General features: G+C 42.1%; 1 protein-coding gene and 2 long non-coding RNA genes across 4 annotated transcripts in view; all 3 read right to left on the bottom strand.

Moving 5' to 3' along the window:
• LOC309378028 overlaps positions 1-35491 on the bottom strand; it is a 520733-nt gene extending 485242 nt beyond the window's left edge. Inside the window, exon 1 of the long non-coding RNA XR_014171798.1 lies at positions 35382-35491. This is a non-coding gene — a long non-coding RNA (uncharacterized lncRNA). The remainder of the gene's footprint in view (positions 1-35381) is intronic.
• A 6539-nt stretch (positions 35492-42030) lies between these two features.
• LOC309378026 lies at positions 42031-47395 on the bottom strand. The gene is made up of 3 exons (XR_014171796.1): positions 47031-47395; positions 43193-43292; positions 42031-42328 (listed from the first exon to the last, which is right to left on the bottom strand). It is a non-coding gene; the product is annotated as an uncharacterized lncRNA (long non-coding RNA).
• A 17910-nt stretch (positions 47396-65305) lies between these two features.
• RAB28 (RAB28, member RAS oncogene family) lies at positions 65306-122603 on the bottom strand. Of its 2 annotated transcripts, XM_081925799.1 has the most exons (8): positions 122162-122603; positions 111653-111749; positions 105061-105149; positions 100869-100998; positions 75863-75966; positions 70487-70564; positions 67274-67374; positions 65306-65804 (listed from the first exon to the last, which is right to left on the bottom strand). In XM_081925799.1, exons 1-7 carry the CDS (start codon positions 122234-122236, stop codon positions 67279-67281), a joined length of 669 nt encoding a protein of 222 aa, XP_081781925.1. In that variant the 5' UTR covers positions 122237-122603; the 3' UTR covers positions 65306-65804; positions 67274-67278. The 2 variants fall into 2 exon arrangements, with proteins under 2 accessions (XP_081781925.1, XP_081781926.1); XM_081925800.1 differs by lacking the exon at positions 67274-67374 and having other exon boundaries at positions 122162-122598.
• Positions 122604-144179: the final 21576 nt, after the last annotated feature.

Below are 144179 nucleotides of genomic sequence, written 5' to 3'. Positions count from 1 at the left end.
TCCTATTATAGAGGTTCAATTCCCAGAATTCTCTGGGGAGAATGATTGACAGTTCACCACTCTGACAATCGAACCTCCATGAAGGGAATAGGGGTCTCCGAACCACTCTCAGCACCAAACAGTGGACTACAGTTCTCAGGATTCTTTGGGGGCAACTGAGACTGTTTAAAGATGATCACAATATTAGTTTTTGACCCATCTGCCTGATTTGAAACCAAGTTTTATGTTCACTTGTTGAAAACACACACACACACAGAGAGAGAGAGAGAGAGAGAGAGAGAGAGAGAGAGAGAGAGAGAGAGAGAGAGAGAAGGGACTTAAACAAGAAGCATCATTGAAGAGGAAGACGCTGCAACCCTAAAACCACTCCTAACAAGTAGAGGCTTGCACTGTAAAAGCACTTCATAAATTTGTTCTAGAAATATTTCATTGTAATGTCTTCTTCTTCTTTGGTGATCACTTGTAGCCAAATAAGATTGTCTTCCATAAACACGGTTTTAACAATGAGTCCGTAAGAGACTGGAGGCCAATTCCAGATCCACGTGTCCTTCCACAGTGGGGACATAGGTTCCCAGGCGGGAGTTGATCACGGTGTGGATTTGCCAAACATGCCTTCCTCTTAGCACATTTCTCCCTTGCGTCCTGAGTTCGAGTGTCTTCAAAGCCCATGACACCTTTGGTAAAGGCTGTTCTCCAACTGGAGCGTTCGCAGGCCAGTTTTTCCCAGTTGTCAGTGTTTATACTACATTTTTTTTTAGATTTGCCTTGAGACTTGAGACTTGAGATTTGTTTGAGGACTGGGACATTTGCAGGAAAACCAAAATGCTTGTTTACAAAGCTATTGTACTACCAACCTTACTATATGCTTGTGAAACGTGGACCACTTACAAACACCATCTCCAACTCCTCAAAAGATTCCATCAACGGTGTCTCTGAAAAAATTTACACATCGCTTGGGAAGACAGGCGAACTAATATCAGTGGAATGGATGAAGCAAAAATCACCAGTGTTGAAGTAATGATTCTTCAACATCAACTTTGTTGGACTGGCCATGTTGTGCAGATGCCTGATGATCGTCTTCCAAAGCAACTACTCTTTTCCGAACTTAAAAATTGAAAGCGTAATGCTGGTGGTCAACAAAAAAGGTTTATTGTAATGTAATATTGTGTTAGATATTTATATGCAATCAAACAGCTCCCAGAACTCTTCACAACAAAACAAGAAAACCAACAAAGCAATATCACAGTAGACACCAGCAACAGAAAGCAGCAGATTAAAAAAAATTAAAGAGCTATGAGAACAAGCAAGTATTTTCTTTTCACTGAAAGCATAACATAGTCAGGACTAGTCAAACCTCCCTGGGAGAGAGCTCTATAAGTGGACACCCCTGCACACTTTTTCTGGCTGCCCCCTCCCCATCTCACCTCAAATGATGGAGGAGTCGAGAGTGGAGCCTCTGTTAATAATCCCAGTAAACAGGTTGGTTGATGTTAAGAACATAAGAAGAGCCTCCTGGATCAGGTCCATCTAGTCCAGCATCCTGTTCTTGCAGTGGGTAAGCAGATGCCCTCAAGGGAAACCAGGGAGCAAAACATGAGCACAGAAGCTCTCAGGAAAACACAAAATAAATAATAAAGTAAAAGCAAAACAAACCAATACGGTAACTCCCTCCCACATTTAAAAGGCCCTAGAATGTTAAGTAGCCCAACGCCTGGTTGAAGAGAAAAGTTTTGGCCTGGTGCCTAAAGATACATAATGAATGTACAGTCTCCTGCTATACGGGGAAACATTGGATGAAACAAATAAAATGGGCACAGGATGTAGGTCACAATATACAAGTTGAAGACGGGGGAAAGATGTGGAAGGTGAATTTAAAATTTACAGATTGTATTTTACTGAAATAGAATTATATGAAAAGGATGTATAGACGGTATATTACTCCAGAGAAAGTGACTAAAATGTATAAAACGGAATAAAAAGCTTGTTGGAAATGTAAAGGAAAAGATAGTACATTTTATCATATGTGGTGGGAATGCAAAAAGGTTAGAAATTATTGGGAAATGATATATAATGAATTGAAAAAAAATGTTTAAAAAAACTTTTGTTAAAAAACCAGAAGCATTCCTCCTAGGAATTTTAGTTCAAGATATAAAAAAGGAAAATTGGAAATAATTTATGTACACAACAACAGCGGCAAGAATTACATTAGCACAAGCTTGGAAGACAGAAGAAATACCAACAAAAGAAGAATGGCAAGGGAAACTTATGGAATATGCAGAACTGGCAAAACTAACAGATAAACTACGTGAAAAAGAAGAACAAAGACTTTAAAAGAGAATGGGAACCATTTACAATATACTGTATATGAAGAGGCAATATAAAGAACTGGACTCATTGACAGGGTTTGAGTAAACAATCACAATTGTATATAATAAAAAATAAGATTATATGTATTGGGGAAATTTGGGGGAAGCAATTTGCAGGGTGAACAATATGGAACTAAAACAAAATGGGAGTATGAGGGAAGTCCAGGGGAGGCAGGAGGAAAATATGGGAAACTGTTAGAGAAATATTGTTAGAGGATGTATATACGGGAAAAACCAATAAAAAATATTTAAAAATAAAATAAAGATACATAATGAAGGCACCAGCCATGAGGAAGGACTTCCTTTTAGCTACCTTAAATCTTCCAGCATTCAACTTCATTGGAGGTCCACAAATTCCAGTGTTATGAGAGAAAATACTTTTCTCTAATGCACAGGCTGGATCCAGGGACTGGATGCCACTTTGTGGGTGGAAATCATGTTCTTTGAAGTTCATTACTGTACTTCATGACTGACATCCAAGGCTGCAGTCACTGCCCTTTGTCTGATAGAGAAGCAGCCTGCCCCCTTCCACTCCTCCACAAAGCAGCCCCAGACACCATAATGACCACAGCTTCCACAATTCTTTCACCTTAATTGACTCATTTTTTCAAGTAGACTTGGTGTCCCACAAAGCAGCTGAAGTATAGTTTCAATCAACTTTGTCAATTAAACATTGACTAAAAGCATTTTTCCGCTTTGACACAAATATTAGTATTTCCTTCGAGGTTGCAGTGCTACAAATATAACTGCTAAAATCACTTAAGAGATTTATTTTTTCTTTCTTTCAATAAAAGTTCAGATAATTACACTGTGCCTTCCTGTGTATGCATCTTGGACTCTCTACTAAATAAACAAATATAATGTTTAATGGTAATTGGCAATATAAAAACTACATTCCTTCTTCCCTTTGCTCAGGCTTGATGCCATCGCATTTTTTAAAAAAATCTTCATTTCCATGATTTACAGTTGAGCAGAGCTTATAAATCAGAACAGTTCTGGGGGTTATGAATAAGAATGTATGTTTTTCCAAAATGTCCAGATGAAATACTTTGAAATACACTAAAAGGACTTCACAGTTCTCCTGGCAGCCATAATTGAAGTTAATAACACTTGTTTTGATGGAGGAAAGTCTTTGACATCTAGGACTATTTTTTAATAAAATGATCAAACAATTATCATCTAGTCTTTAAAAAATCAAAGCAGTGACTTGTGTCATTATGTCATATTGAAACTTGCAGCCATTCATCTAACAATTTTAGCAATGTGGTGTGTGGGTGGATGTTTTTGTGTGTGTGTGTGTGTGTGTGTGTGTGTGTGAGAGAGAGAGAGAGAGAGAGAGAGAGAGAGAGAGAGAGAGAGAGAGAGAGAGAGATCCTGCAGTCTTAACCTGTAACATTTTTGAAACTGGTATGAAAAAATCATGAAATAATTTTGTAATTTTGCTGTGTCTGGGACACCAAGTCACTCTAGACATTTATCTCTCCATTCTCAGATGTGCACATACAGATGGGCAGCACCGTGTCCTGGTCCCCTTCTTTCAAAGAAGCGAACGGCTAAGTCATTGTCCTTGCATGCTGGTGTATCTGGATAGCAGTTAGTGCATAAACCAAAGTTTAACGAATGTATAATAATCAAGCATAACATTAAGAAATAAAAGTGAATGTTAGTTGTAGTAACCTTGTGACTTAAACACTTAAAGATTACAGCTTACCAAGCAAACAGGAAAAAAGCACTCTCATTTTGTATGTAATCAATATATTCCAAATGAGTGTTATGAAACAGAGGTACAGAAATGCAGCCTCAAATAAATTTGCATTTTGTTTTGTACGAGATTTTTGCTCCAAGATTTTTACCCAAAAAAACATTCTAATGAGTGCTAGCATCTAGGAATATACACAATAAAGTGGTGCTGTTGGTCATATTTTCAATCCCAAAATAAATAAAATTTGTGTTTGTTTTTATTTTTCTAAATTTCAAAGGCAGTTCCAAAGGCGATTATTGGGCTTGTGGCTGGATAGAGAGCAATGGTATTAAAAGCCATTGCTTATTGATTTCCATGCTGATTTTACTTAATAGCAACTAAACAACTTATTGCCCATTATATAAATACCAATTAAAAGTTGACAGCAAGTAAGTAACTAAGAGGGATTCTGTTTATTTATTCAAATCATCAGAGAGTGTGTTCATGCCAAACACAACTTCCTGCAAAAGCAGAGGAGGATGGAAAAACGATGTTACGTTGGCAGATGGCTTAGCTTTGAAGATGAATACACCAAAAAGCAAAGACTAAATCAATAATCAATCTTGACCTTTCCTCGGGGGAACCATTATACCATTTTCTTTGTGGCTAAATTCTAGTGGTCCATCTTATTCAACACACAAATGGCTCTTGGAAAGGGAACTTTATAGAGCAGTGTTCTAGTGTTAAATATCTGGGGATCCACTTTCATTAACTCATTTCTTTGAAATCTGTCTACCCTTAGAGTACCATTCTCCTGACACCCTGAAAGAGATTCTATGTTTTTATAGATCCATGGGGTGGCAGCAGTGTTTAAAATCTAGGTGGCCAAAGCCATATCCTAAGCCTTTTATGTCAAAGTTGAAGTGGGCTATGGAAATTCTCTAGAATCTGATTCTGAGATAGTTGCAACACTGCAACCCTCTTTAGTGCAGTGAATGGCCTGCGCTGTGTTAAGACTAGAATTTGTAAGGCCAAGTTTAGAAAAATGTCGCCTTCCTATGCTGCAGTATCAGAAGTCGGAACAGGTGGCAGAAGTTGCAAACACTACTGTAGCATTGTGCATTTAAAGGGGACCAGAACCAGGTAGAAGCAGCAGGCTTGGCATAACTGATTTGCAATCACACACACACACACACACACACACACACATATATATGCATGCAGGTTTGATGATGTTGTGGCTGCAGCCATTGCAATACAGCTGGGTTAATGCTTCTGCTGTGTTTTTTTCTGGAATGGTGTTTTTATTGGGTTGTGTTGCTTGCTGCCCTGAACAATAAGAAGCAGGGTAGGGTACAAATATTTAAAATACAGGAGACTCACGACTTATGCTGGGCTTACATTCCAGGGATAGCCAAAATTGGGTATAGTCCACACACATTGGGTTCTATGGTGGGCGCAATTGCCAAAGTTTTCCCTCAGAATTCCCACTCAACCCCCGCCCCCCCCCCAAAAAAATTAATCACCAAGCATGTAAAGCTGAACATGCATAAGTTAAATGTACATATGTTGTGAGTTACCTGTAAACAAACACTGTATTCAGGATGTGTTTTATGAGTTATATGTAGGTAAGCTGTATTGCATATATTAATTTTTCACAGTATGGAGTGACTGGGTGCATGAAAACTGACTCCTTTTTGGAAATAAATCATTGTCAAGGCCCATAAGTTTAATTAAAACTTTACTTGCAGAACTTTCTTCAAAACAAAACAAAAACATCAAATGATACATCCAGACAGCTGCATAAGACATATGCCAGTACAAGGCATAGGCTCAGCATCTTACAAAAAAAATGAAATCCAAATTGAAGTATAAGCAAAGGTCTGCCTCTCCTCACAGCCTTGCATTCCAGTCTGCATCCTGCCTTAGGCTGTTTACCTGGAGAGCTTCATTTACACAATCCTTGCTTCACAAATACTAGTCAACTCGCTTCAAAATGGTAATTTGCAATTCAATACATCACATGTGATCAAATGTTAAACACTCACACATTACTTCGCAGAAAACAACAATAGTTAATTATCAACTCAGTTATATCTCAGAGAGCCCTTTTTGCTCTTAATTTAGCTTCAATGAAATCTTCAAGTTAAACCCTTTCACCAATACACATTGCCATTCCCATGTCAGTGTCAATTAAACCCATTATACTCATCAAGCTTTCTATCTTTCTTTTGCAGCAGTTCTCTCACTGATTTGGCCTGTTTGGCAGCAGGCAACATTTAAAAAAATAAAAAATAAAAATCCAGTTCGTTATCTCAGTAGTTTTGCTATTGGGGCAAAACATTGGAAAGTGTGAGGTTTTATTCTTATTTTGTTTATTTTTACTGAGCAATTAAGGAAAAGAGTGTCTACTTTTCCTTTCCTGGTGTATTAAAATAGTAAAAGTAAATAATCATAAGGAGGTGGAGGAGAATTTTTAGAATGAAATCAAATCACTTTCCTATCCCCATACCCCCATCCCTAGGGGCCTATGATAACTCGTCTTACAAATCTAGAAGCACACTGACCTGGGCGTAAACTCAGTTGAGCACAAGTGGGATTTATGCATCTAAAACATGTAGAAATCAGGCCAGATTAAGATTGGTTGAAGCCTTGTGCTGTACTTATGGTGGAAGGTGGGGCAGCCCAGTGGGGGGAGGGCTGTACAGTACAAGGATGAATCATTCTGATGAAAGAAACCACATTTTGAAACCTATGAATAATATAAGAACTAAGTCCCCTTTTGCGACCATTTCATATCTTCTTCTACGTATTCACAACAGTCATGTGAGGTAAGTTAAGATGAGAGTTGTTGGCTGCCACAAGGCAGGAAGTGAGCAAAAACCATGATGAGTCAAGTGAGTTTGAAATGTGAAACTTCACATTCTCATACTGTTTTTTTGTAGTCCACAAACCCTAATGCTACAATAAACTTCTAAGTCTTTAGGGCAGCACAACATTTGTTTAATAGTACCTTATTTCCTGTGTCCTTTTTGGGAGAATGGGGGCCCTATTTTGGAAAATGCACCAGGACCCCCAGTCACCTTAACATGGTCTTACTCAAAATAAGCCAATGTGAAGCTTTAGCTCACTCAACTCCCAAGGAACTGGACACTTTTCTCAGAGGAATCTAATCTAAGACAGCTGAGCCAATTGCTGCCAAGAGGCTTTGTTGCTGCTCCTACCAGCTCTGCAAAAAGAAAATGAAAAATCCTTTAGCAAATAAAATAGAAAAATGATGGTGATGAAAACAATACGACTCAACCAGTGGCTTGTGTCTCCATATTTCAGGCAGAGTTGGGGTTTTTTTGTTTTGTTAAAATGCTACTTAATTTCCCCATTACATAAGTCACTTTTACTTGCTGTTTCAAAGACTAAATTCAAAACAGATGGAAAACAGGGACTGTAATACAAATTACTTTTGCAGAATTCAATAATGATTTTCACTGGAGACAACAGGCATCTAAAACAAATGGAGTCCCTACTTAATCTGTATCAGCTATGGACCTGCCGAGTCTCTGCTTCTTGAGAGTTCTTTTTTTGTTTCCCAGGTGCCTAATAGATTTGTATAACAAGTCCACAGACCTTTTCAGGACAAAATCCCCATATCTTTCAATGGAAAATATTGCATGCACATGCAAGGGCAGCATGTTTAATGGGAAACAAGCAAGCTGTTTTGTTTTGTTTTGTTTTTTACAGAAAAGGTAAGAAAACTTTTGTCATTTCTACTAGGTTGTTAAATATATCCTTCACAGGTATGTCATAAGCCTGTGTGTGGCTGCATAAATATCAGTTTGTAAACTATCTGTTGGGCATCCCTTGATCTTAAGCAGAAGGCATGGTGACCTTTTTACTCTAGGCCAAGAGCAGCCAACACATACCCTCCACCTTTCCCCATGAAGCCAGGGACATGGTGGTGCCCATCAGATGCTGCTGAACTTTAATCATCCCTGATCATCGACCAAGCAGACCATTGCTGGTGGCAAGTGTCTCCCAATACCATCTGGAGTGGCTATCCCTGGTCTAGGCTGCCCTGAGCTATAACTGAGTTGATAATTAACTATTGTTGTTTTCTGCTAGCTTACATGTGAGTGTTTAACATTAGATCACATGTGATGTATTGAACTGCAAGTCACTTGTCTCCCCACTCCTATATGTAAGAAGTCTAAGCACAGATTGCTGCTTAATGGAAATGCTTGTTAATTCATTCCTTGAATAAAGTGTGTTTGATTATACACAATATTTTAGAATAGCAGAAAACTGATTGTGAAACATTTGACAGAATCCAGTGCTGATCCACATATGTAAGTTATTTGATTTCTCACTACTCGATTGCTCTGCACTTAACAACTGGCAGCCAAATATGTGAATCCATACATGGGGAAAACACCATGTTTGAGATTACATGGGCTGATGATATGCAAAGTATTACCTTAAACCCTGGGCTGGCCCAATAGATTTTGCAGCCTGAAGCACAGGACAAGGTACTCTTCCCTCACCTTTCCATGATCAGAAGTCAAGAGAAGTGGAATCTTATTTAAACACTGGTGGTGGGATAGCATTCTCCACAACACCTGATGCAGCTGGCTAGTTTGGGGACCCCACTGCATGTAGCATATATTGGAGGTCAGTGTTTGGAGAATAGAGGAGATAACCAATAGATTGCCCCCATTGCCCCCAGCATCTGCTGACCCCTTTGCCTAATGGTGGGGTCTTTATTGGCTCATTCACATACAGAGAGTTTAATGGTTCAGCCATTGGCTGCCTAGTTGGTCTGTATTTTATTGCTGTTTTATTGTCACTGTTGTATATTGGTTTTAACCTGTTTTATTTTGGTGTCTCCCATGGATTCAATCAGTTGACAGCTTCGTTTACTTGTGAATAAAAAAGTAGGCATAAACATTAACCAAACATTGAAAAATAACAGCCTAATGATCCCAGGTATTCTATTCAAAGGCCTATCAAACACTTCTTCCATTTTGGTCATGTTTCACTTCTCTGGTTTCCTTGGCTATTTGAAATCCTTCTTAACCAAAATGTTTAAAGGAGCTGAGGAGCAATGCTTTCCAATTTCTCTGAGGGTCTCTTTGTCTTTTGTTTGGAAAAAAGGACTCTGGTACAATGCAGATAGCAGGAGTATGATGTCATTGGGGAAGCATATGCTTATTTTTAAAGATTCTGCAGGGATTCCTTGGCATATGTAGAACCGCTCAGACTGAAGCTCACGTCCTACTCAGCTGAGTCCTTGTGAGCCATAAAACAGGTTTCACTTGTCTCTCGTGTTATTAGTAAGTCTATGTATCAGTGAGATCAGAAAACTCTTATGCATTCTCTTTTTAAACATGTCCCAATAAGAAGTCTGTTATATTTCTGCTAGTGGGAGCATATTAGGTTACCTTTCAAGTTATTGCCAGTTGGGAGTGCCTTCACTGAAAGGGGAACTGAGGTTTTGCTTCAGGCTAGAACTTAGCCATAATCATGTTGTTTTAAGAATCTCATTTAGACTTTCTGTAAATCCAAAGTGTTGAGTTAGCCACGCTCTGTTTATTTGTAGAATATTTTCTGACACCTTGTTACACAATTAATCTACAACCTCCTTGACGACCTTGCTCCTAAGAATGGAGGCCAGCCGAACACGGCCCATGCCGCCACCTGCAGAATAATGCATTTCTTCACTTAGGTCCTCCTCCCTCTTCACTGTATTGTGTTCGCTGGTTTTTGTCCTAGACTCAGTGAGTAAAAGGAACAATGGCAATCGAAAAGTCCAAAGACACTCTGATGTCTTTGAAAATATTTGAACAGGGCCAACACACCCTTCCTTCACCTTTGTTGCACTAAAGATGCTTGGTTTCTTTGTCTCTCCTCCCTATGAGTTCCCTTCCAGACCCTTTCACACTTTCATAGGAATCCTATGACCCTCATCTAACTTGTCAACATCCTGTCAGGAGTGGCTTGAAGGTCTGGGTGGCCAGACCAGAAACTAGAGAGGGCGGATTCCAACCAAGTCACTCTATAGTCTGGAACGCAAGGAGGGTTCTGCTCCATTAACCTGGCAAGAACAGAAACCCACGACCTTTTATTTATACCAGCTCTGTCAAATCCAATTGCGTCATACTACCTGCCAATCACAGAGGCTGGGGTGGATGTCTGTGGCCCTGATTCTCCATGCAGCTCTATGCCAGATTTCACATGGCCCTCGGCCTAATTTTATATTGGTGGCAAGGAGGAGAAAATGGCATTTCCAAAAGAGAGAAGGAAAGGAAGTAACCTCACCTACCTTTGGTTCTGGAACCACCAACTGTTGGCTCTTCCCCTATTCTCTTTTGACTCAAGCACCATGCACTGCCCCTATGCCCAAAAGGATACATAGCCCTCACGGGGGGAAAAGCTTGCCCAACCCTCACATAGACTAATGCTGTCAAGTCAAGCAGAGCCCATAAATTTCCTATGGATTGAACACCGGGCTTTCGAAGAGAACTTGCGGTGATGAGAGTTATCAGGGCCAGCCTGCCCATAAGGTGAGGGGAGGCAGCTGCCTCAGGTGGCAGATCTGGTCTCTAAGGAGCACACCTGCCTGCCACTGCGGTGCCGGCCAGCCACAGCCTCCTCCATGGCCCACCACTGCCCAGCTCCAGAGGGACTGCAGCAGAAGAGGCGGTGATAGAGGAGGATCTGGGGGGGCAGGATTCTGTCCTGGGTCGGCCCTGAGGTTGTACTATATTATAGCTTCTAGAAATATGGAAACAATGCTTCTGTTGCTATATATAAAATGACATTGTTTTTGTTTTCTTTGGAAGAAAACAGAACTATGAAGTTTTATGTGTTTCTAAAGGAGGGAGCTGCAAAACCTGATTTGAGTAAATAAGCTCATTTGGTAACACTAACACTGCAGCTACCATTTTCCAGACTGGTGAGCATGCATTAGTGGATATGTGGTAACACTTGAGCAAGAGAAGGTGGAAAGCACCTTTTTGTGGCGAAACACTTTTACTTTTTTACATACTTAAATGAGAATGAAAATCAGAAGTAGGAATGGAGGGAAAATCAGATTCAGTATGCATTTAGAGCTAAATCTATAAAATTTGCAATTTCCAAAACACTTTGCAAAATGAAGCACAGCTGTCCTCTGAAATTTTCACATTTTGGGTTTTTTCAATGCAGTTCTCCAACTGAACAATGTTTACAAAAATACTTATATTTGGGGAAATAATTTGCAACAATGTGCACGTTGATCAAAGCTGCACATTAAAAATGTGTTCGTGTACTATCCACACTCTGACTAGATGCTTTCAGCATTTTCAATGTATCATTTCATAGGTTGTTTGTGCCTCTCTGAATTGTACCAGGAAATACTCCAGCCCTGCCATTTGTGATTGGTTCCAGTCTTGCCCATAACATCATTTCCAGTAAAAATTTAAGTCATTTTCTGCTTAAATGTTTCGCAATTCAGGTCCAAGCTTGATCAAAAGGTGATGAAAAGGAACAAAGTGTATTTTTATCCCAAGTCCATGTTAAACCCACAGCTCGGTTAGGCTTTTGATGCTGACCATTGGCACGAACGTTGGCCGCTCTGCTATATCTGTCTCATTGTAATATGCTGGACCCCACTATGCTGAGGTTACGAGTCGTCTCAGCCCTGCTACAGAACCCTTGAACTTCCTGTTTATCACCACTTCTGTACATTGCTCCAGCAACAAGCTCATTGACTATATACCACTTGCCATCACTTGGCAAGTCAACCCAAAGTGATTCAGCACCTAATTAGTTTGGGGCTAGTTGTTGTCAGTTCAGTTTATGAATTGAAGATGTCTGGAACTCGACCATTTGGGTAGGAATAAATGTTTCAAGATTTATATATTTCAATTCAATGTACCAGTGCTGGATGCTTTGTGACGCATCTCTGATTTCTTGACTTAAAGTTCTAAGAAGCTGCCAAAGACAGCTTCTGAGATTTACGGCACGTAATGCCTTGAAAGAAAACATTATGAAAATGATATACAGGTGGTACATGACCCCAGTCAAGCTTACAAAGATATACCATTTGCCAGATAACAAATGTTGGAAATGTAAAGAAACTGAAGGAACATTCTTTCACCTCTGGTGGACCTGCCCTAGAGTTAAGGCTTTCTGCGAAATGATATATAATGAGTTGAAAAAGATATTTAAGTATACCTTTTCTAAGAAACCAGAGGCCTTTCTTCTGGGCATTGTAGGCCAGAGGGTGCAAAAGAAAGACCGAACTTTTTTTATGTATGCTACAACAGCAGCAAGGATACTCATTGCTAAATACTGGAAAACTCAAGATTTGCCCACACTGGAAGAATGGCAGATGCAACTGATGGACTATATGGAACTGGCGGAAATGACTGGCAGAATCCGAGACCTGGGAGAAGAACTGGTGGAGGAGGATTGGAAGAAATTTAAGGACTATTTACAAAAACATTATAAATTGTATGAATGTTAATAAAGATGTAAGATTTGCAATAACATGGTACCAACAAACTAGCTAAAAGGAATAAGAATTTAAATGCCATTAAAAGAAAAGACAAACTTTGGATAAATATCACGTTAAAAATAAGATTCTAGAATTATGGTTTAAACTTTCTAAAGTTTGAGATTTAATATTGGAAAATTGTACTATTAGAATTGAAACAAGTTAATAATTTGCTGGTAAAATTTATGAGTTTAGAATGCAGGAACGAGAGGCGTGAGGAAGTCCAAAGAGGAGAACGAATTGTGGATATTGGAAAACTATATGTTGCTTTGTATGCTTTTTATTGTTGAAAACTTTTAATAAATATTATTATAAAAAAAAGAAGCTGCCAAAGACAATGTACAGATCTTGTGAGGGGGACACTGATTACTGCTTGACCAACAGTTGTTTTTTTTTGTTTTTTTTTGGTAAGAGCTCATATGCAACATTATAATTTGAGATACCGTTTTCTAAATTAAAGTGTTTTAGATGTTGATCAGTCAGTGGAGGCTGGTCCACTAGGGATCCTGGCGCACAGCTCTCCCAAGGAGAACATCAAGCAATTTTGAAAAATCCTCTCCCCCAAACTCAAAGACACACACTCTTTCTTGTACAACAGACATTGTATATTTTTATTAACTCAGAGACTTTGGAGGTGTTTCTGTCAAAGCCTCTCCTCCTCCCAGAAGGTAAGTGTTGTGAGCGGGAACCGTTCCCGCGTCGGCAGGGGGGTGAATTTGGTCCCCTGCGTCATCTCCTGGCTGCCACGCCGCCCCCAGCTGACCAGCCAATAGGGTTGGCCTGGGGCGGGGTTTCAAGCATTCAAGCGGCCGCAGCAGCCTCCGCGCCTCATTCTTCTTCACGGAAGACGTCGGATCATCCGCCCGCCCTCCCTTTAGGTCATGTTTATGCTTTTGACTTTGCTATGGACTTTGGTTGGTTGCCCTGGTTGTTCAGGGGGCCTGGTAGGAATTTTTATCCATTTGGCAAATTGGCACCAGCCTCTTGGTTTTTCGCCTACCTTGTAGCAATTCGTCAAAACTTTTCTGGTATTGGTGGTTAGGCATTGGAATATGTGTTGTGTGTTGGTGGGTGGGGTGTGGCCGTCACCTACCCCGCCCCATGTTGGGTATTCCATTAAAGGAATCCAGCGGTCGTGGATCCTGTCTGATGCCCTGCTGGTGGCTAGGGCCATGGCACGACCCCAGTGACGTCATGGGGGAGCTTCCAGTTGTATTTGCATCAACAAGCTCCTCCCACTGGTTGTTAACCTTCAAATGACCCCCTGCTGCACAGGGTGGGGTCATATATAGTTTGTTTGATCCAATGCCTAAGCCAATACCACTCACATGCTATAACCAATAATGTTGTGGCCTTTTTTAGCCCATTAGCCTAAAATAGATGTGTCCTTGTGTTTTATTCACCACTACACGGGTTCAGGTCCTCGACTCACAATATTCTATTCTCTGGCTAAGCAGGTTTCTGCATTACCCAGACAATCCAAATCCAAAAGTATACCTATGGCAGAGAGCTCCTTGCCATGTGTCTCTGGGCAGAAAAGCCAGTTTTTCAGCCCCTGGTATGAAGGTTTGATCTCAGCCAGGCAATCTTCTCCTTGATCTTGTTCCAAGCATACTGATTTAAAACTTGAAAATTCAATGTGTGACATATTTTTAAAATATATTAAAATCTAAAAATTCAGTGTGTGGTGGCCTGAACACTGTGATTGATCGCTCACTTGTAATCCCTGAATTGACAATGCAGTTTGGGCCTACATACATTCCATTTGTTTGTATGTACTCCGACCCTAGTCATCTAGGTCCTAGGGTGTTGGGGGCTGGAAGCACAATCCTGCTCCCTCAACTCCTGTAGGGAGAAGATCGGGGGCTATCTTATATAACCCTGGTGTGTCTCTTCCGCAGCCTAAACAGAAGTAGTAAAGGGGTTGAATAAAATAAAGCTAGAAGATAGCACAGATGGCGGCAGCTATGATTTCACATCAGAGTCTCATGGACAGCCACAGCAGAGCAATGTTGATTATAATGACTTTGCAGTGTACTTTTAAAATAGCTTAAATTATGTTTGTGGTCTGGCATTGTAAGCACAGAACTGGTTCCTTTCCTGACAATCTGGACTGGGTTTTCCCTTTTTTGCTGTCTCTCCTCACTTCCACCCCACTGACTCCCCCCACCCTCTCGCCCACCCCCTAGACCAGGCGCAAGTGCTTCTCTGAACAGTAGAAAAGCTTTTCTTTTCCTGTCTGGTCTCCTTGAGGCCCTCCCTTTAACCTGCTGGGTTCATACAGGAAACATAAAAGTTACTGAGGCCTCACTGACCTTGTCAAGGCCACGTGTGGGAATTTTTTTTATATATATAAAAAGGTTCAAGTTGCTTAAAATTATAGCAATTACCCCCCCCCCCAAAAAAAGAAAGTGTATCAGAAAAGAAGACATTTCTACCACCTGTCAAGTTTTCCCAATTGTTGTGTTCATCTTCCAGCCTAAAAAAGTCTTTTAGAAAAATAAAAAGGGTCTCCTTGGTGATGCCTGGACTCCAGATGTTGTTTGGCTTGTTGTGGCACTTGGTATAATTAACTCAGGCCTAATATGCATCAGTCAGGAGCCATTGACCTTTGCAGATGATGGTGAGGAGGGGAAACTTTGATACTCTAGGATTTTTGAAGACAAAATGTCAAAGGTTTGAGTGTTCTGACAGGAAATTAGCTCTTGTGTGTCTAATTGCCAGCGTTTTTTAGCTTATCTAAGTAAATAATGAAATTGCAATACTTCAGCTGCGATGTCTAATCCTTGGTTCACATTTCAAGTTTTCCCAGCGCGTGCATTGTGAAAGGTTTGATAGTTTCTAAAGGGGCAACTGTCAAAAGTCAAAAAGCTCAATTCACTTGCCAGCCAATGTCGGAATGGATTGCAAAAAAGGGGGAAATAAGCAATGAAGGAATATTTGCTAAAACGTAATGCTGATGGGGATGCTCTCTGTGTGTGCTGTTGCTGAAACTCAGGGTGGAAAGCCCTTAAATGTAAATACAGTAGAAGAAACGTTAACAAACCGTGGAACCTGAATATCTGCTGAAATGTTTTTTTGAAGGGGGAATAGACAAAATTATCAAAATATAGTGTGATTGAGCAGCCGGGCTGCAAGAACTCGGGGTATGCAAAGCATAACTCCAATGCTTTCTGCAGGACTTGCCACATTGTAGGAACCAAATAAATTACTACAAATAGCAGTTTCAGCTTTGAAATAATTTCTTACAATAGGTCTGTCCTAAAATAAGAAGAATAAGGTTTTCTTGGCAATTAGTTTTACAGATCATGGACTAAGTAGTCAAGCCAAAAGTTAAAAGATATAAAGGGACTCAAGACACTACTTTTAAAAATACACATTTCAGCAATGGTTTAAATTGTTATCATGTTACCTTTGTGGATGCTTTATTCTTACTTTCTTCAAAAGCATCTGCTTTGGCAATTGTTACAGCATGAACTGGATTTGCTGGTGTACAGAAATAACACTGTGTTTTCACTATGTCCTTTCCTTTGAAGAGGCAGAACTATTGTTTCCCTTCAAGCACACCAGATATTCACCTAGATTCGCGATGAGATCTTGGGCATCAAAGCTATGGAAAAGCTATGACAAACAAACAGTTTGGAAAATGAAGGAGGATAATCTTACACTGGTTCATCTGCCGTATTCTCTACCAGCAAGGGAAGATCAAATGGGTTTAAAGAGAAATAATGGAAATAAATATCCTTCTGTGCCAAAGCTTAAAGATTTCCAGCTTTTTTAAAAGTTTCAAAGGGTGCTTTCAGAAGTGTGTTTATTGTGGAATTGGTGCTCTTCATGCCTGCAAATGTTTTGTAGTGTCTGTTCCCCTCCCCAACTGCCGTTTAATCCAAATTTACCCTTTCTGGGGCAAATCCTATAAGTGACAAGTGATCAGGTCTAAACCACCGAGCCTCTTGGGCTTGCCGATTGGAAGGTTGGCCATTCGAATCTGCCCCATGACCCAGAAAGCTGTCTGTGGACAAACACCGGCTCCCTTGGCCTGAAAGCAAGATGAGCGCCCCAAACCCATAGTCAAGTTTGACTGGACCTAACCATCCAGGGATACTTTACCCTTTTTTTATCCTATAAGTGAAAACAAAAACCCTTTTAATGAACTGTTTGCAAATTAAGCCACTATATAGAAACATCTAAAAAAGAAATCATGGTCGTATCCACTAAGCAAGCAGCATTGAATGAATGCAAACTTTCATGATGGCTCTTGGTATGCTTGGGTAAATCATGAGAATGCAAAACCTGCAGTGTCCAAATGTCATTCACATTAGATTCACATTCAGTTTCTTTGTTTCTAGTCACTGAATCATTACAAAACTAAATTTAACAATGCAAATGTTATTACAAGGTAGCAGAAATAGAAATTAACTTGGGCACAACTACAGTGATCAAACATAGAATGCTGAATTTTCTTGGCAAACCACTCCTTGCCCCCCAAAATGGGAGATTATTACTCTTGGTATTAAAATGGCTAAAAATGAATAAAATCCAAGCTATGCAAATCTAAATAAAATTATGTAAAACCAGAATAAACTTAAAATTCTGAGTTTCCCTGGCAAGACACAGCATTCTCTTTTGCCTTCTTTTCTGCATGAAACGCATCTGTGTATTTCCCTGGTATAAAAATTAGTACCATGTTGAACAAAGCATGTTCTCCATCACGGAGAGCACGTGTTGCGGTTGGGGATTCCAAGACACCTTGCTGTTTCTGGGCAGATGGTTTGACCAACTCGTAAGCAGGGGCGGGCTGTTACTGGGGAAATTTAGATGCTGCCATTTAGTGATTGACAGCCCTATTTGTTAAATACAAGGCACGCAGCAACGGACGTCCTCTTTTGCTGCATGCATCGGATCACCCGCCCTTCCCTCCCTAATTTTAGGCTGTTTGGTTGACCTTGCTATGCCTGTCATGGGGTCGTCTGCTTTGGGGCAGGGGCCCGGTAGGAATTTTGCCATTTGGCTGATTAGTGTGTGCCACTTGGTTTTTGCCTACCGCGTAGCAAATTGTCACAACTTGTAAGGTTTGTGGCTAGGCATTGGTCTGGAATTGGTTGCTGGAGGGGTATGGATTCGGCTCTGCCTGCCCCCCCCCCAAATGCTGCTGCTGGTGGAGGGGTATGGATATTCGGCTGTGCCTGGCCCTCCAAAATGCTGCTGCTGCTGAAGGGTTTTACCGTTAAAGGAACCCAGGGGCTCCCCCATGCTTTTGTCCGAAACCCCCTGGCAAGGGGCTAGGGCCACGCAAGCCCCTGGGAGCATGCTGGGGAGAGGTGAGGCATGGTTCCCAGTCCCATCTCTCTCCCCAGGTGACTTACCCTTCCTGACTTCGCGGGGAGTGCGAATGTCAGAGCTGTCTCCGTGCGGGGGCAGTTAGTGCTACCAATGCCTGAGCAACCACTCACATTGCTGTATTTGAATAAAGTTGTGGCCAAAATTATGCCAAAAAAAATTAAACAAAAATTAAGTGTCAATTGTGTTTTCCTTTGGGGTGTATTGGGGACCTCGACACGCAATGAACATTTACATAATTTTACATGGAGGGGTATAAAATTATGGACTGTAATCCTATAAGCATTTACTTTGCCGTAAATCCCCTTGAACTCAATGTAGCTTACTTCTGAGTAGATATGTATAGGATTGCACCACCTTTGCAATTTGAAGCAATGATTAAAAAATATATGCAGAGTATAATTGAAGGCAGAGTATTAATTTTTATTCCTTCACTTTAGCAACATTATGCTCCCTGCAGAAAACTTTTACGGCTTATATAGGGTATTAATTGCAGCCAGTCCTATAAGTATGCTAGCCTGCTTCTGCTATCAATAACAACTCCTAAAGGGGAATCATGGCTGGTTTTTAGATTTTGTTATTGAAACACAGTGAGCAATATTTGCCATGGTGAATTTTCCACCCCTGACTGTTAATGTCTATTACAGTATACACTGTAATAGCTGTAAAAATTTACCACCCTCTGTGTTATAAACCACCAGAACATGGAGCCTAATGTAATTTCCTATGGTAATTTCCTGTGGTTTGATTCATCAAAAGGATAAGATAGATGTGTGCCTTTTTCCAGTTAGAAGATTAATAAGCAGCATTCAACTGCAACATTTTAGGCTAGCTGCTTAAGTTCTATTTACTGATTACACAGAGTTCTAAATAAATATCACTCTAAACATCACATTGCATTATAAATCTGCTGTGTGTATGATCTCATCATTAACATCGCTCCATTTATAAGAGCATAGGACTGTTTTTCTTCACATTGCCAGTTTAATTCATAGAACTCAGACAAGGGATCATTTTAGAGATAATTGGCAGTCAGGACTAATACTGACCACCATTTAGCCACGTTGCTCCAGAGTAGTAGCTAAGATCAGTTAGCAGATGCAGGATATATCTTTGGATAAAGGGATCACTGCTTACCACGGGTGCCTTGGAGAAGCTAAGCAGAAGGGTGGTGTATTTCTTCCACGAAGGCACAAAAAAGTACATCAGGAAACAGAAAATGCAGAATTCAACATCTAGAGAATCTCAGCTCTCGTTTTATGAGAAAACAAGTTTCTAGCCTTTATGGCTGCAGAAATGCCTTGAAAGTGTGTGTGGCGAATACATTCTAAAATCTTAGGTGCCAGAAAGATGGTTGAATAAGATTTCCAGCTTGGGGAGGGGGGGTTCCTCATCCTACCCCAATACTCACAAAACTAGAATATTGTGGAAAATGAAAACAATTTGCAAATGCAGAACAAGAGCTATAACCTTAAGGTCTGCAGATTGCATAATTTCATTTTACTTGTTGCAGACCTTGAATTTCCCAGGCACAGAATTTTAATTCAGCGGACATAGCCTGTTGATAACTCCTTCTTTCTCACTTTCTTTGCTACATGGAAGGATGAGGCATCCAGAGGAATTAAACAGAATCATACGGGGCAAATGGGAAGAGAGAAGAATTAACAGCTGCAGTGATGCCTGGAACGTACAAGTGAAGCTGCCCACAGCCCAGCGATCAGGATGGCCTTGTGAATATTCAGATGCTCAGATTGGGTTCATACATGGACTTCAGCATGCATGGTGAAGAATGAATACAAAACAGGGCAAACTCCTTTAAGATATAAAGAGTTCCTGGATGACTTTTTCTTTTTCGCATGTGCAGGTTTCTTTGATGGAGAATTGTTTTTTATGTGCACATTCATTTTGAACACTCAACACTTTGTCAGTTTGCTGCACACGTAATCCTTTAAAAGGGCAAGAATATCATGAAGCTGGGGAAAGATTCAGCTGCCTGCTGAGAAACATACAGGGGGGAGAGGGAAGGTCATAAGGACTGAGGCTATAAATCTCGGAAAGTTATTGTTGAACCAATGTAGAATTTCTCCATGTTTTGCGTTAAGTTTAACATGGCAGACAGTTCTTGTGTGGCGGCAGGACCTAAACCAAAGTTTGCTTTTCTTCTCAATCTTCCTTGAAATCACAGAGGTTCAGGCAGAACTGCCTGCTTCCATCAGGTATAAGGGCGATTTCTTAATGCTGCTTTGTGATATAAACATCCCTTACTAATGCCAGCCATTATCGTCCATAACATTTGCATGAAAGTGCACAGGCATCAAACCCAATAGCTCTGAAGAAAAAGAGCCTGTCTTCTAGGTCAGGCTGTAAGAAGTAAGTCCTGTGCTTACCTTGAACGATGCCTACAGAGGGGTTTCCAAACCACTTCTGTTTTGGTCTGGGGCATCCCTTCAGCTGTGGAATTCCCTCCCCACAGAAGTGCAACTAGCACACACATTGGATAGTTTTTGTCCTATGTTGAATATGCACCCTTTACCCTTGCCCATGGCATCGGAGAGATGTATATTTTAGGACCCACCCTATTCTGATTGTAAATTGTTTAAATTGATTTTAACATTGCATTTTTATATTCTTGTAACCGGCCCTGGGACCTTCTGGTGAAGGATAGGGAATAATAATAATAATAATAATAATAATAATAATAATAGCAGCATGGTTGTCTGTGATATTTTCATAGAATTGTAGAGTTGTAAGGGGCCCGAGGTTCATCTAGTCCAACCCCTTTCCAATGCAGAAAAAGGATTACTGGTAAAGAAATATTTGAAATAGTTCACTGCTATGACCATGACTGTGATTATGGTCTTTACATTTTATATGGTTTAATTTTGCTTTAAATGTTGCGAGCAGCCATGAGAAAATATTGTGATTTGAATGGAAGCCAAACAAACAAACAAACAAATAAATAAATAAATAAATAAATAGTTGGTCATGGAGCCTTCTTGGAAGGGCCTGGTATGTTTTCTTGTGTAGTTAGCAAGACACATTTCTCCAAGAGATAAGTTGAGAACAGGGGGACATAGGAAGCTACCTTCTGCTGAGCCATTAAGTCATCTAGATCAGTATTGATTTGCACTGTGGTCGTGGAAGGAATTCTCCAAGGTTTCATACACAGAACACCCAAATCCTGAGATGCTGGGGACTGTGTGTGTGTGTGTGTGTGTGTGTGTGTGTGTGAGAGAGAGAGAGAGAGAGAGAGAGAGAGAGAGAGAGAGAGAGAGAGAGAGAAAGATCTCTAAGCTTCAGTGCCTATCTCTCAAACTCCTTCTCGCCATCTTGTTACCCAAGCAGAAGTGATCCAAGAGACCCAAGAGAGAAAAGGAAGGAGCAAAGAGGAAAACTTCTTTAAAATGTACCTGATTCATCAAAGACCTTGCAAAGACCTTGACACCAAACTGGGAGAGGTAACTAATGCCACGGAAGAGAGAATGAGGATTCAGTATGACTCTTGGAGTCCTTTTTAACTCTACAGTTCTATTATTCTATTGTTCTAGTAATACATGTGAAAAGGATCTAGGGGTCATAGCAGACCACAAGATGAACATGGGTCAACAGTGTGAGGCAGCAGCAAAAATAAGTCATAATATTCTAGGCTGCATCAACAGAAGTATGGTGTCCAGATAAAGAGAAGCAATAGTATCACTCTATTCTGCCTTGGTCAAAAAATACCCGGAATACTGCGTCCAGTTCTGGGTACCACAATTTAAGAAATATATGACAAGCTGGAACACTTGCAGAGGAGGGCAACCAGGATGATCAAGGGTCTGGAAACCAATACTCATGGGAAATGGTTGATGGAGTGGAGTATGTTTAGCCTTGAAAAGAGGAGACTGAGAGAAGACATGACAGCCATCTTCAAATAGTATCTAAAGGGCTATTATGTGGAAGATGGAGAAAGCTTGTTTTCTACTGCTCCGGGGACTAGGATTCATACTAATTGTTTCAAGTTACAAGAAAAGAGATTCCGACTAAACATCTTACTTCTGATAGTAAGAGCTGTTTGACAGTGGGATAGACTCCCTCGGGTAGCTGTGGATTCTCCTTCCTTGGAGGTTTTTAAGCAGTGGTTGGATGGCCATCTGTCATGGATGCTTTAGCTGAGAGTCCTGCATTGCCGGGGTGTGTGGATTAGATTACCCTTGGGGTCCCTTCCAACACTATGATTCTATGGGATGTTTAATTGATTAAGCATTGCAGTGCTACTTTCTTTATTGAACTTTGTATTGCTTTTATCTGCTTCAAGAATTCTAGTGCAAGTGGGATGAAATGTTTCTTCCCTGCAGTCCACCACACAAACCCAAAATCAGTTCCACAGGGTTGAGGGACCCTCTTGAGAAGAATTTGGAGGCACGGTAGGTACAGGGGGAAGAGAGGAAACAAAAGGGCTGATGGACCAGAAGATCTCCACTGGTGCTGTTTTGGATGCAACCCTTCGTCTGGGAAGCTGGGTATAGATTTAATAAATGGAACATGCACACAATCCCATCCCCTCAACAGGTAAGAGTTACTTACTCGTTGCATGGATATGCGCTGAAGATTAATGATGCACTTGTGGCAGTGAAAGATGGCTTTTCTTTCACATCTGGTTCAAATAATTTCTCCACCTTGAAGCATTCGACCTGTGCAGCATCACAGCTGGTGGAGAGCCCAAGTCTGCAGAGTAACAAATTTGCAGCCTCTAAGAAGATACGATTACATCTCAGTCATTTGACATGATGAAGGATTTAAGTCCTCATGTGGGAATTCCTTTTTTTTTTTTTAAGAGATACTATAAACATTAAGGAAATATTAAAGATGTTATCCATGGGCAATAAAGCCATGTGCCAAGCCTAGAAAGGATAAACCAAACCTTCAGCTGGGCTAAAGTAGTAGCAACTCTATGCATGTTTATTCTGACGTGTTCCTCCGTGGGATCAATTGAGTTTCTTCCAAGTAAGCAGGTTTAGTATTGCAGCCTTAATTTCTCATCAAAGTTTGTTCCAATGCCTCTAGACAGGTTAACAGTATGTGATTAAAAATTTAAACCACATATAAAAGTCTTAACTGTTATTTAAAGTAAATTAGAGTAGCTTAATCCTGGCTGCTCAATGCCAAAGACTGGTTTTTAACTGGGAGGGTAGTTAGCTATGCAAGTGGCCTTTTCTGTTCTCATGCTTTGAGTGGGCTAGGTAGGATTTCCCCTTGAAATATATTTCCAAATGAGTATTTTAGTTTTTGTTTATTGCTTTTTATATAACTGTTCTTAACGGCTTTCTTATTTCCATATTTATTGTGTTAATACTTTGAGACACCTTAGTGGAAAATCGTGGGTAATATTAAAAGCAATAATAATATTTGAAATTAAAACAATTTCCCACTCCTGAAATAGATCCAGACTTTGACAAACCTTATTTGATAACATACCATCATCAATCTACATGGCATCTTACACAATAATATTAAAACAGGTGAGATCCCCTCAAAAATATAAACTTTTCATTTAGATATAGGGGGATTCCAGGCGGAGGGGGAGAATACGGTAAGGGTGGTTGAATCTGTTATGTACTGAAGTTCTCACCCTGAGCCAGCAGGGGGATACTGTAGATAGTTATGCAAATGAAGGATCGAAAAGTGACGTTCAGTGATTGGATAGTTTGTATGCAAATGAAGGATCGAAAAGTGACGTTCAGTGATTGGATAGTTTTAGAAAATGGCAACAGTTACATTGTTCTGGATCTCTAAATAAGCAGGCTGACTGAGCCCCTCAGTTTAGTTCTGTTCTGACATCTGAATAAAGAAGAGCTGTCTGAAGAATCGCTGTGTCGTCTGCTATGTTCGCTCACAACTTAACAGAATCTTAAAATTTTGGTTTCAGTTTCTCATCCCCCTCCCCCACCCACATTCAGTTCTCCAAACACAATTTAGAACCCTGATCACCTACATGTGTCAAGAAGGCTCCCTGCTGCAGACGTCATTGTCAACATGACATTGGTTGGAGGAGGGGCAGAGCTAAAGACACAGCCCCCAAAGCTCTGGTTTCAACACATTTGCCTTCTGCACATGAGGAACACATGAAGAGGTGTTAGATGTGAAAAGGAAGCAGGCTAAGCAAGCCTCCTAAGAGTACCACAGTCTGGGCGTTTCAGCAGGGAAGGTCCAACCTGCATACCCCACCAATTGCACCTCTTTGGGGGTGAAATATGGAGCAAAATATACCTTTTGTCTGTCTTCCATGCTGCCACTATTGTGGGAGGGGATTTATTGGCTACCCTACCTCCTACCCACTCCCCATTATGATGGGCTGGGAGTGGGAAAAAGCTCACCCTTGTTTTAAATGGTTACCCTGGGATGAATAATAATAATAATAATAATAATAATAATAATAATAATAATAATACATTTATCCAGTCTATTTTCTTCTACAGGTGTGATGAATCCCAGATGGGAGCAATGGCTTTTTATGTACCCCATGTAATAGGAGCACGTTAAATCCCTGTTTCTTGGTCATATTAGGGTATGGCCAGAAGCCGTGTGTGTGTGTGTGTGTGTGTGTGTGTGTATTCAGAAGTTTTCAATTATCCTGTAATATCTCAGAAATGTCTGGAAGTAAAATTCCAACTAGCATGTCAAGAATTGGAAGTCTCAGTTGGCACTTCTGAAATTATTCATAGTGAAATTTTGAATACATCCAAACTCCACCAGTTCACAGTAGAGTTGAGACATTATGCCAAAGTCTGGCAGAGTGTGAAGAGCTCAGCAAACATATGGCTGCACTGGAGGAAGTCTAAGCAGTAATGACCAGAGTGATGTGGTTCAACAAGGTCACACACTCAACCAGCATAGACGGCTGTTTTTCTAATCTCAGAGAGGTTACAAATTCCAACCAACGCAGCTGATGTTATGAGAAGTGTAGGTGGGAGATTAAAATGGTTTCCATGTTGCCTCCTTTTAGAATGGCCCTGCTCAGCGTGAGGGGATTCTACAGCTACAGATCACATCATTAGGTCTCTGTGAACAAGAACACCAAGTTTTCACAAATTAGTCTGGCTAGTCTCACAATTGTGGTCCAAAAAAATTGCATATTTTTCATAGGCAGACCTGGGTGTGACTCTGCTTTTTGCAACTAGTGGCGATAAAATACTGGCAGTGTTTCTCTCTTAGGGCTAGCAGATGAGACTGATCTGTGAGCCAGTTTTGCCTCTGTCTTCTGATCACTAGGGGGGCTTAGGCAAATCACTATCTCTCAGCCTCAGGCTGGAATCTGTAACTCTAATAATAGTGACCTACCTTCTAGGGTTGTTACAGAGATTACGGGGATAATGCTTTGAACACTCCAAGGTATTATTAGAACAAACATTTCTGTATGTGGTTTCCATCCCCAGAAAAAAACATGTCACAATTATTTACTGAATAATTGCAGCATGAATTGTTTTGTTAATGATTATATTTTGCTGTTCTTAATCCTGAACTTCTGGGCACTTCAGTCTGGATTGGTCTACTTGGGGGATGGTTGGAGTAGGAGGCAAAATTCTTTCCTACATATTCTTGTTTTAGCTTCTCAATAAATTAAATTGGTGGTTTTGAAGTTTTTCTGCCTACTTGCTACTCTATGTCTCTAAACAGAGCTTCCATGGTCTTTTCTGATACAACCCATCTTAGTGTTTATAAGGTGGTAGAAGTCGTGGAACTTATCAGCCAGCTTGCCAAGGTCAGCGTATGAGTATAGCCCCGCTTTATTAGACTTTGGAAGAGTTCCCATTTGGAGGTACGTTTTCAAATGCATAAACCTCACTTGGTAAAATACCACAACCTTCTAGCAACTTCTAAAGCAAAAAAAAAAAAAAAGGCCCCTGCCTTCACCTCATTCATCAACATAAATCTAACTTGGATCACCATTTATGCCTCCTCCCTCGGCAGTTGAGCCGACACTCAGAGGTAATTGCTAAATTTCTTGTCTCAGGGGAGCCCTTCATAGGGACGGCTACTGTACCGGCTCAGTGAGAGTCATTCCTATCTTATTGGGCATTTGCCAGCAAAAAAAGAGACTCTCTCTATAAAAGCCACAGAGTTTTAAAAATAATGACGACAATAAATAATTCCAAGGAGCCCCTCAGCTTACTCTTTTGCTCTCAGCCTGGAGAACAAAGTCTGAGCACAACCAACACAAGCCACATTTTGACAGAATGTCACGTTTGTACCTCAAATGGGTGGGATGGGATTTGGTGTTGTTGTTTTAGAATACAGAATCTTTAAAAAAAACAAAACCACAACCCACCTTTTCCATGAAGCTTTTGCTTTTTCGCAAACACATGCACACTAAGGACCCTAAGGCTGCAATCCTGTTTACCCTGCTCACTTGGGAGAACATGCCACTTGAACTCCACGCTGCTTGTTTCAGATTAAAGTTAAACATGTGTAGGTTTGCATTGTCCATAAGTATATATAACTGCAGCCACTCACATTCATACTTTTTTACCATTCACTAGACCCTGATGTTGGGAAAGATGGAGGGCACAAGGAGAAGGAGACGACAGAGGACGAGATGGTGGGACAGTGTTCTTCAAGCTACCAGCATGAGTTGGACCAAACTGCGGGAGGCAGTGGAGGACAGGAGGGCCTGGCGTGCTCTGGTCCAGGGGGTCACGAAGAGTCGGACATGACTAAACAACAACAACTATTTCTCTTGTCCTTCTATTCTTCCCCCCTCCCCTTGTCAAACCCAAGGTTGCCAGCATCTTGTCTTTATTTGCCTAAGCTGTAAAGTATTCTAATGGAAAGTGCCAAGTGAAGAGTCAACCATCTTGATCACTTGATAATCAGCACTGATAATGACCAATGTTCCCAGAGCTTTCTAGGGAAACTTCCTCAGCTGGTACAAATGAAGCCCTAATGCTGATCCGGGTTAACAATACTTTTTCAATTATTATTGAAACATTTTGACATAAGATACAATCAAATTTGACCATTCTTGTTTCTACACGTGACTAACATTATGTGTTGTTTGCTCCTCAGTTATTGTAGCACACGTGATATACCAACCACATTCACATCATTTGACTCCCATGAAAACTAGATGTGGCTGAACTAAAATGTTAATTTCCCAAGTGTTGCCTCTTAGGGCTAGTTCACACAAGCTTGCACACTGCTTTAAATCTCAGCGAGCACTAAGTAAAAACTACCTCTGCCCCATTTGAAGGTGGGAAATGATGGGAAGCTTTCTGTGGTTTTTCAGGGACAGCAAATAATTTAACGAGTCTTGGCAGGAGCCTGCCCCTGGTGGCCAGCAGTGTCTCTTCATTTCAACAATGCTTTTGCCACCACGGTTGGCAGCTGTATTTTCAAATTCTCCAACATAGCATTCTGCACAGGGGAAATAACAGCTTACAGTATCTAAAGACGCACACACCAGCATGCCTTGAATGACGATCTCATCAAAACATTTTAAGAAAGAGAAAATTGCACCTTCCAACTGCCTAAGAGAAGATCCACTTCTGCCATTGCACTGGCAGTAGCAAGAAACCCTTCTAAAAAGAAAGGAACCTGCAAACACTACATAACAGCCCTCAGGGCATAAGGTTGGCAAACCCTCACTTTCTCTAATTACTTTGAGATTATTATAAATTGCAAGAGGGTATTTATCTGCTTGTTGAAATTTACATCTGGAGCGTGAGCTAACTTCTGCCATAAGAAAACTGAAAGCAAAATAAAAAGCATGTTTTGATTGTTTGCAACCAATAAAGTTTTTAAATGGCTAAGAGGTGCTCCAACTGTTCGAAATCTTCGTTTTATTTTACTTTTAACTTTCTGTTTCCTCAACAAAAGTGCTGTCATAAAATTGAGAAAGGAGTGTGCTTCAATAAGGAATGCTGAGAAGATCTTAAGGTGGAGAAGGGAGACTGGAGCTCTTAAGGTGGAGACTGTGAAGATCAGAAGGTGACAACTGAGTTGTTTATAAGACCAAGAACGTTCAGGAAGGCAAATAAATTGTTAGACGCCCCATTGACTGTTGGCATCTTACATCAATTATTGGATGAGCAACTAAAAGAGATCAGAAATTTCTGGTGTCCTCTACTCTGGGCCACTATTGGGATTGTACACACATGGAGGTGATGGACGGTTGGTGAAGAACCCTGAGTGAGAGGCAGGGAGGGGAAGATCTCCCAGTGTGGAAGAAGACTGGGAGGAGGAAGGGAAGCTCCCAGATGAGAGCTGGGAGGGTCCAGCCCTTTCTGGGTGAGTCAGAGGTTAATATCGACCCTTGAGAGAGGACTTTGCATTTTCTTTTTCTTTTTTGTTTTGCTTTTAATTTAGAATAATTATTTTTTATTGTATTGTATTATGAAAAAGCTTCAATAAAATCTTATAATGACAAAACAAAAAATAAAAAGGGGCCCACTACTACCTGCCAAGAGTAAGCCCCTTTAAGAAATGTTGCCACCCAGTTTCATCCCTCTCAGTCAAATGTTTTTTCTTTTCTTGTCTTGTCACACTAAGTTACTCAACACTCTGGCCCAGTTTATGTATTTCATTTGATAACTTTCCCTGGCACATGCATACAGTGTATATTATTCAGTAATGTGAGTAGGTTAGGGTTACCAGCCGTCCCCGGATTCACCAATCTGTCCCCGGACAAAATATGTCCCCGGAATGTCCCTGGATTTTAATTAATGTCCCTGGATTTATGCCTGGGGACTTCCGGCAAGGCAACATGGCGGGCACCATGGCAGCGAGCAGCATCAGAGTTCCCGGCCACGTCAAATTTCCAGCCAGCCAATCCGCTGGCGGGGGGCTATTTAAACCAAGGCACGAGCCAGAGAGCTTCTTTCTGGCTCGCTTCCTCAATCAACGCTCGCCCCGAATTTGCGCAGAGCTGCCCGCGGCACTCTTCTGCTGCAGGCTCTGTGCGCCTGAGTGGGAGGAGGGCCAAGTGAGGCGGTGAAAAAGAGGAGAAGCATAGGAAAGAGCTGTGCTGCGTTGAAAGAGAGAGAGAGAAGTGTGAAAGCGAAGGCTGAGGGGCAAACCGGGGGGAGGAAGGTAGGCGGGTGGGTGGGCTCCTTTGTTTTCTCTCCCTCCTCTCTCCTCTCCAATGGCCACTGCGGAGATGGTGAGTTTAACAGGGGTGAGGAAGGTGCTGCGGCGCCCCTCGTCCCTGGCAGTGCTGCGCTGCCTTCCCAATAGGAGTGGGGCACGGGGGGGTGGGGGTTGAAACATTCTCAGGAGATGGAGCCTCTTTCCCTCCCTCTGCGCCTCCTCTGGCACCAGCAGCCTCTCTTGTGAGAAGGGCTGTGTGCGAGTTCGCTGTTTGTCCACCTCTGGTAACGAGACACCACCACCGCCAGTTAAATCTCCATAGAGACTGCACTCGCCCTCCAGTGGTCTCCCAGTTATGGGAAGTGCCTTGTGTTTGTGTGTGTGTTTTAATACACGTTTTCCCAAGACCAGTGAGCGCTTTTACTCGATCTCCTCCCCCCACCAACCTTTTTCTTTTTTCCTTTTCTTTTTTTTGCATTTGTGTGTTTGTAGATGGGCTTCTCCGCCTGCTTTGTGCATGCCCGACAACCTTGGGGTCCCCCCCCCCACAAAAAAGGTCAAGAACTCTGGACAACCCTTTCCTAAAATAATAAAGCATGAAATTAAAATAAAATAAAATAAATAAATAAATAATAAGGTGTCCCTGGATTCCTTGAAAAAAATATGATAACCATACAGTGTGATGATGGAGGGGGAGATAGCAGGCAGGGAAGCTGCTAGGCAGAGATATCCTCCCCCCCCCCCGGAGGTGTTGAGTGCAGCTGACCCCTCCCCCCATTTCGAGTATTCCTAATAGCAATATGGATACTATAAACAAAGTCAGAAATACAAATATTTCCTAAATTTCAGCTGAGTTTCCTGCATTCCAGCGGGTTGGACAACCTATTTCTTATTAGGTTTAATTAGGTTTTGTGCTTTTGTAACTGGATTTGTAATGACTTTTAGTCAAAGACTTTTAGTCAAATGATTGATTGATTGATTGATTGATTGATTATTGGTGAAAAGGTGCTTTTTTCCCCTGAGATGCTAACTTTCTCTCTGCATGTCATTCCTTGAACAGCTTCCTGTGCAAAGATAAGGCTTGCTTTCATTGCTCTCTTCATTAGTGCATTTGACTAGTGTTCTGTGGAAGAAAATGCAGCCACTGGACTGAAAAATTTCCCTCTCTTGTGTTTGAAATTCTAGAATAAGAAACTGCCTCTTTCCCCTCAGCAGCCATGTCTGTTTGTGACATCATAGGAGGCCATACGTACAGGCCTCAAGGGAGGGGCACTGGTTAATAAAGAAATAACTGAGGAGCCATAGAATCCTAGAGTTGGAAGAGACCACAAGGGCCATTGAGTCCAACCCCCCACCAAGCAGGAAACACCATCAGAGCACTCCTGACATATGGTTGTCAAGCCTCTGCTTAAAGACCTCCAAAGAAGGAGACTCCACCACACTCCTTGGCAGCAAATTCCACTGTCAAACAGCTCTTACTGTCAGGAAGTTCTTCCTAATGTTTAGGTGGAATCTTCTTTCTTGTAGTTTGGATCCATTGCTCCGTGTCCGCTTCTCTGGAGCAGCAGAAAACAACCTCTCTCCCTCCTCTATGTGACATCCTTTTATATATTTGAACATGGCTATCATATCACCCCTTAACCTCCTCTTCTCCAGGCTAAACATGCCCAGCTCCCTTAGCCGTTCCTCATAAGGCATCGTTTCCAGGCCTTTGACCATTTTGGTTGCCCTCCTCTGGACACGTTCCAGTTTGTCAGTGTCCTTCTTGAACTGTGGTGCCCAGAACTGGACACAGTACTCCAGGTGAGGTCTGACCAGAGCAGAATACAGTGGCACTATTACTTCCCTTGATCTAGATGCTATAATCCTATTGATGCAGCCCAGAATTGCATTGGCTTTTTTAGCTGCCGCGTCACACTGTTGGCTCATGTCAAGTTTGTGGTCAACCAAGACTCCTAGATCTTTTTCACATGTACGGCTCTCAAGCCAGGTGTCACCCATCTTGTATTTGTGCCTCTCATTTTTTTTGCCCAAGTGCAATACTTTACATTTCTCCCTGTTAAAATTCATCTTGTTTGTTTTGGCCCAGTTCTCTAATCTGTCAAGGTCGTTTTGAAGTGTGATCCTGTCCTCTGGGGTGTTAGCCACCCCTCCCAGTTTGGTGTCATCTGCAAATTTGATCAGGATGCCCTTGAGTCCATCATCCAAGTCGTTGATAAAGATGTTGAGGAAGACCGGGCCCAAGACAGAACCCTGTGGCACCCCACTAGTCACTCTTCTCCAGGATGAAGAGGAACCATTGATGAGCACCCTTTGGGTTCAGTCAGTCAGCCAGTTACAAATCCACTGAGTGGTAGCATAGTCTCTTTCAGTTCTGCCTTCTGGAAGAAGTTACAGGGTTATAAAGACTAGGACTAGCCACCTGAGAAACAGTTTCTACCCAAATGCAATTCTGGTTTTAAACACAGTATGAGTCTCTATAGGAGTATATTGTATTTTAAAATGGGGTTTCAGAGTTTTTAGGGGATTTTGAATGTCTTATGAAGTTTTTTCAATTTCATTGTTCTATATGGGACAAGGACAATAAAGATATCGGATCGGATCGTGCAGCTAGTGCAGTGGATGCGCACTCCATTTGGATATAGACAAGGGAGATCTAATCAGCATAGGTAACTGAAAAGGGTAGCATGCTCAATCTCTTGAAATCACAAACTTGAAAGCTTCCATTATTCCCTCATTTGCCAAAATGAAGGGAGGGGTCCATTGTTACAATTACCTGTAGGGAGTTTGTCAAATCCGGGTGCTTCTGTCTGCCCTGAGGTGTTCCAGCTCCTTTTTTATATAAAAAATAACCACTCTATTGGCCTGAACAATTATCCAGTGTCAAATTTATTGTTCTTAATTAAGGTATTAGAACCAGTCATGCTGTTCCAGTTTCGGACAGTCCTGGATGACACTGATTATTTGGATTCATTCCAGGCTGGCTTCCAGCCTGGTTTCAGAATGGAAATCACCTTGGTCATGGTGGCAGGTGATCTCTGGGAGATCACAGTAAACCTGTTGGCAATCCAGGCTGTCTCAGCACCATGACAGAAAGGATTTCTTTCTCTCTCTTTTGCCTCTTCGAAGATAGTACTTGATAGCAACATATATATGAATGCATTTTGTGCCCCAATGGATTTGATATTGTGCATTCCTGCCCTTTGCCATAAGGTCCCAGGGTGGGTTACGGCATTAAAAGCAAGACTGATAAGCAGTAAGGAACTAGAAAAAGGAGTAACAATTGGAGTAACAACAGGAGTTGAGGAGTAACAACTGGATAAAAATGATAACAAAATGCAGAGAATGGTGTAAGATGTAAAGAACCATTAGAAGGGGTGGAAGGAAGTCTTGAGGTTTAAATAGCCTCAAAAGAAGACTTGCAAAATAGTAGGATCACTAATTAGAAGTTCAAATGTTAGATTGTCCTTTTTTGCATCCTTATTGTTTCCTGCCTGTGAACTCTTCTCCAGGATGAAGAGGAACCATTGATGAGCACCCTTTGGGTTCGGTCAGTCAGCCAGTTACAAATCCACTGAGTGGTAGCAAAGTCAAGACCGCATTTTACCAGCTTCTTTACAAGAATATCATGGGGCACCTTGTCAAATGCCTTGCTGAAATCAAGGTAGGCTACATCCACTGCGTTCCCTTCATCTACCAGGCTTGTAATTCTGTCAAAAAACGAGATCAGGTTAGTCTGACATGACTTATTTTTCAGAAATCCATGCTGACTATTGGTGATCACAGCATTCCTTTCTAGGTGCTCACAGACTGTTTGCTTAATGATCTGCTCCAGAATCTTCCCTGGTATTGATGTCAGACCAACTGGGCGGTAATTATTTGGGTCCTCTCTTTTCCCCTTTTTGAAAATAGGGACAACATTTGCCCTCCTCCAGTCTGCCGGGACTTCGCCTGTTCTCCAGGAATTCTCAAAGATGACTGCCAGTGGTTCTGAGATCACATCTGCCAGTTCTTTTAATACTCTTGGATGCAGTTCATCTGGCCCTGGAGACTTGAATACATCTAGACTAGCCAAATATTCTTGTATTATCTCCTTAGTTATTCTGGGCTGTGTTTTCTCTGCTGAATCATTTGCTCCAAATTCTTCAGGTCGGGCATTGTTTTCTTTATCGGAGAAGACTGAGGCAAAGAAGGCATTGAGGAGTTCAGCCCTTTCTGTGTCCCCTGTTTGCATTTCACCATCTTCTCCTCTGAGTGACCCCACTGTTTCTTTGTTCTTCCTTTTGCTACGAACATACCCATAAAAGCCTTTTTTGTTGCTTTTAACCTCTCTAGCAAGCCTGAGTTCATTCTGTGCTTTAGCTTTTCTGACTTTGTGTCTACAAGTGCTGGCTATTTGTTTGAATTCCTCTTTGGTGGTTTCCTCCCTTTTCCATTTTTTGTACACATCCTTTTTTAATCTTAACTCAGTTAAAAGTTCTTTAGATAGCCACCCTGGCTTCTTTAGGCACCTTCCATGTTTCCGTCTCATTGGTATTGCTTTTCAAGTCTCCCACTGCAATTTTTATTTATGAGAGATTTTCTAACCTGCCTTTCTTCCAAGGATTCCAGGGGAGCTTACATTATACTAAAACACAAGAATAAAACCGATCCAACACTGCTTATACAAAACAGATAAAAGCATAGCACACTCCCATGGACCACCTGGGCTCTCATCTGCAGCAGCAGCAGCAGCAACAAAATTCCCATCACCTTCCTGCCCACCCAAAAATCCCAGGCAAACAGGTTAGTTTCCACAGGACATCAATGCAGATGTTGCTGGAATCCACCTCCCATCGGCATAGCCAACGGTCAGAGATGATGGGAGTTGGGCCAACAACATCTGGAAGGCACCAAGTTGGGCACAGCTGCCACAAGCCTCTTTGCTGGGTCTCTTTTGGCAGTGGGGGCTAGCAAAATTAAGGAGGTGCTGGTAGAAACACAGCGCTGCTGACAAACCTGCCCAAGAAAGTGGTCTGTTCAGGCATTTTAAGATCTCAAAGGAGTAAATATCGCAGAGGCCAAGAGACAGAGGGGAAGCAGCTCCCAAGCTCTGCAAGGCCCAGAAAGCTAAAGAATCCATCTCTGACCTGGAGGAATCCAGTCTTTTCTAAGCCACCTTTGGAGGGGGGAGGGGACATTGCCCTAAAAAATGCTGCATCCTAAGCCCTTAGACTAAAGCCTGTTCGCTCCTTTATCTGTGCCTATTATTTATTGACAAGTTTTATATTACTTATTGTATGTTAGGTTTATCTCTCCAGCTGCTGCAGAGAGGGAGGACGATTCAGGAGTGTTGCTGTTGCTTAAAAAATACGTAAAACGAAATCCATTGCAACCTGCTCTGGTCATTCTAGCATAGCTAAAAAAATAAAACTGAATTTTGTTGCCACCTTGGTCCCTTACCCCCCACCCCCTTTGCAAAACTAAAAAAGAAAAGGATTTGTTGCAATCTGTTTTCTTTCCTCCTGTAATTAAAAAGTAAAGAGGAATTTGTTGCAATCTGGTCCCCCCCCCCTTTGCATTCTTAAAAAAGCAAAAGAGGATTTGAATCCTGACAACTGTAGTTTGTGAAGGGTGCTGGGAACTGTAGCTCTGTGGTGCGTAAACTACACTTTTCAGGATACTTTGAAGGAAAGAGTGGGGTGGCCTGTATGTTTCTCCAGCCCAGCTCTTTATCCTGACAACAACCACCCTGTGAGGCAGGCTAGGCTGAGACGCAGTGATTGGCCCAAAGTCTCCCCGTGACTGGATCTGAACCCAGGTCTCCCAGGTCCAACGCTGGAGCCCCTGCCCCACCATGACTTGCGATTCATACCCTTTGCCAGGCTTCAGAAGTCCAACCTTTTTCTGAAAAGCACAGACCAGCAGCACCGACTCACAGGAAGAAGCCTTCTAGTGCTGTCAGATCCTTGGTCCACGGAGCCCACGTTTGTCTTCACTGACTGGCAGCAGCAAGCCAGGACTTGGGACCTTTTTTCTTGGACGCAAAGCATGTAGGAAAAATAGAACGGTTTTCATTTACAGGATTCATTTTGTGAAACCCATACACCGCTATATTGGGGGGGGACCCCAAAAAATGGTTTACAAAAGGATAAAACAGTAACATCACAACGATGCAAAACCTTCCTTGCAAATGGAGAGAACCGCTTTTTGCAAACCTGGCTCCCCCAATGCAGCCTTGACATGGGGTTAAAGTCAAAGAGTTCAAGTGTCTCCTAGAGAGCCAGTGTGGTGTAGTGGTTAAGAGTGATAGACTTGTAATCTGGGGAACCAGGTTCACTTCCCCGCTCCTCCGGATGCAGCTGCTGGGTGACCTTGGGCCAGTCCCACTTCTCTGAAGTCTCTCAGCCCCACTCACCTCACAGAGTGTTTGTTGTGGGGAAGGAAGGGAAAGGAGAATGTTAGCCGCTTTGAGACTCCTTTGGGTAGTGATAAAGCGGGATATCAAATCCAAACTCTTCTTCTCTTCTTCTTCTTCTTCTTCTTCTTCTTCTTCTTCTTCTTCTTCTTCAGAGAAGCCAAGAAGGGGATGCTGGATACTCACCCCCCATGGCGCTTCCTTTGGGAAAAGGGTGTGGCTTAAGCAGCCTGGTCGCCCTGCCCCTTCCCATTGTGCCCCGCCCCTTTCCCTGCAAGGGTTCAGGTGAGTGCAAAATGCCTTGGGGTGCAGAAGGCTTTTGGGGTGGCAATGCCAGTGGGTCCAGGTTTTCTGTGAGGATTGTGTGCACTCAATTCTTTAAAATCTTTGTATTTGTACCATAGAGATAGCAAAACTGTGATGGCTTTTAACCTTTACTCTTTTTTAATCTATTCCAATTAGCCTTTTCAAGGCCCTGCTGTTATATTTGGGAGTTCTTCTTTATAAAGTATTCCAGGAGGCGATCTCACAACACAGCTTGATAGCCCCTTCTGACCTTGGATTATATGAATCTGTGTTTATGTTTATACTTTGCAGAAAACTCAAGAACAGGACTCTCCTCCCTCGCCAGTGTGGCATGGAGTAATGACTGTGAGAGCGATAAGAGGAAATGATGAACGATAAGCGAGATGAGTAGGTGATGGGGTAAGTGGCAAGTGTTTGTCTTTCTTGTATAATGTATAGCCCAACACTAAGTGACCATGCAGCTGCCATGCTGAGAAAATTTTGCATGGACCTGCAGTTACATCGGGAGGAAAGAGACAGAATGGAAAGCAAGTAGTTTGAGACTCTGGGCTTAATGATCTTTAGTAAGGGTGGCAACAATTTTCACAATAGCTGAGCTTGCACCAGAGCTGAGCCTTGTTCACTTCCTTTGCAAGCCTTCGTGCAAGTGTCCGTGGTAATTAGCAACACAAAGTTAGCAGCGGCTTATGGAACCGGATCGTTATGACAGTGCAACCCATTTCAATGTTGCATTGTTGAAATGTATATTCCCTTGAACTCTGCTGAACTGAGGTGATGACAGGAGCCATTGTTATCTTTCCAGTGCTCACTATTAATTAGTCATCTTGTCTCTCATGTATAATTCATCAGACATGAATATCATGTTCTTCACTTATTTTTCATCCATAAGAAGGAGCAATGCAGAAACGAATTTCTTCATCAAGCAGAAGCTGGACATTCTAAGGAGAGACACGGGTTATGTCTTTACATAAAATGTAAATCTAGTGTTACAGAAAATACTTTTGAGGCTTTTTTGTGCAATTAGATTTGTTTAAAGAGAAAACGGAATTCTTCATAAAGGTCAAGAGTTACTGTATCATATGTTCTTAGAAATGCTTACTTTAATTGCAGTTTAATGGTTTTCGGTTCTCTCTTACGTGTTTTGGGGAGGGTCTGGCAGTGACTTACAGTTAGCATTTTCATCTGTTCTTAAAAATCCCTGGCAGTAGTTGGTCTTTTGGTTGGGACAGGTGTGTGGAGAACACAGAGAGAGTAGTCAGTGTCGTCTAATCTTCTGTACCAAATACATCAGCAAAAGAAATGCATCCAGGTATCTCTTACCTTGAAAGATGGAGAGCTGCTGCCAGTCAGTGTGGAGTGTAAAGCTAAGTAGACTAAGGGTCTAATTCAGTATAAGGCAGCTTCCTTGATTCCTGGGAAAGGTGCAGAGCTGGTGAAGAGTTGGGCAGCAGTATAAGCACACACACCATTCAATCATTCAACATCCACCCAAACACCCAAATCTGTGTGTGTGAGTGTGTGTGTGTGTGTGTGTGTGTGTGTTTCTCATTCTCCCTCACACACACAAACATGCACACACACACACAGTACAATGTATGGATTTATGAATACAAATCATACCCTGTCCCATTGGTCAGCAGTCTCTCTTTCTTTTGCAAAAGTCATACATACAGACAAACACAGACACAGCTCACCATGCGATACAATATGCTATTGCCAGAATGTTTTCGTTATTAATAAAACAAATATCATTTATGTATGTTATTGGGGTAGCCACAAATCCATTCATAACCATATCTGCTCAGCAATAGGTCCCATTCAGAAGTTTTCAGTTTCTATTTAGCCTCCTTCATACTTAAAACAAGAGTAGATGTGGAAACTAAACAGACTAAATGGAATCAGGGAAATTTATCGTCTTCAAATAGGAAATTCATTTTGCTACTGATGCTACCAAATGAAAGGTCTTTTGTGAGGTGGGCTGGAAAGAGCCTACATTTTGTCCTATCCTGTAGAAGAAATATTCAGCTTTTAAGTCTGCCCGTCAATTAGCACAAGCATTCTGAAAATAGATGGGATGGTGGCAATTAGTCTCTTGGTGGATGTTCACTTCATGGAAAACTTGTGTGTTTGAAAATAATCCAAGCTAGTTAGATGATCTAAATATATCTAAATTTCCAAGGCTTCTACTATTGGAGAGTCACAAATGTGTGACTTAATATACACTGAATTTAATTTTTTTGTAAAACAACAACTACAACAACTACAACTTATTATTATTTATACCCCCGCCCATCTGGCTGGGTTTCCCTAGTGACTCAGAACTATGCAACAAACAAATACTACTAGCAGAAATAAGATAATTAATTTCAGTTCACCAAAGCTTAGGAAATTATGAATATTTTCTGAGAGCAAATAAGAGCAGGGTAATAAGCAAAGTTATTGTTTATTATCTATGGAAAGCGACTTAGTCCACATTGCTTAACAATTTTGGGTCTAGTAGACCTAACCTGAGTCACATTGATTGATATTTTTTGTTGCATATATTTCAACAATCCCAAAGTTTGAGAGTCAGTGGCACAGACATCGTAAAAGTGTGGTAATCTGTTGTGGAGCCACCCCATTGAAGATCATCACAGTGGTTACCTGGACCTCGTTGGTGGCTGTGAAGGGGCCCCCATGACAGTTCAAGCTTCAGGACTCAAAAATGTAGGTCTGCCACTGTCCTTGGGTGATGTCCATTCACTGCATTGGCAGCACTAAAGTGACCTCTACAAGGCACAGGCCTGGGCAGCGTGTGTGGAGGTCCTGGGCTGCCCAGGCAACAACACCTCTCTCTCAGCCTCAATTTATGGTCCAAAGGAAAGCAGGCTTCTGGGGTTGCCAGAAGGAAGCATAAAGATGCCATCCAACCATTTTAGGGACTGTGGATTTGTGTAGGGTTTACTCCTGAGCCTTTTCTTCTCCCAAAGATATCCTTCAAGGCAGCGTAGGTTTAGGACCAGAGTCTTTTATTTCCTGTATGGGCTCCCTTCCCAGGTTGAGAAGCCTCATCTGAACCTAAATGCATCACTAATGCACGATTACTGTGTCCAGAACATGTTGCAGAATACAGTCACATTAAAACACTAGTCTGGAGAAGCCCTTAAAATGCATTCCTAATCATTCTTTGGGAACTGGCTTTGGCGTCTCTTACATATGAAAAGCCTTACTGGATTGCTTTCACTCAAGAACTCCCACATTGGAGCTCCCTAGTGAACCAAATGACATCAGTGCAGGTCAGGTGATCGGCAGTGATTTTCAAACCTGCTTGGATTGTCTATGCTCCAGTTTCCAACTAAGAGTCCAGTGTAGTAAGCAATCCCTTCTGAAGGTGGGGCTTGAAGACAGTGCTACAAGGGGGGGGAGGTCACCTGATGTCGTGGTGATGTTTGACAGGTGATCAGCCCCATCCATCTTTCAAAGTGGTCACCAGGATGGGTGACCTCAGGATCCAGACCCCTGCTTTGCCCTACTTCAGTCCCCTCTCCAATATTCACTTAAATGATAGGATGGCTCTTACCTTAGAAGCAAGACATGGTCCCCCAAATGATTTAAGGCAAATCTGTGAAAAACATTGCTAGCTGTCATGGTGTCAGTTAGATACTCTTTCAGCAAGTGACATCATAGTTAAGTGTTAGTCTCATGTAGAATGAATAACGTAAGGAGGTGTTATATACCGTAATTTTAGGGTGCAGTCATGGAGAGAGGCCATAGAGTGGCAACAGGATCCCTTGCAGCTGCCACCACTCAGGACAAGTGCTGGTTCATCCACCTGCCCAAGCTTGCCATTGGCAGCACAGATAGGGAAAAGAGAGACCTTCTGGGATCAACTCAGAAACCAGGATGGCTTTCGTAATTCCGTGACTGTCCCAGGAAAATCAGAACACTTGGAGGGTATGATCTGCTCACAAGTAATCCCACTAAGTTCAATGAGACTTACTCCTGGATAAATGGGTACAGAATTGTAGCATGAATGATCTAAACACACCTGACTCAGGGATAAAGGGGACTTATTCTACTCCAGTAAAAGGCAGCTGAAAGGAGGCGAGAAAAAATGGATCCTGTGGAGAGGCAGCAGGCAGCCTCCTTCCTCTGCGGAAAGATCCTTTGGGCCTATGTAGCCTTTAATTGTTTCATTTTGCAGTTCTTTCATAGCACAATGTTTAGAAATTACTCCTCTAATCTCACCTCATTTCCTGCACCACATTAATGGCCAAGGCCTAACTCAAAAAGTCAAAGAAAGGGTCAACAAGATTACCCTTATATTTTCACACTGGCCTCTCCTCTCCTGTCTATTACTATACGATCGACTTAGTTTGGCACAGCCTGGGTTTCACAGAGCTCTGCTGGCAATGGCTCACTAGGCTCCTCTGTTCCATCTGTCTGCAAATAAACAGAAGTCAATCTATGGGGTCTATTTTGAAGAGATAATTCTCTCAGGACCAGTTCTCCTCAGACGGCGGTCAGTGAAGCCAGCCTGAATTTCAAAATTGTTCATGCAGTACTTATAGCTAGCTAAGCTGCTGTGAAAGAACCAGTCATAGGTTTGGAGGACTCCAGGGACAGGTTATTAGAAGACAGGGGGCATCATGAGCTGCATGATAATTAGAAGAGTTTGCAAAGTACTAATGGTTTTATGATGGAACAGTGAAAAGGAGGGGAAAGCAGAGGAAATCTTTTAACAGAATATAGACTTCTGCTTCTTCTGCCGGCCAATGGAAGGTTTACAGTGTTGGAGAAGGAAATAACATTTGGGTTAAATGAGCAATGAGACCAATCCCGCTTGCAACCCTGGCCTCACTACATACAAAGTGAGCAAGCCCTCTTTGTGGTAAGATTTCTGGGGATGTTCATAGGATTTGGATGATTTCTGAATCCTGAGCTGAAGTGGGGTGCGTGGGAAATAGTTTTGACTTGTCAAAAGCAAAGCAGGTTCTGCATGAGATAGCACAAGTCTAAGTGGGGAGCCCTAAAGTGCCTTGGGGCAGCATCTCAGTGACTCAGACTTCCCAAAAATGCTATGCACCTTCTGAAAGTAATGGCTTTAAGCTTACCTCATAAGCCACATGGAATAACACCAAGATGGGAGCCAGTGAACACTAGACTGGGAAGAGAATGGACCAACAGATCAAACTTTTAATTAGAGGGAATGAATTTACTCCCAAAGTGAATCCCTTTTAATTCTTCCCATACCAATATAAACTATAAATATGCCTAGCATAAAAGCCTCTGGATTTAATTGTTTTTAGCTCAATGTTTTTTCCTGGGGACACCAATTTTCAGACCAATTACTCACAAAATACTAGATTGGGGTAGGTAAAAACAGAACCAAACCGTAATGGCTGACATTGTATCAAAACCACAGCAGCCATCCTTCTGAAATTTGGCCAGATTCATGCCCTCAAGAAAGGGTGAAGTTACGGATGTTTCCTTGGGGGGTGGGAATATAAATGTAAAGGTGCTCAACGCAAAATCCTCTGGACTTATTTGCCTGTAGTTCAGTTGGCTTTATCCACTCTGGAAAGGCTGGGATGTCTGCAAATTCCATTCACTTCTTCCCAAATAACAAAATTAAACAAAATCCCAATAGTGAATGAGGGGAATGAAACTGATGCAGATGCACCTTGAGGCAAATCAGCCAGCCTACAAACTGCCTTGGACCAAATGGGTAGCCTGGCTCATGCATCTCAGATGCCTCCAGTCCTGCTCTCTGGTGTTTTCCATACTGTTACTGATTAATGATAACCTTACTTGGAGTGTATATTTCTTACTTTTTACTATGGGTTATTCATAATTAAGGATATTGATGGTAATGTATGTTCGATTTAATAATAATATGTCCCCCTGATGTTCTAGGTGGCCACGAGGGCCAGGGCTTTCTCAGTCAACGTGCCTGAGATGAGGTGGAGCTTGCCTACTTGCTTACTTTCTGAACCTTTAGTATTTCCAAAAACTCTAGGTGGTAGCATATCTCGCTTGGTTATTCACTTGTGAGTGGAACTAAGGTTCCTCCCTGCCTGAAAACACTCATATAATGCCAGTGCAGCTAGTGATTTGATATAGATGATCGGTGAAGCAGGGTGGAGATGGCCCTGAATATTCAGCAGGTAGAGGACGAGTTGCTGCACTGGTATGAGGAAAATGCAAAAGTGAGCTGAAGCCGTGCGCACTGTGAACATGAAGAGTATATGATACATATGGTACACTACAGTCCCAGACACTTCAATATTCACCAGCCCTCCATAGAAGGCACTCAGATATAGGCCTCTTCAGAGGCCTAAGAATGATACAGACAAACCAGGGATTAAATGCAGATTTTATATACAGATATAAGATACACTTCAGTACATTGATCTCCAGAGCAACCGTATTCAGCAATGAACGTAAGTGCAAGATGAAAATTGATTCTGCTTCCAAGGTGCCACTGAGCCCACCATAATGCTGTTTGTCACCTCACTGTGATGTAGTGCAGCTCATCCTTCTCGTCCTCACAAAAGCCACTTGTGAAGGAACTGGTTGGTGTCCAAGATCACCATCTCTTTGGTACAAAGCCAGGTTGATAACTGGTTGCTTCTGGATTTCCAATGGTGTTTTTTGAGTAACTGAGAGTTCAGAAAGGGGAGTCATTGTCATTTCATCTGAACCAAACCATTGCACCAACATCATTCAAAGCCAGAAATGTACCTTTTACCTGATAGTTTAAACTCTCTCTCTCACTCACTCAGTCACTCACATATACGGTACATGAAAAGTTTAGTTTTTTTCAGGAAAGTGTACGCACCATGAATACAGATCTGTTCACTAGTAATTCTCTTCATGAAGATTTAATGGATGAATCTAATTCAAATTCCCCTAATGGACATACAGAAGCACAGAATTTTTCATTCCCAACCTGCATACATTAAATTTTCAAACAATGGCAATAGCCCTTGAAACAAAGATGACAGATTTTACATTAAACAAGCTCTTCTCTCACCTCCGCCTTCACTTCCCCCACTCCTTCTCCCTCCTCCTTCTCCTCCTCCTCTCTCTATCTTTTGTTTATTCAGCGTTTGAACTCCAGGAAACCAATTCCTAACCTGCAATATCTCAATTCCAAAAATGACTAAACTGGGGAAATGATTAAACAGAGAAAGTATTTGCAGGATTGTTTAAAAATTAAGTTTTACCTCAACTGAAAACATCCCATCATAAAATTAAAATAATCAGAGCAACATCCGCCAGAAGTGGATATTGTCAAAAGTAAAATAGTTGTCTCTAAGTGAAGTCTAGTAAGTTCAAAGCCTTGCTGCAAATCTATCCCTTCGACAACACTGTACAAACACATTATTTAGACTACATTCTGCACCTGATTAATGACAGCAGGAGATCAAATGTTAATAGCTTAAGAATCTCCTCTGCTCTCTGCACATAAGGAGTACTTTAAAGTGCACCATAATTTCACAGTAATAAATAAGAGCTCTCACCTAAATTATACAAGCATTGTCCTTTGGTTGCTGCAGAAGTGTCTATTCAATGTGGAGTTTTTATTGCTGGTTTGTTCGGTAGAAGATTCCCATATATGGTCTATGAGACAACCAGAAGGGGAAATGATGTGTGTTGTAGAAACATTTAATTCACATTCCTGTTCTGCTTTCTGTATAGCTTTTGAGCCTATGGCAGCTGTATTCTACAGGCTATATGTTCTGTATTATCAAATACTGCAAAATGCCTACTTGAAATGTCAGGTAAGACTGTGCAGTAGAGCAATGAAACTATATATTACGTTTTATAAAGCATGATTATAGAAATAAGGAAGAGTCATTATGAGCCAGAGGACTAAAGGACAAAATCTGATGAATAATGTTATCTGAAATTAAAATCAGGTGAAACAAAATTTTACATTAGTGATGGTGCAGAATGTTGTGATAACTTCAAGGTCACATTTGCCCACCTTATAATACTCAACTATATTATGAAGTGAGTAGAATTTCTCCCAGAATTTCTTTCATGTCCTGCTTAGAACGTTCCACATGCACACAGCTCCTTCATAGGGACGAAGGCAGAAGTGTTTTAAATTTAACCTCCTACTCTTGATGAAAGGGAGGCGGGTGGTGCTGTGGGTTAAAACACAGAGCCTAGGGCTTGGCGATCAGAAGGTTGGCAGTTCGAATCCCCGCGACGGGGTGAGCTCCTGTTGCTTGGTCCCTGCTCCTGCCAACCTAGCAGTTCGAAAGCACCTCAAAGTGCATGTAGACAAATAGGTACCGCTCCGGCGGGAAGGTAAACAGCGTTTCTGTGTGCGGCTCTGGTTCGCCAGAAGCGGCTTAGTCATGCTGGCCACATGATCTGGAAAAACTGTCTGTGGAAAACGTTGGCTCCCTCGGCCAGTAAAGCAAGATGAGCACCACAACCCCAGATTCATTCATGACTGGACCTAATGGTCAGGGGTCCCTTTACCTTTACTCTTGATTAAATTATTAGTAAACTAGGTAACTAGGTATAAACTAGGTGACACTTAAGGTTTTTCCATACATTCAGCAAGAAAGCTTCTAAATACTGACTTGACTCTAAATTGAGTCAAGGGGATCAGTTTAGCTCTACCTTCAAAAGACGCTGCATTACTTTCCAATTTCTTTTCAGATATGTATATATTGATTATTTCCAGGGTAGAGAGAGAGGTTGGAAAATAGCCATAATACCTTTGGGTAAGTCAATAGACCATCCAATCCTTGGTTTTCCAACAAGCAGGCTAGTCATAGGTTAATTTATGTTACACATTTTTTAATTTGTCAAAATAGAGTCGTGCAATTAGAGCTCCAGGCTCCCCTTCCTTTCCCCATAGTCATCCTGCATAACTCATATGTGTCATGGTTGTTGTTTTTTTGAACATGGCCTGAGCAGCAGCTGTTGTGAGACTAGCCTGTAGAACATCCCATCATGCCTGGGCCATACACCTTTAGGGGCAATAAATTAGAGATTCATTATATAGTAAGTCCGAACGCTGCAGGTTCCTAAATTCAAAGTGCCAATTTTCAACCAGATACAGCATCTGTATCAAGTCTCTTGCCAAGCCAAGCAACCTTTTGATCACGTTGAAAAGGAAACCCCCAGAGTTCTGTCATGTGTAGCCTTTGCAATCGAGTCCTCCTGAAACATCCTTCTAGAGTGACTCTGTCAAACAGTGATCTCATCTGGAGTGTGACCTTTCTTTTCAGCACCTCCATGAGTTTCCATGCTTGCAAATGTTTAAATTTCTCACTGTTTCCTCTGTGCAAATGAACATTTTCCCATGTTTTCCTAAGACTTCAGCCTGGAGGCAGCTCTCAAGGAAGCGGAGCAGGGCAACCCTATTGCAACAAAATGGCAGTGACTTGCCTAGTGCTCACTTTTTCGGGGCTGTACCACTTCGGTCTGTTGGAGAGTTCTGTTCTTGACAAAACAATTCCCTAAACAAAGAGAATTGGTTGTCATGACACCACATGATTGACATGGAGATTCCGCTGCCCACCTCTCAGACTCTTGGGAACCTGCAATGGCTTCAAAGCCCTTTTGCTCTTTGCAAAAGGCTTTTGGGCAGCCCACACCCTCCCGTGTGGCCTCTGAAGCCTCTCTGAAGTAGTGCCACCCTCCACTTCAATATCAGTCAAACAATGTTTAAAGCAGGGTGGAAGGCTGCTTGAACCACTTTGCAAAACTGATGTTTGAAGCAGCCTTCCCTCCTCTTTTAAACTTTTCTCAATTGTTTAAAGATTGGGAGGAGGTTGCTTCAAACAGTGTTTCTGCAAAGCGCTTAAAGAAAGTCCCTGTACTCCTGTCTGAGCCTGTGGGGATCCTCTTAAGGCACTTTGCAGAAGTGCTATTTGAAGCAAGTACAGCAGCTACTGTTTCTTCTAACCATTGAAAGGAGCAGCCAATGGGTGTAACTAACAGCTCCTCCTAAGCTGCTCTAGTCATCCAGTAGCCCAGCTGGCAGATAGAAGGAGCAAGAGTGGACCGGAGATGTTTCAGGGTATGACAGTCAGAATTTTAAAAAGTTTCCCATGAGGTAAAAGGTAAAATAAAGGGTATCTACTTGGGACCATAAGTCTCTGTCCATTAACAACCCATTTGCTCAGTAAGATGAAATCCTGCTCATGCCGTATGATGAGTAGAAATGTTTCACTGTCAAGCATTGGGCCGTGGTTCTGCAAGGGTGTGGCAGGAGAGGATAGCAAGTGCATCAGGAAGAGTCAAGGAGAATCAGCGAAGCATCTAAATATTTCAGTGTGTTATAGTACAGTATTAGTATATACAAAAAGAATGGGATCTACAACCAGAAACTGTATCCACACCTCTCGTCAAGAGCATTGGCTATTCTTCTAAAATTATCTGCAATATATCGTTGTGAGCAGGAATTTTCAACTCTGACAAATATGAAAGATCAGAAAAGAGAAAAGCTTCTTTATGTAGATGAGGAGATGAGAGTTTGTTTGTGTCAAATTAGACCTAATATGAGATTATCCGGCAAAAACAAGCTCAACACCCCTCACAGAGTTTTTATTCATACATGTGCAAGAGGCTCGTTTATCATTACATTTTGGGAATGATTCATGTTCTTATGTTTTATACTTTCTGGATGTCCCATGATCATATTATAAAGTAGTTGTGTTCTGTGTTATAAATCAAGCACTGCTATAAGTGGTTCCTTCTTGATTTCCATTGTGTTTCTTATCACACACAAAAACTGGTTGTGGCATGAGCAAATTTTTATTCTGAAAGTGTGGCCCAGAGAAAAAAGTTTGAGAACCATTGCACTAGGACATATATATATATAGAGAGAGAGAGAGAGAGAGAAATCCTATATAGGTAAAGAGGCCCCTGACCATTAGGTCCAGTCGTGGCCGACTCTGGGGTTGCGGCGCTCATCTTGCTTTACTGGCCGAGGGAGCCGGCACACAGCTTCTGGATCATGTGGCCAGCATGACTAAGCCGCTTCTGGCAAACCAGAGCAGCGCACGGAAACACCATTTACCTTCCCGCTGGAGTGGTTCCTATTTATCTACTTGCACTTTGACGTGCTTTTGAACTGCTAGGTTGGCAGGAGCAGGGACCGAGCAACGGGAGCTCACCCTGTCGCGGGGATTCGAACCGCCGACCTTCTGATCGGCAAGTCCTAGGCTCTGTGGTTTAACCCACAGCGCCACCTGCATCCCTTAACATCCTATATATATGATGTTTAAATGCAGCATAAGAACATCATTTTAAACATATCAGGATATCTGTGTTTAGAACCTGACTTTTCGTCTGGGATTCCCCTCCTCCTCCAACATACTTTCTACTCACCACAAAATGTATTGCTGCAGGTCCTGCATTCCCTGTTTTAAAGGCTCCTGCATCTTAGGCACAAGAGAGACCTAGACACCTTCTGGCGGCTTTGGAGCATAGCATCATCAAATCTGCAGTCCAGTCAGCTTTACTTCCAAGCTGTTGTGTACATAGTCAGCGTTACTGAAAGTGAGTCTCTTTTTCATCTTCTTGAAGTTGCTGCGAATTCTTTGGAGCTGCCGGTTACACACATTAGTGTGGAACTAGAGGAATTAGGAATCAAGGTTCTGGTTTTATGAATCAGAGTTAGAACAAACTTTAGTAACTGCCTGATCTCTCACATTCTGACTTTCTTAGAAATCATTTTGGGAGTGGGAAGGGGGCCTTCTCAATATCGAGGGGGGCCGGCGCACAGTCCATAGTGCCGAGGACTCCTTTAGACAATGCAACAACATGCACAATATGCCTAACATCACATGTGTGCAATGCACAACACGCACGTGATGTCACACACACATGATATGCGCTGGGGGCAACCTGGCACGTCTGGTAAAGTAAAAGACTGATAGGATTAAACGGGCTAATTTCTCACAAAAATTGAGAATTGTGTCTATACATATTGCCTCATATCACAGGTCCTAGAAGTGCTAGAAAATTGCTTTTTAAAAATGACAGCTAGGAATCTGGGGGTGGTGGTTCACCCTGGGTGTACCAAAGGCAGCCTTAGCGGATGCTATGACATCCACGGGTGCTGGTTTGGCAACCCCTGCCTTACCTTGTATACTCCTGTGCAGTCACTTCAATCTTCAGGAGAGACCGTCCTCAGAGTGCTGGGGGCTCCCAGGGTTAGTGTAGCAGCACATGCCATTTGGAAAGCACTTCCTGTTAACATCAGGAAGTTACCTATAGTTTTGGCGTTTAGGTGCCTTCATAGGCTTTGAAGATGCTGAAACTCAGGACGCAAGGGAGAAATGTGCCCGGAAACCAATGTCCCCACTGTGGAAGGACGTGTGGATCCAGAATTGGCCTCCACAGTCACTTATGGACTCACTGCTAAAACAATATTTATGGAAGACAATCTTACTCGGCTATGAGGAATCACCAAAGAAGAAGAAAGCCTGCTTAAAACTCATCTGTTGACCAGTCTTTTCCTGGGGGTAATCCAGCTTGTTGATATAATAACCCAATTGAACAATCTATGCTGTTTTTTCTCTTTGTTTTATGAATGCAATTTTGTTTTATGAATGCAATTTTGCCATGTCATCAAAATGTGGCATCATCTAAAGTGATATTTCTAATTCGTATGGTCATACATTTATTAATCATTCATCTGGTTAGTAGTCCTTTCCTTGAGCAGCTTTAATCAGGGCAATGATCTGTTTGACAGCTAGACAGGCAGTTAGACAAGGAAAGACCCTTTAACAAGATGTACCTTCTATGAACCAATTAATCTTTCTGTAAATTTGTGTGTTCTAACAGATGGATGAAACTCAAAGCAAGCATTTGACCAAAGGCATAAATCAGCTTTTGACATTGTTTTCTTTCAAGCAGTAGCCAGAGGCATTAATATCATTTTTTACAAGTCATCCAAAACAATGATAAACTCAGAACTGTGATTGCACTAAGTGATATTTGAATTAAGAATATTACCCATGCACATGTATTATCCCAAAAGTATTATCCTTTATTTAAAAGGTGATGGATTTAAGAGCCATTAAAAACTGATGAAGCCTTACCACTGTGTGCAAGTAGCCACATGGCAGCTGGTGCTATTATGGAATGTCCTCAAACATTACCAGTTTGCTTGGTGGGTGGAGGGAGCCTATCAGCAAGTTCATAGTCCTGCTTATACACACACACACACACACACACAGTGAGAGAGAGAGAGATTCCAAATTAATTGGTTGCCTTTTGCACAAGCAAAGTTATTAACATCACAGTTTGTGATTTCTGTGTGACTTTTATACATTTTTTTTTTTAAAAAAACTTCTACAATAAATTTAGCACAGGTTTTTTGGTTTTTTTTACCCCAGCCAGCTGAATAAATGTTCTACAAAGCTCTTGGGATTTTGTGTGCTTAGATGTGAACTAAACCAAAAGCCGGTTATTTTGTTGTCAACAGCACAGTAAAAAGATAAAGTCAGATTTTGTTTTGGAGAGGAGAGAGAGAGAGAAATGATCACACGTCCTCCTTGGTCGTTCAAGCTGTGTATGGCCTTATCTGCCTATGTTTTTTTCAGAATAACTGAGGATTTTAACTCCTTGGCTACAAATGAAGGAGTAATACAACATGCCACAAACCATGCACTCCCCCCACTTCTGGAACAATCAGAGCTGCTTTCAGCCCACAGTTAAGCTCCACAGCAAGTACCTGAAAGTGGGAACACCTGCGGGAACCCACATGGTCCAAGAGCCTATGCAAATATCTTGATCTCATAAGTAGCAGAATGCTTGGCTGTTACATAAGTTTTGAAATCACCCAAACTGCCTGCATCTTGTGAGCAACTGATGGGGCAGCTCATAAAAACACTGATGAAGCGAGTGCCTGTTTGTAGATATCACCTTCCTAGAGCATCAACGGGTTTCATCAACAGAACATAGTGTCCAAATCAAGTGAAGTAATAGTACCGCTCTATTCTGCCTTTGTCAGACCACACCTGGAATCCTGTGTCCAGTTCTGGGCGCCACAATTTAAGAAGGATGTTGACAAGCTGGAACATGTGCAGAGGAGGGTGACCAAGCTGATCAAGGGTCTAGAAACCACACCTTATGAGGAGCTCTTGAAGGAGCTGGGTATGTTTAGCCTGGAAAAGTGGAGACTGAGAGGAGATATGATAGCCATCTCCAAATATCTTAAGGGCTATCACATGAAGGAGGGAGCATGCTTGTTTTCTCCTGCTCTGGAGAGTTGGACTTGAACCAATGGCTTCAAGTTACGAGAAAGGAGATTCCGATTAAACATATGGGTTTATGCTAAACATAGCGGGTAGCGCAGTGGTCTAAACCACTGAGCCTCTTGGGCTTGTCAATCAGAAGGTCGGCGGTTCAAATCCCTGCAACGGGGTGAGCTCCTGTTGCTAGGTCCCAGCTCCTGCCAACCTAGCAGTTCGAAAGCACGTTGAAGTGCAAGTAGATAAATAGGTACCGCTCTGGCGGGAAGGTAAGTGGCGTTTCCGTGCACTGCTCTGGTTTCGGTGTTCCATTGCGCCAGAAGCAGCTTAGTCCTGCTGGCCACATGACCCAGAAAAACTGCGGACAAACGCTGGCTTCCTTGGCCTGTAAAGCAAGATGAGCGCCACAACCCCAGAGTTGTCTGCAACTGGACTTAACTGTCAGGGGTCCTTTACCTTTTTTTTTAACCTGGAAAAGAGGGGAGTGAGAGGAGATATGATAGCTATCTTCAGATATCTTAAGGGCTGTCACATGGAAGATGGAGCAAGCTTTTCTTCTGATTTGGAGGGTAGGACTCGAACCAATGGCTTCAAGTTATGAGAAAGGAGATTCCGACTAAACATACAGAAAAACTTTCTGACAGTAAGAGCTGTTCAGCAGTGAAAAAGACTCCCTTGGAAGGTGCTGGACTCTCCTTCCTTGGAGGTTTTTAAACAGAAGTTGGGCGGCCATCAGTTATGGATGCTTTAGCTGAGATTCCCCCATTGCAGGGGGTTGGACTAGACAATCCTTCAGGGGTCCCTTCCAACTCTATGATTCTGTGATCAGGGGCATTGCATCCCCATTAGCCTCTTGAGGCAAAACAGGAATGTGCCACTACCCCACGCTGCCCCACTCCCTGGCCGTCATTTGCTGTGTTGTGCACAAGCACCATCAGCATTGCTTGAGTCAGTGGCCTCAGCTAGTCTAACTGTCCATCTCTCCACTGAAAGGTGAATAATGGCAGAGGTCAGATCTGTTTGTCCTATTATTTTCTGCTCACTTGAATGTGATTTGATTACATATTTTGTGTGTGTGTTTGTGTGTGTGTACTGCGTGTGTCTATTAGAGTTGATAAAGAGAAATGCAAAACCTAATCGCAAATGTCTTTTTTGTCCAATGTTAATCAAAGTAAGATAAAAACATGGCAAAAAAGAAAGAAAAGAGAGGTATAAAAATAAGAAGAAAATAGATAGAAAAGAGAAGAGCTTTCATGAGGAAATGGAAAAGATAAAGTTCAGAGATTATAGAACTTCCAATTCTTCCTCTGTCCGCCGTATAAAAACAATAATCACTTCGTCCACTCCAATATAACTCAACAAAACCACTTTCTCTAAACAAACTACCTTCAATCCTCAAATCCAAATGTCATTATTTCATTTTCTTTTTCACACAAAAAGTCTATGAGAAGTTTCCAAATTTTAACAACAACTTTTCTCTGAATAAACAGGTCAGTTCTGCCATCTCAGCTAAGTCTGTTAATTTTAACAACCGTTCTTCCATTGCTGGTGATGATGAGTCTTTCCGGCTTTGTGCATATAAAAGTCTTGCTGTCGTAATCATATACTGAAGCAAAGTTCCTTAGCTTTTTTTTTTTGTAACTGTATGTCTGTAAGTTCCAGCAGGAAGAGTTCTGGTTTCAATTGAAGGTTAACTTTCAAAATTCTCCGTTTCAGTGTATGTATTTGTATCCAAATATTTTTGGGCTTTTTTACACGTCCACCAAACACACTAAAAACATCCCTTCATGTTCTTTACATTTCCAACAGGTATACAGAATAGTTTTGTACATTCTAAATAATTTATCAGGAGTTAAGTACCAGTGGTACATCATTTAATTTAAAAATTCATTTAAGTCATAACACAGCTTATATTTTAACCCTTTAGTTCACATATGTTCCCACTGTATATTATATCCAAAATTTCTCACCTATTTAACCATACATTCTTTAACTTGTTCTTCTTGCATTTCCAATTTCAACAATAATTTATACATTTTTTTGCAATAACATGTTCATCATCTGTATATATCTGCATTTCAAAATTTGTCTTTTTTGTTCTGTACCAAACATCTTTTTATCCCACTTAAATCTATCCGCTGGTTATAGATGTGCAAACCATTGGAGACTGTAGCCTTCTCTTGTTAGTTATTCCCTTGTTTGAATTTTACAGTCCCCTTTACTCCACTCTAATAATTATTGGTAGGTTAACCATTTCTCTTTACCTGTCACCTCTTTTCTATGAAACACTTTTTTGCGTTGAAATCCATAGGGGTATCTTCGTATATAACCTAGGTATATTTCTATTCCAGACTCCCAATATAGTACGTCTAACAAAAATTTTAAACTCCACATTAACTTTGATCTTGTTATACCACAGATATCCATGCCATCCAAACCTTAAATTGTGACCTTCTAAATCCAAAATTCTCTTATTTCTCAAGGTCACCCACTCCTTTGCCAGGCTGCAAAGTACAATTTCAAATCAGGCAGTCCCAGTCCTCCCCTCTCCTTCTCATTTTGCCGTATTTTCATTTTAAGTTAACCCGTGATTTTTTTACCTTGCCATACAAACTTAGATAAATGTTTTGCCATTCTTTAAATGGTAAGTCATTATTCACAATAGGTATTGTTTGAAATAAAAACATCATTTTAGGCAAAACATTTTTATCACTGAAATTCTACCGCGCAATGACAGTTTTAACTTCTCCCATCTTAATATATCTTTTTAAACTTCAGCCCATGTTTTAACATAATTAGTCTGAAACAATGTGCAGTTCGTATTTATCATAGTAATACCCAGATAATAGCCAGATATTTAACGGCAGACGACCCCATGACAGGCATAGCAAGGTCAACACACAAGACCCAAATTAAGGGAGGGAGGGTGATCCGGTGCACGCAGCGAAAGAGAAAGCAAATTGGCAACATGAAAATTACCCCAGCAACTCAGGCTACCAATCTCTGCCAGAACCATACCATCCCAAACTGCCTGGCAACAGAGGGGTGTCTTGGCTGGCCCCCACTTTCTTTTAATGAGAACACGCTTTCCCATAATTCTCTCAGCCTATCTCTAAACAGCACTTCTAGGATTGGAAAGAAAAATACTGGGCATAGTGGACATCCTTGCCTTGTCCCCTTTGATAAAATATATAGAGGCCCTGGGCTTGAGTTTTGGGTTTATCTTTTTAAAATCAAACCTGACTATCTTACATAAGTCTGATTTCAAATCAGACAGTATAATGTTGAGATACATGTACATGCCTCTGTGGGAAAATGATTGCTTGTACATGAGAGCATGAGCAAAGTTCTTATTGTTATAGGGTGATTTCATAGCTAGAAGCATCCTTGGAACATGAACAGCGCGTGGACAGCTCGTGATGTCCTATATGATTGGCTAACGTGGCATGGCCTGATGCTCGCATGGTCTAGTGCGAAGGTTCTTATCTGCTTGCTAGAACAAATTGCTTGGCTTGTACTTTGTATCTTTCTGATTTCACACAATAAAAAGCTGTGCTGCATTAGCCCTAGGAGCAGCCATATTTCGGAACCTACTATGGTGTGAGACTGATTTTTCTTTGGATGCCGAGCTGCAACTCGACAATTGGTGCCCCGTGTGAGGCCTTCGGACTTCACGTTGTTTTTCATTGTTCAGCACTCACCAACACGTCGTTCATCCACGTTGTGGATCCCTGGTGAGTGCTCCCGTGTGATTTCTTTCGGACTTCATGCTGTTTTACAACGTTCAGCCTCACCTCGCCCGGCAGGGCTGCAGACGCGTCGTTCATCCACGTAGTGGATCCCCGGTGAGAGCTCCCGTGTGAATGTGATTCTGGATCAGCACTTATCTCCGCCCGGACAGGGCAAAAGGCGCCTCCCTCATCCTCCTAAGGATCCCTCGGTAAGTGCTCCCTGCTCTTTTTTGCAACTCTTGCAATCATGGGAAAATCTCTCTCTGCACCACAGAAAAATTTTTTTAAAGACCTTAAATTCCTTTTGGCCAGTAACAACCTTGCTGTTCGGAAAGCTGACCTTAAGTCCCTTATAAAAGCCCTGGACACCCACTGCCCGTGGTTTCCCCAGGATGGAAATTGGGGGTTAGACGATTGGAAAAAAATTGGACACTTCTTTCAAAATCATCCGCAGATTGATGTAAAGGTTTTACATGCCTGGGGTAACGTCTACAAAGCTATGTCGTGCTTAACTCCTTCAAACATTCTTCTGGCTGCTGCACCAGCTTCCTCAGACGCCCCCCCGGTTCCCGCTTTGCCTGCCTCAAACCTTCCTCCTAAACCTCCGGACATTCTCTCTTCGCCTCATCCTGTCACTCCCCTGCATTCTTCAAATTCTGCAGCACCCCCCGCTCTTCCACCTCCTCTGCCCAAGGCATCTGGCACCGTTTCCACCCCACTTCAAGAATCTCTTCGCGCCGCTGCTCCGTTGCTAGCTTTTGATTCTACAACTCCTAATCTTTTTCCTGTGATTGCTCCTGCCGCGCCAGGGGGAGGCCCAGCCCGGCACGAACAGTTTGATTTGAGATTCATAAAAGAACTGTATTCCTCTGTCCAGAACAATGGCTTGCAATCTCCTTACACCCTGGGTTTGTTAGGCACTATTTTTCAACAAAATTTGATACCAGAGGATGTTAAGCTGTTGGCCCGCACTGTAATGCAGCCTCATCAAATGATTTTGTTTATACAAGCTTGGCACTGGGCCTGCCAACGTCGTGTTGATGGGATTCGGAATAATCTTAATAATGTTGCATTGGCTAATCATCAGGCTGCTTTGGCTGCTGCCGCTGCTGGTGCCGCCCCACCCCCAGCCCCCGTCATGTTAACCCAAGCTGATGTCCTCGATGGATTGACGGGAGGAGGCAATTTTCTTACTGTTGCCCAACAGCTAACTCTCGATCCTCAATATTGGGAGGCCACTACGGCTGCTGCTCAGGAGGCCTTGGCTTCTGTCCCTGATGACAAAACTGAGCGCGATGGCCGATGGGGGAGCGTTAGACAAGGTCCTACAGAGCCCTACGGACACTTTGTCGATCGCTTGTATAACACCCTTAAACGGCAAGTTCAGGACGTAGCAGCCCAAGAAGTGATCGTACACCAGCTTGCGTTTGATAATGCAAATGAGGACTGTAAGCAAGCGCTGCGCGCTTTGATGACAACGCCAAATATAGCCATTGCAGATGTGCTTAAAGCCTGCCAGTCAGTGGGGACTGAGACGTATAAAGCTTGCCTGCTAGCCACGGCTCTGTCCTCCACCGTGTCCCAGAATCCTGCAAAGGATAAAACCTGCTTTGGATGTGGTAAAGTGGACCATTTTCGTGCGCAGTGCAGATCTACCGCACAGCAATGTCACTCCAGCACAAAGTGCCCCATCTTTGATACAGGCCAGGACTTGTCAATTTTCTGAAGCAAATCTTAGATCACATATTGGTCACCCTGGTTATTTGGCAACAGGAATTTTACGCCTGCTGAACTTCATTTCTGGAAGGAAGAAATATTGCAACGCCCTTTAGTGTCATACAGGTTGCTTCCAGATCCACGGTGGAAGGGTCCAACTTCTTTGATTTCTTGCGTTCGACCTTGGCGCTCTTCTGTTGCCTCGTCTTCGCCCGAGGAGACACCAGCACCTTGAAACCGTATTTTACGCTGTTTGCCGGTGATGACCTCTCACCTGACCTCAACCCACATTGCAGTTGGAGACATCGCCATATTGATGTGCCCTGGATTACGTCACCTTCCACAGCGGTTCCAGTGTTTCCTGGCACGTTGAAAGGCCATCTTCAACCCTATCGCGTTGGCCCCCCTTCCCCCTGGGAAGCCACCGTTTCTACCACTTATCGTTACAGTTTTGCCGCCTCTTGTCTGGGAAATGAACCTGGCTTTGAAGGATGCCCTCGTCAGACCGGCATCGCTTGGGTTTTGCCCCCCAATAGCGACCATCCCATCTGTGTCACCACGTTTCGTTGGGTTTGGATTTTTGGCTCCGCAATGCACGGAACAGTACATAAGGCCTATTTACAGCAAATGGGCTCCTGTATCTGCAGAAATGGCTGTGTGGCTTCTCCTGGTTTGTGGTTTTTGCATGCCAATAATCGAGCCACGAAATACCACGCAGGTTGCTCGGAAACAGCTATTGGAATAATTCACCATTCTCACCCTTATTGCCCCCCCGAGCAACCAATATGGCATCGTCCTGAGTGGCCCCACAATTCCACTTCACACGGATGGAGCCTCTCCGTGAACTTTGTAAAACGCCGCTTTCGTCGTGCTGCTTTTTTGCAGAAGGCCAGGAGGCCTGAACTTTATCATCAGATTTGGACTAACAATACTTACGTTAGAGACATTAATCATTTTGCTTCTATGCTTAACCTTTCTGATTGTTGGATGTGTATGCATATCCCTCCTCAATCAAAAAGATCTGGCATTCTATTACACGGTATTCCTATAAATGCTTCATATAAGATTAGCAATAATATGAAGGACAAGCGCATAAGTTTACCTCCTGTATTTCTATCGCTTGTAGAATTAGCTCCTTATTGTTTTCATTTTAATCACAATAGCAAAAAATTTTTAGGTCATTATCCATATTGTAATTGGACACATGAATACATTAATGGATCTTCTTGTTTTCTTAATGTTACAACCATGAGTGGCAGACCAAAGGTTTTAATTAATAATGTCACAACTTACATGACCTATGAACAACAAGCTGCGTGTAGAGACTTTTATGTTTGGTTCGAATGGATGAGAAAGAGCAGCAGAACTACATGTTTGCTTCAATCTGATTTATGGTTACTTTGTGGCACACGTGCCTACAAAGAAATCCCCTCTGCCTTTTCTGGTACCTGCACGTTAGGTATAGTAGTACCCTTGGTATATAAAATAGATAAGCTCCCAGCGGTCCGTTTGCGTAACAAAAGGGAAGTACTATCACCTATTTCTCAATATACAGGGACGGCCATCTCTAGGTCCCTTCTGCCTTCTTTAGGTGCAGCCATGAATTACCGTGATTTGCATAAATTGGCAAACTGGACAGAAAATTTGTTTAATTCCACCATTTTGGCTTTAAAAATGATTAACAAAGAAATATCAGAAATAAGAAATGTAGTTCTTCAACATCATTATGCTTTAGATGTGATCCTTGCTTCTAAAGGTGGAATTTGTGCCTTAATTTATTCTCATTGCTGCATGTATATAACTGATCAATCGACCAATATCTCTGCTACTATTAATCATATGGAACAAATGATAGCCCATAATCCTTTAAATCCACCTGAAGGTTTTGATCCATGGGAGTGGTTGTCTTCTTGGTTACCCAATGGAGTGTGGTTAAGAAAAGTATTATTGATTGTAATTGCATGTATTGTTGGTTTTATTATGGTGTGTTGTTGCATTCAATGCATACCCTCTTTGATTTCCCAATGCACTGCATGGTGGTACCGACCACGGCCCACCACAGGGGTTACAAGAGGAATTTATGTTGCAAGGTGTAGACGCTTCGGCAAGGAAGTGTACGATTTGGACTAATGGTCCCTCTTTTCCTCTAATAATATAAACAAGAAAAGGGGATATGTGGGAAAATGATTGCTTGTACATGAGAGCATGAGCAAAGTTCTTATTGTTATAGGGTGATTTCATAGCTAGAAGCATCCTTGGAACATGAACAGCGCGTGGACAGCTCGTGATGTCCTATATGATTGGCTAACGTGGCATGGCCTGATGCTCGCATGGTCTAGTGCGAAGGTTCTTATCTGCTTGCTAGAACAAATTGCTTGGCTTGTACTTTGTATCTTTCTGATTTCACACAATAAAAAGCTGTGCTGCATTAGCCCTAGGAGCAGCCATATTTCGGAACCTACTATGGTGTGAGACTGATTTTTCTTTGGATGCCGAGCTGCAACTCGACATGCCTCGTTATTTAAATATGAAGCTTTACTTTGCATTTGTTTGTTTATTTGTTTATATTGCACTCTTCTCTGTAGCATCAGGGTGGCTTAATGACAGATGAACTAATAAAATAAAATAAAATAAGCTAAAAACAGACAAAATGAAAACAGGCGCAATTATGGGGCAAGTGCAATATTTTCAGAAGGCTGAAGATTTAAAATCTATTTTCAGTTTGGAAATATGTAATTTAGTTCAGCAGCTGTGAATTTCATAGTAATAAAGTCACAGCCGTTCTTTTTTGTTAAACTGAATGAAGTTGTCTTGTTTTAAAATAAGGATCAAACCTTCACTATACTAAGTTCAAAACACATTCTCCATCATAAACATCAATTTACATCAAGAAATGACAAGTGGCTGGTTCATGTTGTAATTACTGACTTTTTAAACTTGTACATCAGCAAGATTTTGACATTATTAGTTTATTTTTATTCTTAATTACAATTATTTGTTGCTTTCCACAAGAAAATATCTCAAAGTCGCCTGAAAATCAAAAAAAACAGCTTGACAATAACTTTAAAAGCATGCATATAGAAAAAATACCATGGAATGCCTAAATCATAGAGTTTGTAGAACAACAGTATTACAAATCTGTTCAATCACATACAATATTCTGAGATAAACCTTTAGTTTTATAAATTAGTGCCATTTTATTTTTTTTACATGTAGCCTGTGTTCCTCCTTATGTGATTTAATCAGAAATCTAAGTAACAATACAAAGTGAAATTTCCAAACAAAATTGCATCCAGGTCTTTGCAGAAATAGTCATGTTGGATATTTTATAATACTGTGTTTACAAATTACACCGGTTTCATCCACGTTACTTATGAAGCTCTGCCTGAGAAGAGAGGAAGAGTCTTTCTGGCTCCGATATCTGGCAGAATCTTGGTTTCATCTATCAGCTGTGACTCCCTGTCCCAAGCACAATTCTTGGTCAACTCCTGCCTCCGCTTTGATGCTGCTGACAATTCTATCCTGCCCATCCAACTCAGTTCACAGAGATCAGACGTTTTCTCCGTCACGCACGCGCACCCACTGCTAAAATGTTCGCCAAAAAACCTGAGCAGTTTCAGCTCCAGTATCAGTTAGGGGCTCAATGAATCCACTGGAGATAAACTCATGCCAAATAGCCATGTTCCTCCCTGCAACCCTGCTTGTTTTTCATTGTACTTGTGGGGGGAAAGATGCTGGAAAAATGAAGCACACTGATTATCTGACTGGTATACAAAACCCTCCAAGCAATGAGCAACCCCCAAAACTCAGAATTTGTTAAAATTAGCAGCCCAAAATAGCTTTGAGCCAGGGGCGGGGGGGGGGCTGAAGGGGGCTGTGGCCCCAGGCGCATTTTTCTAAGAGGGTGCAACCAGGCACCCACACAACAGGCTCCCTCATTGGAGCCTGGTTTTGGCGCATGAGGGAACTGCAGAGACAGGCAGCTTCCTTGTGCCCAATGCTACCATCCACAACTCCATTTCCGGGTCAATCTTGCGATGCGCACACCCCGTGTGTGCTTTTTAGGGTGAGCTGCGATGGGCTCCCCACCCTCCTTGCCCCTTCCCTCTTGGGGGCGTGCTCTGCACACCTGCCCCAGGTAACATGAGCTTATGCACCGCCGCTGCTTTGACAATCACTTTCTCTCTATGGGCCTTTTAACTGTCTCTCCTAAATGGCATTTCATTTCCTGTCTTTCAGATTTTATCAGTTCTGCTCACTTTCTGTATTGCTTCAACTCTGGCTGTCCATCTCCATCTCCTTCTCCTGAATTCCTTTTGATGGTGAGGTACCACCAGAAAAGTGACACAGCTGGGAGAGGGTCCTTCCTACTGGAAATCCACAGAGGAATGTTCTTTTGTGGACCAACAATTGCTATTCCAATTCCAGCCCTCATCTCAGGTCTATCTAAATGCTTAGCAGTCAACGACCTTGCAGAGAAAAAGAATGACTGCCATGCTTAATAAGCCTAGAAGCAAAAGTTAAACAATAAAACTGGACACACAATAAGGTAAAGGTAAAGGGCCCCCTGACCATTAGGTCCAGTCCTGACTGACTCTGGGGTTGCGGCACTCATCTTGCTTTACTGGCCGAGGGAGCCGGCGTACAGCTTCCAGGTCATGTGGCCAGCATGACTAAGCCGCTTCTGGCAAACCAGAGCAGCGCATGGAAACGTCGTTTACCTTCCTGCCGGAGCGGTACCTATTTATCTACTTGCACTTTGACGTGCTTTCGAACTGCTAGGTTGGCAGGACACACAATACTGAACAGCAACTAGCACTGCTATTGTATGAAAATGAAAACAGGACACATTCTTAAAGCGCACACAAACACACAAATTCTAGGCCATTTTCTACATAGTAGATTCCCATCATTTGATGTGCTGGTTGGAACTAATGGCAGAAGCATCTTCATTGGGCAACCTAGCTTAAATTATACAGTTGGCAACAGACCTGAGCATGTTCCTTTGCAAAGATTACAGTATGGGCAGAATTTTGTAGGAGAGAAGCAAATGCAAATTCATATTTTTGAGTTCATATCAGCTAATTATGTTTTCAAAGCTTTCAGAAACTGTGCCAGTTCTGCAGAATCCATTTTGAGATAGGACCGCCAGAAGAGTACTACATAAATGGTCACACTGTAGCTTTTTATAATGGCACGGACCCTTAATGGATCATCCACCCATTTCCTGCTAATCCCAGTGCAACTATTGTACACTGAATCAGAATTTTTCACATGGCAAGAGCAGCATGAAAAGTCTGAAGCACACTTTATATGGATGGCAATTAACAAACTGCTAAGGCTCATATGTATTTTATTTAAAACATTTCTATCCCAGCCAGCCATATTGTTTCATTTTCCCTCCTCCTTATTTTTCCCTTGCCTTCTTCAACAGACATGTAGCGCTCATTGGAGTGCTTCAGATTTATTGGCCCCATTAAATTTTCTTCTAAAAAGCCCCCCACTCCTCCAAAACTTTGGGTGCCCTGCTGATACCTCCCTCGTTTTTCTCAATAGCCTCATTTTGGCCGCACAGACAGAGTGCATCAGCACATGAGTTCACTATTAGTATATGCACTTAAATAATGGACGTGTGCAGTGTAGATACCAACTTGAACCTTAAACACTACAAATCTTAAAGACCACAGCCATTTTCTTCTGCTGCTTCTTTTATAATGCCAGGGAAGAAATGTACTAAGAGTTATGAATATGATGCTGGGTGGTGCTGGGAAATCTGTTTGTTTTGAGAATTACTTTCCAATGCTTTGCCAAGCATTGTATGTTTTGTGAGCTGTCTAAATAGACATGTTTTTGTAACTTAAATTGTGCTTCCCCAAAGATGAATTAACTAACTAGCTGTAAGGCCAGAGTCATCTCAACATGGAAGCAAAATAATGATCTGCTCCATTTCAGTTAACGAGCAAAGTCTTGGTGGTAACCCTTTCATTTTAGTGAGGCTTTGCTTCAGCTCTGAAAATGGGAGTCTTTACCATTGTAAACAATTTCAAAGCATAAAGACAGAATACGACCTGCAAAATGCAGATTCAGCACATGAATTATATGGCAATAAATCTTTTCTTCTTTTCTATTTGATTTCTTTGCCATTCAACATTCCCTGCTGGCAAAGGCAAACTTAGATGGCATAGCTGTGGTTTTCTCCAAAACCATAATCAAATACTGATCAGACTAATAGCTTCATTTTCTTCTGTCTTACTGTGATGAGGAACATGTACATCTACAGTTTTTGATATTTCAGTATCAAGAAATTTATCAATATGGGTACCAAAGGAGAGTTGGTTGTTTAAAACCCACACCATTCGTGTAACAAATTATTAGATGAATAACATTAATCTGACAGCAATTCACAAAGATGTATCGATGCAGCCAGTGGAGTATTTTCTTTTTAATCTAGTGAAGAGGTTGTGTGGTTAATCTGGAGGTGTTCAAGACCCCTGAGCATCAAATGGCTGAAACACAAGCATTAAGAGGAACATGAATGCAAAAGCTTGCTAGTCTAACATGTAAAGTTACAGCCAGTGATATTTTTCCAGAAAACGAGGTGCAGGAACTCACCACGAACACCTCCCTTGTTCTCTTATAATGGCAATGGCACTCACCCGAGAGGCGGCGGAACTCAGTTCTGACAAGTTCTTGCTGAAAGAAAAAGCCCTGGTTATAACCTAAGGAAAAAGTGATGGAGATGGATTGAGGATGAAATCTGTAAATTTAAATTTAAACCTCCTGTCCCACATGTGTGGGAGAAATATTAATGTAAATAGGCTGTGTTATTGGAAGCTAGGAATCAGGCATTTACACATTTTATTCCTGTTTATTTATGATATGCTGACCTTTCCCCTCTTTGTCTCTGTTGCTAAGAATGAACCATATGCTTTAGTAAAAAAAAAAAGGTTTACTTCCATTTCAGTGTGGGCAGCAAGTGCATCAAGTAATATGCAGGTGAAAAATGTGTCTTAGTCACAAAACACAAAATTAGTTTCCAAAATAGAGTCTGGGCTCTCAGCAAAGCCCATGAATATTCATCTGCTCACAGTGCTGGGCTTGAAAGAAAGAGGGAGCACTCAGGCAGGAAGTAAGCACATAAGATTACCTCCTTTGTTAGAAATTCTCACCAAAGCATTTAGGAAGTGGTCTCATGTTGATTCAGGAACTCTATATGAGTGTCAGCCCCTCATAAGCCTGTGTGGCAATCATGCATTTGTGATTTTGATTGCAAAACCAACAAAAGGAGGTTCTCCATTCCCTTCCTCCAGTGATGTAACTAACCAATCATACTGGGAGATAAGTTTTCATAACCTGACTTAATAGCATGGGTTGGTACCAGATACCAGTAAGTATCATGGAACCTAGTTGGATCCTACTTAAATTACTTGGTTTTGGAAACTTGGTACGGGAACCATTTCCTGATGTCATACAGACCTTGTCCATTATCTTATTGGTCCCAGACAGCTAGGCAAAGTTTCTGCTGGGCTGCTCCATCTCTGTGTGAGAATGGAATTCTACTTCCCAAGACGACTCCTTGGGAGAATAAGGGCTGTGTGCAGGTCCTATCTACTGCAAGCCAACTATTGGGCTACAGTATGCATCCCTTGTTGTAGGAGCGCTGCACACAAACAGGTGTTGCATATACAGTTCCACCACTAAAAAGCTCATTCAACTAGCTGGCGTGGGACATGCTTAACCTATTTTGGGGAAACAATAAACGACCTGCCAAGTTAGGGCATCATTGGTGTGCCAGGGAGGGGCAGCACCATCTGTCTACCTCCACCTCCCTTCAAGATGAAAGCAGACTGCCAAGTCAGTCAGGTCTAGGTATCTGGGAAATTTCTGGAAAGCTTCCTAGACGTTGTGTAATATTGAGGAAGTCTCCCAGTGGCCAGGTTTTCCCAGTTATTGCAAGATTTGAGGCTGATGAGCTTCTTCCCACTTTGTTTGACTTCACTGGCAGGCAACATGCTGCGCAGCCCACCCACAGCACCACAGGCTTTATCTGGTTGCTGTCTTCGTTTTTTTAAATCTCATGTACGGTGTGGAAACACTACCCCAGCTCCTGTACCTCCCCACAGATAAAGTTACCATGCACTGAGACCACACAGCTATATAGGCCAATCCTGTCTATTCTAACTGGCGTAGGACTGTCCCAGCTGCAGTACCCCAAATCCCTTTAAAAGGAGATGCCAGAGATTGAGCCTTGTACCTTCTATGTGCAAAAATATGAGTTCCGCCGTTGATTAAAAGGCTTCCCCATAAATTTTACAAACAAGATATGCAGGCAGATCTGTTTTCATACATTAAAGGCACAGGGTTGTCATTAATGTAACACTATGGTGAACATTCTGTCAGCAAAAGGATTTCTCCATGTGCAACAGAACATTTCCCCCCTCTCCTTCCTTGAGCAGATTTGGGGACAGTATGGGGCACACATGGGGGAAGGAGAGGGGGGTCCCCCCTGCGCAAGTCGTTAGTTGAATACCGGCCATAGTGCTCATAAATGGAGCTGAAATTAACGTTTGTGAATCTAGCAAGAAATTTTATCTGCCCCTTTGTCACCTATTGATGGAAATCACTGCTAAGTGACAACTGTAACCCATTTTGCTAATGTTGGTTCACACTCTGCTCTTTTTCTCAAGCCAATAGAGAGACTGAAAGGGAGAAAGACAGAGAGAAAAGCAAATGGGTTGGCTTGGGGGCTATCAACATTTCCCTTGAATGTTTCCATTAAGTATCTTAAAACATTGCCTCATCTTTGACAAACACAAGAATATATCCAGAAATCTCACTTCATTTTTTCCTACATGGAGATCAAATACCTCTCAAAATCCCACGGAGATGACAGAGCTCATGTTTATACTCCGTGTCAGGGCTCTGATCCAGACAATACAAAGGAAGACTTATATACGTTTTACTTCATCTGGTATTCCACTCTCGACACAAATTAGCTTACACCCATTGTTAAATCCAAGAACACAGGCATCCAATGATTTTTAAAAGCCCAACTCTACAAGGACAAAAATGAATAACGCTTCTCTTCACTAGTAGGCATGCTAACTTTAGCCTCTCTTAATACAATACCAGGATTCCATGCCAAAAATAAAGCAAAGCCAATTAAGAATCCAGAGCTTTAAATGTGGTAAGTCTTCACCCATTTCAACCAAGATGTAGAATTCAAACCTGAGTTGGTAACTCCTTAGGATTTTGGGTTCTGGCAAGTCGTTGAAACCAAATAGTTTTGAGTCAACAGTTTATTTCAACGCTCCTCACGACACTTTCCACCCCTAGAAAATGCATGTACAAGACAAACAAAACCAACTGACCAGCTGGAAACACCCATTTTAAAATCCAATCAGTGTCAAATTGAGTGAAGTTGAAGTGGGGTAGGAAACCCACATGGGCTGAAAAGGCTGCATTCTACAGGGAGCTAAAAGCAGAAGATAGGAATGGAAACTTTACTTTTACTATCTCCTATTTAAGGAAAATTCCAATTTGTAAATATCTGGGAAGCAGTTTATATGAAATATTTTGAATGGTTTACGTATTGGTACGGGGGGGGGAAACTACTTATATATCCGAGTGGCATGTTAAGCTGGAATCCAGATTGGTTTCATAAAGAAATGTTCTCGTCCTCTGGGTCAATTATGGTGCAATCACAAAAATTGTTAGTCTAAAGTCTTAAAAACTGATTCAGTCCTCAGAAGAAGAAAGATCCTTTTGACCATCTATTGTACTAACAAAAGAACAAAGGCCGACTGGTTTGAAGAAGACCTGAAGCACCTTGTGATGTAACAATGAATATGGATTATTCTAAATGACATGGCAATGTGTTGCTCACAATGGTAAAATGAGGGATCTCTACCGCTCTGCTTCTAACAAACGAAAGGACAAAATGAGAAACAATCACGTCTATAAGCAGAGATTTATTTTCAACTCCACAGCTGTATTTCAAGCATCACTGATTATCCTGTATCATTTATACATTTTTAATTTCCCTGTCCCACAAAGTGACAATATATGTAAAGGGCGTCTGTATACATAGTTGTATTCCTTTATTGAAATATAATTCACAAGATTATAGATATATATAGATATATAGATATATATCTCATAATTTTTCAAAGTGTGTGGTCCCAACATTTGAATCTTGACTAGCCAAAAACACTGCCTGCTGCTTTTCAACACACAAAAGGGTAGTAAGTTCTTGAAACTTCTAAACGCTCTACAGAAATGTTCCCTGTTAAAACAACATTCCGGGCAACGTCTTTGCAAAGGTAGTATGGCTGCCAAAGGAGATCAATACAAAAAAAAGTTCACTGAATTGTACACATTGAGCTTCTAGGAGAGTTAACTGTTCTTGTCACGGGCTCCTGGCTATAGTTTACAATATCCGCCTTCACTACACTCTGTGGGGAGGAGAGAGAGAAAAGAAAAACAGAAGAGGTTATAGCAAGCGAATCCGAAGGAAACACTGTTCCAAAGTGCTAGTAAAACATTTCACATGTTAATGACTGGACTATGAAATATGGAACATTTAAAAAGAACAAGAAAGAGAAAAGGTATGCTGTGGTCTGCTGTTCTCAGAAATCATTCATGTTTTGGTATAACACGTAGTGCATATTTAAGTATTTTTTATAAATATTAAAGGGTTATGATAAGCAAGTACTGATTCCAGTTCTAAATACTGGTTCCTTTGTTCCAAATGAGGGGGGGAAAGGGCTCTAGCTTGTAACGTTTTTCTGTCACTTACTCTGCAGCGATATATTTACTAGTCCTGACCTGAAATATTGTAAAATTTGAATTTAGACACCGAAAAAGGTTTACACACAGACAGACAGACACACAAACACACTCTTCAGAGTTCTGTTTTGAAGCTGCAATAAACCAAGCCTATAATTATCACTATTACTGCTATTATTGATTCATTAATCACATTCTAAAACACCATCTCAAGACAATTTACAAACAAGAGAATTAAAAATAGTCAAAAACAAAAAAAAAACACTGAAAACAAAAGCCCTGTAAAATTAGGAGAGAATGATGTCACTTAGTGTGGATATCTCACTCTGAAGGAGTTCCCATGGCTCAGGTGATGCTGGCAGCTTCATCACCAATCAGTGCCACATGGCAAAACTTTCATCCCAAGCTAGCTCTATGTGCATATATGCTTTCAGGTGCACATCCTCAGCCACACTCACCCCCAGCTAGTCAAAAATGCATGATTCAGTAGGGAAGGGAATGGTGACTCAGTTGTCTCACATACTCCCTTATCTCCATAGCATCTGCCTTCTTGCAAGTAATTCCAGATATTTTTAATCAGGAATATGAAAGCAGGTGGGTGGGGGTGACATGTTTTGTACAGGCCAAAAATATTAACTGCATGTGTTAACATCCGCCTTCTTCTTCTCCTTTTTTAAAAAAGGAGAATACAGTACATAATTCCACCATTATTATAATTTTTCTTTTCTCCTAAGACTTGATAGTGGACAACAGTATCTGTGACTGCTTTAGTCCCATTCGTGCATTTCCCCTTTTGAGCTTCTCCTTCCAAAAGTGATCCCCTATGTCACCTGTAAAGTCGTCCCTGAAACTCGGGCAAAAAGCAGTTTCCAATCTAGCACAGAGGTTATAAGAGGTTGCTATAGTTGCTATAGGAGGTTGCAACTGTTGGTCCCAAAGTTTGTCCCACCCAAATCCAATTGAAATCGGAAGGTGAATTCCTTGGGGCTTAGTGCACCTAATATTCTCTCGTTTGGGAGCCAAAATATTAGCTATTGCAAATACACAAATCAGAAGGAAACACATTATCAAGGTTAGTATTTCAAGCAAATGAAATAGTAACATTTGTTAAAACACTGTCTTTCTACTACACTACCTGAACTATTGCACTGAACAGACTTTACTCTGACAGCTGGCAGTGCTCTGCTGTTGATTATCTTCTTCAGGATACTTCACTAGTTCTGCCCTGACAACATGCTGCAGCCACATGTCAAGCAGTAGACAGAACAAGGAGGCGAGTGAAAAAACAGAGAGACACAGATCAACTATTAGAAAGGAAGACAAATGAACAGCAGCAACAAACAAAAGCCATCGCATTCCAGACACCATGCAGCATGATCAGTGCGCCCACTTGCCAGCTTTGTGTGCTGTTGGGAAGAGTCTCTGAAGCAATATCTCTCCCCGCACACTCCTTTCAAAGCAAAACGTTTATTGGGAAGACCTCACCAACGACAGTCCTGAGCTGATCCCCATCCTCCAACATGGAGCACCAGGAATGCCTGGAATCACCACAGCACTTGCACCTTTGAGTGTCCATGCATGAGTACAAGAACGTGCATTGGGGCTGCAAAACATGCATTACAAAGTCTTCATGCAGATCTGTTTAAAGGAAAAGCTTGACTCACAAAGCCCAAGCCCATCAAAGCAATCAATGAAGTTTAATCTCAGCAGAGGTAAGAAAAGTTTATTGAGTGGAGAGGGATCAGAAAATTAAGAGGAGGGGAAATGTGAGGATTAGCTTCTCCCCCCACCCCCCCATTTCTACCTGCAGCCCTTTCTGTACATGGGGCCAGATTCAGCTGAATGGCATGTGAGTGGAAGCCAGAGCAATGAGCCCCACTAATGCAGTGGAGCTTCCCCTGCTCCCCTAAGCCCCCTCCCGGCCTGCAAATTGTCTCGGGGGGGGGGCGGGGGGTCTGGAGAATGCAAAAATGCTTGCACTGAAAAATGAATATAATAGCATGACTGTGAATTCCTCCCATAGGTCACAAACAACTGTTTTGTGTCCAAGCGATACTTGGAAATTGTTTTAAATTTCAGAAGTGAGATACATACATACATACATATTGTAACAAAACAAAAAAAAGTCAGAAAATGAGCCTCTGCCTAAGAGGTGATTGGATTTCATGCAGCCATGGAGTTTTCACCTACATACTGCAATGTTTTGTATATTCCTTGCTGCAGATAATAGATTTCAATAGTATTTAGTATAACATAATTTTGAAAAGATCTTGTAAGTATAGTAAGCCTGCAATTTACATGCATTTAACTTGAGTGCATTCAGCTTTATAAGCCTAGCAAAAAGGGGGGGGGAGTGGTGAAACAGGTGGGCATTTGGGCAATCCCACCCACCATTGAACTCAATGTGTTTTGACTATACACAATTTTGACTATACACAATCCCCAGAATGTGACCCCTGCATAAATTGTCGGCTTACTGTATTTAATAACAAAACAATATTCAAAAAGGAAACATAAAATGGATTTCTTCTAGAGTAACCTTTTCAGAATCACACCATTTTCTCTTCAACGGGACCTTCTCTGTAATGGTGCTTTTCCTGTGGAATGTCTTCCTCCCGTCCCAGCACCAAGAGTTTTGAGCTCTTTTGGTTCTGAGTCGGTTGTTCTGCTGGCTTATGTTGCATTGATTTGGTTTTATGTTTTATGGCTGTTGCTTATGTGGCTTAAATTATTTGTTTTATTGTACCCGTGACCTGGGATTGTTTTGTGATGAACAGTGGGTTTAAAATATGTCTAAATAAATAAAATAATTTCTCTTTTCTCAGAGAAGTCACAAAGTTTCCCTGAGTTACTTGTTTTCTTAATTTTTTTGTAAGCTGGCTTTTTTTCACAGCTGTTCCAGAAATTTCAATAAGACCGTTAAGAATAACTATATTTAGGACTGCAGCCCAAGCATATTTTTACATATTTTAAAAGTATAGATTACCTAATTGCATAAATATTTCTTTTTTTAAGATAACTTCTCTCTAAATAAGAAATGGTAACAGATACAGGTGACAAACGCTCTGAATTTATGATCTAATTATCTGCTCTGCCTGACTTCTGACTGATCATCATCATATTATCTAATCAGGTAGACAAGAGTTATGATTCACTGGACTCCGGACTCCAGGACTCACCGTATTATGAGAAGAATTCAATTTCATGAAGATGTTAACAAAAGAGCAATGTTATCTGCACTTAAACAGTGTTATCTGACCTCACAGGACATAATTTCTATGCAGCATGCTTCCTGCAGCAGTTGAGAGAGATTTCTAAGACTCACTGAGCAATCAATTGTTGCTCAAAAAGCTGGGTTAAATCCTATGCTGTTTACAATATCTAGGCTAGTGACCTATGTTTAAGCCACTACATGGCATTAGATTAAAACAATTTGGACTTTTAAAAGAATTTCAGCTCAATTAACAAAGAAATAACATTACCCTTTTGGTACACTGTGTATACCCATCTCCAGATCTGAACTAATATGTCTTCCAAAGGTCCAGGTTCTGTAACTTATCAGATTCTCGGATTGGCAGATTTGATAGACAAGTCTATTTCATTGTATACCAAATGTTGTTAGTCTGGGAGATTCATTATTTTATTTAACTGCATGTTAACAACAATATATATTCACAAGCAAAAACAAAAAACATAACACCTCCACGGCTTCATCATTGTTTTATGTCATATACTGCTCTGAAATACAAACTGGATGAACGATGATACAGAAATGATTTAGAGAATTACTAAATAAATAAAGTGCAGAACTGAGTCCTAAATCTATCCAAATGTCAAGGGATGCCATGGGGGAGCAAGGACATCTCTTATGCTGCACAAATCTTAATGTCACATCATCAACTTACTGGTTTACAATTTTTAAACAGGGCCAGGATACTATTCTACTAAGGAAATGCAAACGTTTGGGCTCAACACGCTACTTACAACTTCATCCTGCTCCCCAGTATGTGAGGTAGCCTTACAAAAACTTTAACTGCAGCTTAAGAAAAAAATTCTGTGAGAACTCCATAATGAGCCTTAAGTAGCTCTCTGGGTAATGAGAAAAAATTGGAGAGTTATGGGTATCTCTGGATATGCAAGAAAACAATGGTGTTGAACTCTAAAGCTTTGACACCATGTTCAGAGGAAGGTTTTAGAAAACAATTTATGAGCGGAAGAGTGTTAAGAGTTTGTCCAGAAAAGCAAAGAAACAAAACTGCCATACCTCAGAATAAGATATATCATTAATTCACACATTTAAAAGAAAATGCACATCGGCTAGTCAAAGCAATATGCTCAGAAACATCACCTGTGATAGCTCTATTTCCGCTTTGTTTAATTTGACGTCAAGGAGGTCAGCAGCAATTTTTTGAAAACACAGGAAGACCTATTTAAAAAGGAAAGGCGTAAGTGATTAGAAACAGACTTCCTAGAGTTGCTACAAATATGGCAAAAAAAATCCTGAACTATAAACAATGAAATATAAAAAATACAACCTGTGCAAGATATCTCAAGAGCTTTCCTTTTGTAAATTTCATGCCAGCAACTGCAGCAATATTTTCATACAAACTAGTTTCATTTGTTTTACAACAAACACTACGCTGATTTTTCTCCACTGACAGTTCCTTCAGTTGGTCAAAAATAAGCTCTTCCACAGAATGTCTAGTCTAAAACGATGCCTGGACTAACTTGACAAATGCATTAACAATACTTTTTTTAAAAAAAAGTTTTTACCAAACATCCAACAGAGTCAGGTTTCAGCACGACAGCACCATGCCTATCAGGTTTGGAACACCAGCAGATCACTCCCTAAAGCACTGGTGATGGACCACTTTACTATAATTTAAATCCTGCTAGCAGTTGAAACCGTCTGCTGTGCTATTTGAATTAATGTTGAAAGAAAATAATTTGTGACCAGGGAGCTTCACCAAAAATTTCATACAAAGAACATATGTCTTTGGTGTTGTTGTTCCCCATAAAGAAGGGGACTATGAAGTCTACCAGGCAGCCTCTCTGCAGAGAAGTGGGGAGGCATGCCAGAAGTTGAAAAGGAGAAGGCACAAAAGGGCCCTTTGCAAGAGTTTGGGGCTTTGAACTGGATGCCATTATAGGCACCTTGGATACCACGCACTGTTAAGAATACTGAAAAAAATATGTTGATCTCTGCAAAGTGGCTCCATTGACTGGGACTATTAGTTTTTATCTCCTTGTTTTGAATTTTACATTCTGTGAAGGTAAGAAAATAGTTCACTTATTTTTGTGTGTGAGTTGCAGACCACTTTTTCCTTCTTTTTATTTGGGCTTTAATCTTTTGTTGATGTGATAATATGTGTGTGTGTGTGTGTGTGTGTGTGCGCGCGCGCGCATGCACTTATTTGTGTTTAACCCTGTAGAATAAATTATAATTTTCTTCAATTACAAATATTCTTTAGATTTCAATTATTCATCTATTTTTTTAAATGAACCAAAAGAAAACAGATGATAAATTGTTTCTATGTATTATGTATGAACTAATGAATTACTGGTAGCTTTGTATTTGGAAATTTGCTGTTACAGTGGACCCTCTGGATACGAATTTAATTCGTTCCGGGGGTCCGTGCGCAACCCTGAAAATTTTGTAAGAAGAGGCGCCGCTCCTGCACACACGCATGGCGCAACAGAGCACTTCTGCACATGCACATGCGGTGAAACCCGGAAGGAGACACTTCTGGGTTTGCCATGTTTGCAACCCGAAAGTTACATTACCCGAAGGTAACGTAACCCGAGGGTCCACTGTATTGGAGAACAGCAGCTAAATTAATGGAATTAATTAACTGTATTAGCGGAACTGGAAAAAAAAAACTGAATAACTATGAATTATTTAGATCAGGTGTTGGGAACTCTCCCCCCCCCCCCCGGTTGCATGGCCATTGGCAGAGAATGATGGAAGTTGTAGCTCAGTAACATCTGGAGAGCCAAAGGTTCCCCAAACCCAAATTAGACACTAATCAACCTAATAAATAAGACTGTTGAAATAATGCCATTATACAAATATGTGGTATGACAGCATTTGGAATACTGTGTACAGTTGGGGTCACCTCACCTCAAAAAGGATAGTGCCGAGCTGCGAAAGGTGTAGAAAAGGGCAACCAAAATGATTAAGGGGATGGAGAAAGGGTGCAGCATTTGGGACATTTTAGTTTAGAGAAAAGTCAAGTAAGAGGTGACATTATAGATGTTTATAAAATTGTGCGTGGCACGGAGAACATGGATAGAGAAAAGTTCTCCCTCATGAGAACCCAGGGACATCCAATGAAACTGAAGATTCAGTACAGATAAAAGACAGTACTTATTCACACGGTGCATAGTTAAACTATGGAACCCCCAGGAGGCAGAGATGGCCACCACCCTAGATGCCTTTAAAAGAGTAATTAGACCAGTTTGTGGAGGAGATCAATCACTACCAGCCAGGATGGCTATGCCCTGCCTCATCGTCAGAGGCATTAATGCTTCTGACTATTAGTTGCTGGAAAGCCCAGGAGGAGAGGACTCTGGGGCTCAGGTCCCGCTTGCAGGCTTCTCACAGGCTTCTGGTGGGCCACTGTGAGAACAGGATGCTGGACTAGATGATCCATTGGCCCAATCCAGCAAGCTCTTCTTACCTTCTTAAACTATTTTGTACAGTTCATACAGAAACATTTAGAATTTAAAGCTTTTGAAGATTTAGGAAACTTAGAATGCAAACCTACGCTTGGCTAAATTAAAATCAATGGGACATCATCCTAAGTAAATATGCAGAGGACTGCAGTTAAAGAAAAATATTAGAATGCTCTGAGGGTTAAACGTTGGGCAGGGGGCATTTGAAGAAATGGCAGGAAAGAAAAAAGGAAACTAGATGCACAAGACAACAGTTTGGAAAGCAGAATAAAATGATGGAAATTTTGAAATTAAACGAAGAGAAACATTACACTTTAGAAAAATTCGTAACATTAATAGCTGAAAGGGAAGCAAATCGGAAAAGATGTGGTGACAGATTATGGAAAAACAAAAAAGCTAAAGCTAAAGCTAAAGCGTGACATGAACTGAAGAAAAAGCCTGAAGTAGCTGGTAGATCTGAAATGGAAAAATAAGTATAAAATTGAGGGGTGTTTAATCATGGCCCCGTTTCTTTCTCAGTGGCATTTTAAAACGTCCTCTTTATTTCGGATCTACCAAGAAGCAAGCCTGGTTGAGTTTTTCTGTTGCTTTTAGTGCTTCTATGAATCATTTCATCTGCTTTCACCTGTGTTTCCATCTCTGCAGGGGCCTTTGCCATTCATTTGCCATTGAACTCCTCTTGGCAAGTGCCTACTGTAGCAGAATGCATTTGTGGCTGGAACCACAAATCATCATCTCCCTTCTTTTATCTTCTGGAGACTTACTAAAAAAACTGGTTTGTGAAGGATGGTGCTTCTGCAGGGAAGGAAGAAAAATCTATCGCAGGGTTCTGTCATGGAGGGAAAGATCATATGTACTTGCCTAGTTAGCTCTGGCGTTAAAAAACAGATGCTTGCTGGACTATGGTCTGGAACAAATGAAGATTTCTGTTAGGATGAGTGTCAAAAACAGAGAACTTGCCTAAGGCAAGGGACATAGAGAGTTGAAGAAATGGGAAGATTTAACTGTGTGCAACTGATAGACGGGAGCTGGGGGGGTGGACCTAGGAGTGGAGTTTTATGTACAGTGGTTTTCCCAGGGAAGCACAGCAGTGTTTAATTTCCAGAAATACACATGCAGAGACTCTGGCTTAAGGGGAGCAGTGTCATCTGCCATATTAGACAGGTTGTTCTTGCTTTTACAGAACATTCAAAGGCACTGGCTGGCAGAAATAACGGCTTTGCCACTAGGTCCAGCCATAATTCATGATTTCGGCTCTTTGCACAATGTTGGAATAAACCCAAGCTTCATATTTAAATGACTGAATCCCCAAGTGGAAGATGAAATAATGCTATATTTTTTGGATGGAACAAAATTCGTAAAAGGGCAGGAGATCTGAATGTTGGAAAGGCTAAATCCTAATTTCTTAGCTCAAAGAAGAGAAAATGTCTTAGTTATTTGAGTTTAAGGGAGCCATACCTTTTAGGTTTCTTAAAAACAGATTGTTATAAAGATGAACAAAAGAACACCAAGTACATTTGCATTTGATAGTTCACACAATGGTCAGAGCTTCACCAGCTAAGACAGAGGTGGGGCACTGCCAGCTCAGAGGCTGCAGCTAGCCCACAGACCCTTTCCATTCATGGCCCTAGTCCAACCCGCTCCTATGCGCCATTTGTTGTCCTGTTTTGTTACATCTAAATTTAGCTTCAAATGAAGTCCTGCTTCGTTACATCTAAATTGAGCTTCAAAAGCAAATTGTGAAGACTCTCAGGGTGAATAGGGAAGTGGTGGCTTACTAGAAGGGAAGGAGCCTGGAAAGAGAGATGTAAACTGCTTTGTTTTTTTCTGGTGGGAAGAGCCTGGCTGGATAGTTTTCTGACCATCATATGGTTTCTAATGTGCTTGGGGGGTTTCTAACATTTGGAGGTTATTGGTTTCTAGTGCAGGGTGACTTTCTGGGTTACTATTGTTAAAGGATGGCTATGTAAATGCATAAAATAAATAAAATAATATCTCAAAAAGAAACAAGAAAACGAGGCTTAATCTAGGACTACAAATCAGGATCAGATGGAAAAGACTAATGGAAATAAAAAATAATTGATACCCTTCCCTTCAATGACACACATAATTAACAACAAAATAATGCAAGCCAGCAGATAAAAATACAACAGCAAACAGAAAGATAAAAGTAACAATTTAAAAAGTTACACCACAGAATTTGGTGGTTGTTGTTTGTTTTTTTAAAAAATGGATTGTTCAGCCTTTGGATTTGATTGCTGAAAAACGAGAAATAACAGCCCACAGACTACAGTTAGTTAATAGCCTGGTTGGGTATGAAAGAGAGGCTGCCCTTGAAGACTACATTTACTCCAAACATGTTCCAAAGTGCTGGAGGTTTCCATGAGTAAGACCTTCTTGGACTGATATTCTGAGGGTGTTTTATTTCATGACAGGATACAGATTGATATCCTAGAATTACTGATTTTTGGCTGTATTCGGACAACTCTTATCTAATGCAAAATCTGTTCACTAAAGCCTTGTATTGCTGGAAGATATTCAGTAGTTCCTTAGATTAAAACTTGGTTAGAGAATTTGGGATGTAGCTAGGAGGGGGTTTTTTTTTGGGGGGGGGGATAATATTAGAATATTGGTGGAGACCAAACAAATGTATTTCAGAAAAGATAATGTATTAAATTTTAGAAATTACATGAATGGCTATATGATTCTGAAACTGCAAAAGAAGAAATGCTTACTTAAAATGTAATCAGCAATGTAAAATGTATATTCATTATTAACAACCACAGAAACATGCAAACTTTAATATGCTGTGCATGTTTTTGGAAATTAATGTATCCTTAGTAGAAGAAATCTGATCAAACCAAAAAATACAAAATACGGAACAGAGGAAGAGTTTCAAAATAAAAACCTGAATTATATTTTTAATGTTTCTCCTTTAAAAAGCATTCTTAAATAACTCAGTTCACAAAAGTTATGGACAATGGAAAAAAAACACCTTTGAATAACGTACTTGTAATAAGTACTTAACAATAATCATCATATTACTTACGGAATCACCTGTCTTGGCTGACACAAAATGACTGCTAGAATGATTTTCCTGGCAAAATCGAAGATGCTTATCAACTTTTACTGTCCGCAGATGCTCCAGATCAACTGTATAAGGAAAGGAAAGTGTGGTATTAATGTAATAGTGAATATTTAAATACATCTAAAACTCTTAACTTTTACCATGGTGCCTTTAATAGTGAAACACACTCAGACCTAAGGTAAGTCACATCAGAGACATCACCACCCTGTTCTCTTCTCTTTGGAAAAAAAGAAAGGGGAGAGGGGAAAGTAGGGGGAAATGCAAGAGGAAAACAGACTCACAAAGTCAGGTGCAGAAGAAAGCAGTATTCCTGTAAGCATTATGAAATTCAGAACCCAAAGTGGGAGTTAGGCTGCACGAGCCAGCCTTGTCCCCAACATTCACTTTTGAGGCTGACTCCATCCCTTACCTTCCTATTGAGTGGGAAGATCTGAAGGTGAGATTCAAAGCATATTCAACTCAAAATGCTTAGAAGCCTCCCCACATTCAAGAACCCTGTGCAATCTGAAAGTGACTCAAACCTTTAATAATGGTATAGAAACAGAAGTTTCAGCGAGCCTTGCTTTTTTCACCTTACCAGCTGACCGTGCCAACATTTGCTCGTCATACCACCATTAAAGGCACAAAAACACTGTCCTGTTTCACCTTTTGAGTCCCAGACGGAAGCAAACAGGCATGTATATATGGTGTGTTGCACCTTTATGTAAGTTGATTCCTAGGTGTGAAAAAGCTGGAGGCTATACTATTAATGCATAACAATCAGGATGAACAGGTTCCAAAGGTGACAAAAGCAGTTCCTCTAGCCTTCATATAGAATACATCATTCTGATGGACTGTCTGTTCGATTCTTTTTCTGAAGAAAAATGACATCTGGCATACCTCTTGACAAAAATAAATAAATGTTTTTAACCTTTTGTCAAAATGAGATGTATCCTAGGATGAATTGCTTCCTTTGGCCAGTTAAAAGTTTTAGTCTGCAATCCTACGAATTAAGTATTTGAGAGTAAATGAGAGTAATTCCCATTAGACAAAGTGGAACTTTTTTCTGAATAAACATTTATAGGATTGTGCTGCATATCACACTAATATTAAAAATATTATATAGAATGTTGTCTCAATTATCCATGTAATTAGATAAGTTGTGTATGGTACAAATATATGAAAGGAGTAGAAAGATTAAATTTCCAGGAGCTCTCCCCACCAAAAAACAACAACACCCGGTTTGGGGAGAATTGAAAACAATGCAATACTTGTGGTTTTAATAAGTAAAGTACGAGAGAGAGAGAGAGGGCTGGCATCCTAAAAAACAGTGCCTGTTTCAATTGATACTAGGAAGTCTGTCTCTGCCAAAGATGTAAAACTATCCTTGAAGAAAAAGCATATTACCTCTGAAACCAACTTATTACCTCTGAAACCAACATACTTGAATCTGACAATTCATTAAAACTTTCAGATAACACCATTATGCAATGCATTATGCATTATGCAATGCAATACCACATATTTTGAGATTTTATGAGATTTCATGCATTTCCATTTTTTAAATTTTGTACAATTATAGGCCCACTGTGGGTATAGAAAAATTTTCAAATGCCACCCCAATTCACATAAAATTGAACTCAAATCCTGCATGGATTTTATTGTACATATTCCAGTCTCTTCGAATCTAATCCTAATGTAACTGGAAGCTATATTGCACAGCTTCTCTTTTTATTGCACCAAAGTCCCCATAAGGGTGTTGATTCAATGCTGTCAAATTATAAGGCAAGTACATTCACAAGGATTTAAGGACAACTAAGTTCTTTATGTCAACACAGAGGGGGAAACCTTCAAGTGATTTCCTGAGGAAGGGACCCAGCTGACTTGTGAAAACTTGTAAATTTGTAAATCTAGTAAGTCTGAATAATAGGGTCATTTGATTATCAACTGGAAAAAAATGCAACATAAAATGCTTTATTTAAAAATGATACTGGAGGTCTTTAATTTCCACACTCTGGAAAGTTAGTCGGAGAGAGGTTTTGGCCTAACAGGATTCCTACAGTTCATTTATATGGCATACCTTGGTTACTTCGCGGGGTTTAGCCAGTTTTGACTTTAAATAACAGGGGTTGGCATAGAAGCAATGTGCAAAAATTATACCAGAGCTATTCTTGTCTGATTCATGTTTTATTGCTCCCATAACATGGGAAAATGAAATCATTTTACCATGGGGTATGATTTTCAGATGGCACCTCTGCTTCAAAATGGTGGCTAAAAACATTCCCCATACCATTTCAGAGGTTGATATCAAAAAGGTACATTTTGGAAGGATTTTTAATTCACCAATATTCTTACAGCTGGGAACATGAGAGGATGAGGGACGGCAGGAGCTTCTTGAATTACTCTTTTTCTGCCCCACTCTTCATAGAACTGCTAGGCACAAGGTAGGAGCAGGGTGGTTTTTTCAGCCAGAACGTTCTGGAACAGAGTTCTGGCACCTCTTAGGAGAGACCTAGGCAAAACTCTGCTGCTCCTCTGGCTCATGAGGAGACCCTTAGTAGAGCCTGAAATGGACATCCTCTACAGCAGGGGTGGGCAAACTAAGGCCTGGGGCCGGATCAGGCCCAATTGCCTTCAGGATCCGGCCCGGGGACTGTTGGGTGGATCAGCGTGGGGATTCTGTTCGTTCGGGCTGCACCATTCCATTTCCCTCCCCCCCCCCCCACACACACACTGTGGCAGCGGCGCCTCCTCCCTCCCTCCTCCTGGCTTCTCCCCGCCCTGCCTAGAGGAGGAAGGGGGCTGGCTGATCAACATTTTAAGCCAGCCCTTTTGCGCCGCTCATCTTCCCTCTGCTACTGCCGCCCTGGTGCTCCTGTGGGCCAGAGAGCGGAGCGGACGAGCTCCCTCTGCCTCCCCAAGAGAAGTGGCAGTGGCGGCAGCCCCTGGGAAGGTAAGCACAGCGGCTGGGGATGGGGAGGAGGACTACCTGCCCCCCTTGCCTCTTCTTCCAGCTCCCCCCCGCCCCCCAGTGCTGCTTCTCCGGCCCGCCACAAGGTCTGAGGGACAGTGGACCAGCCCATGGCTAAAAAAAATTGCCGACCCCTGCTCTACAGCTCTGGAGTGAGTCAACTTGCAAGCCATAGGTACACTGGAGCTTTGCTGAGGCTCTCTCAACTAACAGCTGATGTGCAAAAAGAAACCTCCCTGCATGTCAGCTCTGCAAGTCACCCTGTCTCTCCTGGTTGCTCCTTTCTAATATATACAGTCTAAGATGCTGTATCAGTTGTGGAAGAGATGTGTAAGATTTATTTATCAGTTTATGCAATGGCTATTGCCCCTGATCATCTTGACCACCCTTTCGGGATCTGGAAAAGGAATCTTAGACCACTAAGAAACTACTGCCTGAGCGTCCTCTGAAACCCAACGGATGAAAATGGAGATGGCCCTGTGTGTAGGAAAGACAAAGCATAAAGAAAGAAGAAGAAAAGCAAACCCAGGGATCCATTTTTAACATTAGTAAAGGTAAAGGGACCACTGACCATTAGGTCCAGTCGTGGATGACTCTGGGGTTGCAGTGCTCATCTCGCTTTATTTGCCGGGGGAGCCAGTGTACAGCTTCTGGGTGTGTGGCCAGCATGACTAAGCCGCTTCTGGCGAACCAGAGCAGCACACAGAAACGCCATTTACCTTCCCGCTGGAGCGGTACCTATTTATCTACTTGCACTTTGACGTGCTTTTGAACTGCTAGGTTGGCAGGAGCAGAGACCGAGCAACGGGAGCTCACCCCGTCACAGAGATTCAAACCACCGACCTTCTGATCAGCAAGCCCTAGGCTCTGTGGTTTAGACCACAGCGCCACCAGCGTCCCATTTTTTACATTACATTTTAACATTACATGGTGGCTTTTATAATGAATTGGAGCAGTTCATTTTTAGAGAAGACGAGCCAAATGCCAGCTGGTTCTCTGCAGAATCAATGGGCTCAATTTCCCATGTCGCGCTCTGCTGCAGCCAGGTACTGTTTAATTGATTAGATCAAAAGCTTATTTTAATTAACTATGAAGATGCCTGGATTATCAGGCAGATTACACACATGCACATACACTTTCTCTTTCAAGTTGCAGATAGCAAGGACCATCTCAGAAGATGCATTCTCTATTTTTGTTCAATTAGGAAGAAATACCTTTAAGACATTGCCTGTTGCAACACAGGCACCATAAAAAAACAAATGTAGCATATTCTTTCCTTCACATATGCATAGAATCATAGAATCGTGGAGTTGGAAGGGGCCATGCGGGTCATCTAGTCCAACCCCCTGCAATGCAGGATTCTTTTGCCCCACGGGTCTTTCACCCATGACCCTGAGATGAAGAGTCTCATGCTCAACAGACTGAGCTGGCAGATATTACATCAGCTTTCTCTAATCAGGTAATACCTCTTGCATTATCATTTAAATTGGTGAAAAGTTTCATATTTAAATGCAGTCCTGAGTATTGTTTGCATACTTGGATAATCTATATAGCACAAAGTATATTAATTTCTAAAACATTGTGAAAAACTAAAAATAATCTATCTGCAAAGCATTTGCAGCTGTTCATACAAGTTATAAAGTTACATAATGCTTAAATAATGAGCTGTTGAGATTAGGCCACACCAATCTGACAAGTAAAACCTTCTTGTGATTTATTAATTTACATGTGCTTAATTATATACATATTATATACATATTAGTGTTCTAAAAATACACTCAGGCCATAATAAAAGCATATAACAATGTTTCTTTTAACTTGTTGGTCTACTATGGCATTGAAGGAAACTTTAGTGCAACCAGTTTGCCAAATGTAACCCACGAAGCCGAACATAACCAACTAGCCATGCATGACCCCCACCCCATGCACAATTATCCTGTTTATGCTGCCTGCCTAAACTGCAAAAATGAGAAGGAAGGGCCAAGCACTTGGTAGACCATAATATGCATCCAAACAGTTGCATTCATCTTGATATAGGTCACAGCTTGTGCTGGTGTGGCCTAAGGAAAACCAATTTAGAAACTAGCAAAATTAAAGCACACACAAGTATGATTTTTATTAGGAAACTTGACAAGAAAAGCATGGCAAACTTTTATTTTTATTTTGCTTATCAAAGAAATATAGGTAAACAGAAACGATATGCTTCAGAGGTGACTGATGTCTGAGGAAAAATAAACTCCAACAGGATCAATTACCTCTCCTCTTTACCCAGCCATGGTGAGAAAGAATAAAAATTATTGCCTCTCAATAACCAGAACATTATCTTGCTAGAACACTGCATGGCTTTATTAATAAAGATTAGAGTTTATTTCAAAGTAAGTGTTCAGGATCACATAATTTACAGGCATCCATTATGGTATGAATCTACCATGGTGTCGTCCTCTGTTTTGCCGAAGCCTGCCTTGCAATCAGCTTGACAAAGACCAACATCTTGGGTCAGGACATTGCTAGCACTCCACACATCATCACTAGTGATCACAAGCTTGAGGTGGCAGACAATTTTGTCTACCTGGGTTTCTCCATAACCAGCAACCTCTCCATTGAGCTGAGCTGGACAGGTGTATTGGCAAGGCTGCTATGACAATGGCTCGCCTCTCCAAAAGGGTCGGGGAGAATGTGATGCTAACATTCAATGCCAAGATTGAACGGTCTACCAGGCTTGTCTGTTGAGCATGCTGCTTCATGGAAGTGAGTCGGGGACAACTTCCAACTGTCAGGAGCGACACCGCAATGCCTCCTTCCACATGTGCTACATCAGGAGGATGTGGAGTATCACATGGCAGCACAGAATTCCAAACAAAGATGTGCTCTCCCAAACCCACATCCCCAGCATGTTCACACTGTGTGATGTCTAGGCTGGCTTGGTCATGCCCCCAGAATGGAAAATGGCAGGATCCCCAAGGAGATGCTCTACAGGGAATTGGCTTCAGGCACCAGACTCATTGGCAGACCAACTCTGTGCTCCAAAGATGTCTGTGAATGTGCCATGAAGGCTGGCAACATCAACCTTGTTGTGTGGGAACCCCTTGCAGACAACTACAGTGCCTGGAGATAAACTGTCAGGTCATGTACCCATAGCAGTGACCAGAGAAGGAATGACCACTGAGAGGAGCAGAGAGAGAAGAAATGCCATGGTGCATCTACATCCGCACAACTGGATGTCTTCATCTGTAACTGCTGCGACAAAATATGTCTCTCACTTATCAGTCTCTACAGCCACAGCAGGTGCTGCAACCTTCCAGCTGTTGACTTAAAGGCACCCTCCTCCATTGTCTCCCAAGACAGATGGCTTACAACACAGTCCTCATCTACAAGCTGTCTTTATGAAGAGGTTGCTATTTTGTCTATTTAATGTATTGTTCCTTCAGGATTTTTAAAGTATCCATATCCATACTGATTTAACATTTTAACTTCTGACTCACCTTGGCTTAAACTGGGGTGAGTGCTAACCTGTGGCCCTCCAAATGTTGCTGGATGCTAATCAACAGCAGCCTGAATAGTCTAGTGAGCTGTAGGCCATCAACATCGGAGGAACTAGCCACCCCTCCCTAAAACATTTAGCTTGCTCCCCACACCCCAGCAACTAGGCAAGGGGCAGATCTGACAAAGACACAGAAGTGCCTTTGCAAGCACTCTTTTACTGTATTTGCAACTTCAAGTAATTATAGTATATTCTCTCTCAAACAAGAAAAAACACAAATAATAGAATGTCTTTTGTACTGTATTTGCAAACCTCTTTACTTACTGAAATCCCATGCTTTCAGTGATCCCCTACTGAAAAACAAACATATTGCTAGTTTGATGTAATGAGCTAAAAATCTGAAATAAACAAAGTTCTGGGATAGATTTATGCAATAATTAGGTTATCAGGAAAGCATCTAAAGCACTCTGCTTATGCTCTTGCCAGCCAAACTATGTGTCATATTAACCTCCAGAAAGTTATTTCAAATACATAATAAACAGTTTGTGCCCCACTCAGATTATTAGGTGATGGGAGAAAAATTAATTTGATTGCAAGCATGCTTTAGGTTTCTCTCATGCACTAATGTTTGCACTGCCCTATAGACTGATGCTAGAATAATTCTAAACTTAAGCTTTTCATACACTAAATGAAAAAACCATAAAGAACAGCAAGCTATAAAGATCAATCCCAAGTGGAATAGAAAGGGCAGGACTAATGGTTCGATATTCTCTGTTCAACACCTGCCTTGGCCCAGGCCCCGATGTAGGACTCTTGCAAGGAAAGCAAAAAGGTAAGCTGCATAGCGCTATTGTTGTTTTGAATAGCTTGTACTGGAGAAATGCAGCTGAATTAAAGTGTTTTTTTTCAGTTTCTCAATAGTTTCAACAGGTATCCCTGTGCACAACTGCCTTTCAATAGATCCATAAAAAGTCTGTTCTGACCTATGGAGCTTTTTTCAACTGCTCTCAATTATGTACTTCCAAGAGTGCCAACACAACTTGGTTCCACAGACATTCCAAGCTTATTCATTCACCATCTCCAGCAGAGGTAATAAAGATTTGGGTAGCTTAGATTTTTCCTCCTCTGTACCTCTGCACCAAACAAATTACTCTCCTAAGACATAACAACATTTTACAAATTTCAGGCCAAACTAGTATTATTGCTATTATAAATGTCTAGCATTAAGTCATTTCAAACATAATCTGCATTCTTGTTCCAAACCTTTCATAGCATACAAGCAAGAGTGGCGCAAGAGCAAAAGCCATTACTCAATGTTACTATGCAATTTACTGCTGCTTTTCTGTATCATAGCTATCCAATTCTACTTTTATGACTCAGCACTGTAATTTGGCACTCATCTGTGGCAGTGTCTCTCTCCTAACAGCCAGATCAAGCGGCAAAAAAGTGTGTAGAAGAGAGCAAAGACGAGTTTAGCCTGGCTATAGGGGGCTGTACAGGAGAAAGGGGAAGAAAGAAAGATACGAATGGAACATAGCAGATGCAGAGACTTAATGTCAAGTATAGATTGGTCCCAAGATAAAGTACCTTTTCCCCTATACTGAGTGAACAAGCAGCTGTTTATAGTACCAACAACATACTAAGTGTTTATTTTTTAAATATTGAACAGCAATTATTTTTAAAACATGGTGTCTGGAAATTTTTAAAAAACCTGAGACCAATCAAGTGTAGAAAAATGTATTGGCAATATTCAGAATAACTGCAGCACTTCTTAAATTCTAAGCTGAATTTCAAATGCAAATCAATACTTACAAACGCTTTGTTTTACTGATAAATTTGTCAGTACAGTACTTTGAGTATCTTGACCAACTGCCAAACTGTTGGAGAAATCCATCCTAATCTAGCAGCTGACTGGAAATGGAGTTTAAAAGAGTAAGATGCCTTTAAAATAGTAAGATTTTCAACAACAAAATATAAATATTTGTGTTACCCACTTAGGATTGGGCTATTCTATAAGAGTACAATGCAGCCCCATAATCATCTATCTGCTTTAGCAATGCACTTTGGTGGAATATAAAATGCATCTTAGCGAGAGAGACTAGACAGACCTATGTTCATATCACAATAGTCACAACAAGGACCAGAAAAAAGTAAAAGTAAATTCAATACAAGTTTGGACAGACGAATACATTTCAGAACTCTTCAAGGAAATAAAAATCCAATTGTATTTTAATATTTTGTTGGAAGCCACCCAGAGTGGCTGGGGAAACCCAGCCAGATGGGCGGGGTATAAATTATTATTATTATTAATATTAATATTATTAATATTAATATTATTAATATTAATATTATTATTATTATTACTACTACTACTACTATAATGTATATGGACTGTTCTTTTATCATCCAAGTGTCTAGTATATAATATACAGCCAAGTGCCTATTGCGCAACAGTTTGAGAGAGCTGGCCTTACCTTTTTCAACATAGAAAATTTTTAAGAAATTGAAATTCCTTCTTCTCCTGTGTCAACTGAGTGCCTACTCAATAGCAGTGGTGATAGTGGGTAAAGGGGAGAGGCACTCACCATGTTGGTGCAATGCCAATGCACTGGCATAGCCGATCTGATGCTCCTGCTCTGGTGCATTTGTGCTGCACCAACCTGGTTGCTGCCTCTCCCCTTCCCCTCGGCCTCCTGGTAAGCAGCAACAAAGCAGCTGACTGAGGTCAGGCGAATGCTACTGCCCTGCCTCTACTGGGACTACTCTTATTGCATTACCATGCAATCTTAAACACATTTACTCAGAAGTAAGTCCCACTGAACTCCCTCCCCTTACATATAAGGCATGCATCCTATCTATTGCCTTTTCAGCACTTACTGAAGGCCTTCCTTTTTCAACAAACCTTTTAAGTTGGAAGTTTTCATCTCACTCAGTACAGGCAACGACTATTTTATGCTTGTTCAGTGCATGCTGACCTGGGAAAGCGGGCAGGGCGTAGCTGGGTGCAGCAAGCTTACACATGCTCTGCCAATGCAAGCGGGCGCCAGGAACACAAACTGGGGGTGGCCTGTATTGAAGTTGAAACTGCTGGTTCAAGGTAAAATAGATAAGAATTCCCTGGATGTCAAGATCTAAGTTTGAGGTAAGTACTCTTTGGGCGAGAGAACCTCAGCAGAGATTTAAAATCACAAAATATGCACCAAAGCAAATATAGGCTGTTTGGCCTTTAAAATGTGTCCTTTAAAGTGAGTTTCAGAATTCCCCTCTTTCCCTGGTATAGAAAAAGGCCACACATTTGATAAGTTTTAAATTGTTTTGTGTGCTTTTCTATACAGCATTCAGAAAAAGTTGCACAGGCAGTAAACCTTGGCTTAGTTACAAGGTGGTGAAAGACCCTACATTATTGGTATAAGAATTCAAGGGTGTCTGAACTGGAACAACCAGCTGAAACCTCCTTGCATGCTAAGCTGCTCAGGTAGAGTGCAGGTGAAAACAATAGGCTTGGTTACCCATTTCCTCCCAAGGTAAGGGGAAGTGACCTCACTACACTGGTCAGGACAGCTTTCTCTATGGTATGCATTAATTAGACTTAAGCATGTTGATTATATAAGGCTGGTTATCTAGGGCTGCCATACGTCCGGAATTTCCCGGAGATAGCTGGGATTCGGCAGTCGGAAACAGTATCCGGGCGAAATCACTGAAATGTCCAGGAAAATCCAGGCAACCCATGTCAGAAGTACAAATTTTGGCGAATTTCCTTTAAAAAAGCTCAAGAAACAGGTTGGTTCTTTCTTGTTCATCATTTCAATATGTTTTCATGAAAAGAGATTCCTAATTTAAACTACAAAATTCAATGGGGCTTACTCTCAGGCAGATATTGTGTTAGGATTGCATCCTTAATCACAAAACCAGTAACAACAGCAGCAAGGGTCATGTTATTGCTATTACATGAATGCTTGTTTCTTCTTGCATAAAAAATTGGTGAGGGTGGAAGTTATGCAGCTAACTCAAACTAAAGAAGTTTGGATAGGTGAAATCTAAGTGGAAATTTTACTTTTAAAAACTCTTTTTCTTTTCTTTTTACAAGCAACTTTTGCTGCTTATTGCTCTTAAACAGCTGTTCAGCTACCTCTGGGCTAGATGTGAAGTTTTTATTTTCCCAAATCTAAGCTAGAAGCTTTAAAAAAGGAATTTGATTTAAAGTTTCTTAATTAAAAATAGAGGTTAAAGGGGGGATGGAATGGGCGATGCAGCTGTGCTGATGCCAGTGGAGAGAAATCCAGAGAAAGAAGTGAGGTAAAAACACATAAAATAGTTCCACAAAAATTAAGTGGGTGCCTTAAACAGCTGTTTTAGTTTAATTAATGGAAAGTTAACCTTGTGTAAATATTCCTATTTCAAAAGCAATGTTCTCTTTAGATTTTTCTAAATCTGAGCCTGGATCGTACATTGATTTACCACTATAAGAATAAGTAACATGAAAATATGACACTGAAGCCTTGGCCCTAGATTTGGCAATCCCCCTAGCTTCAGAGATTTCAGATAGCACTGTCCATATAAGGTCAAGCCTACCTACAGTGCATTTATTTTTATTTATTTTTAAGGAAAGCGTATATTCCTATGAAGGTAGAATTATTCAGCTTGTAAGCGCTTCTATGAAAATGCAGCAACATATACAGCTCTAGCAGTGTTCAATCTCTAGCATTATTTTAGCACTGATATAATTTTGAACTCACAATGGAAAAATATTCAAAGCTTGTGAACTACTCAGAATATCGTATTTTTGAAATAAATAAATGGAAACATGCCACCCTCTTTACACTGCTCCACAGCTCTGATGCTGTGACAGCACTTGCTTTTTGGCAAATAACAGAGTAATTACTTTAACAAGTGTGTAAAGACGATGGAAAGCCACTCATGTAAGGTCAAACAAGAGGTTTATGAACTGCAGAAAAGCACAATTAATGCAAGAGGGCAGAAGGAGAGAAACATGTTTCACACTTTTATTGTGAAGAGCATGAGTTTTGCACAGGAACTGCCAGAACAGATGTTCATAAATTTGGGCCTTAATCTAGAACACTTCCCGGTTTTACTTTTAAATTATATCTGCTGGTGTGTAGAAATTACACCTTACTTTTTAATATAATTCTTCTGATTAGATTTTTTAATAAATACATTTATTACCTTAGTAGTGGTGCCAGCTGGTCAGTTGTGATTTACTGTCCAGGCCTGCTTTAATATAAAGTGGCTTTTGTGGCTTACCCATACAGATTACATTTTAAGCTTCAAGATATCACCATAAAGCAGCTGGAAAAAGTACTGGCTGTGCTCAGAAACCTGTATTATTGCCCAAGTGATCAACTTCCTGAGCATGCAGCTACTCAAACTCTCTGAAAATTTTTGGCTTGGCTTTGTTCTTATACTGGAAGTTAGTTATAAACACCAAAGGAAGTCCACTGAGTCTGCAGTTATGCTTTCTATCAGGAAGACAGCTTAAGAAAATTATTAGTTTTCTAATGAGAAAACTACCTGGTCATTTAAAATTTCCGTTTACATCAAATATATTTTTTATCACATCTGATTCCTTAAAATAAAATAAAATCTCTTTAGATTTCTACCCAGGATGCTATTTCCAACAGTTGCCAGGCCCCAAAATTGATACTCCTTTTGGTATCATACCTAAGTTTCAAAATTCCTATAGGAATTGCAAAAAAAACATGGAGACAAGGTGAAGGGCTTGTGCTGTAACTCTGCAAGACGCTGAATGTTGTCCTTTGCTGTCCCTGTTGTCAGCTTTTGAAGGAACAGGGGAAATAAGTAAATACCCAGGTAACTTATTCAAAAACAAATCACCACTGACTTTTCATCAGTTCAATGATGGAACATTTCCCTAATAATTTCATATTTACTTTGCCATTGTGCAATTTCAGGCTTTACACCTAAAGAGGTTATATGGGAGAAAACCACACAAATATTAAGACATTTACCTACATAGACACCATGGAAAACAGGGTGTGCTAATCTATTGAGCGCAGAACCCTAACAAAATCTACACTTCACTCACAACTCCACCAAACTTTTATCGGCAAATCCACTAATGGAGACAAAAATGTTTTCTTCACACAAGCATACAAACTCTCAGCGTGGCTTTGAAAATTACACCAACGTGGCTGAAAATCATGTCTGAAACAGAGGGATGGAGGCCAGTGTTGCCTGCAGCATTCCTGACCATCATTCAAGGCACCCCAGGGTGCCAGGGCACCCACTGGCAGAGGAACGGGGGGTAGCGCACTGCCCCCAGCACCATTGGGGAGGGGGTACCATTGCGGCCGTGGGTCCTCCGGACTCATGCCGCCCCCCCCACTGCACCGGACACCACACCCCCACGGGTGGCGCGCCACGCCCCTGGGACACACGCCAGCCATGCCCCCGCCTGCTCTCTGACCCCAGTGCTGGAGCATGCAGCTTCACCACTGTTGGCACCCTGGTTGAAAACCACTGCTCTTAAGTATTGTTTCACAGCAAAAATAGTAATACTCCTCCTTTCCCTTCTGCTGCTGTCTTCTTTCTGTCTGAATTTAGCCTATAAACCTATGGCAGGGACCTCTCTTACTGCAGACACAGCAGGCACTGTGATTCTCCAGCAATTTGACTTCACCCCCCCCCCGAGGTGCACTCCATTGTCTCACGAGACAGACAAATGCCAAACCAACTCAATTCAGTCTTTGAATGCTTAAACAGGGCTAATAGGAATGTATACAAAACCATAAATAATCCAGTTCTTTATTCTTCTGGTGTGTGAACTTCTTGGGGCATTTTAACTCCACTAAAAGATCCTAAACCTCTTAGTGTGCTGGACACAAATGTAGGTTCAGACACACCCTAAGGAGTATGTTCTTTAGCTTATAATGGTTGTTTTCTCATCTCACTACCACAGCTCATGGTAGCCCACTGCCTCCCTTCATGTTCCTTATTTCCTTTCTCCCAAGACTGCAGGTCAGTTTGTATGAGAGTTGGCAAAGATTACTCAAGCACTTCTAGTTGTCACAAAGACTAATTAACAAACTTGCAGCTAATTTGTGAGGGGTCAGTTAGTATCAGAATTCAAGAAATGGGCTAACTTTGTTCCATGACGAGCAGAAAGGCAGTGCCAGTTTGCATGCTAGAAACAAGGAATGCAGAGTCCTCCATAAAAATTAAGCTAATGTTTTGAAAATATTACACAGCAGATTTTACTTATTACTGATGAATTGTAATATGTTTCCCTGCTCTGTGTGTAAATTTTAATATGACCAAATGATGAACAATATATTTGTAGGTGTTTAATTATATTCCTTTTTATTGTAACTCAGTAACTGGTCAACTTATGTCTTACAAGGATGAGTCAACTGAGGAGAAAACTGGCAAGGTATGAGACACTAATATGAAATTAATGAATGATGATAATTAATTACATAAATTCAGTATGTACAGAAGAAAGTACTAACCAAAATCAGCTTTTCATATATTAACTTATCAAGCTATGAGGTGCTCCCCTAAACACCATGTAGAAAAAGAACTAATGCTAGCTAGAAACAAGCACACTTCTGTAGAAAAATGAATATATCAAATTATTTAACTGGGGCCAGGACAAATTATGCTCAAGTCACCAGATTCTTAAACACCTTCCCCAGAGTTCTTTTGCCTCTTTTTGAACCTATATTAGCTTGTCATTCAAGAGAGGTAATGTTATGTCCAATACTGTCTTCTGTTTGTAACCACTAGGTTATTAGAAATGGAACAGAAGAACATTTAAATGATACAGCATAAGTATATGAATTCACTGATGAAACAGCTAAGTCCAGAACTACATGTTCAGCAACATACACAGGGATTCCAAACCCTGTATTTGTCCTTTTTACATAAAGTGATGGTAGTGAGCATTTTGCAGAGGAAAATGGTGGACAGGAGGCAGTGCTTAACCATTTTCTCAGCCGCCAGTCATTTTACCCACTTGAGTGGCAAGCACATTTCAAGATCTTGGCTGAGAGAAAAGACGGGAGCAGGGGTGGTGGATGAATCAAGAGAAAAAGCAGTATGTAGGAAAGCTCTTGCATACACACCCTCCACTGTGAAGTAATTCTTCCCCACATGCTGGTTTGTCAATAACCTCTATGTTAACATTACTGTTAAAGTTGCATTCTGCTTATAAGCGTTGTGAATAGCGTATCAAATAGTTAAGCTAGAACATAAACAATTGTAAAAGGAGCATTAGAATATCCTTTTGTGAGGATTTGCTTTTCAGTATGTATTTTTTTTGTCCAAAGTAACAGCACTGGGAAGTGTTAATAGTACACTCTCTTGAGTAGATGGTCATCTCCCTCCTCTGCCTTGCTCCCCACCCAACACACACACATGGCCATACCACCGGATCAGTAAACAAACATTATATTTAGTGAGTGTACAGATTAGATGAATTTGCAGCATAAGCAACAACACTGTACACTGGCTGCAAAGTTTTGTTACAGTTCCAAATTTGACTCACTTTTTAGTGAAAATAACAATTCTAAAAAAAAAAAACTTAATGGCATGTTGAAGTTTTGCAGAAATTCTTAAAGATATTTGTACTCCCCTTTTCAAACCCTGTGCAAAATGCCCCGTATTAACATCCCTCTTACAATCGAACATTAGTTTACCCTCTATCATCAGCTTCCTTTGGTGAGGATATATTTCCACAGTAGCTAATGGAGACATTCCTACAAATCAATGTGCTGCAGTGATACAGAAATAAAAGCTCATTTCACTGTAATGATGCTTCCAGACTTCCCTCAAGTCAGGTGGTTACTTGCAGTTAATGATCTGTGACATGCCACACAAGTAGTCCTAAAAAGACTTATTATCCACTGCATGTGCAACAATATTTGCTTTATGGATGGCTAAATGAATGAAGACATTCAATGTAACTGTAAAAGTAAAAATCAAAAGAAAACTTACAAGTAACATGTTTTCTTTGAGTAAAAGAGCTGTGAACATTTTCCATTAATACTTAACCTTTTGCTGAAGCAGTGCAACCACATATAATGCTTGAATCCATAAAGCCAAATCACTGTGCAGGGCTAATGCCAATTATCCAAAACCGTGCTAAATGTGTTTTGCAAAAATGTAATTTTATGTCCAAGCTCAGCTGATAATAATTATAACTTTTATTTATGCCCTTCTTATAGGCAACAACTTTATAAAAAGGACTATAGAATATTTTCTTTTAATTGATGGATAACAATGAACCATTCTGTTTTAAAGCCAAGAATCATTAACCTAGCTACTGGAGAAACTAACATTTTTTTTCTTAAAGTAGTTGGTGCAGTTAGGCAACACAATATTATTCACAGTTGACTACCGAATGAGACATTCATGTGTTTTCTGATTTATTTCCTTTTCTATATTCCACTTCTGTCCACAGTTAACGGCTTTCCATGGTACAAGCTCTTCATTTGTTGTAACATTACCAAATATGAACAATGCTGCCAGAAAACATTTCCACTTAAACACAAAGGTAGAATCACATACCTATTTTATTTATAAAAATATTAATATACTGCCGTATCAAAAATATATCACAGCAGTTTACAATATAAAAACATAAAGCCATACAGTAAAATAATTAAAAAGACAAGTTAAAAGCAAAAGAATCAAAGACAAACATCAGTTGACCATTGTGGACGATGTACTCTTACTTGCCTGCATAGGCCTGGTGAGATAAGAAAGTTTTCAGCAGGCATTTAAAAACGAGCAGAGAAGGCACCAGCTGAATCTCAATTGTTAGGGTGTTTCACAGGACTGGGAATATCTGGGAATATCATCCCAAACTCTGAAGCAAATTTGTTTCTTAGACTTATTGTTGCTGTTAAAAGCACAATGGGTTGCCTCCAACTAATTTATATTCAATAGACCCATTGAAATAAGCGGACCTAAGTTAGCCATGGGTCTAGTGTGAGGAAGGCTCATATTGGAAACAGTCCAATCTAGTGAGTAATTTTCCTGTACAAGCCCCATTAAAGTGAATGGGAACTGTACAAGAGATATTCAGTGGAGGTTGCAAAGGAGAACTTTCTGTTGGACTGCGTCCTTCATAAACATACCAACAACACTATATGAATCCAATCATTCTATGAACATCATAATGCTTCATAACATGCTTTCTAAGGTTAGATCAATTTTAATCTGTTACCACCGAGGATGTGGACAGGCTGCTTGGACGAGTGAAACCAACCACCTGTCTTCTTGATCCTTGTCTATCCTGGCTGATAAAAGCAAGCTGGGAAGGGCTGGGCGGTGGGGTGGTGAATGCTTCCCTCTGCGAGGGAGCCTTCCCAGACCTGCTTAAAGAGGCGGTCATTAAACCGCGTCTTAAAAAAAAAAATCTTTAGACCTGGCCAATATGGCCAACTATCTCCCAGTCTCAAATCTTCCATTCTTGGGCAAGGTGATTGAGCGGGTGGTTGCTGAACAACTCTAAGCACGTCTGAAGGATGCGGACCATTTGGATCCCTTCCAATCAGGATTCAGGCCTCACCATGGGAATGAAACTGTTATAGTTTTCTTCTTTTATAAAACAAGGGAGTCTAAGCTGTATTTGAGGATATCCTAACCTATTGAAATCCAGTGTAGTGGTGTCTTATCCCACAGTGTAAAAATTCATTAGCACAAACAAAAAATAGCATTTACAAGCCAGTTTACAGTGGTACCTCTGGTTACATACTTAATTCGTTCCGGAGGTCTGTTCCTAACCTGAAAGTGTTCTTAACCTGAAGCACCACTTTAGGTAATGGGGCCTCCTGCTGCCGCCACGCCGCTGGAGCATGATTTCTGTTCTCATCCTGAAGCAAAGTTCTTAACCCGAGGTATAATTTCTAGGTTAGCGGAGTCTGTAACCTGAAGCGTATGTAAACTGAAGCATATGTAACCCGAGGTACCACTGTACTTGAAAACTCCTAAGCTTATTTGTGCAGAAATTAGTAAATTTTTACTGAGTACCTAGAATTAACTAAACTCTACAGTTTTAAGAGCAATTAAGTTATCCCAATAGAACAGGCAGCTCAATGCATTAACCTTATGAGTTACATTAAAATGTAACCTTTAAACTTCACACTACAACAGTACAACATTTCCTGCTCAGAGAAAGCACTCCAGCATCAATTAATCATCACTCAGTCGAATATACCATCAACATTTTTAATTAGCACTGATGCACTCTCTTTTCAGGCCCATCCATCACAATGGCTGTTTAAAAACCTGACTTATTGGACTCTGCTTAGGAAAGGATCTGGATAATATCTGTGAGAAAAGGTATCATTCTTCCATCCACCCTACAATGCTGACCGATAATTCCTACCCCTTCTACAAGTTGCTGATAACAACTGCCCTCAGGCTAACCAGCCAGCTGTAAATCAAGTAACAGCAGCTCCTATGCAGTCTGGGTTAATTCTAGGTCACAATTTATCCAGCAGGAATGTTGACTTGACACTTGCATGTTTTGCTTATAGATGTGATAAAGGGAGGAAACACTGATTGAGTTTGTCAGGATCAAGGAACCAATAGGGGAAAACCTTGTGTAACAAAAATATTCTGCCATAGTAGTCAATGGTATTAAATAGAAATAGATTTCAAGCTGAAATTAGTATAACTTGTTCTTTTATTTTCTGAACTTGGGTGGGATGGGGAGCCTGTATTGGAAGAAAGGAAAGTCCTTAAGATCAGTTCTAGGTACACTGGATAATGATGAGCAAGCTGCTACATCATCTTCTAAGTGCCATGGCAACATAATGATTGACTGCAATGCAATTAAAATATTTATGGGATTGATTCATTAGAGCAACTTTCTGCAGCATTTCTAGGCACCATTATTTCCCGCAATAATGGCTCACCACTTCGTATCAAGCAGTTGACCTCCAACAAGTGGATAGTGAAAAGAAAACCTTCAGAGCATAACGGAAGCTCAGTTGTCCGGTCAAAATCAATTTTCTATCTGACAGCATAGTAAGGAAACAGCAACTTTTGAGGAAGTTCACTTCTTGCAAAGGCAACTAGTAGTGAATGCTATTAGCATGCCTTTTGGAAGTACACAAAAGGAGATGGGAACAAAATTCCAGTGACGAGTAAAAAATATAAGTACTGTCCTTCTCATGTTTTTTATACTGTTGTTGCATTTTTATTTAGAACTGTATGCCACCCTAGTAATTTATTTCAAGACTGAAATAGAAAACAATAACATACCAGAGGACATGTTTTTTTGGGGGTCTTTAGCAGGTAATTTGGGAAACGTACAGTGCAATTTACAGTGAAATCTACCGTGTTTTTTGATCCATAAGGTGCACCTAGTTTTTAGAAGGGGAATTCAAGAAAAAAGAATATTTAAAGGGAGCGCTGAGCAGAGCCTGTCCACGTGGAGTGTGTGTGGCTCTTGGGGGCTTTTCCCCCGAGGAGGGGGAAGGGCAGCCCATCACTGACTTTGTGCCGCTAAGGCAGAAGCTAAAACAGCTAGAGGGAGCGCTGGGGTAGCCCACGAAGCCTCCGCAGGGCAGCGGGGAGCCTTCGGAGGCTTCGCTGGCTACCCCAGAGCTGCTTTAAAGAGCATGTGGCTCCTGCGGGCTTTTCTACGAGGAGGGAGAAGGGACTGACTGGTCGTGTCAGTCCCTTCTCCCTCCTGGGGAAAAGCCCGCAGGAGCCGCACGGAGGTTGGGGGCTTTTCCCGCCTGCCTCCCCCCTGCATTCGCTCCATAAGACGCACACACATTTCCCCTTACTTTTTAGGAGGGAAAAAGTGTATGGAGCGAAAAATACGGTATGTATGTCTGTTTAGAGGTAAGCCTCACTTAGTTCAATGGTACTTGCTCAGGTAAGTACACTTTCTTGGGAGCAATCACAACTGAAACCAGTGGAACTTCCTTCCAAAGAAACACACATAGGATCAGGTTATTAATTTTTACACTTAGTCATTTTTTTCCCCATTGCACACAAGCCAAACAAATCAAAGTAAGGCAAAAGTTAAACATCCACTTCCATCTCTCCATGTAACTCAGTCCAAGGTAACTGGAGTGGGAGGGCAGGAGAGCCCCATACATTGCTCAATTAAATCCAGTAAATTGCTAGTGTAATACAGGCTTCAACCATTTTAGGTGTGTCCAATTGACATGTGATCACCGAGGCAGGGGTCCTTTTGAACCCAAAAGAAGGCAGAATGGGGCCAGGGCAAAATGGGGCGGTGCGCACTTATACGTGCTCCACCAACACATGCAGGAGCCAGGAACGGAACCCCATGCGAAATGGTCAGCATGTATATCAAAGGTTGCTGTATTCACAGCCCAGATCTGGACAGCTGATTCCAAGATTACGGACTCCAGCATGTTGCTCTGCCAGAAATTTGATTCCTTGCATCTTAATGATTAGCAGGTTTATTGCAGTTAAATGCTTTCATAGGCAAGTTTGGTTCATTGGATGCAGAGGAACTACAAAGGTAGCAAGCACAAAAGACTAGGAAATAAAACAAGGTGAAAAACATGGATGGTAAGAATGGGAAAACAGCCTAATTATGGGACCTTGGAGTATACAGAAGACAATACAAAAGCAAAGGAAGAGAAGTTTATCTTTGTTCTGAAGGAACCATTTCATTTAAGCCTTAAAATGCTGTATTCATACAAAATCAGAAAATGATAAAATTGTAAAGTTGGAAGGGATCTTGAGGGATCTAGTCCAACCCTTTCAATGCAGGAATCTCTACTAAACTATGCATGACAGATGACCATCCAACCTCTTCCTAAAAACCTCCAATGAAGGAGAGTCTATTCCAAGAGAGCCCGTTCCACTGCTGAACAGCTCTTACATTCACAAAGTTCCTCCTGATGTTTACTCAGAATCTTCTTTATTGTAACTTGAAACCATTGGTTCGAGTCTAACCCTTTAGAGGTTTCTCCAGCAGGAGAAAACAAGCTTGCTCAATCTTCCATGTGACAACCCTTTAGATATTTGAAGATGGCTCCGATATCTCCTCCCAGTCTCATCCAAGCTAAACATATTAACATGACTAAATGCCATATCAAGCATGAGCCTCAAGCTTTTACACTAAAGTAGTACCTCTGGTTACAGACGCTTCAGGTTACAGACTCCGCTAACCCAGAAATAGTACCTCGGGTTAAGAACTTTGCTTCAGGATGAGAACATAAATCTCACAGCGGTGGCGCGGCAGCAGCAGGAGGCCCCATTAGCTAAAGTGGTACCTCAGGATAAGAACAGTTTCAAGTTAAGAACGGACCTCTGAAATGAATTAAGTACCACTGTATCTCCTTCCCTTCTCCTGGCACAGCAGCAAGGTGTTTAGAAAATTCCACTTTGTTTTGATTAAACACATTTTAGCATTGCATCCCAAACCTAAAGCAAGCCAGCTTCGAAAACCATGCTTTAGGAAACAATTATGAAGACTAACCAGCATTTGCCTATTTTCAGATGTACCTTTATAATAATATATAATAATTTATTATTTATACCCAGCCCATCTGGCTGAGTTTCCCCAACCACTCTGGGCGGCTTCCAATCAAGTGTTAAAAACAATACAGCGTTACATATTAAAAACTTTCCTAAACAGGGCTGCCTTCAGATGTCTTTTAATGAGAAGATAGCTGCTTATTTCCTTCACATCTGAAGGGAGGGCGTTCCACAGGGCGGGCACCACTACTGAGAAGGCCCTCCTTCTGGTTCCCTGTAACCTCATTTCTCGCAATGAGGGAACTGCCAGAAGGCCCTCGGTGCTGGATCTCAGTGTCCAGGCTGAACGATGGGAGTGGAGACGCTCCTTCAGGTATACAGGGCCGAGGCCATTTAGGGCTTTAAAGGTCAGCACCAACACTTTGAATTGTGCTAGGAAACGTACTGGGAGCCAATGCAGATCTCTCAGGACCAGTGTTATGTGGTCCCGGCGGCCACTCCCAGTCACCAGTCTAGCTGCCGCATTCTGGATTAATTGCAGTTTCCGGGTCACCTTCAAAGGTAGCCCCACGTAGAGCGCATTGCAGTAGTCCAAGCGGGAGATAACTAGAGCATGCACCACTCTGGCAAGACAGTCCGCAGGCAGGTAGGGTCTCAGCCTGCGTACCAGATGGAGCTGGTAGACACCGCCCTGGACACAGAATTAACCTGCACCTCCATGGACAGCTGTGAGTCCAAAATGACTCCCAGGCTGCACACCTGGTCCTTCAGGGGCACAGTTACCCCATTCAGGACCCCCACACCCGCCTGCCCCCTGTCCCCCAAAAACAGTACTTCTGTCTTGTCAGGATTCAACCTCAATCTGTTAGCCGCCATCCATCCTCCAACTGCCTCCAGGCACTCACACAGGACCTTCACCGCCTTCAGTGGTTCTGATTTAAAAGAGAGGTAGAGCTGGGTATCATCTGCATACTGATGAACACCCAGCCCAAACCCCCTGATGATCTCTCCCAGCGGCTTTAAGCTATAGTTAGTAAAAAAAAAATGGAAGCAAGACCTTCCCAATTCCTCTTCGCAGTAGTACCAGATGAGCACAGGGTAGTACAGGTAGTACAGAGCAAGAGAAGCCCAGGTTCATATAGCTTGAACTTCATAATTTTAAATCAGTACTTGATTTGTTAATCAAATAAAGCAACGCCTGTGCTGCTTCATGTTTCCTCCCTTATAGTCGCTTTCAACCACTTGTCTTTTGTCTCTATCTGCTTTAAGTTCATGTGAGTTATAACCACTTTAACTATTAGCTTTTATCCCTCTCCTCTTTAAGTCTTATGTATTTTATTTTATTTGCATGTTTGTAACTTATGCTGGTCTGTGACTATAATAAAGTTTGATGACAATGATGTTAAGCAAATTTAATATTGCCAAGTTGTTATTTACATCCCTTCTAAAACTACTCTATATCCTAAGGTCAGAAATTGAAATAATACCCTACTGGGGTTTTAGGTGTATTCCCATTTTTACAGTTCAATTATGTCAGAATCACAGCTATCCACAGAAGTTGCAAGAACTGAAAGTCCACAACAAGATTGGTATAAATACTTTCCGTCCCCCATTTAAAATCATGACAGGCCATCAAGTATGTGCTGTGTCTTCAGAACAGTTACCCGGTACTCTTGAGATTTATGTGCATTTTAAAATGGCACCCAGAGCTATATTAGTTCTTATTTCCAGGACAGGGGACTACTTGGTTTTGGTACTAAGATTCTATAAGCAGAAAAGAAGAATCAGATTCTAATTAAAGAAAACACACAGTCACCACTCTATACACCACAAGGAAAAATGTTACCATTGAGTGATGTGTAAAAGTAACAGAACAAACTCTACATAGTGAAAATCACATCCATGCAAATTTGTATGAAGCTTTTTCAAGTGCTTTGATAACAGTAGGAAACAAAAGGCATGAAGCATAGCATTTGAAAGCCCTTGAACAAGACTTCACACAGGGAACAGAACTATAAACATATTAATAATATTCACTTATTTCAAATAACTAAGTTAGGAAAATCAAAAGCTGCCTTTATACATTTGCACCATGCAGCAGTTAGGAGGGACTGTGATGGCTGGGCATTCTGCCTTTTCTGTAGCCTCACTCCAATCGTTTGTGGAATTTGGAGGGGAAAGGAAACCTAAACAAACATTACTTTCTAAAAAGTTTCCAGTGATAAATGCAGACAGTGCGCATCTTCCAGTCTGTAAATGTAACGATTTGTTAGCGTTGGCATTTCAGTCAATTACAAATGAAATACTATAAAATTGACCACTTATTATTTGACTATAATCAAACATTGCCAAGTATTCTATGAAAGCAAGAATGTCACTGTGTCCGTGACAGCGTACTTTTGTATTGCGCTATGATGTCAAGGGCAGGAACGATGGAGGGCGGCTTGCCCCTCAGCACTGGGGCTGTCAAGAGGGAAACCTAACAGCAAAGCAAAGCTTCTCTTACTGGCTACCTGCTACAACTGCAGGAATCTTCAAAGAGGTACAGGAATACAAGTGGTCAGTGGCAAAGGTTATGGCTCAGAATTCCTTCTTGTACATGATCTAACCATCTGCTCTGTAAGGCTCCTGTGAAGGGCTGGACTGCAATCTAGAAAACAGCCACTGAAATAACTGAAGGTACTGAATTAAGCCTCAGTGTTGCCTTCTGCTTTCATTTCATTATTCACACTTTATTTATTTATACTGCATTTGTATTTATTGAGCCTAGAGTTTCAGGATAAAAACCAAACAGATTTTTCCCCTATGAATGATTCACATTTGCTATGCCGTTATAGTAAGTTACATAACACTTATTGTGCTCTTTACCTGGCTGCTCTTCAATCTGCTAAATTATTCTGCTGCAGGTGGCCAGGTACTGAATATTTTTTTCTACTGTGTTGAGGCGTACTCTAGAATCTACTGTAATTAACAGTGACATAGAAAGTTTTACAATATACAGTAGTACCTTGGTTTTTGAACTTAATTCATTCTGGAAGTCCGTTCGACACCCAGAACCATTTGAAAACCAAGGCTTCCTGCACTCAATCGGAAGACGTGGAAGACATGCTGGACATTCGGCTTCCGAAAAACCTTCGCAAACCAGATCACTCACTTCCAGGTTTGCGGCATTTGGGAGCTGATTTGTTCAGGAGCCAAGCTGTTCGACAACCAAGGTACTACTGTATATTGTGGCACATGAAATTACTTTGTTTCTGCAATGAGCCAATTGTCATATCTGTAGAGTAAAAAAAACGTTTTTCTGTTGTTCTCATAAAATTGTTACTTTAAAATATATGACCAATAGTTGACTAGTCAATTGACCAAACCTTGTTTGATAAGGGCAATACCAAACCTTAGGATTTGCTAAAATGATTGAGGGGAAATTAGGCACCTGACAGTGTTCTTGTGACTTAACACATAGCTCTTGCCCCATCATTCTATCCTTGCCCCCATGACACTAAATGGCCTCTATGTTGTTAAGCTCCTCATGGTAGTGGCTTGTTTGTTTGTTTTCCTTATTATTATTATTATTATAGTCATCTCTCAAAAGATTATTATTTTTATTATTAGGAATTAAGGCAAAAAAGTCATTATTAGGAATTAAGGCTATGTTTTGTTTATTGAGCACAGTTTAAGAAAAAGAAGATGAATAATGCAACCATTTTGTATAAGAAAAATAAGGAAAGCATACTGGCAACATTTCCCAAGTTTTATGGGTAATGTCATGCTGCTAATCACTGAAGCAGGTTATTTCCATGAAGTGATAACCCCCAGCAGACTAAACATTGTGATTGCTGTCACAACATAGCACCCCCATTTGGTCTAATGCATGAAATATTACATTCTACTGGCCAGAGCCTGCCAAAATCAATGAACAATGGTGCCAGTAAAATAGAAGGGACCACACATGTACCAATGTCTGCAATGCTGAGGCTCACATAGTTGTACTGCAGATCTGTGCAATGGATTATACTGCTGACCTGCATCTTAGCTCGATCACCAAAACATTCCAGCTAAACAACAGTTCAACAACTTACTTTTATTGCCTACGAGAGCCACATGTGGCTGAGTTTCTGACTCTTCGTTGACCTTCTTTACAACATTATACCAATCTTCTACATTTTCAAAGCTCTGTTGGTTGGTGATATCATACACCAGGAGGACAGCCTGAGAAGCAAAATATATATATAAAGCACAGTATGTTAAGATGACTAAGTTTATATTTTTAAAAATCCATCTTTATGACAACTTAGAAATGAGACAAACTGAACACTTATTCAATGTTAATTCATACAAGCTCCCCACCACCAGCATTAAAATGACACATGCACAGAAAATGTTCTAAAATGCAATGTTCTAGATAAGAGACAGCTCTTGAAAAAAATAAGAGTTTTCTTTATTTTAAGGGTTATGTTGCACTCCTAATCATACTAGCTGAAACTGCACTGAAGCAAAGTAATTGACAAGCGGGGAAGAATAAACTGAGATGTCTACACTGAGATCCTCATTTGGGAGGCAAGTCTACTCTGGTGGTTGATGAAATTCATAGCCAGCCACTTTGGACAATGCATGGCTCATCATTCCATGGCTAGGGAGTTCTAGTGTTTCAAAGCACCTCATGTTGTAGAACGGTATGTCAAATCCTGTGGAATAAACATCCCATGCAAGCCTACAAGGTTGTCACAATCTCTACCCCTATCCACAGGGTCTTGGAAATTTTTGTCTATGGATTTCAGTGTAGATTTGCCACCCTGTAAGTATCACACTACCACTTTAGTAATATGGACCTCTTCAGCAAGATGGCTGACTTTTTGCCACATCCAGGGCTTCCAGCAGCCAAGGAGGATGCCCAGCTGCTTGTGCAACACATATTATGCCTCCATGGGCTCCATGTAGGGAATATATTGGAGAGGCGACCTTAATCCACAGCCCATTTATAGCAAGCCCTTTTGCAACTTTTGGGTATCAAGCTCAAGTAGCCTTCCTCCCATCATCCACAGATGACGGTCAGACAGAACAGACCCAACGCAATACTGAAATATCTGCACTGCTGTATAAATTTTCAACAAGACGACTGGATCACAATGCTTCCCCTTAAAGAGTCCCCCCCTCCACCCAGCAGTCCCTTTCCCCCCATCAACTATGGAAACCATCCACAAGCCTCTGACTGACCCTGCCCCCCTCTCTGATCTCCACCACAAAATACTTTGTCCAAGACCTTCCAACTATGCATCAACTCCTTCAAGAGCACCTGGGCTGGGCTAAAACTGCATCCAAAGAAATTGCAAGTAAACATTGCCCAGAGGACACCAAACTCAAAGTGCAACTATTCACTCATCATCTTCCCTCAAAATGGATGCTCATCATCTAGGACCTTTCCAAATTAAAGCACATGGCATTTCAGGATCATTTCCTGTCTATGTGGATGCCCCCAGCATTCACTCCTTAGTCCCCTCTGCAGCCAAGCATCCTTGGGTGGCATCTTGGAGATGCCCCCTGCGCTGGTAATGGTGGAAGAAGAGGAATATGAAATGACTCAGATTTTAGACTCTCATCACCATGTTAGTCTGCTGCAGTGTCTGATAAACTGGAAGGGTTATGGACTAAACGAACACTCCTGGAAGGGTGTCATAGATGTACCCACCTCTGAGCTGGTACACCACTTTCACAGGCACTACCCCATGAAGCCAGATCCAAAGACCAAGAAAGGGGGGCATCATCGGAGGGGAGATGATGTAACAAGTCCTGAGGTCACCATGTGCAGTGGCAGGCTGAGATGAAGGAGGATGGAGAACAGGAGGATGACATTGGGAGACAGGGCTGAGACTAAGCAACAGTGGTTGAAGCAGACAGATTCACCCCCCTCCCAGGATGTGGCTGTCTTGGCTGAGGAAGCAGTCCTGCCATTCCACCACACACACACACACCCCAACCGGGAAAGGAGTACAACAATGGAATCCAGTGAGGGTGTTAGTCCACCACTAGGTGTTAAAAAACCAGGGTCAGAAGGGGAAGGCACAGCCTGTTTGCCCAGGGCCTGGCAGTGCTCCCAACACTGGGAACAGGCGCATCCTCCTTGATGCAATGATCATCTGCACACTTGGCAGTCTCATGAGTCTCATGAGTAAGCATGCCTTGCCCTATATTTGGAAACTTGGCAGATGAGCTTGCCAACCTGCTAGGGCAACTCCGTTGCTTCTGTGCTGTTCTGAACTCCTTGCCCTGACCTTGGACTTCTTAAATTTGGATTGCTACTCCCAGCCCATGTAGCCTCATCTTTCCTGTCATTTAGCCTGAGTGTAGTGGATACTGTGACTCATTACTTGCTGCTGAGCATATAAGTTCCTCTTCTTCTTCACTGTCATCGGCAGGACAGCACCTAGTTCCCATCACCCTCAAGTTTGCAGAGTCTTAATTATGAATCTCTAACCTTGAAATTATGATAGAGTGAAATTGACAATATAAAAGTTCAGACAATGGTTTATTTGTTCTAGCAACAGACTGAATCAGTCATGCCCAATAAAACAGATATATGGAAGATGTCAGAGGGATATGATAAAAATTTTCTGGGCTAAGGCATAAAAAATAAAGTCTAAATAAAGTTTACAGTCTTATTTAAACTTAACCTATAATATGGATGTCCACAAAGTTACCAGCACTCTGGGTATCAAATTTATTTCCACAGCTATATTTTTGTAATTCAAGTGCAACTTCTGCTGTAGAGCACAGCATTGAAATTTAATGAAGCAAATCTGAAATCAAAAGAAATTGAGGAAGAAAAGAGGTTATCTGATAAGTTAAAATGGTAATAGAATTAGTGTAGTGCCTAAATATGAATAAGGATGTCTAAGGCTTAAATTGTGCCTATTATAGTTAATTCAGCAGATGGTCTCATGCAAGCTATTGCTTTTTAGCTTCAGTCTCTCATCTGCAATAGGGAGATACTAAATAATGACCTACCTGACCAGATTGCTCTAAGGGATACTAAAATAATTTATATTAGGTGGTTTGAACACTCAAAATACTTCATATATCAAAGCTAACTATATACATTTATTTGGAAGAAATACCTCGAGAACAGATGGGCACTATTTCCATGGACTGGCTGCATGGGAAACATATTTTCTAGTATTTCACATCCCCAATTGCTTTTAATTTTGTGTATATAATTTGCAGCTATATAGTGAAGTTACCATATTATTGAGAGTTTAAATTTAATCTCATTTTATAGTGCTTCCTCGCCTTATGTAGGAAAACATGATGTGGCTCAAGAGATGCAGCAAAGTTTGGGTAAGCTGCAATAAACATCTGTTAACTTCATTTCTGAAAATGACTAGCTTTAAAATTTAACAAGTTGGCCCATTTTTCTTCTACTAATGTGCAATTTCCAGTCTCTTCAATTAACAATTCCTCCTCTATATTTACACATTGCCACACACCCCATTTCATCTAGGCCTCAACCACCTATTTTTCTCTTTATTCAGGGAGAAAACAAAACAAAAATAGGTTCATCACAAATAAAAATGAGCTGTGGGTTTGAGTAAGTTTTATTGTACATATTTATAAATCAAGCTGTCCAAAAAGCAGTACTATAAAAAATCAAGTGTTCTTTTGTAGTTTACTAACAACAGAGGGTGCACTGTCTCAAATGCTTCTTGTTCTAAACAGAAAAGAATGTATGTAGCATTACTGATAATTTAAAAATTTGTCTACTTGTAAAGCACAGTTCATTTTCACTGCTCTGCAAAAACATTTAGCTACCTAGTTGCCTTCTTTTGTTTGCCCTCCTAGAACCTCAGCTGGCTGAATGAATTTAATAGCATAGGATTGCTCTTAATTTCCTCCTTCTACCTTTGCTCCCCAGGAAGCATCTGCACTCAAAACAGCCACTATGCCTATTTAGATATCCATGGGGATATCTAAATAACCTTGACGAAAACTGCTATTTTCAACTTAAGCCACAATGCAGGGCCATGAACATCTGTTTCGGAAAGCTGTTAGGGATATACAAACTAGCACCTTTCGTTCATAAAAGGAAATACTGTTCAAGCAATCCTGTGCTAAAAAAATTCAGTCTACAAAACCAATGTTCAAAACAGTTTCACTTAAGCAGATGTTTACATTTTACTAGCCTCTTAAAATTCTACTGCAAACTATCATTTTTACAGTAAGGTCCTAGAGAAGCCAACAATAAGTAACCACCGTAACTTATAATTTTTTAAACCATACCTGTGCGCCATAGACATATTTATCCAACATCTTGCCTCCTATTGTTTGGCCTCCTATATCCCATACTTGAAGAGTAACATTTACATTTCCTGCAAGAAGGGGGAAAAAATAACTGATGTATTTGACATAGCTGGTTTACAGAAATCAGATATAAATAATCTTTACAACAGAATATTGAAGCAGCAACACCATGTGTTCCACCTTTGTCAGATGTGCTGTTGCTGATGTATCTGTCTTATATAAAAGAAATGAACAGTAGGCTTTGCCACTGCCTACACCAAACCATGCCCTGCATTTGACCAGGATCCAGAGCGCAATGCAACATCTAAAGGAGCTTTAATCATGTTTTTCCCAAACTGCACCACCCATATCACATTGGCAAATAGATTAAAAAAACAAAAACCAAACAAACAAACTGAACAGTCATGTCAAATGTTGATTCTTCTCTTGATTTTTTCCTTAATAATATTTTTCTGGATGCATTATGAAAACCATTATTGGTATGCTTATTTACATCATTTTAACTAATGCAAGTCTGTTAAAGTGGCAATATGATAAGACATGGTCTGCTGTGCACAAAAAACAAATTCAAGGCTCACACGGACCCAGACAGCATATGTGCACATGTGTGTGTGTGTGCATGATAAACACAAAGCATGATTAGGATCCAAGAGCTATTAAATAATGCCCAATGGCTTGCACAAACCCACTGGGGATTTCTGACAGCAACTCTATCTCACTACCACGCCTCCATTGCAAACAGCTCCGCCCCCCAATTTACTTGCTATGTTACCAGGAGGGGCTGGTGTTCAAGGAATGCAAAATTAAAACCTCACTTTGGTGCATAAAACTAGGTAATAATAATTACTTTATTATTTATACCTCACCCATCTGGCTGTGTTTCCCCAGCCACTCTGGGAGGCTTACAGCATACAGTATATCAAAACATAATAAAACATCCAACATTAAAAACTTCCCAATACAAGAATGCCTTCAGATGTCTTCTACAAGTTATGTAGTTCTTTATCTCCTTGACATCTGAAGGGAGGGTGTTCCGCAGGGAGGGCGCCACCACCAAAAAGGCCCTCTGCCTTCTCGGTCCTGAGCACAACGAAATTTTGTGCACATTATTTTCCAAACAGTTTGTACCTGTCAACTTCACATCATTCATTATTTGTGAGTGCTCAGTAGCAGCTGTTTTCCACTTATTTGTACTAATAATCTGACACAAATTTTCTTGTGGGCAATTTTTCCCCTAATTCAGCTGAGAAGACATGAATGGTGTGCAAAGCTATATTTTCACCTTTATCTGTTGCACTTCCCACAGTAACAGCCATGTCATTTTTAAAATGGCAGAGCAGCTCTTCTGTTTGGAAGAGCAAATAACTGCAGAGAAATTGAAAGTAAAGCTTTGGCTGACCTTGCTCACAAATGAATAGTTTTACAATGGATCCTGGTTATCTCCTTGATAGCACAGCTAGAAAGACAGACTCAAAATACTAAACGATTGCACTTTTCAGCAATAGTAACTGGACTTGATTTTAAATATTGTGTCTAGATATTCCAATAGTCCTTAGCTCCTCACAGTGTATATGTGTCAGCATACTCAATATATTGTGGATGCTAAACCAGCACTATATTCCATTAATAAATATTCCAAAAGCAAAACACCTTCAACGTGACTTCAAATCTCATGAATTGAGCAGTGGTTTTTAATTTTTCTCTAGCAGAAATCCAAATTATTCTAATATCAAGCCTTTATAATACTTCATATAATATAAGCATGATCCAGTCAATTTGAAACATTTCCCAGTCTCACTGATCTCACTAAATAAAAGCTTAAAATCTCACCCACAGGAATTCATTTGTTTGCATCACACACCCCAAAAATGTAATGATAAAGAAAGATGTAACAGCTAAGAACCATAGCTGTCAACTTTTCCCTTTTCTTACGAGGAATCCTATTCAGAATAAGGGAATTTCCCATTAAAAAGGGGAAACGTTGACAGCTAGGCTAAGAACCAGCTACTGCTGGAATCAGTTCATGTCAGATAAGTAGTATGTCCACTTTTGCACACACTTTAAAAGTACTTTAAAGTACTTACATCTAACAAAATACTGAACACAAGAGTGTAACAAATTGCAATCATGCCTCTTCCATTTAAAAGAAATGTGTATGTGTAGAAACAACTCACATAAATTATTCTCTATGCCAACTTTTATAACCAGTGTTAACATTACCCCAGCAAAATATACTGCCTACATACATCACATTTTAGAACATAGTTCCATGAACTGTTCAAACAGTACAGCTTGCATAATACAAAATAGTGATTTTGTGCTCAAAATCTAAGCAGCTAATGCATTTTTTCTCCCGAACGAAAATCTCAAAGGAATGCTTTAGGTCACAATTCCAGCATCATAGTATGCTACTTTTTATGGACAGAAGCTCTGTGCCATCATAACAATGAGCAGACTAGTGAAAATTCAATAGGTGCATTTTTTTCTCAAAACTGCATTTTCTCTGTCACACGGCTGTTAGCAGAGCAGTTGGTCAAGACAAGAAGGTGGCAAAATACTAAACAGTCCACATATTCAAGAGCAATATATATTCCTAGATTCCCATGTTACAGATGTCAACCTGAGGAAATGGAAGGTGTATGCTTGTGTGTGTGTGTGTGTGTGTGTGTGTGTGTGTGTGTGTAATGAAGAAAGAAAGAAAGGACATCAGTTTGAATTTTGTATGTTATATTGCAGATAAAAGTTTAATACACCCAAGTAACAGTTATTAAAATCCTTCATATCAGTTATAAAAATATCAATTTCTTTAAAACAAAAGTAATTCTATAAAACAAAAAGATTTAATTTCACTTACTCAATATTATTAAAGATAAAATTGATGACCCTTATGTTGATTACTCCTAATTAAATCAATGTAAATGACTTACAGTACTATGGTTTCAATCATGCACCCATTCATGTATATTTAGAGTGCAAACATGCACGTCTATTTTTTTTTTTTATTTCACAACGCCTATATATTGCTTGAATGTAATAAAACTTCAAATTGGTTTATAAAAGTGGCTACTCAGAACTAAGCTCCACAACAAAATCAATAAGACTTACACCTAGGTAAGCATATACAGGATTTAAGTCTTAGTCCCACTGCATTTAACATAAAAAGTATTGATCTTTTACAATATACAACTAACATAAATATAAGGTTTCCTGTCTGAACACCTTTTAAAATTCTTCCCATAACATTGCTGCATAGTCAGATAAATAAATGATCAGGAAAAACAGCATGCAAACTTGAGAAAGTTAGCCAGTTTTGATAGTGTTTTGCCTGTGTTAAAGAGATACATGTAGAAACTATATTCAGATCTGGAACCTTCTTTCTATATAATAAAGCTAGTGTGAATAATGGTTTTAACAACTTTTCTGTGTAAATATATTCCTGAAGGGCATTTGACGTGTCAAGCTACTCTCAAATGAATGGAAGCTCTCATCCATTCTAATGAACCTTGCACAGGAGAACTTCCCTTGGATTGCACCTGAAGGCACCCAATTAGCAGGGTTGTTGAGACTTAAGACTAATGTGCATCAAAGCTATGAGCAACATATTACGTTGAAAAATATCTTATTATGATTACAACGTTCAAAAACACAGGGTTCTTCCCTCTTCAAAATATGTTGATAGCTGTATTTTCCTAGAATCCTGATCTTAAGCCCATTTATTTGGCAGAACTTTGTACTGAAATAAATGAGACTAAGATATGTATTTTTCAAATGAGGCCAGAATTATTCAGTTAGGTTCAATTTCCATGTATATTTAAAACTGGAGAGAATACAGACTATCCATGTAGATGTTGAACAGTGGTACTGTAAATATTTCAAGTAACTATACACAAATATGTTTTACACAATTGCATGATGTATATTTTTGGTCCTATAGCAAAAAAAACCCTTTAAAGTTTTCATATGTATTGAATATTAAAAATTCTTAAGAAATTTTGTTTTAACTTCAATTTTTTTGTACTTTACAGGAAATAATGTTCAATTGAAAGTGAAGCTGAGTTTATTAGGAACACAGGGCAGATAGCCAAACTCATTTGGTCTGAATTGATGCCACTAGCAGGATTCAACAGCAGCCTTCTAAAAGTATACTTGGGGCACTGGTTAACCTTACTTAAAGTTCTACACAGTAAAGATGGAACTGAAAACACGTCTGTCCTCCTTTTTTACTGAGGCCTTTTAAAAGCCTTTTCACAGTGAAACCCTGTTTACTGGCTTATACCCACAACCTTCCTGAAAGTATTTTGACTGTGACTCTTAAGGAGCTCTATCTGCAAAACTTCTGACTAACAGATGCACTATTTTAAGCATTGAAATCTGCACAGTGGTTACATCTAAATGACACACTAAACTGGATCATAAAATATAATGAACCAGGCCACTATTTGGAACATAATTCCCTCAAAGAGAATTGAATCAGTTTTAATTTTAAAAATATATCATTTTACAGTTAAACTATTCAACAATATTTGTGCTGGAAGATATGTACCACAAATCCAAAAACATTTATCCCAATGCAGAGACCCTTGCATACAGCAGTAGACTGAGTACCAGAAGGACCTTCCATACAAAACAGTTGGCTGACACCATCAGCTGTGGTAGCACTGGAATTGGGAGGGAAAAGAGGTCCCTAGAATCAGACCTTCTTCCCTCCAAACCCAAAATTAATGCCTGTCAAAGCTAACAAGAATAAAGGTACCAAATATGAGCTGAAATCAATATTCAGTCTTGAACAATTACCAAAGGTTCGTGAAAAAGGAAGCAGAATAAGCATTTTTATTTAAAATACTTTCACTTTAAAGGGTCATCTTCAAAAATATTAACCCAAAAATATTAATCCCAAAGCTCTCAAGAAACTGCAGTTTTGTTACCTGGCCCCTAATGAGTTCAATCACAGTTACTGTTTCTTTTTGAAATTGCTATTCTAGTTATTGTACTTTAAAAATAACAATGTTGCTATTCAAATAACAATTGCATTCATCTTTAAAAATGGATTTCTGTGGCATAAACATTTTGAGCACAAGAAAACTTATTATGGCTCTCCAACAAACATTACCACCGATAACTAATAAGTTATGCCATCATGTACAAAGAGGAGCTTGTGAAAAAATCTGGAAAAATAACAATTTTATGTACTCCACCAAAAAGCAACTGAAATGTTCTTATAAACACAAAAACAAGAAATATGCAGGTGTTATAAAGAAAGTGGGTAATATTTTATTATAATTGACGAGAAAAATTATTGTAGGAAAAGAAATTTCCCCAAGCATTCAATCCCCATTTAGAATTCAATAATGATTTAATATGTTACACAAGCTTAGCAGCTATTATTGGGGGTGGTGAGGGGGAGATAAGAAGAAATGTATTTCTGGCCCACATTCTGCTATTGAAAATACGATACATATTGTATGTACATCTAGAGAACCAAGTGGGCAACACAGGATTATCCTCTGCATTCCTAAAAAATAAGCACCCATATTTGAGATTTAATATCACATCCAACAAATCTATGTAGTTTGAATGTTAGTAAATCTGGAAAAGTCCTGATAACTTTCCCAAATTTCTGCTGAAGTCTAGATTCTGAATTATTTTTCAGGACCTCTAAGATTGACACTTATTTAACAGAATTTTCAGAAAAGTTCATCTGAGGTTTAGCACACACAAAAATCCTGCTCACTGTTCAGTTCAACTATGCTTCATATGTATTTTGCTGAAACATCCCAGAAATAATAAAAGTTCAATCTTGCAGCAACATTATCAATTCTCCCTGCAGTTTCATAGTGAAAATGCTCTCTCCAGCTTTGGTTTGTTAAGCACACCAGGGGAAAATGCCTTTAATGGAATATTTTTATGCTTGCAAATTGAATTACATTAAAATGATCAACTCATTTTAGACACCCCCCCAATTGTTTAGAAACAAACTTTAAGATTCTGTCATTCTTTTTTAATTACTTCTTTACGTTTTCCATGCAGTGTACTACAACTGGCATCTAAATAGTTTCTTTGCATCACGAAGTGAAACATCTTGAATGCTCAAACTGTATTTTTATGAGTGCCTGGGGACCCTGAATTTTAGTGGTCTATTAAATGCCAGCAATTTCATGCTGCCTTGCATAAGACAGCATTCACATATCACAGCCTAGCAATTCCATAGTTACAGTATATATGTATCCCCTCAACCTAAGTAAAAGTAGGGGATATTTTATCTAAAATCCATATTCATTTCAAAATAAGCATTTTTCCATTTCCATTTTGCACATGGTGTATCTACTTTAAATCCTAAATTCAAGAACCTCATACAAACACATTCTTGGGAATCTAAATATTCACACACAACAAAACATAATGTAAATATAAAAAACAATCCTTCATCAGTAAGTATCCTGTATTAGTAACTGAAGCTCGTTCATACTTTTAGAACTTCAGAACTTTTTATGTGCTTAAGAGTACAGTCCTTTTCTCAACACTTCACTGTTGGTCACACTTTTTCGTATTATGCATGTTAATCTCCTCTTACCTGGGAGTGTTATTCTTTTCAAAAAGAAGTCAAGTCCTATGGTTTGTTTGTACTGCTTCCCAAAAGCTTCTTGAGCAAAACGTGTGGCTAAGGATGTCTAAAAACAGAATCATATTAAGTTCACTTGATATCTCAGAAGACACAACTGAAGTAAAACATAATAAAATGAAAACTAGGCAAGTTTTAAATCAGAGCTTCCCAACTGTTGCTTTTTTTTGGGGGGGGGTTCCTGTTAACAGATAGGATACCAATTCTAAAACTATAGAAGAGAAATTTCTAACACAAAACTGATGTCTAAAGTGAGAGAGCACAATAGAATAAAAGTGTACATCCTATTCTACACACACAAAGTCTGGGCTGCTCTAGCAGAGAGCACAAGAATTTATCTTTACATCATAGGATCATAGGATGCTGCCTTATATCAAATCACACAATTTCTCCATCAAGCTCAGTATTATCTACAACGACTGGAAGTAGCTCTCCAAGGTTTCAAATAGGGGTTGTTTCCAGCCCTTCCTGTAGATGCAGAATTGAACCAGAGATCTTCTAAAAGTAAAGCATATGCTCTGCCACACTCCAGATCCTGCCTTAATTACTTAGCACTGTAACAAGCAAAGCACTTCAGAACGTTGTTTGTCTTCACAACAACACTGTCCAGGATTCAAAGACCACACAAATAGTTCATGTGCCCAAGGGGGCTTTGGACCTGAGTTTCCTTCCCTGCATGGATGACTTTTGATGTTGATTGGAGTTGCAAAAACAGCTTGTCACATGACCAAAGTTCAAGTAAAAATGTTTTAAGAACATCTCACTAGGTTAGCACAAGCCCAAGAAGAGAACCAAGGCAAAGAGAAGGCAACCTGACTAAGACCACAGAACGAGTCCATGAAAGAACTGGGATGTGTATCTAGAATTCCTAAAAGCAACTTTGAAATTCTATCCACTGGACTACTTTGCCTCTCGCTTTCTGAGCACTAATCTATTTCTGCAGATGTTAATGTATGAGAGGCTATGGAGATATTCAAGTTATGCATAAATGCAAGAGTTTAGAGGATATGCCTAGAATATAAGAAACAATTTTCCTATTAATACGTGGGCCTCCAATTCATATTACTAGCAATAAAACAATGTAAGTTTAGTGGAATAGAATCCATTTCCTAAAAGATATGCTTACTGATAATTGTGTTGGTGCTAAATTAAGCCCAATACATGTTCTAGAAAAAAGGGGGGAGGGAAAGGATTTTGGACTGTAAGTTGCAGACTGACTGAGAACAATAACCTACCTTACAAGTGGTATCATAATTCATTTCAATGTTTATATATTTATTAATTAAAAATTATATTCACAATAAATTTACTTTGACATTTTGATTTGAAAAGTATCTTTCAAACAATATGAAAATATTTCAGTATTTCAAAATTGCATTTTAAAACTTTATAGGAAGTATATAAATTGTATGACATCAGATAAAACTACAAAAATGAGAATGTCAGACATAATAAATAAATGGAAGAAATCACCAAAACTACCCTCATTTTGCAAACAGATTCCTACCTTAAAATATTCCTGTATTTTAATAAGAAATTGTATAGGAATATTTAATTTTTTCCAATTCAGAAAGGTTATATACAGTATCCTCCCATCCTTGATTTATGGGATACTGTAAATATTGACTTTATCACTGTGTGACACTCAATATTCCCTAAGAGGTTTCTAGAGGCATTAATGAACACACTCTTTGGGTTTACATCTGCCAATAAGTGCAAGAAGTTTTCAACAACTCAGCGAAGTTTTCTAGGACAACTTTCATGATCTCCACTTAATGCAAAAGAATTTGGAGCAGAAAAATCAGGAGATGGGTGCCTTATTACTTTGCAATTGATAAATGTAAAGTGCCCTATACCAACAGCTCAGGGGGTTGTGGGGAGAGAAAGAGAGACCAATATGTAACATAGCCAAGTTTTAAAAAACAAAAAACAAAACACTGAGGAATTAAAAATGAATCCATTATATCTGATTTACGATCTTTGGCAATTTGCTTTCACTGGAATCTAAGTACTACAAATAAAGCCTCAAGAAGTACTCATAAACAAATAAGCAAATCTCTTCTTGGCCTCAGGAGCCAAAATAATAAACCCGAAGGCCCCATTCTAGGCTCAGGTGGTTAAGAAACATTGCTTATATGTCGAAACATCCAGAATAGTACCCAGAAAGCGAAGAGCAATAAGAGTTCTGGCCTGAAGTGCTGCTAGTAATCTGTATTCAGCAGAAACAGACAAGTTATTGGGTCTTCAGCGCAGTTGTCAAACATGGGGGCCTTTTACAGTTTAAGATTCCCAAAGTAGCCCTCGGCATTCCTAGCTGATTTGCTGAAACTGAGGATTCTAAGTCTCAGAAGAATAGAAGAAAGAGAGGGAACAGCATACAACTGTTAAAATTCCTTCCATGTGAACTTCAGGTACATCTGTCTTAATCCTACAGCCTGTTCATTCCATTAGCTGTTATTAAAGGGGGTGATTAATCATCCTCTAACTAACCACTCTTTTGCTATATCATGTATTTATACTCTCCAAACTTAACTTCCAGTAAATACTTTTCTTTAGCCTTTCCTTGTGGTTTTCTTTGCATTCCACAGCAGCACTTCCTTCTCGTCTCCACAAGCCTAGTCTGGCTGACAAATCTACTAGCACCCTATATTCCATTTCCCTTCCTGCTAGAGTGGGTTCACCGGTCAAATGTTTTCAATTAAGGCTGCACTGAATTTTTGCCCTCTAATTTTTCAGAAGAAAATGAGAATTTACAGAAAGAAAAGTTTCTCACAAAAACATTTCTGCAAAATAACTTCTTCCTTTGTGCACTATTTGCTGGTGGGGCATAGCTGCTTCTTTCCACAGTTTGCCACTTCAGTGCCATTTTTTCAATCTATTGTTTCTCATTACAGCAAATCAGAATTGGAAATCATGATTTGAACAAGCATTCCGACTATCATGCATGTAAACCAAATTTAGTAACCTTCATTAAGTACAGCCTAACCTAAACTGAGAAAGAGGTCCAGACACAATAGCTAACTCAGCTAGACATGATTTGAGTGGGCACACACCTAAGCATTCCACTACCACCCTGGTTTGCAATCCTGAATTGTAGGTGGTCCTTAAACTATAATTTCAGACATCAGGGAAACTCTGGTCTAAAAAAACCAGGAAGTCTCATTTGCAGCCGGTCACACAAGAGGAAAGGGAAGCACTCAAGTTTCTTCAAACCAAAGTTTGGTGAGAAGTCCAGTTACATTTGAACCAGGCCACACTGACACATACACATGAATCACAACTCTTGTCAGAATTGAAGAAAGAGTGTTGGGTGTGAATCTCAATCAATTTCAAAGCCTTTATCGACATGGGAGTTGCTAATGCTACCTACATTTCTTAAAAGCTAGGGTATGGTCACTTTCCATATAGGGTCACTTTGGTCAGCTATATGGTCACTTTCCATATAGCTGTAAAGTAATTTACACACTTTAAAATGCTTTTTAAAAATGTAAAATCATAAAGGCTTCCTTCAAAAGTAAGTGTCTCTAGTCCATAATTAGGGATAAAAGTTTAGAAGAGTATAATTCTAAGCATACAGCGTACAATATTATAGTCAAGTGTATCATGTCATATAAGGCAGTGTTTCCCAACCTTGGGCCTCCAGATGTTTTTGGCCTACAACTCCCATCATCCCTAGCTAGCAGGACCAGTGGTCAGGGATGATGGGAATTGTAGTTCAAAAACAGCTGGAGGCCCAAGGTTGGGAAACACTGATATAAGGCACTCATAACCATTATATGGTAATTCTCAATACAATGGGAACAGACATGGTCAGAAATTGTAAAAACTCTACAAGCAACTGTGCCACACAATCCAAGAAAGGTACTTCAGGGCTCCCAAAAACCAGTAATGAACCCCCAACCCGCTGTATCTTCTGCTTGTTATTGCCCCCTTGATATCAAACTGAGTGCTCCTGTTTCTGGACAGAGGGCATGGCTCTTCTCCACTAGCGTTGAAGGCTGGAGTAAATGTGGCCTTCTAGATGATGGTGGACTACAACTCCTATCATTCCTGGCCACTCACCATGAGGCTGTTCATATCTAAAAAGCCACAGGCTTCCCACACTAATATAGTTCATTGCTTCGCATGTGTATGGTCCCAGATTCAGTTCCCAGCATCTTTAGTTAAAGGATATGAGGTATCAGAAAACAGAAAGGCCTGTGGAGAACTACCACAAGCAGGGATAAACAGGCAGTTGCCCTAATTCTGTACAATATAACTAAGGGATGAGGCAGGGAGTGGCCAGGATTAGTCTTTTCAGTTGTGGCACCCCATCTTTGAAACACTCTCCCTATGTAAGCTTGCCTAAGCAACTTTTGAAATCTTGGTGTCAAGCGTGAAGACCTTTTCAGTGTCTGCAGGTAGCTCCAGTTTTGTAAACTTTGCAGCTTTGGTTTTAATGTTGTGATAGGTTTTCCCTACTGCTGATTTACCATTAAGCTTTTGTTTGGGGTTTTTTGATCTACTATAAGTTACCCTGGGAGATCTTCAGAACTGAAGGGAGAGGTACTAAATATGTAAAATAAATACATTCTTTAGATTCAAGAAGCATTCAGCCAGTCACTGTTGGAAACAAAATACTGGACTAGGCGGATAGTCTGATCCAGCAAAGCAATTCTTCTCAGCAACATCATCATTATCATCATCGTATTTATTACCCACCCTTCACATTAAGATCCCAGGGCACGTTACAGCTAGAAAAAATAATACAATATAATGAAAACAAATCCACCCCCAAATACCATACAATACATATAAACTAAAACAAATTATATAGGAGGGGCACTAATAACAACAGTTCAATTATCAAAGACCAAGAAGAAGCAGTGTGTCCTTGGCAAAGTGAGTCTTGGCGCACCTCCACCTATATCAGTTCATCCCCTGAGCAGCAAGTTGCTATTTAACTTCCCACAATGTCCCAGAATAATGCTGCACCAGAAGCACTGTGGGAAATTAAAATGGAAGGTGCCCAGACCAAACTGCCTAGCACTAATCAGAACCCGGGGTAAGAGACAGGGCCATGGCCTGAGGATGCTATTTCATGAAGCTGGACCTGAATGTAAAGGTAAAGGGACCCCTGACCATTAGGTCCAGTCGTGGCCGACTCTGGGGTTGCGGCACTCATCTCGCTTTACTGGCTGAGGGAGCCGGCGTACAGCTTCCAGGTCATGTGGACAGCATGACTAAGACGCTTCTGGGGAACCAGAGCAGTGCACGGAAATGCCGCTTACCTTCCCGCTGCAGCGGTACCTATTTATTTACTTGCACTTTGACGTGCTTTCGAACTGCCAGGTTGGCAGGAGCAGGGACCGAGCAACAGGAGCTCACCCCGTCATGGGGATTCGAACCGCCAACCTTCTAATCAGCAAGCCCTAGGCTCTGTGGTTTAACCCACAGCGCCACCCGTGTCCCATGGACCTGAATGTACATGCTTCTAAATGTACACTCTTGAACACTAAAACATGATACAAGTAGTGCCTGCTATTTCTAGCTCTACAGCCACACATTTTGAACTATTTTGGCTATCTGTAAATGTGAAAGAGCAGCCAGAAACTTTTAGAAAACAATCTTAACTATCCTTATAATTACTCTATGATTTTTTTATGATGGCTTGGATGGTACATACTTCAGAGCTACATGAAGAGGCCAGAAACAATTTTAAACCAGGCTTGTAATACAAGTTAGAGAGGGCAAGCTGGCAGTTTATAGCAGGAATAAGCTGAAACTGCAGCACTGCAGGGCAAGGTATATACGAGACTATCTTGGCTGTGAGGCCAGAAAGACCTGATCCCTGCCTTGCTGGCCTTTTTCCACCTGGCCTGGGAGGGCAGGACCTGGACTGACTACAGATGCAAAAGAAGTGGCTGCTGAACAGATTCTTGGGTTAGGGTGTTGTTGAGGGGATTTTGTGGAGGGTGGGGTTGTTGCCGTTATTGATATTATTTTTTTGCATCTTTATTTAGACCTTATTCTGATTTATATGGAAATTGTTCGATTCAGTTGTGTAATTTTTGGTGTTTAATTTATTGTTAATGACTATTTTTGCCATGATTGTAATATGTAATATTATATTTTGTAAAATTATATTCTGTAATTTCTATACGGTTTTAACTTTAGAAAGGTGATTGATTGATTGATTTAAGTTGCTCTCTGTGAATCTGACACAGTATCAGCAAATTTACATTCTGCTATAGAGTCCGATTCCTCCACTATGCTCAGGGCTGGCCCAAGACATTTTGAAACCTGAGGCAAACTACAAAATGCCCCCACCACCACCACAACAGGGAAGGACGGGTGCATGAAGATCTACAACAGGAAGAAACAGGGTGGTGGAATCAAATAGGAGTATAGCATCTAGATCAAGGGAAGTAATAGTGCCACTGTATTCTGCTCTGGTCAGACCTCACCTGGAGTACTGTGTCCAGTTCTGGGCACCACAGTTCAAGAAGGACACTGACAAACTGGAACGTGTCCAGAGGAGGGCAACCAAAATGGTCAAAGGCCTGGAAACGATGCCTTATGAGGAACGGCTAAGGGAGCTGGGCATGTTTAGCCTGGAGAAGAGGAGGTTAAGGGGTGATATGATAGCCATGTTCAAATATATAAAAGGATGTCACATAGAGGAGGGAGAAAGGTTGTTTTCTGCTGCTCCAGAGAAGTGGACACGGAGCAATGAATCCAAACTACAAGAAAGAAGATTCCACCTAAACATTAGGAAGAACTTCCTGACAGTAAGAGCTGTTTGACAGTGGAATTTGCTGCCAAGGAGTGTGGTGGAGTCTCCTTCTTTGGAGGTCTTTAAGCAGAGGCTTGACAACCATGTGTCAGGAGTGCTCTGATGGTGTTTCCTGCTTGGCAGGGGGTTGGACTCAATGGCCCTTGTGGTCTCTTCCAACTCTATGATTCTATGATTCTAAATCAACCTTACCTGATGGTTGAAGTGGGAATCAAAGGCTGTGTGGTGAGGAAAAGGGGCTCACTCTGAAACATGCTGGGTGGCTGCAGAGCCCAGGAGACCCCAACATTTCCCCCCAAGGGGTGGGAGGAAACCAGCAGCACCTCCTATTCACCAAGAGTGGAGGCAGAACTTGGGGGTGGGATGACAGCTCCAGGTCACAGATCCAGTTTGCAAGCAGCAGGTCTAGCCATTGCTGTAGGCCAGATCTGCTGCCCCTGTGGATCCTGCCACCTAAGGCAGTTGCCTCACCTTGCCTCATGGGTGGGCCAGACCTGACGATGCTCTACTTGCATATATGACTCCACTGCTCTCTTATCCTAAGAGCAACTAAACCCTTTCCCCTCATCATTCACCAGTGGGCACGGGGCACACTCCTTATGCTAGGCTATATCATTTTTATTAGAACAGAACTTTATTCCTCCTCATCTTAAATGAATGCTACTGAAAAGTAAATGGATGCAATATTGGTAACAGACCTAGTTCTCAATGATGTGCCTGGACTATTCCACTTCAGACTGCAGGTGCGGAGACCTACATCGCTGGATGCTCTTGCATAGTACGGGGGGGATCCCTTTACCCTACACTACTAACCATTATTTCCCACTCAAGTCCAGTTCAAAATGCATTCTAGTGCCCTTGGAAGGCTACCTAGGCTCATATTTACTTTTAATCAAGTTAGGGACTTAAAAAAAACATTAATCTCCATTTCGGGACCTTTTGTGAATTTAACAGCTTTAAAAAGACTGCTATACAAATGCATTTGACTTTGTTGGCCCCTTCCCAGCTTTACTATAATAAAGCTTTATTGAAAACACTCAAGGGGAGCAGCAGAGGCCAACACACCAGCTCCAATACCACCATCACCCAAATTGTGCTCTTCAGCATGTGGGAGTGGAGACGCCTCCTCACCTGTTTCAGAATCCTGAAATACCAGGGTTATTTGGAGAGCTAGTGTGGCATAATACTTAGGACTATGACCTGGGAGACCATGGTGTGAATCCCCACTCAGCCATGAAGCCACTCAGCCATGATCTTGGGCCAGAAACCATCTCTTAGTCCAGTGGTTCTCAAAGGGTATGGCAGGAGAGGTGGTGGGCTTGTGGTGGGAAGATTCAAGGACAAAGAAACATTTAAACATTTTCATGTAGTACAGTACAGTTCAGTACAATACGGGGGGGGATGGATATATATTTTTTTAATGAGAGGAGCATCAAGTGATACTGAGAACTATCTCATCCTATAACTGAGATTACCTTGCAAAAGCAAGCTCATACATCTCGTTGAGGTTGTATACATACTTAAGGTACATATTTATACTTAAAGCTTGTTTATAATTCTATTGTGGAAATAATTCATGTTCTTATGTAGCTGTATTGCTTTATAATTTCTGGATGTCCCATGATAATATTATAAAGTAGTTGTGTACAAGCAGTGCTACTTGCTGTTTCTTCTGTTTTCCAAAGTTTTTCTCATCTATAAAAAAAAATTCGGTGTGGCACAAGCAATTTTTTTCTGCAACTGTGGCCTCCGAGAAAAAGAACTGAGAACCACTGTCTTAGCCTAACCTCCCTCTAAGAGTTCTTGTGAGGATGAAATGGGGGGAAACGATGTACCCCTCCTTGGAAGATAAAGCTGTTCTATAATTTTAATAAATAAATAAATTAGAAACCCTAGAAAGTTTTGATGTCTTTTTTTCTAACAATCTAAAACCCGTAATCATCATGTGACAGCCCAATCCTATTTTTGAAATGACCCTATTTTTAAATAGTAATAACAACAACAATAATAATAATTCCCACTGTTTTCAGTGGAGTGTTCTTCTTCCAAACAGAGGAGCCCAGAGCTGCAAATGACAAAAGAGAACACAGTGGCACCTCGGGTTAAGAACTTAATTCGTTCTGGAGGTCCGTTCTTAACCTGAAACTATTCTTAACCTGAGGCACCACTTTAGGTAATGGGGCCTCCCGCTGCCGCTGCACCACCGCGCCGCCACCACACAATTTCTGTTCTTATCCTGAAGCAAAGTTCTTAACCCAAGGTACTATTTCTGGGTTAGCGGAGTCTGTAACCTGAAGCGTCTGTAACCCGAGGTACCACTGTACTTTCGCGGGAAGGGCCGGATTTAGGTTTGATGAGGCCCTAAGCTACCAAAGGTAATGGGGCCCTTTATATGTCCAGCTGTCTTTTGTAAACAACAAATTGTTGCTGTTTTTTGTGTCGAATATATGCTATATGGTAATTTATGGACCTAATAGATATCTAAAGCCATTTGCACATAACAAAATATGTATTTTATCAAAGTAATTGTTGAACTGCAATACAATTAAGAAGTATATTAATAGTGAAACACTGTTGCTTTATGTAGGTTTTATTTGTTTTTTATCTTATATTTTGAAAATGTACATCCAGGTTTTTTTCTTTAATTTTTTTGGGGGCCCCAAGAGAGTGAGGCCCTAAGCTATAGCTTGTTTAGCTTATACATAAATCCAGCACTGCTCACAGGGATTTTTTTTTATATTTCTTTTTGCAAGGAGGCGCTTCTTTAGTCACTTGAGCTCCCCCCTGCTTTAAGGAGCCCTGGCAGGTATCAAATCTGCCCCTATCATGGAGAGGATCCTTGTGTGGGGAGGGGCGTTCTTATTTATTTACTTTATTCTTTACACAAGCAAGATTAAGTGTTCTCCTGTTAGCATTTTGGATGGGCCGACATAAATGAATTCCTAAGAAAGATATTGAGTCTGTGGTTGCAACTTGGTGTCAATAGAAGATACAACTCATGTGCTCCTGGAATGCCTTTTCTATAATGATCTTAGAAACAATTATACTATTCACCCGCTGTTAAGAGTACAGAAGGGAAGGATATCCCTTGCAAAGACCTGTTTGATTGCTTTTGCTGTCTGATCCAGAGAAGTACATATCTTTCAGAACATCCCAATTCCTTGTTAAGGCTCTACAGATCCGTGCTACAAAACTTAAGGAAGGTATGGGAATTTTTCAAAAGGTTAAGAAGTAGAAATGCAAGTCACTATTATTGTTATAATTACCATCGTTTTAATGTGCATATTGGCTGTTTGCTAAAACAAAATAAACTATTTGCTTGCTTAATTACATGGGGGGGGCCGGTAGCATCACTCCCCCCCCAGCACAGACGATGTAACTAAATAAATAAGAAAACACCTCTTGGTGCTTTAAAGCATTTCAGGACCGCCGCCCCCCTTGTGCGTTTGGTCCCTGTCATCTCTCTACAACCACCCTGCGAGGTAGGCCGGCGATATTAAAGGGCGAGGGCGAAGGGCGGCCCGGAGAGGGGCTGGCAAGCATCCCTCGCGAGACCCCAGACCCACAAGCCCGGCTCCGGCCTCGGGGGGGGGGTCTCCCGGGGCGGGAGGCGCTTGGGGAGCGCGGTCCTCCCGCCCGCAACGACGGGCGACGGCGAGTCTCGCTCCCTCGGGGGGCTGACTGACCTTGCCGGAGGTGCCGTCGCCCAGCACCACGAACTTGAGCTGCCGCTCAGGGCACTCCTCCTCCGAGTCCGACATGACAGGGCGCCTTCAGTCGCTGAGGGGCCAAGCCGCCGCCGCCGCCGCCATCTTCGGCCCCCTCAGCGCTTTCCGTTAACGCCGACGCTGGACGAGACCACCTGGCAGGAGAAGAGGGGGGGAGCCGGCGACGGACACGGCCGCGGAGAGGCCACCGCGCGGGGGAAGACGCAGAAACGGGAGTTAAGCGGCGCCAAGGGACTCAGAGAAGAGGGAACCGGGAACCGCCGCCGCCGCCGCCTGAGAGCACGGACTGGAGAGCCTCCCCCGCCCCCTAAAGGAATGGTTCGCTCCGGAGCCCTGGACTGGGCAGCCGCGGCGTCGGGGGCTTCGTAACAAGGCCGGCGCGGTACCTAAGGGCCCGCGGAGGGTGAAAGGTGACAGGAGGGCGGGGGGAGAGGAAGGCGGAGCCCCGTTACCTGAGGGAGTGGGCGGGGCGTCGGAAGCGTCCGCCAATGGCAGAGGAGCACGAGGGAGGGAGATTTGGGCATGCGCGTTGCTTTGCCTGCAATTTCCAAAATTGAAAACCATGGTTTGACGCACACAGGCGGCTTATAAAAACCATGGTTTGACACCCTCCTGCTTATAAAATGATGCATGACATGGAGAAAGTGGGCAGAGAAATATTTTCTCTCATTCCCATGACACCCAGAATGGAAGCTGGAAGATTCAGGACAAGGCGAAAGAAAGCACTTCACGCGGTTAGCCTGTGGAACTCACTCCCACAGGAGGCAGTAACGGCTGCCAACCTGGACGACTTTGAAAGAGGGTTGGACAAATCCATGAAGGAGATGGCAATGGAAGACTGTGCTCTGCTGCTACAGTTGGGAGGCAGCAGTGCTTGCAAATGCCAGTTGCTGGGAACCGTGGAAAGTGCTCTTGTGCTCAAGTTCTGCTTTCTGGTTTCCCTTAAGGACCACTCTGAGAACAGGGTGTGGGACTAGATGGGCTCAACAACCCCCTTCCCCTCGCACATACAAACCACACGGCAACCAACCAGTCTCCAGTCTCTTGTAATACCAACAAAAATAAATATATAAATAAAGGATTGACACACATGATACTGTCACAAAAATCCTGCACAAACACTAAGCAATAGAAAGAAATATAATTATCCCCCCCCATCTCAAAATCCATATGACAAAAGTGTCTCATACCAAATGTATACAAACTGCGAAAAAGACTGAATTGAAAGTGGAGACACTATATGTACTTTTCGTTGTGTATTTGTTTGTTACACAATAAAACCTTTAATAAAAACTAAATTGAAAACAGAATTGCTCAGTATTGCTTAATATAGATTGCTGTTCTTATATGAGCACAAACCTAAGCAGTTTTATTCAACCGTAAGACACCTCTCCATGCTACAAGTTCAATGCAACATGCAGTAAAACCCTAAGTATGTTTACTTAGAGGTCCCATTGTGTCCAGTAGGGTGTTGCTCCATAGTAAGGGTGCTTAGAGTTGCAGCCTAATGCTTAACTTTCATCTCAAACACATTATTTCAGTACTCATTGACATACATCACTATTTTTCTCTTTCGCATCTGTTCACTCTACATAAATATGATACTGCTGAGTTTTGTACATGCCTCTGAAAGGACATTTCATAAGACACAAAGGAGCCTGGAGAAAGAGGGAAGACAGGTACATGAGTGACCATGACCTTGATTTGGATAGAACTTTAGCTGACCCTGTTACCAAGGCAGATTATGAGGGAAAGTTCCACACACAAATTCATACAGCAAGTACCGGTATTTAATTCGCAGCAAACTTTCAAGCTGTGTGCTAACTCTCTGAAGGAATGGTTCCCAATTGGTGGTCCAGAGACATAACAAAAACTACCACAGAGGTATCAAATTTTTTCATGGCATGGCATGGCTTTTGAAAAACGGTGTGTGTGTGCACACTACTTTGCTAATTGAGAACCAGTGCTCCAAAGTAATTCAAGATGAACTGGTCTCTTGCTGAGAACTCTACCTCTTCCTTCCATTGCTCCATCAATTCCGCTTCCTCCTGCCTCATTCCCACCCTCTAGCCCTATGCCTCTCCCTCTGGGTTCCTCCCACCCACATGAAATTGAACAAAGGTCACGGGTTCCTCACCCCTGTCCTAAATCTTGTACCCACTTTTCACACTAAAGGGATGTATGTTTGGTTTAAGGGAGAACAGTCCTAAAATAGACTAGTTATATGATTGCTTTAAATTTTTGTTTCATTATCTGGCCCTCTAGGGCCAAGGGAGCCAAGTTTTATGCATGGCCTGCCATATTTTTTTAAGAGGTATGAAATGCAAGGCTGTCTGTCATCCCCGTGTGTGATATGAGACATGGATATCTGGATCTTGCAAAGGATATTACATGAGTAAGCGTAAATAATGAGGCTTTTAAAAGCCCCAGCTTAAGAATGCTGCCTGGTTCTGGCCCTCTGCTTGTACAAGCTATAATTTAAAAGGTTCAAGCCTTTTATTCAAAGTGACAGAAACCTACAAATTTTTATTGCTGTGCATTTAATAAAATTTACATTTACAAGCTGTCAGTTTGTAATGCTGAATAACTGCTAGCTTAGATGCTGAACAGCAGACTGGGGTGTGCTCCAGGTTCATTACTACCCTGCTTCTGATGTTTTTTCAGATACATGGAATAATCCTTCAATCCAGGGAGCCGTTTTTTTGTTATCTCTGTTAATTCAACACTGGCACAAACACATCCATTGAGGTTGCAGAGAGGCCAGGAAAATGAATTTATCATGCTCCCATAAAACAAGGCATAATTAAGAACTCCCCTTCTGCTTGTTTAATGTGCTAATATGAGAACATTAGGGCCAATGTCCCACCTAAGGCTCGGTTTCTGCAGCTGTCTGGTTGTTTGTTAATTTACAGACTCAATTATGTGGAGTCCCTTAAATCCACAGCAGTGGTGGGTGGTAAGCTAGATGGCTAATGAAGAAACACAAGGTAGAAAGCCACTTTAATGCCTGTTTTATATGCACCTTGGGTACCAATTTCTTGAGAACAAAGATCAAAGATTGTAACTTTAGGAATTCTCTAGGTGGGAATAAATCTGCATGGTATTAAGGCACACCTAAAAATTACAAGATGGCCAATATCCTTCGGAATCTGCAGTTTATTTTGAAGCAAAATGTTAAACCAAGTATTTGACTTTAAATCATAAAAATGTGGGTCATCATCTAGCACAGATTATTAACACATTTAAGTTCCATTTATTTCAATAGAAAAGTTGGGCACATTTAAAACTCTTCTACTGGAAAAAAATGAGGAAAAAATACCCTTAATTTTGACTGGGTCATGTTGGTTATATCTAATGGTTTCAATAGGAAATATGAGAAAGACTGTTCAAGAGGGCTTCTGAATAAGGGGTGAAATGGGCAAAAAGTTAGCCACTTTTAAAATCCCATTGATTTCATATAGATTCAACAGATGCAAGAATGTGTGTGACTTTCCTACTCTGTTAGGAAATTAGAGTGGTTTTAATTAGGGTGCTTTGTGAAATTTCAAAAGGCCAGTGTTTAAGAAACCTCAAGATTATAATATCTCAAGGCAGGAGATGTACAATCCACATTGGTTCAACATCTTTATCTCACACATGCTTCTACTTTCTGGCATTTATTGATTAAAAAGTAATTTTATTTCTTTTTTAAAAAGAGTGCTTGCAAGTTGCATCTAATCTTTGTCATTAAACAAAGCCCATGACATTTTAAGAAAATATACTGAACTGGGCACTGTGCCCCTGTTCACGTCATTCACCAGCCCCCTCACCAAAGCCGCCCCTCCCCCCACTTTTCACCAAAACCACCCCTTCCCACTCCTAGGGGCAGCACATCCTGTCTTGCCCCCTGTTTTGCCTCCCCATCCTGCCTCCCTTACCTGGGTTGTGCAGGAGCACCCGAGAAGCGGCAGTGGCTGTCAGCGAGTTCCAGCGGGATCTCATGAGATATGGCAGAGTGTATGATATCTCACAAAATGTCAGCAAGATCTCCCTGGAAGCCACCACCACTGCTTTTTCTCACCAGCAGAGGAAGTGGCAGGGTGAGTGGGGTGCCCTGCCCCACCCCTTAAAGGTAAAGGTAAAGGTACCCCTGCCCGTACGGGCCAGTCTTGCCAGACTCTGGGGTTGTGCGCCCATCCACCCCTCCCACAAGCACTCCTTGGCAAGGCCACCCTCTCCCCACAGAGCTCACCCAAACAACACCCTCCCATCTCCCCTCCCTTCTCTTCTTAGACCTTGCCAAACCTCTACAGATGAACATAATCCAGGCAAGGGCAAAAATAATGCATCTCCCAAACTAAGTCTTGACCCCAGCAACAACCCTAAAGCAATATCCCATCCTGATAACTAGAGCAGTGGAAAGGAAATGGGTCACACAGAGAGCAGCAGGGACCAGTAAACCGCAGAGAAATTTAGCAGGGAAACCAGAAAGTGCAACCCCCCATGGTGTCTGATATCTACACAGTAAAGCACAGAGTATGGGAAACAAACAGGAAGAACCTGAGATTCTAATGTTGGAATGATGTGATTTACATTGAGAATTGGTGGCAGAAGCCTCATGACTGGAATATAGCAACTGAAAGTTAGACCTTATTCAAAAAGAATAGATCTAGTAGAAAAAGAGGGGCAGTGACATTCCACATCAAGAACATGTTACATGTGCATGGAAACCTGTGAATCTGAGAGTAGAAGTAGTATTGAAAAGATCCAGGTTAGGATAGCCTAGAGCATGGGTAGGCAAACTAAGGTCCGAGGGCCGGATGCGGCCCAATCACATTCTCAATCCGGCCCCCGACAAGGGAATCAGCGTGTTTTTACATGAGTAGAATGTGTGCTTTTATTTAAAATGCATCTCTGGGTTATTTGTGGGGCATAGGAATTCATTCATTTCCCCCCAAAAAAAATATAGTCCAGCCCCCCACAAGGTCTGAGGGACAGTGGACCGGCCCCCTGCTGAAAAAGTTTGCTGACCCCTGACCTAGAGAAACAAAAGTGATATTGGTGTGACAGTATGCCACAGACCATCCAGGTATCCAGAAGACATGAGTGATGCTTTTCTGAGACAGATTGCTTTCACATACGAGAGTCATATATTTATAGTGAAGAAGTTCAACTCTCCTCACATTTGAAAGTCTGACTCTGTTAAGAGTTAAATGTCCAATGGAACTTCATCTCTCAGAGGTTGATGGAAGGAAGGAAGAGGTGAGCTTAGATTTCATTCAAAAGTGCTGCTGCCTGTCCACCACTGAAATGTGTCTGTGGGTGAACACTGACTTCTGCCACTGCCAAAGGAGCATTGGCAGCAGAGAAAGTTTGTAGATGCTATTTCATGGCTGCCACAAATGGGAGGCCGGGCAGGCAAGTGTCACACTGGCCTTTCTTGCGCTTGCTGTGGGAAAGGCTTGCCTGGAAACTAAATGCCCAGTGCTGAAGGGGAGCCTTTCTGCCATGCAGGCCCAGCAGCGCCTACTGCTGCCTCCCAAGGTAAGCTGCTGGCCTCGGGTTCACCTTTGGCCAGTCTCCATTGGGTCACTAAGACTGGGGGCATCCTCTTCCCTGTGGGGCGGCATGAGGAGGCACCTCTCTTTGGGGGCAGGGGGGCAGCTAAGAGACAAGGGGGGGCAGCAGCAGCTGCCCAGAGGACTCCTAAGGAGAGGGAAGAAGAGAGGAGGCTGAGGGAACACTCCACAAGGGAGGGTGTACAAAAAGGGGTGAGAGGCTGCCAGCTCTGCAGGCAAGGGGTGACATAACTGGGCTCCTGAGACCCACAGGGGTGCCACAGAAAGAATTTAGTTCAGGGGTCACCAACCTACGGCCCAGGGGCCGGATAAGGCCCAAGGGACTCGTATATCCAGCCCATTGCCAGCCACTGCCGCCCACTCTTACTGGCACAGCACAGCGCGGGGACCCACCTCTGGGTCGGAGGAGCACCGGAATAGCTTGCGCACAGCACCGGAAATAGCTTGTGCACATGCGCACAGGCCTACTCCGACCTGGAAGTGTGCCCAAAATAGTGGGGGGGCACGTGCTCCCCCACCCTCTGGCCCGCAGCGCGATCCATCGCTCAAGACACCAGCCTGAAGCAAGGAAAGCTTGGAGACCCCTGATGTCAATTCATCAAAAGAGCTGTGGACTCAAAAAGGTTGAAAACCTCTCAACTAGATGTCCACCAGAGTCTCTTCCAATTACAGTGGTACCTTGGGTTACAGACGCTTCAGGTTACAGACACTTCAGTTTACAGACTCCGCTAACCCAGAAATATTACCTCGGGTTAAGAACTTTGCTTCAGGATGAGAACAGAAATCGTGCTCCGGCAGCATGACAGCAGTGGAAGGCCCCATTAGCTAACGTGGTGCTTCAGGTTAAGAACAGTTTCAGGTTAAGAACAGACCTCCAGAACGAATTAAGTTCTTAACCAGAGGTACCGCTGTATATGACTTGACCCTGCATATCTATTGAGAATGTTCTTCTTTACAGCACTGGCCTCAAGCAGTTCAGCTGTGCATGGGATGGGCCCAGCCAGCAAGTTAAGTAGTTTTTGGTCTTGTTGATTCCGATGGAAGCATGTGCTTATTATCTTCTCCCATTCTCTCTTCTAAGAGCCCATTTCAAGGATGGCCGAAATCATGGGTATATAACTCATGGATGCCATTCATAAAAATACATATGCCAGAGAAACAGCAGGTGTGATCATTTCCATGTGTCTCTTGTGATATCCAGAGTGGAATGCTTTCATAAACTTCACCAAAATAAATCTTTTCTGCTGGGGGAGGACTGACCCCTAATAACACCAGCTGCCACTTGTGGGATATTTACAATGCAGTCAAACCGATAATGCATGTTGACTAGATAGGCGCTTGATAGGAGCTGAAGCTGAGAGTCCTGTAAGTTTCCTAGAGAGGACTCTGAGAGACACTCCTGTGGTGCCCTGCAGGGGGGTGTAGCCACACAAAATCTCCTTACCTGCCAGGTAACTTCCTCTTCCTCTTTGCTCTTTCACCTCATTCCCGCAATGTGAGAACCATCTTAAGATAGACTAAGGTATGCTTTCATAACTGGATTACCATTTTAAGCCTGAACAAAGCTGCTGTTATCTGTTACTCTTCAACAAGTATTCTGAGTGAATAAATGTTATTTTTACCTTTTACAAGATTGTCTGTGTGATTATTGTTTTAAGGGGGAGAAAAGAGGGAAATACCAGGAGAATCCAGTCTGCCTCAAAGCATCCTGGATTACTTAAAACCAAAAGGCTAAAACTCGCCTATCTAAGTTTCCCTTTTAAGCTGCAAAGCAAAGCACTCTGCTGAGCTCAAACAGGTGAAGAAGGAATAATATTATTTAATAAATATATCCTCCCCTAGCATCTATAAACACCCCTACGCCACTGAGGCCAGAGCAGCGTGATTCCTGAGGAATAAGACCCACAGGACTTTTACCCAAGTAAAATGGGAGAGCTTCTGTTTGAGAACTATATTAAAATACATAACAAATGCAGTAACTTAGATTACTTGTTTCTGCAATGAGAATTCTGCTTGTGAGAAGCAAGGCTTAACTCCTGTTAGATCAGCCATCTAAACACACACCCTCTGCTCTCCAGACAACGCCCTTTTCTATTTTTTGGTTCGCTTTGCAATCCCAAGCAAGCAAACATACTAGGAAAGAGTTAGCCCCATTGAGCAAAGCAGGTCTTAGCGCTGCTGGCCTTCTGCAAAATAAAAATGCCCTTAGGATCGCGCTGCGCCTCTGCTTCAGCTGCATCCCCACCTGGGCCATTCTGCTGGAAAGCCTTTCCTCGCTGGCGCAGCCTCTACGAGACCCTGGGCACCTCTAAAGCCAGGAATGCGCCTCACGTGACGGGAAAGAATGTGAAAACACAGCGAAGGAGTAGGAGAAACAAACGATAAATCCCGTTTGTCAGCAGGTCAGAGCTGGCACACTCCGGGCTACCGGGAGACGGCCGGTCGCTGCTGGGGGCGGGGCAGGGGGAACAAGGCGCTTCTCTTTCGCCGCTCCTGATCGAGAAGAAAACTGTTGCAAAGAAAAGGGGCCGCTGCTGCGGGGGGACCTGAGGCACACCCCAAAATGAGATCCCCTCCCTGGCGGGGAAGAAGGAGGGAGGGAAGATCTGAGGTAGGAACAGAGAGGGAAGAAAGCTTGGCCTTGGGATCTGCTGCCCCGGTGGATCCTGCCGCCCGAGGCAATTGCCTCATGTGGTCTCCTGGGTGGTCCGGCCTCGCTGGGGCTCTGCTCCATTTTCTGCCACATAGATATCTCCGCATCACCACCTTCCTCCGAAAAGACCTCCATCTAAACGCACTTGCACGGGAGTCAGTCCCCTTATTGCAACAGAGGACATGCATAGGATCGCCCTGTGAGCGGATTTATTTCAGAGCTCGCTACCCCCCACTCCGTGTCAGCAAACGTTTCTGACTCCCCGTTGATGAACCGGAGCAGCAGCCCCAGGCTCACACACCCGCATCCAAAAAGAGAGAGAAGAAACCTAGGCTGGGGAACTGAAGGAAACATTGTGGGCAGTGCTGGCCACCTAGCGCGGGCTTGTGCGCGTGGAAGGGCTGAGAACTCCGTTCGCACCGAGGAGGAGCCTGGGCTCGCTTCAGAGGCGCCCCGGCAGGAAGTGCAGACCCGCTTCCCCCCCACCCCGTATTGTTTGGCTCCTGCCTCAGTCGGTGGTCCTCGCCGGGGCGTCTATGAAACACCACCGCAGATCCCTCCCGCGGGAGGTCGGCTCACCCCTCTCTTCCTCCCTCCAATAGCAAGGCGTGGAAAACAAGAAGGGGAAGAGGCGGCGGCAGCAGGCCGCGTCCTTTGCAGGGACAGCCTTTTTCTTCTTCGTCCCCGAGGGCCTTGGGAGTCCCCACTCCGGTTATCCGCCTAAGCCTGTCTTAGCCACGTTTCAACAGTGTGCAACTGGGGGGAGAGTATTGCTACCATGTTGCGTGTGTTTGTGTTTTTATATTGCAAGCCCTATTAGCCAGATAGGAGGGCCTGGGTTTACAGCGAGGACAGGGTTGCGGGGAGCCAAGTCCCACCCGAGTTCACTTGAACTTGGGACTCAGTTTCCCCGACGGCTGCCTTCCGCTCTAAGCGCACTATGGAAGCCTGCGCCTTTTCCCTCCTTCAAATATGCACAGTCTGCCTCGGGGATAGTTTGAAGCACTTGCAAACTCCAGGCGAGAAAACAATCGTCCTACTGTCAGACTCCAATACACTCCTTCCTTCCTTCCCTCCCTCCTTGGTAATCGCTGCGCGGTGAACGTTGTGGACCTGGCCGCAGTGACTGCGCGCAACGGCTGCATGGATGGGACGTGCGCGCCAGCACGCACCTTGGAGACGCGCGGAGTCCAGACGGAAACATTCCGAGGTTATTTCTATTGATATGGCACGGAGACTGCAGTGAACCACTAGCATTGTAAACATCACCATGCTTTACACGAGACACTTTTTAAAAAATTATAGACTTCATAAGAAACACTATTGGCACTACGGGGTATGTATTAAACTGGTCTTCCCATTCTTGATTTGGCTTCTTATCGTGACCCTCCTCGGCTTCTCTTTTGAAAAAGAAAAAGCGGTATACAAATGTGAAAATAAGCACGCGAGTTTCCCGCATCTCTCTCCAAGGGCGTGACAACCGAGTCTGCCTCTGTTTCCTCCGACGGAAATTGCGTTGAGTTCAGTTCCTAGTAAGCTACTTTGGACAGGAGCCTTAGTGCACAGCAAGCAGGCATAAGCGCGATAAATCGCCATTGTGTCGCATCTTAAATTATTTCTTTCTAGATGCTAATTTTGCTTTTGCAAAAAAAGCAAAAACAGAAAAACAGGTTCGGGACGGGACCTCCAGGTTTCGCAACGAACGTTTACATTTGTGTCAGGAACAAAGACCACCAGCTTCTACCACGTCCGTCTTAAAACTGCTTGTGTATCCTAACGCATTTAAATGGAATATTATTGCACGGAGGGGGTCTAGGAAAGAGAGGAGGACGCGGGTCACAATCGTCCCACCATCGCCAGATTAGCCAGCAGGATTGCAGCTTCATTAAGAATCAGTTTGGATCAGTTATTTACAGGTTCTCAGATGTCTTTAAAATAAAAATTTAAAAATCCAAACGTACATATGATTGGGTTAAAGCAATTTCAGCAATATTAAATGAGATAGTTTAGACCGTTATAACTGACCCATTAAAAATGCAGGTGTAAAAATTTACATGGAAAGTAGGCGATATTCATCATGCCTTGAGCACCTAACACGCACCAATACCGCCCCCCCCCCAAAAAAACCTCCTGGGGCCCTTATTGCCTCTCGAACCCATATTTTTATTCTTAAATAAGTCCCATCCACAAGCCTGCAATAGTAAACACGTGTGCATCGCCTACTCCATTTGAGCGCAGCCTGAGCATGGGTGACGTCTATTGAAGACAATGGGACTTGTTTCCGATTAAACATGCAAAGATCGGACTACCTGATATGGAAAGAGGCACCGGGGACTTTGAACTCGGATTTCTCTATATGGGTGCAAACCTCCTGAGAGAGCCACGAGACATATGATGCGTCTGGGATCTGAGCGGTATGGAGACTTATCTTCGTGTGAAGGTGATGCCTTTCTTCCGCTTTGAATTCTGATAGGACTCACATCTGAACGTTTAAACCAGGTGCACGGAGAAAAAGCTGCGTTTGAGCTGGTGCGGAAGCTCTAGGTGTGGTTTCTAACTAGCGAAGAGGGTCCATTCACACGTGCAAGTTGCGCTTGATGTAGCAAGCTTCACGAAAAGAGCATGAGCGTGTGAATCAGCCCTGTTTCATGGGATGATTTAAGGTAAAAGTAAAAGGTAAAGGACCCCTGGAGGGTTAAGTCCAGTCAAACTTGACTATGGGGTTGCGGAGCTCATCTCGCTTTCAGGCAGAGGGAGCCGGAGTTTGTCCACAGACAGCTTTCTGGGTCGTGTGGCCAGCATGACTAAGCCGCTTCTGCCGCAGCAAAACACCTTGACGGAAACCAGAGCGCACGGAAACCATTTACGGTACCTTCCTGCCTCAGCGGTACCTATTTATCTACTTGCACTGGTATGCTTTCCAACTGCTAGACTGGCAGAAGCTGGGAGAGAACAACTGGAACTCACCCCCTTGCGCTGATTCATGAGCTGATTTATTTGCCCCTTGTCTCTAGATCCGTGGGGCAGGTGTCCTTTACAATGGACATTTGGGTTCCTAGTCCTACTATCATCCTGAAAGTCTATAACGTTCGGTGGGTTGACCTTTCAAAGACACGGAGGATTGCACCAGAGTAAATCGGTTAGGCAGAATCTGGCTCTTAAATACACTACATATACTTGAAGGAGAAATGCCGCTTATTTAAGTGAAGTTTACCCGCAAGTAAATGAATTTCGGATCGCGATAGGCTTGCGTGCTCAAGCAGTTCAATGCCCAAGTGCCCCTGAAATTTTTGGGTGGTGTCACCATAACTGGTCCCGCTTCGTTGCTGTGCAATAAAGCAATTTATTTGCCATGCCCAGGAAGTCTCTCTGCTGTGTGTTGTGTTGGAATCCCGTGTGGAAACAGATTAAACAGATCAGCATAATCTTTCTCCATTTAGACACCGTTTCTTGTGGTGGAAATGTAATCGGATCTGATTACCGAAGGCGGCTGACTGCCCACCTTTACCGGGAGAGGGGAGGCATTATTTGACTCCCTTGCACAGCGCAACCCACACGCGGGAGTATTCTGAAGGAACCCAACGGGACTACTCCGGAGCATGCGGTCCGCGGATCGCAGTCTTTTGGAGTTCTGAGGGCGCCCTGCGGGTGCTGTTGCCATTTTCCTCCAGCGGTTTCATCGCCCTTTGCAGCCTAGGCTGCCGACCCGAAATTTGCTGGATTAGCGAGGCGAGGTCCGGCTTGCTTCTTCCATCTGAAGACCTCGAAGGCCTTGAAAGGAAACCGAAAAACACAGACCCTTCTGAAGCTTTAAAGCTCTTCCCGGTTGTTTTATTTATTTATCTTAAAATCGTACTAATAGCGAGACGAGTTTATGGTCGGACGCTGACGCATCCAATTGGAGCGAACTGCTTAGGTGACTAAGTGTCCACCGCTTGGAGAAAAGGGAGCCGCATCCCTGACCCGCTTTTTGCCTTCCTCTCGTAAGGAGGGACTTGTTAGGGTCCTTGATCCGCAGGAACAGCAGGAATTCCAGCGACGCCTAATGCCCTCTCGAAAGCTCAGGGCGCTTGGAGAACTTATTGCGTAAAAGTGGAAACGCCACGGGACAATCGGAACAATCCCGTTTGCAGCCCAGGAGGCAGGCGCAAAATCATTGCTGTAATAGTGAATTCTGCCATGCCGTTGCAGGTCAGGATTAATATTATTCCAGATCGTTAGCTATTTGCCTTTCTTACACAGCTTTGAAGGGCATATCAACGCTTATAGACGCAGAATAAAGGCAGAGAAACCTTATCGGTAAGGTGATGTTTCAAGGTTATTAGATCCCGAGTCTGCCGCCCCTTCTCTGCGCCCTTTCTTCCCTCTCGCATTAATCGAGCCAAGGATTAAAAACTGCAACGGGCAAGGGAAAAGTGGATCACAACGTGTGGATACTCTACAAGGGGACCTCTCGGAGAAAAGCAGGGTAAAACGAGAAGAGGAGGAGAGGTCACTAGGTGGAAACTCCACAATCCTGGCAGCTTCCCTGCTCGGAGAGCGTTTGAGTCGGTGTGGATTTCCTTCCACCCACCGACCTTGCCCAACCTACAGGTCCCCGGAAGGTGAAGGGGCCGAAGGGAACTCAAGTCCCATTAATCGAAGGCAATCTCACAGCCTTCTTCGCGTCCGAGAGCAAATCCGACCCCCAAACCAGCCCAAAGCGTGGACTGAGACAGGGTGGTCTCTCCCGCTCCCTGCAAAGTCCACATTTTGAGTGTATGGTTTGCGGGGCAAGGACTTCTCCTTGGCTTGCGTTTTTTCTGCAAAGCGACCTGCACATTTAAGCGAATCCTGGCTTCAAAGCGGGTGGCGAGAGAGAACCAGCAGTTGCCACCCTTTGCCCCGGAGCCGTTTTAAAGTCCCTGCCCTTCCTTTCTCGCTCAGATCTGAGCCAAAGAAAACGGCACCAAGCGCTCCAGAGGGAGCAGCTGAACAGAGCAGAAAGTGTCACCCAATAGGGCAAAGAGGGGGCGCACCTCCACCCACACGCTGGGCCGACAGGGTGCTGAATGAGACCCAGGCCCATTTGGTCCAGCATTCCAGGTGACCTCCCTCAGGCCCCTCCCCGGCCTGGGATTTATCTAAGCCAGAGGCAGTCAACGCGGCGCCCGGCAGACGCTGCGCGACTCCAGCTCCCAGCAGTTCCTACCATTGCCTCGGCTGGCTGCCACTGCTGGGAACTGGAGTGCAACTGTACCTGGAGCCTGGAGGGCACCGCGTTGGCGAGCCAATCTGCTGGTCGTCATCACCAGCGGCGGAGGGGCGGGGGGGGCACACGGCACATCCTTCCGCACCTGGAGGTCTCTCCTCCGCAGCTGCTGGTGGATGTGGGTGGTGTGAGCGAAGTGGATGACTTTTAAAAAACCCAAAAACCCCCAACCATTTACTGCTGGAGGAAGATACTCTGCAGACGCTCAGAAGCACCGTGAGTGCCAGCAGCAGCACGCTGGCCTCGCCGAGGCAGGGCCAGGATTCAGCCCCACCCGCGTGCGCTGCAGCTGCTGGAGGAATCGCTTGGCCTGCGTCCTTTTCCCTGGCCAAGCGCGCACATATGGCTTTAGGTGTCAACGGGCGGCGGCGTCGAATTAGAGCTGGTAATTGTCCGTCATTAAGGGCCTGAAACGCGATCTGTCACAACAACTGGAACATGTCTGGGCGGCCGGCGAAAATAATCGGAATGATTAGTGCTCATTATGGATGTCAAGCCGAGTCGGTGATGTTGGAGGCGCAAATTAGCCTTGACGTGCGAAATCAGACGTCAAAGAAAAAGACGGGCGCTCTGCCGGGCGGGGGGAGAGACAGAGGAAAGAAACAGGCCTGGGAAAGGGATCCCCAAGAGATGAAGGGGGCCAAAGCCCCCTGGAAGACACGTCGCGGGACCTGCTGAGAGGAGGGCATTCTGCGAAGGCTCAGAGGCACTCGGCCCTTGAAGGTCTGAACTGCCACCAGTATTAATTGCTGCGGATTCTGGACATAGGCAAACAACATTTTCACCCGGAGCAGCCCTCCTCCGACACGGAAGTTTCTCTGTTTATGTTCGGAGGCAGGAATGACTCAGAACTATTGCATTATTATTATCACCGTCATCTCATATGTTCCAGAGCTCTGTGCAGAATACCCTTCAACAAGTACAACCACTACCGTTATCCCCATGCAGTTTGTGTGAAAAGAGGCTCTCTTGCAGTTTTATCTAAAGATTTAGGGCAGGGAGTTATTAATCATATTAATCGCCTAGCATTAACTAGTAGCTGCTATGCGCTGTTTTATTTATTTACAGGACTTCTTCTTTTAATCCCACCCCTTCTTCCAAGGAGCCCCTTCCTCCGGGCGGCTTGCAATTTTTTCTCTCCGCCCATTCCATGGTCACACCAGTCCTGTGCTCCATCTTATTTGGAGAGAAAGTGCCTGGCCCAAAGTCACCCAGTCAACTCGAAAGCTGGGTGAGGATTGGATCTGCTATTTTCTCAGGTTTAGCTGACAACTGAAAGAACACCTCCCATACTAACCTGTCCCTCCATTGATGTCTACAGAGGAGACTCAATTTGATGTGTGTGTGCCCCCCCCCCGTGGAGGGCCTTCTCGGTCGTGGCACCAGCTCTATGGAAGGCCCTCCCCTCTGAGTTCATTGGAGCTCTTAGCGCAGGCATCTGGGAAGGGATGAAGCGCCTTGTAGGTGGAGGCTGCTGCGTCGTGCGACCAGAAGACCGCGTTGACTGAGTTAAGGAATATGTGATGATCTTCGTTTCCAGTTTTGTTACATGGGTGGTCTTAAAGTGTTTGCGTTCGTTGCCTTGGACCTTAAGGCGAAGGGCGGATAAAGAAGCATCAGGCATTCATTGATTAATTAAGGCTGCACCAGTCTGGCCCTGGCGTTGTTCTGATGCGCTGTTTCTGCTGCAGCTTTACTTGTTGGTTCTTTGCTCTCGCGGGCTTACTGGATGGGATCTCTGAGGATCCAGGGGGCGGGGAGATTGGCGGTGGCTCATATGCAAGCTTGCTTGTTCGCTCTCCTTCAACATCTTCGATTACTTACATATAATTTAACTAAAGCGTTGGCATTTGTATAAGTGAAATGTGTGCAAGGCCGCTTGTGGGGGGCCACGTGTAGGGGCAGAGGCGGGGGAAATAATCTCCGGTATTTTGTTTCTCACAGCTGGGATTACAAACCCAAAGCACATCCCAGCCCAAGTGCAGCACTTTTAAAAATCCTTTTGATTTAAATCAAGTTTGATTGAATCTCTTGCATTTGGGGACGACAATTCAATCCAGCGGTGGCCGGCTTGTAGGCTCCCGTCACCCCTGACTGGGGCCAAGGGCGCAGTCAGAATTTTTGTTAGGGGGACAGGATTTTTGTTGGAGGGAAGGGCAGAACCTAGCTACTTGTGATGCGATTGGTCAATTAGTTAAGTATTTTTATTTATTTACTTTATGGGGAGGGCAGCTGTCCCCCCTGCGGCTACGTCCATGGCTGGGGCCCCTCCACATCTAAAGGGCTCTGAGTTCCCCATCCTTAATTTTTATTTATTAAAAAGAGTCCTAGGATAGACACATCTGATGCTGCAGTCCTAACCTCACTCACCTGGGAGTAAACCCTGTCAATAGAACTTCTGCTAAGTAAATGCAAACCGCATCCTCAATAAACAGTACATCTAAAGCAATTTCATACCTCTCTTGTTTGTCCCCACTTCAAAAAATCATGGGAGCTATAGTTTATTAAGGGTAATAAGAGTTGTTAGGAGATCCCTATTCTGCTCACAGAACTACAGTTCCCAGAATTCCCTGGGAAGAGGGATTGACTGTTACTACCACGAGATTGGTAACTCTGAGGGACTTTCCTCTATAATCAATCTTTGTCTAATTAAACAATCAATTGTATTTGAAATGTGTTTGTGAGAGGTGGGTTACTGGTTCTTCTGTTTGTTTGTTTGTTTGTTTGTTTGTTTGTTGTGTTTTTATTTTGTATTTCTATGCTGTAAACCGCCCTGTGATCTGTGGATGAAGTGTGTTATATAAAGTTAATAAATAAGTAAGAAAACAAAGAACCCAACCCTTGGCACCCTAGCAAACTACAATTCCCAGGACTCTTTGGGGAAGCCATGACTGTTTAGGGTGGTATGATAAGAGCTGTTCGTCAGTGGAATTTGCTGCCAAGGAGTGTGGTGGGGTCTCCTTCTTTGGAGGTCTTTAAGCAGAGGCTTGACAACCGTATGTCAGGAGTGCTCTGATGGTGTTTCCTGCTTGGCAGGGGGTTGGACTCGATGGCCCTTGGGGTCTCTTCCAACTCTATGATTCTTTGATACTGTCATAAACCTGTTAGGGCAGATAGGGCCATTGTTAGGATTGCGCGGTGAGCTCGGTTTCATTGACCTGGTACCCTGTGGGTTCCGAAGAGAGGTGTGTGGGATTCAATGTAGGGATTTATAAACCGCCTTTCCAGGCAGATCTCACCAAGTGACTTGACATAAGATTATGACGACCATACGCAACGGTTTAAAAGGTGAAAAAATGGAAAAGGTAATGTTCGGCGCCTGTTTCTTCTCCGTTGCCCTCAGGACAACAACCGGTGCTAAAGACACCAGCTGCAATCCTAATCCCTCTCCAGCGTCAGTAGCTACAACGTCCATATGCCTGCACGTTCCGCTAGCAGATCTGTTTGACTTCCGCCGCACAGGGTTAGGATCGGGCTGAACGCCTTTCCTTTGAAATGGGTGGTGGTTCCAAGCAGGTGCTACAAATGAGGAATGGCGGCTCCTTTGGGAAATTAAGCTGACTTGAGAAGAAGCCCCCAGTGGACTACAGCAGGAGTGACTTCCAGGTAGAGCTGCGCAGGATTCGGCTATTAACGCCCACTTAACCGGGAAGTAAGCTCCAGTGAACAGAGGGAGGGTTTACTTTGGCGTAAAAGCGGAAAAGCTTTGCGTAAAAAGGAAACGAAGCAAAGCACCTCCACGTTGGCTTCGATGGGAAAATTACAGACGCGCAACCAACGGGACTAAAAATCGTGTTTTGTTTTGGCCCCAAATCGGCATCCCTTGAGTTGGGGTGTGTAGAGCAGGGCCCCATCCCTCCCGTAAAGGAGAAGCGAGAGGCAGAGAATCAATTTAACAAAAAGAATGGCAGAGTTTTCTGTCGTAAAGAATCTCGACGTGGCCCACAGCTTTGATTTAAGTCGGGGATAAAAGCTGCGGTGGGGGGAAAGCGATCTCGATCAACCTGAGCCCTGGAGGCCAGCAGCAGGAACCAACGCGGATTTGCTCAGGAGTGTCGTTGGTTTGGGTGAAATTTACTCTCTAGCAACGCTGTTTGTGGCTGTAATCCTGATTATAGCGTGTCCAAATGAATTTCTAGAAGTTGTAGCAAAAAGGAGCCAATCCGACTTAACTCTAAGAACGGTCACCGGTTTTTTAGATAGCGCTTTGGAATGTTCCCAGCATTTCATTTTCGTTCCATCCCTGCAGTGTAGGGCAGCGTTTTGGTTTCCACATTTTATATTGCTACGCGGAGGAAAAGGGAGACTAGCGCACCTGAGGCCAGTTGATGACGCAGGCAGGAAGGCAACGCGGCACCTCATAGTTTATAGCTCAGTATTTTAACTTTTATGCTACGAAATAGCAACAATGAGAGAACAATTCTAATAAAACTCGACGTCGCCGCCCCTTTGTGTCTGAGAAAAGCAAATCAAATGTCACATTGTGCGTGCTTTCTCCTTTACCTATAGATATGTATGGGTTTGTTTCTTAGTATTCAGATCCTAACCCAGCCTGCCAATCCTTTCCAAAGGTCTTGCAGAGATATTTCCCACCAAACAAACAAACAAACAAACGGAAGCTTTCTTGTAATAAAGTAGAATAACAGCGCAATTCTAACCATGTCTACTCAGAGGTAAGTTCTATTAAAATCGATGAAGTTTCTTCCCCCACTCCCAGAAAAATGGAGTTCGCATCACAGCCTTACTTGCGAACAAGGAGATCCACTACGCACCGGAAAGACCTGGCAACAGACAGATCCCCAGAGGGGGTGTCCCCGGTGGGAGTCGAGTTGAGCTAAGCCTAAGTGTGCGTTGGATCGGGTTGTAAATCTCCTGCAAGCCGTCTTCTCCATTGGAAGTAGCTCTCTGACCACCCAGCAGTACCTTATTTGAAGCTTTCAGCCTTTCTGTTTGGAAATGTTTTTTAAAAAAGAAAAAAAAGAGGTGGGGACGGAGTGGGGGCCAAGGGAAGAATGAATGAATAAATCCATGGGGACCCAAGGACTTGGGTGCATCCCATTTCTCTGCTCGCTGCTCTGCGGTCGCTGCGCAGCCGCTTGTCCGCAGGGGCCAGCCGGAGACAACTGCTTTCCAGTTGTTTTGGGGTCATAGGCGTAGCCAAGCCTGGAGGGGGCAGTTGCTTTAAATCAAGTAAATAAAGAAAAATACTTAACTCACTGACCAATTGCATCGCAGATAGCTAGGTTCTCCCCCCCCCCCATAAAGCCTGACACCCCCCCCCCATAAATCCCCCATGTTTGGGGTCCTTATTTTCATGTCGGTTTCGCCCTGACGCCAAACCGTCTCCCACGGGCATGGAAGGTGCTTGTGCCCTGCGCTCAACTGTAATCTCAGAAGTGTGGAACTAAGCACCATCTGAATGAATAGGATTCTGAAGCAAGGTTCTTAGGATCCAGGGCTTAGGGTGGAAGCTTAAGACGTGCTCTCTGGAACAGAAGGAACAGAAGGAGGACACCCTTTTCAAAAACTGCGTTGACGCGAAATCCCGACGGGGTGTCGTCGCCAGGGAGGGCGCTTGCGAACAGATCTCACTTCTGACCATTCAAGCATTCCCCCTCCTTCGCCACCGGCTTTCTTGGGCGGGGGAGGATGGAATTCTCTTACATATGCCCCATTGGAATAAATGGTTCTCTTGGAGCTTTCGTTCATTTCAATAGAGCTTGCGCAGGAGAGCTTCCCGGGGCCATCTTTCGGTGGCAGAACCAGCTGTTGTACAGTATTTGCCGGGATGGAGGGGGGAGGGCAAAGTCAACCGTTAGGTGTCTTCTCCTTTCCAGGAGACCTGGCTGCAGGAACCAGAAACACCCAAAAGCCCTGGAAGGGTCCCATGTAAACTTCTGCTACCTCCTCGCACACTCCATCCTGAAACTTTAATATTCCCAGAAGGCATGAACAATACCTTCCCGTCCCCCACTTCCTGCATAAGGACATAAGAAGAGCCGGCTGGATCAGGCCCACGGCCCTCCTATTCCAGTATCGTGCCCACCCTGAAGGCAACCAAGTCAATGCCTGTTGGAAACCCGCAAGCAGAATCTGCGTCCAAGAGCGCAGTCCTCTCCTGTGGTTTCCTCCTTTGAGTTGGGTCAGATTGTTATAAGGTGTGTGATCTTTGTTGTTTCTTCAGCTTGAAAACCGCCTTGTGTAATAATATATAAAAAGGCGGTATACAAACTAAAAGTGACATGAAAATGAAATATCCAGAGAATGGCTAGCAGCCATGTCCTATGGGTCCCTTCACCCCTCCCTAATCAAATATTTGAGGGGGCCACCACCACCCCAAGTTCACAGGCATTGTCATTCAAAGGCATTGCCGTTGTGATCCATAATGTGAGGAGGGGCTTACCTGATTCCCCCCTCAATATTTTATTGAAGTTGGAACCCACTCACCCACCGTGATGAAGAGTTCTGGCGGGCGCGAAGGTTTGCTCACGATTTTTGTGACATGTTGGTTCTCCTAGTAACAGGTCTTGCCTAGTCACAGATTTTCGGGGCGTCATTTGTTTGTTTTCAACTGCACCGCCACCTGACACTTCTTCCTATATGTGTGACAGCGACCGTTCCCGAATGGGCCGTCCTAAGCATCAGCAAACCCCGCGGAAATCAAGCTGGCTGTAACGAAACTCGGGTGGGGACTGGGAGGTTTGGCCGCTAAGAAGTCACTCTGGAGAGCGTCCGACGTTTCTTCGCCTGCCTCCCTTCAGAGACCCGATACGCAAACCGTGAAATCCGGAGAAATTGGCCCGCAGCCTCCCACGGGCTTTCGGAGAACAAACATCCGGATTCACAACCAGTTTAAAGAAGCCAAAGACTCTGAACGGAAGGTTATGTTTGCCACGGAGGTCGGTCCAACTGGACCTTCCAGCGGATGAGGTGATTTCATCCTTATTCCTTTTTCGTCCATTCCAAATCTCTTCGGTTTGTTCTTCTTGCAGCGGATTTAGCTGCGAGTTCCCCCACAAGGACTTCAAGGGCGCGGGGTCGCAACCCTCAAGGAGGCGTCTCACCAGACTGCAAGCGCAACTTTTAGGAAGCGGAAGGTGCAGCCCGAAGCAAACTTTCCTGGAACACAGTGGAACTCATTTCTGCAAAGCCCCCTTGAGGAAATATATTTGGGGTTCGTATTTGCGTACCCTGACCGAGGCTAGGCGGGGCTGCAAACTGTCAGATTCCTTGACTGAAAAGAGAGAGGCAACCGGTACGGGACAGATAGATCTCATCCGTAGATATCAATGAGATATAGATATCAATGAGATGTGTAGTAAATCTATTCCTCGGTATCATCATGCATAGTGTATATATGTACACACACACACACCCTACCTATATCGTTCATGGCCTATCATCTGCGGTTTAAGTCGCTTAGGGAACGAATCCTTCGGACACAGCAAATGTTTCTTTGCCTGCTGCCATTTGGCCTTGCATAAGATGTCAGATAATATAAAATAAAATGTCTGAAACCCAGACATTCACTAAATACAATCAAGCTACCAATTCACGTTCAGCATACAAAGCATCGCGCGCACAGAACTTTCCAAAGTTTTTTTTCTGACTTAGTTCAAATGAGTGAACTGAGATTCTTTTGAAATCTGAATACTTCAGTTTCCTGAAACGTAAAGGAGGCTGCTCGGTTAGATCTTACGCACCGAGGAAGCAGAGACTTTCCCCCGAAGCGCGGGGCTAGCAATGACATCGATGCACACACAGAGGCTACATGCGGGCGTTCAGGGCATTCCTGTGGCGCCTTATCTTCCTGCTCGCAGGGAGCGGCGAGGTGGCATTCCTAAGCGCCTTCATTTGGAAGTAAGCCCATCGCTAGTGGCTCACCGGGCAAGCCCATATGCATCTACTCAAAAGTAAACCTCATTGGATTCAATGGGTCTTACGCCAAGGCTTTGGTCTCGCCAGAACGTGGGCGATCCCGGTGCAACTGGAATCAAGAGCCGCTTCTCTTTGAACGCTTAACTGAGCTGAATTGCAGCCTAAAAAGTAAACATTGTTGGTTGGGTAGGTGGGTGTGGAGAGGGAATTCGCCCAGGCTGGTTCTCTTTGGGGGGCCCGAGGGTCTGCAGGGATCGTGTCGCGCGCGCCCCCCTTCACTTGTCTCCAGCGTCGTAGCGCCTCAGATCTCTATTTGGATGTGTGACCAAAACTCCCCCGAAAACCCTCACCCGCCCCACGCGCGCAGTTACGCGCGCACGCCTTTTCTTGCTGCTCTCTCTGCCCTGCAAGCAACTGTTTTGCTTTGCAGCAGGCGGTACCGCAGCTGGAGCGCGATAGCCAGCGAGCACGCAGCTCCGGGATCTCGGGTTGCAGAGGAAGAGGGGCTGGGTGGGTCCTGCATTCTCGCCATTGTCTCGAGTCGAGGGTCTTTGCTCAGAGTTTCTCTGGGGATCGCTCTCGAGGGTTATAAATGCGCGCCTTGTGCGAAGAAAGGAAGCGCCATCCATCACCTTC

The sequence above is a fragment of the Podarcis melisellensis genome (assembly GCF_964234715.1).
Source record: "Podarcis melisellensis genome assembly, chromosome: 9".
Lineage (NCBI taxonomy): Eukaryota > Metazoa > Chordata > Lepidosauria > Squamata > Lacertidae > Podarcis > Podarcis melisellensis.
This window is presented reverse-complemented; position numbering and strand designations above follow the sequence as displayed.

What these genes read in the sequence shown, in the direction of transcription:
- RAB28 (XM_081925799.1), bottom strand. Translation starts at nt 122,236, where the DNA reads ATGTCGGACTCGGAGGAGGAGTGCCCTGAGCGGCAGCTCAAGTTCGTG. An exon ending in GAAAAGAATAACACTCCCAG is followed by an intron (nt 105,150 to 111,652) that starts GTAAGAGGAGAT and finishes CCCTTCTTGCAG; the next exon opens with GAAATGTAAATGTTACTCTT. An exon ending in CAGCCAAGACAGGTGATTCC is followed by an intron (nt 70,565 to 75,862) that starts GTAAGTAATATG and finishes CTTTTTAAATAG; the next exon opens with GTCTTCCTGTGTTTTCAAAA.